At 39.4% G+C, this 144,179-nt stretch overlaps 1 protein-coding gene and 1 non-coding gene across 3 annotated transcripts; one reads left to right on the forward strand and one right to left on the reverse strand.

The window, feature by feature from the left end:
* Positions 1-17,800: 17,800 nt before the first annotated feature.
* Positions 17,801-95,687, reverse strand: USP46 (ubiquitin specific peptidase 46). 2 transcript variants are annotated; one of them, XM_043971419.1, is made up of 9 exons: positions 95,513-95,687; positions 64,943-65,023; positions 60,683-60,896; positions 53,016-53,245; positions 40,794-40,870; positions 34,298-34,381; positions 28,508-28,705; positions 26,365-26,443; positions 17,801-21,579 (listed from the first exon to the last, which is right to left on the reverse strand). In XM_043971419.1, exons 1-9 carry the CDS (start codon positions 95,546-95,548, stop codon positions 21,478-21,480), a joined length of 1,101 nt encoding a protein of 366 aa, XP_043827354.1. In that variant the 5' UTR covers positions 95,549-95,687; the 3' UTR covers positions 17,801-21,477. The 2 variants fall into 2 exon arrangements, with proteins under 2 accessions (XP_043827354.1, XP_043827356.1); XM_043971421.1 differs by lacking the exon at positions 34,298-34,381.
* A 33,689-nt stretch (positions 95,688-129,376) lies between these two features.
* LOC122733166 lies at positions 129,377-129,497 on the forward strand. Its single transcript, XR_006353758.1, has one exon. It is a non-coding gene; the product is annotated as a small nucleolar RNA SNORA26 (small nucleolar RNA).
* The last annotated feature ends 14,682 nt before the right edge of the window (positions 129,498-144,179 follow it).

The following is a 144,179-nucleotide window of genomic DNA, read 5'->3' on the forward strand; positions in this document are numbered from 1 at the left end:
CAATTCCCAGAATTATCACTTAGATTTTTGTCCTTTTCTCTCCCATCACTCCCCAAGCCTGGCTAAACAAAGGGAAAAAAATAGCTTCTGCTTAAAACCCCAAGCTTGTAGCTAAATATAATTCAGATTCATTACTATGTTATAGTTTACAATCAGTATGTCATTACGAGAAACAGCAATAGACAGCGAAATTCATTTTAATTGCATTAACAATACATCATAAATCTGTTCCAGGCAAAACTAGAATGTTATTTACTTATTTTTAAGATAAATTTTATGCATGCTTTTTGTTTGATATCTCAGTAATTTCTGGATATTTCTCCTTCCAATCTCAGCACAATTAAGTAAAAATGAACAGTATCGTAATCACTATTGACAGTGTACACAACATTCTACCCCATAGTTCCTCACATCTCTGCCAAGAGGAGTGTTATGGGCCCAGGGCACCCCAGAAGTTCTTTGGGGCACATCAAAGAACCTTCTCCTTGAGAAACTAATCCAAAGGACAGACACACCGAAAGAGATAAGTGGAACCAGATGGGACTGAGCTAGCTTTGGGACCTCTACCCTTCATTCTAGTCTCCCTCAACCCTGGGGAGATAAATTTGGGTGTGTCTGCTTCCTTTGTGTCCTGAGGAGATGGCTTGAGATCTGCAGCCATTCCTCACCCAATTCCTCTAGCCACCACCAGTGGGGAATGGTCCTCCCTCACTAAGGGAACTTTCCACCGTCAGATGGTCACCCCTATCAGTCCTCTCTGACAGTCTCCTGCTCGAGGAGATTGGTATCTCAGAGCCACCTCTCTGCCATGCCTCTCTCCCCATGAGAAGTCCAAGGATTTCTTTCATGGTTTCCCTTCCCTTCCCTTCCCTTCCCTTGCCCCTAAATAAACTACCATCTTATTCTTGTGAGGTTTGTTGCGATCACTTGCAACTTGTGATCACTTGCAACAAACCTGCTTTTGTGTGTAAGAGGGTATAATTCTTTAAAGAGAAATTCCTAAGGACCCCTATCCCAAACCCCAAACCCCATACCCCATTATCCCCATGACAGGAGTGTTAAGGGCTAAAATTCTAGCTAAACTGTCTAAAATATCTAATGAGTGGTCGCCAATAAATTATAAGCTTTAGCAAGAGTTAGACTTTTAAGCATTTATTAAGGAGAATAAGAATTTGGTAAAGAGAGAGAAAAAGGCCTAAATTCCTAGCTATTAAAGGGAGAGCACATTTCTAGCTCCGCTCTCCACCAGAGTCCAAAGGAAAGAGCCCGAGACTCAGCGCCAGTCTCTTCCTTCCTCCTCCCACTAGTCTGCGTCACTTCCTCCCCGCCAAAGAAAAGACTCCTGGTCTTGCCCTCAAAGACCTTCGCTTCATGGGCAGAACTCTTCTACAGTAAGTATCCAGCAGGTGGCGTTATTCCAATCGTTACAGTCCCCCCTGTTGTTCCTCAAGAAAATGTTTCCTTGACGGAACAGTAAAAAGAATATAATAACTATTGCTAACTAATAATATGTGAACAACAATATAGAAAAGGAAGAGAGGAAAGTTTTGTCCAGAGGGGTGATTTTTTTTTTTGTCCTCATGAACCGACGCTTTGACATTGGTCTTGCAAAGGGAGGGCCTCTGCAGAGAATACATGTTACAGATGGTGTATATTATAACAGAAAGAGAAAAAAAAACACAACAAAAACAACAAATCAAAACTGTTCATTTAAAGTCTCTGAAAGTCTTTTCTCAGATGTCCTCTAGGTGTAGTCGTGGAATGGAAGTCTTTTCAGGGGTTGATGTGTGGATGCTGGTAATCAGCCAGGAAAACTTCCTACAAAATTGAGCTTAACACAACTTTAAAATAGCTTTGTCAATAATCAAATCAAACAATGAAAGTTCTCAAAAACATGTCTAAGGGAATACAGAATCTTAGTTGTTACACATGAAACATATAATAAAACAAAAATTGAAACATTCTTTAAAATTATAATATTACTATAGTCCCCCCTTATGGAGGGTATTTGAGAAGACAATTGCTGCGATATTAATTTTTAAAAATAATTTTTATCTTTGTTTCATCACTTTTTGCATCATCTGCCTAATTATCCTCATGCCATTATGAGAAATTAAAAAATCTAATATAATTGGTAACAGGTGTCAAGGCCAAATTCAACACTGTATTTATCATGACACCTGAGATAATTATGGGGGTTACCATAAAAGAACAGAGAAATGATGGGATATGAGCATTCCCACACTTGAGCAATATGTACTGCCCATACAGTATGCCAGGCTTAAAATAGGTGGATGGAATATATGTCCATGCCACCGAACATATTGGAAGAAACTGAGTCAGACTTAATCAGATGCATGGGACTGAGATGTCCATGGCATCAGGCATATAGGAGGGAGCATGGAAGCCAGGTGTAGAAGTGAGATGGGTGGGATGAATACTTCCAGCCATCTGTACAATATTGTGGGGAAAAATAAAATAAAATATTAAACCAAGAGAATCCAACCTCAACATTTGTCAAAAGCCGTTCCCTCGGCCATACCTTGACTTCATGCATGTCTCCCCTCATGTGACAGTTCAGTGTCTGCTCTTGCATGTATTCCTCTTGTGATTGGATGGCACCTTGGCCAACTGGCATCTGATAACTCAGAATAAAGGTAATTAGTGTCTTAAATGATAAGTTCCCATAATCCAAGTCTCATATGGATTTAAAAATTGAGGATAATAAATGATTGCAAAAAATGTGAATACATCTTGACTCAGAACACAATATATAATTATGCAACAATTTCAAATAATACCCTTTTTTACTTAGTATACAATTACTTTTGTGAAAAATCTGAACATATTTAAATATAAGTTAAAGCACAACAGAATCTCAAAGAACTTTTTTTTTTGAAAATAGAAAACTTTTACAAATGTTCCCCTCTTTTTTTTTTTTTTGGGAATATGCTTATCAAAAATAATACTTCTAGAATCAATTTACACTTGCCATGGCAACCAATTTGCCACGGAAATGCTTTAAAGAGTTTGATCAAATAATCAGTTGAGAAAAAATAACAAAAACAAACAACTCAGAATATGGGAGCACAATACTCCCAGAATTAACATTGTATAATAAAATCAAAACCATCTTGCAATGTTTCAAAATTAGATAGACAAATGAATAGAAGAAAATACACATGGAACAATAAAAGACAATGAAATTCAAACTAAGGAAGTCTAAATGAATATGAACTTAATATCAATAAGAGTATTATAAAATATAAACTTGATCACATGACTATAAAAAGCTTTTACAAATATTCTCCTTGTTTTAAAAACTAAGTATAAAACACAATCTCAAAAGCATGAAAATCTCTATGAAAATAAACCCATACCATTAATTTCAAAATGTAGATGTAATAGCATAGAAATCCTATGTAACCTCTGAACTGACATTAATAATCTGAGTGAATTCAGAACACTTTTGATTCCGATATCTAAAATCCCCAATACTCATATCAATACCTTGCTGCTTACTTCTACATTTCTGTAAAATATGTACCCTTCCATGGCAAAAGAAGCGGAGTCTTGAACTATGGTGATGATTGTCATTCTTATTCAGCTTAAGTTTTTCTTCTTTAACCCCTCTATATTGTCTGTCGGGCTTTTCACCATACAAACGCTTTATAAGATTACTAATTAAAGACAAAAGCAGGTTAGCAAAATTATGAACAAAACGAGCATATCTGGAATTTAAAGAGTTTTCTAAGATTGTCTCAAAAGCACAGCCAGGCTGGGGAAGGGCTGAGCCTGAAGCTGCAAATGTAGTTAGAGAAAGTTGCGCATGAGCATTAGATCTTTGGACTTCCCGGGCTGGGGAAGCAATGGGCTTGGCCATGGGAGGAGTAGAGGGTGGGGTCTGGAGAGGAGGGGAGGGACCAGCGCAATTTGAATCAGACTTGATTTTGAACTCAGGCCTGGATTCCTCTTCCCCCACTTTGCCTCCAGGTGCTAGGGGATTAAAAGCTTCTAGAGGGTGGGTCATTGCCTCCAGGCATGCAAAATTAGAGCAACAATTAGTGTTAGAACTGGGAAAAGCTGCAGGAATCTCTTCAGGTTTCTCTGAAAAAGCATGGTTGGGAGAGGGAGAGATATTTCCTTGTGTGAGTAAGTTGCTGGCTCTTTTAACAAAAATAAAAAGAAAAATAGAAAATCCACAAAAACAAAGCATTAACATGATCTTATCTCCCATTTGTCTGGTTAAACAGACTAAAATCAAAAATAGGGTAATTAGGGAGTTTAAAAGGTCCATTCGAAAAAATTTAAAGGAAAAACACAGCCAGTACACCAGTACTTAGCAGTTAAAGGGAGAGGGAGGGGAAATTTCTTACCCAACCAGCAGATCAGAAGACTGAGGGTTAGCTTTCCTCTTCGTGGTCAGCCATCTGTTAAGGGCTAAAATTCTAGCTAAACTGTCTAAAATATCTAATGAGTGGTCGCCAATAAATTATAAGCTTTAGCAAGAGTTAGACTTTTAAGCATTTATTAAGGAGAATAAGAATTTGGTAAAGAGAGAGAAAAAGGCCTAAATTCCTAGCTATTAAAGGGAGAGCACATTTCTAGCTCCGCTCTCCACCAGAGTCCAAAGGAAAGAGCCCGAGACTCAGCGCCAGTCTCTTCCTTCCTCCTCCCACTAGTCTGCGTCACTTCCTCCCCGCCAAAGAAAAGACTCCTGGTCTTGCCCTCAAAGACCTTCGCTTCATGGGCAGAACTCTTCTACAGTAAGTATCCAGCAGGTGGCGTTATTCCAATCGTTACAGGAGGAAGATACAATTCATTATTTTTCTCTAGGAGTTGTCCTCAAAATGGTGCAGAAGAAACAGAAAAGTCCAGCTCTCTCCCAACAATTCCAGAAAGGAATTTTTTTTAAAAAAGGATCAGATCAAGAAATGTTCAAGAGACCCAACAAGAAACTATAGTAAGTGCATTTTCTTTTCCAACCCAGGTCCAGACAAAGAGAAAGCCAGAAGACTCAGGGCACTAGGGAAGGCTTGGTCCTGTCAGAAAAGTCTTGCCTAAGAACTTAGTATATGATAAACTTCCATATAAAGACCAGGAGTGGGGGCAGCTAGGTGGCCCAGTGAATAAAGCACTGGCCCTGTATTCAGGAGGACCTGAGTTCAAGTCTGGCCTCAGACACTTGACACTTACTAGCTGTGTGACCCTGGGCAAGTCACTTAACCCTCATTGCCCTGCAAAACAAAAACAAAAACAAGACCAGGAGCAATCCTGGGAGCTCTACAGCCAGGAGTAGGGAGATGGAATTCTAGACAAGGATGTCTGGAGTCAGAAGCCTATGGTGCCAAGGCTTGGAGAACAACAACCAGCGGGCGCTCTGATCAGAAGACCCCAGTGAAGACTAACTCCCTCATACCAAAGAATGTTTCACTATTCCTTCCAGAACAGTAAAAATGCCATCTCTGTCACAAAGTCCCAATTCAAGAACTAAGGCAGGAACAATGAGTAAACCCAATAAAAGACCAATAATAAAGAAATATTATGAACAAGGGATATTTAAAACACAATTTCTGAAGAAGAGAATAATTAACTCTACACTGGAATAATCCCAAAGAGCAACAACAACACCCTCTCTTTAGCCCCTTATTCTGCCCTGAGTTTTTGCTGAATAAAGGGGAAAATATAGACCAGGAAGGTGGAAGGCAACGGCCTGGTCTTCTTTCCTTCACTTTTTGCTCTTGACTAACTTCATTTGCATGTCAATCAAAGGGGATCTTAGAAGAGAAGTAGCTTAATAGCCCATAGAACTCTTGTGTTTTCTAGTGGAGTTTCTTCCCCTTTGGCAGATCACCCAAAAAAGATGATGGGGACACAAAATGCCAATTGGGAATGTAAAAAAGGAGTTAAAAGGTATCTTCTAACTCTGTCATATAACAATCTGAGACTATGGTCTTTGAATCAGTACCAAACATTTGTTATTAGGTTGTTTTGTGTCCAACTCTTCATGACCCAGTTTGGAGTTTTCTTGGCAAAGATACTGGAGTGGTTTGCCATTTCCTTCTCCAGATCATTTTACAAATGAGAGACTGAAACAAACAGGGTTAAATGACCAAACATAGTCCTCCCCATATTTCAAAGTCCATTTCAAATGCCCTCTCCTCCTTGAAATCTCTTCAATGAATCTTTCTCAGTGGGTTACCTATCTCCCTTTAAAACTTTGCCTATTTTGTACTTTTATATTTTTAATTAATAAAAATTCACCTTCTCCCCCGACACCCTTCCACCATTAAAATAGAAAGGAAAATAAAACCATTCTTATATCCATAGTCAATCAAAATAAACTCTCCCATTGGCCATGTCCAAAATATAGATGTGGATAGACGGAGATAGAGATATGCTTCCTGAGTCCTTCACCTTTCTTTTAAAATTTTTCTTTTATTCTGAACTTAATGAACACCACAAAAAAATTTCCACACGCAAAAAAATTGAGCACTTAAAGAGGATCAGGGCATGATGAGTGAGATGAGCAGAACCAGAAGAACATTGTACACAGTATCATCAACATACTGATCACCTACTGTGATGGACTATATTCTTCTCACCAATGCAATGGTACAGAAGAGTTCCAGGGAACTCATGATAGAAGAGGATCTCCAAATCCAAGAAGAAAAAAAAAACTGTGGAGTATAGATGCTGATTGAACCATACTATTTCTTTTGTTTTGGGTGCTGTTGTTTTTTTTTTTTTCCTATTTTGAGGTTTTGCATTACTGCCCTGATTTTTTCTCTTATAACAGGATTAATGCAGAAATAGGATTAATGTTATTATGGATATATATATGTGTGTGTGTATATATAGATATATGTATATGTATATAGATATAGATATATAGATATAACCTATATCAGATTACCTGCTGTCTAGGGTAGGGGGGAGGGAGGGGAGGGAGGGAGAAAAATCTGAAATTGTAAAGCTTGTATAAACAAAAGTTGAGAACTATTTTTACATGTAACGGAAAAAAATAAAATACCTTATATGTTAAAAAAAAAAAAAAAAAAAGAGGATCAGGGCAGCTAGGTGGTGCAGTAGACAGAGTGCTGGGCCTGAAGTAAGGAAGACCTGACTTCAAATGCAACCTCAGAAACTGACTAGCTGTGTGACCCTGGGCAAGTCATTTCACCCTGTTTGCCTCTGTTCCTCATCTGTAAAATGAGCTAGAGAAGGAAATGGCAAACCACTCCAGTATCTTTGCCAAGAAAACCCCAAATGGGGTCATGAAGAGTCAGACATGACTGAAAACAACTAAACAAAATTTAAAAGGTTTATATGAAATTGCAAATCCCTATTACACACAGCCTGCAATTTTGCACCTTTGTAAAGCATTCATCTCGATGTATTACTTTGTCTTCCAGTTATTTGTGTACATGTCATGTCCCTCTACTTAACTGTACCTCTACAAGGCAAGGGCCTGTTTCTTAGCTAAACTTGACATCTTTCCCTGCATCCTGGCATACATAGCACAGTGTTCTGCATGTTGTAGATTACTGCTTGTTGAAACGAACTGACCTTAAATCCTAGCTCTGTCAATTTTTCACAGTGTAATCTTGGTCAAGTCATTTTGCCTCAGTTTCTACATCTATAAAGTGAGGATGATAACAATACTTGGAAGCAGATATAATACAGTTAAAGAAGTGAAAATTTTGGAGGCAAAATATCTGAATCATGATCCCAGCTTAACTACTTCCTGGCTGTGTGACCATGGGCAAGTCACTTTCTCTCCCTTGTTTCCTCATCTTTAAAATGAAAGGGTTGGCCTAGATCAATGATATAAAATTCAAGGATCAATGGGGACCACTAAAACATGTTTAAGGGACTGCATATTGATTCAGAAAACCACATATTAATATTATCTGCTTCTATTAAGTTTTATTTTATTATTTATTATTTTATTTTGTTAAAAAATGTCCCAATTACATTTTAATCTGATTCATGTCACACTGGAGTATTGCTGGAGGCAATTTAGTGTGTCTGGAACTTCTAGAATAGGTGACTTCTGAGGTCCCTTTCAGCTCTCAGTCTATGATCCTCTGTTGTTGTTGTTGAGCCATTTAAGTCACATCTGATTCTTCATGACCCCATTTGGGGTTTTCTTGGCAAAGATACTAGAGTGGTTTACCATTTCCTTCTCATTTTACAGATGAGGAAACTGAGGCAAACAGAGTTAAGTGACTTGCCCAGAATTATATAGCTAGTGTCTGAGGCTGGGTTTAAACTCAGGAAAATGAGTCTTCCTGACTCCAGGGCCAGTACTCTATCCACTGCATCACCTGCCTAAGATCCTTTACTATACTCAGAATGTATGATCCTTTACTACTTACCTTACAGTGTTATTTTGAAAATCAAAAACTCTAAAAGACATTCTACAAATGTTATCTATTATTAGTATTCTATCACCATCATATACTTGCCAAAAAGAGGTATTCTAGTAGGAAGAAGATAAAAAGGTCACTCATATAGACTCAAACTGAGATACCATCTGACTTAAGCTTTGGCTTGAGTCTTAAAGAAATTGTCAAAAACTGGTGATAAGAATCAACACCACCACAGCCTGGCAACCCCCAAAATAACATATTAAATGGTTAGCTTCCAAATGCTCAGCTGGAGAAGGATGAAATACAAATTTTAATCTTTCAGTTCTAAGCCTATCTGAGAAACAGTTTTTTTTCTGATTTAAAAAAAAAAAACAGCTACCACAGGAAGGGCTTGGGTACACCACAAGTCTCACACTTCAGTACCAAAAAAAAATCTGCTTCCCAAGTACACAATACATAGATGCATTGTTAGACAGCAGTTCAGAAAAAAAAAAGATGTGGGAGTTTTAGGGTACTGCAATTTCTATGAGTCAGCAGTGTGACAGGGAAGCCAAAAAAAAAAAAGCTGATTGATCTTGGACTCCATTAAGAGGTCCATAGATTGCAAAACTAGGCAGGTGATAGCCTCACTTTATTCTGCCCTGGTCAGACCTCATCTAGTTATTGAATTCAATTCTGGGTAACCCATATTGAGGAGGACATAGATCACCTAGAGAGGAAGAAATAGGATATTGACTTGAGTCAATGTCAAATGAGAATCCTTTGAAGTATCTTGGCATATTTAGCCTGGGGAAGAGAAGATACAAGGGGAGCATGATAAGTGTCTTCAAGTTCTTTTGAAGGGATATTATGTGAAGAAAAGATTTGCCTTTTTTTATTTGGCCCTGGAGAGAAAAACCAAGAGTAATGCATGGAAGCCTCCAAGAGGCCAATTGAACCTTGATGCCAATAATTGGAGCTGTCCAAAAGTGGAATGGAATGCCTTGAGAGGTAGTCAGTCTTTTTTTTTTTTTTTTCTTGCCGGGCAATAAGGGTTAAGCGACTTGCCCAGGGTCACACAGCTAGTAAGTGTCAAGGGTCTGAGGCCAGATTTGGACTCAGGTCCTCCTGAATCCAGGGCCCGTGCTTTATCCATTGTGCTACCCAGTTGCCCCCAAGGTAGTCAGTCTTAAGCAGAGTCTGGACAACTTGTCGGGTATGTTTAAGTAGGGATTCCTTTTCTGTATGGATTGGATTAGATGGCCACTAAAGGCCCTTCCAACTCTCAAAATTGTGTGAATTAAACATTACAAAATGTGCTCATTTCAGTTGAAGGACGGTATAGATTTAATCTCGGAGCACTCACTGCCTTCAAGCTGTGTCCTCGAGGTCCCACTCACTGACACTTACCTTCTTCCTCCCAAGCAATACCTGGTAGTCAGTTCTTCCAATGGAATGTTGAAGCACAGTCTTGAAGCCTTCCTTCTCCCTGTTTTCCACCCTCTCCCCCCAAAGGAAATTCCGAAGGAAAGGTCATTGGCCTCATTCATCTCTATCCCAGTCCTCTTCACCCTGATTTCTATCCTAGTAAATTTTCTCAGCTCTGGGGGAATTACAGGCTGAACTTGAGACCCTCCCTGTCAGAATGAATTAGGATCTTGCAAGAAAAATTCCATCCTCTTAATAACTCCTATTTCTCTAGAGCAGAGGTTCTTGACCTGGAGTCCATGAACTCATTTTTTAAATGACTGTATCTCAACATAATTGGATTCCGTTGTAAGCCTATGTGTTTTATTTTGTTAATTTACATTGTTCCGAACAGGGGTCCAGAGGCTTTACCAATTACCAAAAGAGTCCTTTCAACACATTAAAAAGAGGTTAAGAACTTCTTGTCTAGAACGTGAAGGTCTACAGAGCACTATCTCTATCACAATAGCCCTGTGAAGTAGATCGTGCAACTCTGCAATGGTTATTTCTATTTTTAAATTTTTTCAAAGAATAAATATTTATTTTCTCTACTCCCCACCACCCCCAACTGAAAAACCCCACATGCACACCCTTGAAACAAATATTTATAGTCAAACGAAACAAATGTCCATATTGGTTGTGTCCAAAAATGTGTGTCTCATTCTGTATCTTGATTCTATCATTTCTCTGTCAGGAGATGAGTTGATATTTTATTTACCCCATCTTATATGAAGAGGTTTTATAGGGAATCCTTACCACCTTGATGAAGCTTCAGGAAGATGAGCCTTAGTTTGGAACTTTTATTACATCTCCTTGAGGAAAATGTCTACATACCTGCTGGTGCCCCTTTGAGAGGGTTAAAGATATTTTATGGGCTTAGATACATATCAACCTACTGACACTTTCACTAAGGAAGAGTGATTCAGTTTCAGCAGCCAAGGGGCAATTTGACTGACTTGGATTGTTGTTGTTCCTCCTTCATTTTTCAAAGGGGACCAGTGACATCACCAGGTGATGTCTTTACTTGCACATGATGTCATAGATTAGAACTACCCCCCTTTGCCTGGTCTATTAAAGAGAGTTTTGAGGCAATGGAAAGATTGTATTGCTCTGGTTGCTGAGATCCAGAGGGAGTGCTGATAATAAACAGGAACGAGAGGAATGGAGCAGAGAGAAAGGCTTGCCTAGGTGAGTGAGTAGGGGGAGTGGAAAGTGGGGGGACTGATGTACTGGTGGGAGATCCAAAGCCTCTATCTCACATAACCTCCTCCTTCAACTAGCAGTTAATGACAGCTTAAGACAACAATGAAGCAGACCTCACCCACGGGCTGAAGAGATGCTTTGTCATGGAGCCACACTCTAGGAAAGTCTAGGGCCATATAACCAATTTCCTAAATGATTTCCAGAACTTGATCTTATAGAGAGAGAAGAGGAAGTTCTTACACAGTTCCGGTCCCATAGAGAGAAGAGGACTGACCACGTGGCCCCAAAGCTTCACAAGCACACAAGTGAGCCACAATTAATGAAGACCAAAGACCTAGTCTTTACCCACTGGCACTACTATGTTCTTTGGACAGTGCAGGTCCAATAGTAAGGGGCCTGCCTCTCTATTACAACTTTAAGTTCATTTTCCTTCTGAGAGAATTCTCATCCTAAGGATAGTACTACAAGGCTGGAAACCTGTATAAAGGTCCCATGTATGAATGTGGGGCTCAGAGGGAAAGGAGAGAAGACTTGTATAACTAGGAGTGTAATTCTTTTTCTTTTTCTTTCTTTCTTTCTTTCTTTTTTCTTTCTTTCTTTCTTTCTTTCTTTCTTTCTTTCTTTCTTTTTTTTTTTTTGCAGGGCAATGAGGGTTAAGTGACTTGCCCAGGGTCACACAGCTAGTAAGTATCAAGTGTCTGAGGTCATATTTGAACTCAGGTCCTCCTGAATCCAGGGCCAGTGCTTTGTCCACTGTACCATCTAGTTGCCCCCAGAGTATAATTCTTTTTTTTAGTATAATTCTTTTTTAAAATGTCAACTTTAATTTAAAAAAATTATTAGTATCTTTACTTTTTACATTATCTTTATTTCCAGATATGTCCCTCCTCATTAGTGAATTTTCTCTTGTAACAATGACTAAAAAATAAATAGAAAAAAAGTCAGTTCAGCAAAACAAATAAACCCATCAGTTGAATCTGGCAGAATGTGAAATATTGTGTACCCATAGATAGTCCCCACTTTCATTAAGAAAAGTGGGAGGTGTATTTTCTCAAATTTGAGGGAGGTCAAGCTTGGTCATTATAATTACAGTAGCTGGTTTAGTTTTATTCTTTCCATTAGCATTATTATATTCATTGTGGACACTGCTTTTCTAGTTCTATATCAGTTCATATACCGTGTTTCCATGAATTCTTCATATTAGTAATTTCTTACATCCCAATAATATTCCATTTCATTATATATGTGGAATAGGATTCTAATGCTTTCAGTGAAAGTCTTACCCTCCTTCTCCTACAAATTCTTCCCTGGAATGGATAAACCCCACAGTTTAAGTATATATCCCATATTATAGGTTTTTTATATCATTTAAATTTTCTTCTATAACATTTGTTCCTTGAACTTTTATGGGGTGCCTTCAGGCAACTCAGTATTCAACAAACATTTTTTTAAGCAGTGACTAGGTACCAAGTACTATACTAGGTGATAAGGATACAAAGAAAGGCAAAAACATGGTCCTTGAATTCAAGGAACTCACATTCCAATAAGGGAAGACACGTCAATGATTATGTACATACAAGATATATGGAGAGTAAACGAGAGATTTTTTTGTTTGTTATTTGTCCCTTTTCTCCATGACATCAGGGTGATGTCATGACTTGCACTGAATTGGATTTAAGTGGGGGAGGGCTGTGCAAGGTCACCAACCTCTCTCTTCCAGAGTCATCTGGGTCCAGTGGCAAGATATATATCAGGACAACTGGAGATGGCTCCAGATGTTTAAGGCAATCAGGTTAAGTGACTTGCCTAGGGTCACACAGCTAGGAAGTGTCTGAGACTGGATTTAAAGTCAGGTCCTTCTGACTTCAGGGCCTCCTGTTTTGTTTCTTTGTTTTGCGGGGCAATGGGGGTTAAGTGACTTGCCCAGGGTCACACAACTAGTGTCAAGTGTCTGAGGCGGGATTTGAACTCAAGTCCTCCTGAATCCAAGCCCGGTGCTTTATCCACTGCACCACCTGGCTGGCCCCAACTTTTGATATGTTTGAAACTTTTAATGTCTTGTGGTATGTTGACAGATGCTAAGTCTGGTGGGTGCTTATTTTTTGTTGCCTTGGCTTCTCTCAGGGAAGTATTTGAAACCTAGACTCAGACCAACTTGTTTATCCTTGGACTTAGTGCTTCCTACCCATCCATCTACAAAGAAGCTGCAAACAAAATCATTTTAAATAATGGTAATATTGGAGCAAATGTCTAGAGTAGTGAATCAAAAGCTAGCTTCAGTATCAGGAAGACCTGGGTGTATATGTTGCCCCAAATTCGTAGTAACCACATAACCTTGGAGAATTCACTTAACTTTTCAGGGCTCCCAGGAGAGCTCTCTAAGGTTATATAGCCTAAGACTTGCAAATCTTTTTTGGTGGACAGACTTTACTAGGAAGCATCATTTCAAACCCCATTAGAGGTCATTTCTCTGACCCCTCAAATCCCAGACTGGAGACAACCCATTGGGAACAGGATCTATCTAATCCCCTGGTTCTAGGTGGATAGTGGTCCATTTTTTACCTATCTACTATGGTTATATTCACTGCTTCTATGAAGCAGGCTATTGGATTATAAAACTCAGTGGCTCCCTTCCAAAAAAACCTCATGAAATGAAAAATCAAGGAAACATCATCTTATTCTTTTCCTTCATCCTTGCTCAGCACAGATGAGCAAAAATCTCTGCTCTGCCACTAATTATCTGCATGCCTTTGGACAAATCATTCCACCTTTCTGGGCCTCAGTTTCTTTTTCTGTAAAATGAGGGGGTTGGAATAAAAATGACCCCCAAGATTCTTTAATGGATTTAGGTCCCCAGCTTTCCCCTTTAGAACCTGGCCTTTCTTTCTTTCTTTTTTTCTCTCTCTTATCATAAAAGTATTTTATTATTTTCCAGTTACATGTAAAGACAGTTCTCAACATTTGCTTTTATAAAATTTTTAGTTCCAAATTTTTTCCCCTTCCTCCCTTCCCCACCCCCTTCCAAAGACAAGAAAGCAATCTGATACAGGTTATGTGCACAATCACATTAAACATATTTTTGCATTACTCATGTTGTGAAAGAAGAATCAGAACAAAAGAGAAAAGCTTAAAAAACAAAAAAAGTAGAAAGAGTATGGTTCAATCTGCATTCAGATTCCATAGTTCTTTTTTCTGGATGTGGAGAGCATTTTCCATCATGAGTCCTTTGGAATTGTCTTGGATCATTGTATTACTGAGAAGAGCTAAATCTAAGTCTTTCACAGTTAATCATCACACAATGTTGCTGTTACTGTGTACAATGTAGAACCTGGTCTTTCTAAGATTATTTCATATACCTTTACACCACGTTCCAGCCAAAGAGAATCACTTACTGTTCTTATTTACTATTCCCAAACTCAGAATCCTTGCCTTTGCAGGCTCCCTGTGCTTGGAATGACCTTCCTCCTCAGCTCCCATTTTATTCATAAAGTGCCACCTATCAGGAACTCGTTCAAGTGTTCTCTCACTCCTCAGATCATCGGGCACATAATTACCTGTTAATGTGTTCTATGAAACTATACCCCATCCCCACCCCCAGTAGAATATAAGGTCCCCAAGGGCAGTGACTGATTGTAATTTTACCTTTGTCATCCCAGCTCCTGGCATAGTATCCTGCACATAGTATGCGCTTGATACATGTTTGCTGGATTGGCCAGAAGAACAACATTCTTAGGAAAGCACAGGGGGATGCTGGGCTTGTAGCTACCAACTACTGGGCACCATCATCCCTCTACATTCACTTTTGCTCAGATTGAGACAGTTATTTGTAATCTATAGTTTGAAAAGTGTGCCTCATGTTTGTTAGTGTTCTAATATGTACACAGAACAGTAGTGTACAAATAATTATAGATTATGCCTGGAAAAGGAGGTAGGTAAGTCACATTGTAAAAGGAAGGGATAGGGGGGCAGCTAGGGGGCACAGTGGATAGAGCACTGGCCTTGGATTCAGGAGGACCTGAGTTCAAATCCAGCCTCAGACACTTGACACTTACCAGCTGTGTGACCCTGGGCAAGTCACTTAACCCTCACTGCCCCGCCACCCCCCCCCAAAAAAAGGAAGGCATAGCAGAGAGGCAGCTCATGTCTATGTGGGTAGCCACATGATGCCAGGAAACTTAGTGGAAAGCACTAGAACATTGGGTGACCCCTTGTGGTGTATTTACCAAAGGATATGGACAAGTAAGAAGACGTGGAGAGGTTATGATCTGCACTGTTGGAGGCTGTATATTGATGAGATCACAGGTCCATTGGAGTATGAAGTATTAAATGTACAGGAAATAGGCATGAAATTTGTTTTTTGCTGTTCAGTTGTTTCAGTCATGTCTGACTCTCCATGGCAAAGCCACTGGAGCAGTTTGCCATTTCCTTCTCCAGCTTATTTTACAGATGAGGAAACTGAGACAAACAGGGTGAAGTGACTTGCCTAGGATCACACAGCTAGTGGATCAGGCCAGATTTGAACTCAGGAAGATGAGTTTTCCTGATTGCAGGTCCCAGCATTCCATCTACTACACTCTACCTAGCCATCCCAGGTATTAAGGAGACCAAAAAATAAAAAAAAATAAAAGCCAGCTTCTGGTATTTCATATCCCAAATGCAGTTGGGAATGTTTTAGGAGAGAACTGAGTTTGAATTTTTCCTCTGTGTATCCATAGGCAAGTCATTTGTCTATTCTAAGGGGAAGGTATACATTTTCAAGAATGCCCAACGTGAAAATTTGTTTTGCAGGACCGTACATATTTATAAGGAGAATTTGATTTTTTAAAAATCTTTTTTCCACGGGGGGCTGGGGAACAGACCACATATACATGTAAAAACGTGTTGTTGGGTTTTTTTAAAGGAAGTTTAGGATAAAGCACCGGCTCTGTATTCAGGACGACCGGAGTTCAAATCTGGCCTCAGACACTTGACACTTATTAGCTGTGTGACCCTGGGCAAATCATTTAACTCCCATTGCCCTGAAAAGAAAAAAAAAAAAAGAAAGAAAAAAAAGAAAAGGAAGTTTAAATAATGTGTCTATGTCTAAATTTCCCAAAAGATTAATAATAATAGCACCTACCTTCCTGGGCTGCTAGGATAATGAAGCTGGCTAATGTATGTCATGTGTTCTGCAAACTTGAAACTTTAAGGCACCATATAATTTTCAACTTGGCATAGTACATAGAGCACCAGAGTTGGAGTCTGGAGATGCAGTCCAAATCCCATCCTCAGACACTTCCTAGGTGTGTGCCCATGGACAAGTCACAACCTCTCGGTAACTTAAGTTTCCCAAGCTATAACAGGGATACTATTCTGCTCCCTACCTCATAGGTACTAAGAACAATAAAAATCTTGGACAAATCTTAAATGAGTTTAGTTTATTTCACTTTCTTGTATGAGTGTCCAACAGCATTTGCCCACATTGAAATCACAGAGAAGAAGATGCGGTGGGAGGGAGCTCTCTATATTTAAGACTCAATCTCTCCATCCACATAGAACCCTTAACCCGGACAGGAAGGGAATAAGCATTTATATAATACCTACTCTGGCAGACACTGCTAAGTGCTTTACAAATATTATCTCATCTAATCCTCACAAACCCTCAGAGGGAAGTCCTATTATTATCATCTCAATCTCATAGTTGAGGAAACTGAGATAACAATTAAGTGACTTGACCAGGGTCACTTAGCTAGAAAGACTAGATCTGAACTCAGGTCTCCTTAACTCCAGAGCCACTGCTCTATCCACTGCAATACTTAGTTGCCTGTGAAAAAGGAGGTTACAATGTGATTTTGTTCAAGACATGTATGTTCTGAGGTTGGTGACTACACTAGGTGCGCTCCTCAGCACCAAGGAGGTAGGTAACAGGTCATCAGAAACATCTGCTGCTATTTCCAGAATAGGATGAACCCGTTCTCAAGCTTCTTCAGTTACAGGGTATAAGCAACAGACCTCAGCCTGCAGGATAATTTGGGAGTGAAGCAGAGCACCAGGGGTAACTGGGATAAATACACCTTGGGTATTTCCTAGTCTAGTTCCTGATACACCCACTGGAGAATTACCAAATATACCCAAGCATTCCCTTGTCAGTAAGATCTGGTCCAGTATTATTATTATTATTATTTTAGTGAGGCAATTGGGGTTAAGTGACTTGCCCAGGGTCACACAGCTAGTAAGTGTTAAGTGTCTGAGGCCGGATTTGTACTCAGGTACTCCTGACTCCAGGGCTGGTGCTCCATCTACTGCGCCACCTAGCTCCCCTGAGTATTATTACCTAAAGCACAAGCTTAGATCTGACATAAGCCCATAGGACATCATTATTTCCAAAAGCCAATTTTCAAAAAAAAAAAGTACCATTCCATTTCAGAAAAGTACATTATAAAATCATTTTGCATTAAAAAAATCAAAGTAGATCCCAGCTGTGTAGTTATTTTCAGCTCTCAATTGCCAGCTCTCGACTACTCTTTCCTTATTTTGTTAACTCAACACATTGTTCAATAGACTTCAGTTACAGGTTCAGTGTTGGTCTTTTTTGTGTTAAAAAAAAAAAAGCAGCCATCTCCTGGAACAATGCATTAGCTTTAACAAGAACATAGCCATTATTGGGGAATAAAAATGATCCAAACTTTCTTCAAATTCTGTTTCGAGATCAAATTCTGAATAACTTGTCCATGTTACCTTGTGCTTCCTTTCACAGTAGTATGACTCTGTGTCCCTGCAGACCATTACCCAACAGAGTTCTCTACAGAGAGAATTTCCATTCATTTATTTATTTATTTTTTGCAAACTCCATTTTAGAGGCAAGGGGTTAAACTGATTGAATTTTCACAAGATTGAAATTATTGCTTAAAGTGCTTGGGTTGGTTACATTTTAAAAAAATGAAAGTACAGATTATTTAAAATTAAAACTATAGGTATTAGCAACACAAATGGAAACTACATGGATACAGCAAATACTTCGGTTATGTAGAAACAGGAGGCAGAAATAAATTAATATAACACTGGAAAACAATTTACTTATGTAAATTGAGCAAGAAAAAAAATATACCTATTTTTCCCTGACCCACACCATTTACAAGGGCAAATTAATCAGAATGGTGCCTACGGACACCTCGGCTACATAATAGCAAACAAGGGCAAAACATTTAGTGCATGATATTTAATTTCACATAAATATACAAAGTTGAACAAAAAGTCTTGTTTGAAGATAAAATCCATCAGTGACAAAATGTAAGAATCCATGTATCTAAAATAAGCCCTAAACCTCAGTTAGAACTCAGTTCACCATTATGCAGCTCCATAAAATGAAGTATATAGGGAATGTTTCTATCATTTTGTGAATCTTCTATTCAGCTGCCTCAGTCTAGCAAACTCCAAAAGGTGCCAGCCTCATTTTCAGAAACCCCTTCAGCTGGTGGTGTTCCTCACCCCTCCTTCATTTCTGTTGCATTGAATAGCATCTCAAAATGAGCAATGTCTCAAGCAGAGCAAGACCAGAAGCTATCAAAGTGCATTCTTCAATGGATCTTCCCATAGAATCTTCTTGTGAACTCTTCCACATTCTAACTTTTAACTACGAACCAATAAAATCCAAAGATTTCTTCTCCTTCATGAAGGCATGCTACAGCAGCTTGTTTTCAAATATACAACCAATAACAACAATGCTGCAAAGCAATTTCTGCAAGGGCCCAGCAAGCCAAACAGACAAATGAAAGCCACGGACTTGTGCTGAGCCCCTGAACTCAAAAATTTTTAGGTGGTTTTTAAGTTGGGCTTGCTTGTTTTGTACCATCTTCAGGCTCTCTCATAATGGGGAAAAATAAAGCAGAAAAAAATCCACTTGAGAGATGTCATCTTTAAATACAGTGAAAAGGCTTTTTAAAAAAGGTTATAGCTGATCTGTTTCTAATGGAGGAGTATTGGAGGGGTGGGTGGGAAGAGTGAGCAGACAGAAACCTAAAATAAAGTAAATGCTGATCAAATTTTGAGGGCAGGCAAGTTCATCTTTGACTAGTTCCCAATTGTCTACTTGTACTAGCAACACATGTCTCTCTAATACCTTCCAAAATACCTTCTTACAAATACCAGAAATCTGTTCATAAACTCTACATTTTCCTTTTTTATTTTGCATGAAAAAAATAAACTATCATAGTAAAAGTCATTGGGAAAAGCTGTTTGTAACCTCATAAAAGGTTAGACTGTAACCCTGGTTTATCATTGAAATATTGCTTCACTCATCGCATCTTAATTCTTTACCGGTTTATAAACCTCTTCCTAGTAAATTGGACATTTATTTCCAAAAATCTATTTCAAAACAATTTTAATATTTTCTCTCCCTAAAGTTATCATTCAGTCTCCCAGCTCTGACTATGTAAGGTAGAGGTTCACTATACATTTCTTTAGCTTTGCAATCTATAGCCAAGCATCTGGGATATATTAAGCACAGACATTCTCTCTTCATTAGTCACCCGTCAGTCTGGAAAGTGCCCTCACTCACAATCAGAGACCAAGATTCACCTGCCATGCAAGTGATTGCTGCATAACTTTAATGGGGGGGGGGGGGGGAACGAGGCATGAATATTCAAAAATAGGAATTTGCCTCTAAACAAGGTAAGGCATTTTACTCTCACCAAGGAAGTGTGGGGGGGGGGGAATCACCCTGTTTTTGTCTTCTGAAGGAAAGTTGAACATTTCACCTTTAGCATGACAAAAGCATGTGGGACTACTGAGTCATGTTCTGAGTAATAAACAGTTCAAGGTATTTCAAAGATAAGAAATCCAGTTTCTCTCTGGTTAAAGTGCTATACTCCTTATGATACAAAATGGTGGCTCACCTTCCAATCCCATTTCAAACCACATCATACCAAAGGCTTACAAATTCATGGATCATAAGGTATAAAATAATATCACATTCACAGTAGATTATAACATAGAGAAGTTAACTGACTTTCTCAATAGAAGCAGAAATCCAAAACAAGAATTTCAAACAATCTTTGCTAAGAGGATTGGGAGAAGGGAGGAAGGGAGAAGATGGAGAGAAAAGGAAAAGACAAAGCCAGCTAATGACAGAAAGGCAGTCAACCCTTTTAATGAAAAGTACTGAATTGTCGAATGTTCTAATAAATATACATAACAATGAAAATAAGTAAAAGTAAATATGTGTGAGATGAGGTTCTTTCTCAGAAATCTGTCTTGTCTAACAGTCACAGGGCTGATTGAACCCAAGAAAATGTCTACTACTTAGTTCGATTTTCCTCCTACTTGCCCTACTTACACTTCCTTGGACTTTGCCTCCTTCCTTCTTAGATATTTCCAGTATTCCCCCTAGGGAACAGTTATTTATTAGCCCTGACACTTGCCAGGGCCTCCATTAATTGAAAAATAAAAATTACTAACAGTCACATAATGTGACTGGATAACTGTAAAAATGTGATTCCCTGTTTAGTCCCATAACATAAGGGTGATGATGCAGGTACTAAATGATTTGGGGGAGTGGGGCCAGGTGGTTTTTGTTTTTTAATTCCCACTACTGTAGGAAGTATTGAAGGATCAGTTGAAAAGTTACCCTGAAAAGATTAGTAGGGCCGGATACTACCCACAGGACCAGATAAGAGAAAATGGTGGTGGTTCTGAAACTTCATTAAGTCTGTGTTTAAGATGAGGACCTTCCCATTGTCCAGAAACTTCTCTCCTGTTTCTTCCTCTTTCTTTCACCTACCCTTAATGCCATACCTCATTGGGTCCTTGAACTTTAATGGCTGGTTCTAATGCCCAAAGGGCTAACACTAATGTTACCATAATAAGCTCTATACCCCACTCCCCTACTTTGAGGCTATTTTTAGTATTGAGTTTACTCACTTCTAAAAGTTTTTCAACTTAAAGCTATAGATTCAGCCCTGGAGAGCATGAAATCTATCCAATCCTTTAAGCCTACTCTATAGAAAACTTGGCTTATGAGCTAAAAATGGAGAGCAACAGAGCCTCTGAGTTACACAATTAAGAGGAATGCATTGTAAGTTGATCCCTGAAGCCATTTACAAAGTTCAGTAAAAAGCCCCCAAAGAGAACACGGCCATTGGTAGAAAACATGACTCTAGTTCACTGGGAGGCAGCAGATGGCATAGTGTGTACTCAATCCTAAAAACCTGCAAATGTTATTCATGTAAATCTTACTACAACTGGATAACATTTAATTCTACCTCTGACGGAAATAAAACCAAAAGTGCTGCATATCAAAATGGTTGGGGGGTGGGGATGGGAAGGGGGCAACAGCCTAACACAGTTAGACCATTCAGGCTCAGGGTGTGTCACTGATGGGCCGTTAAGAAGGAAGGTGATCGATCTGCCGGAGAAGCCAGGTCAGAGTGGGCTCTATTCCCTTCTCCCACTTCAAGCAGTTCTGCAGTTCTTCAAGTCATTCTCTTGATTGATAGAATAAAATATATCCAGACTCTGAATTTTTTGATATATCCGACGTCAGGCCATAGAATTCTTCAATAGCTTGAGCATCTATTTTCTTTGGGTAGGAACGAAGGGGAGATATAAGAGAAGAGAGAAAAAAATTCACATGAACACAACTGTTCAAAATGGTAATTGGAAGAAAATAATACAAACGTATTACAAATTACACATCAAAAGGTAAAAACATGTATCATTACTTGCCAATGCATACTTATAAAATTTTTTTTTTTGCAGGACAATGAGGGTTAAGTCACAGCTAGTATGTGTCAAGTGTCTGAGACCGGATTTGAACTCAGGTCCTCCTCAATCCAGGGCTGGTGCTTTATCCACTGTGCCACCTAGCTGCCCCATGCTTAAAAAATCTTAACAGCTGAATTGATGATTTATCAGTTTAGATAAAGATTAATTGCAATTCAATTAACTGTCTTTATGTAACAGAGATAAGAAGCAACTCAAGGAGCCAGAAACAATCCAGTATTTATAAATTCTAATAGTAAAAAAAAAAAAAAAAGAAAAGGGGGGGGCGGTGAGAATAGATATCAGCATTAACTCTTTCTGGTTACCAAGGATCCATTTAGTGCCTTGAAGAAAGAATAATCTAAGGGGCAGCTAGGTGGCACAGTGGATAAAGCACCAGCCCTGGATTGAGGAGGACCTGAATTCAAATCTGACCTCAAATATTTGACACAGTATGTGTGATCCTGGGGGAGTCACTTAAACTTCATTGCCCTAGAAAGGAAGGAAGGGAGGAGAGAGGGAGGAAGGGAGGAAGGAAGGAAGGATGGATTTAATAGTCCCCTTATAATGTCACATTTAATGTGTCCTTTGTAAAAAAAAAATTATTAGCTAGCTAGTCTAAAAAAATTATAATTGACTTATATGAAAAATCATAACTATATGAAAAATTATAAGTTTAGAAAAATTATAATTGGGCCATAAGTCCTGCTGCAGGCGCCATTCAAATGTAAAAATATTTTAATTTACTGGCCTAATTTGGGGGCTAATCTAACTGGAGGACTAATCTGGGGACTTTTGACTAACTGGCTATCCGATTGCTATTAATTTCATGTGGGCTGTTTATAAAGTTCCACAACACTGCTCCACTCCCAAAATTGATAAGCTAAAGATTAAGAAGCCTCTTAACTAAATAATCAAAGCAGAGTTTATTTATGAGATACTATTTAAAATTAAGAATACAGAGAAATAAAATGTACAACCTGACTGTGTTCAGCGATGCCTGCTGTGCCTGGAACTTTTTTAATACAATAAGGGCTGTAGCTGCCTCTTGCCTTAGGGTATGTTCCATTTTCACTGCTCAACTACTTTCTAACTCCCAGCCCCTTTCACTTTGTAAATCCCCCTGCTTCTAACTTTCCTCTCCTTACTGCCACTGCTGAACCCGTGTTTCTCTCTCACTGACCTCTCCTTCCGTTCTCCTAGTGCTCCAGTGTCCTTCTGTTCTCTTAATCTTCTGGCCTCTCCCAAGCTCTGTACATCTGCCTCTTGCTCTAGTCCTCCTGCTTCCTTCTCCACTGACTTAAAATCTTGTCAGTCCTCCTCTCTGTTCCTCTAATCTTGTCAGTCCCCCTTTCTAACTCCCAGGTATATATATATATCTTTCTTCTCTCCCCTCAAATCTCGAGGCTTTTTGCACCCCTACAGACCAAGCTAATCTGCCAGCCAGGGCTGCGGCTGGGGCTGGGGGACACTCAAGCATCACGTGCCTCAGCACAGGCTATGCCAGAGCCTGGCCTGGACAAGCCCGGGATCTCTCAGATAGTTCCGCTCAGGGCAGAGGGAGTTGGGGGCCTCCCCCCCCCCCCAGCTGTCTGACCTGATGTCTTGTACAGCCCACGGGGCTTTTTGGCTCAGCTGAAGTGGAAGGGGAGGGGCACCAGCACCTCCCACACAGAAGAGACCCTGAGGGCCTAAGGATTTCTAATCTCAGCCCAAAAGTAGGGTCCCCAAATCAAAAGAAATTTCCACACCTTCAAGAATGGAATTTACTCCTATAACTCCCCTTACAACAAAATCATTATACAAAAAATGTCCCTATAACAACAACAACAAAAACCATAGATATAGGTATAGATATAGATATAGATCCTATGCTCCCAGCTAATGGTCCATTTAACTTAAGAAATAATAAGTACAATAAAATTCTAGTACTAGAAAAATAGTTTGGACAGACCTTTGAAGTTTAAGGGTATTTGAATGTAGCAGAATGTGTCTTGGCCTACTTAAGAAGACGATCTAGAATGCTCATGTCCATAGTTTATTAGTACAGTTAACTGTATAACACTAATGAGGTCAAGATCACAAGCTGGATCAATGCTCAGGTCAATTAGCTTTGTTTGACTTCTTGGATACAAACAGTAGTCTTATCCCTTGGTTAACTGTTCTGAAAATCTGTCCCCCTTGGCCTAAAGTGGATTCTAGGTGAGTGGATATTAATGTACCAGCTTCTGCTATCCATCACTACTATTGGAAAAATGAGCTGAATGTCCTACCCAATGGTGCCAAGGATCATTAGTATCCGCTCAATAAGAGATTGTTCATTCATCAGATTATTTCCAATGACATTTGCTGTTACAGCTATGGAACAATGATGCTAAAAATTGGAAAATTATCCTTCTTATATTATGGACATTCCCTAATAACCTATTATAAAGAGCACATTTAGGAGTTAAATTTGATTGTTTCCTCCTCAAGTTTTTCTTTGCTCCATTTTTTTGTTAACTACTTGAAACTTCTTAGAAGACAGCACAGGGGAAGAATGAAGTCCCGTTCCCTTTTTCTGTCCTTTATGGGGCCCAGCAGTGTGCTTGCTGGACACAGTAGTCACTCAATGAATGTTTGCTGAATTGAATTAACATTAACCATTCATAGCAATAACCAGGGACATGGATTTTTGTATTTTCAAGGGATAGTTGAATCTCAAACTTTCACTGTGAATTGCAAATATAAAATTTCAGGACACTCCATTTAAAAGCCATATGTTCTTAAACTATCAGATTCCTTGCATAGAATCATTCCACACAACTCTTCAAGGGAATTACCATAGAAATTTGTCAAACTGTGTTTCTTACTTGCTTGGTGAACAGGGATGTGCATTAGACTATTCAAAAGTTTCTTCCTCTATTCCTGAGCAGAACAGGGGTCATATATGTTATGCAGTCTTTATAGATTGTCGATGCATAATTGGTGTTAAACAATAATTACAGAAGTTCTAATAATAATCCACTGGGCTATGAAATAGCAAGTTAGACAAGAAAATGGGACCTTGCACACTTAAGTCACATATAAGCATAGATTGTTAAACATCTGCTTGACTTTAAAATCACTACCCTCTACATGTTTCTCACCACATTCTAGCTTCTGATCTCCAAAAAAAAATCAAATTGCCATTCAGTCACTCACATGACGTAACCTAAAAACTTCTCACAGGAATTCTTTAGTAATAGTTTTGTTTTCCCCAGAATCTTAAAATTCCCACCCCCATGATTTATACCAGAGGTTCTTAAGCATTTTTGTCTCTTGAAACCCTTGGGCAGTCTGGAGTCTATAAACCCTTTCTTTCTTTTTTTGGGGGGGGGAGGGGAGGCGGAGCGGGGCAATGAGTATTAAGTGACTTGTCCAGGGTCACACAGCTAGTCAGTGTCAAGTGTCTGAGGCCACATTTTGAACTCGGGTCCTCCTGAATCCAGGGCCAGTGCTTTATCCACTTTGCCACCTAGCTGCCCCTATAAACCCTTTCTTAGAATATTTTAGATGCACAATATAAAATATTTAGGATTATAAAGGAAATATACTAGAATAAGGATGTAATATTTTCTCATTTTAAGTTCATGAACCCCCTGAAATCTACCCCTAGGAGTCAACAGTCCCCAAGCTAAGAATCCCTGTCCTAGAGTATATCAATTGAAAACATTCTTTAGTAATGTCCCCAGCACAGTGGTGCAGCTCACTTTAAGATATTAGAAGGCCTTTCCTTCTTTCCTCAACTCTTTCTCTATTAAGGAAGGAACCAGATTCTCTTTTTTCATAACAAGAAATGAGTCCTTTTAAATGCATTTTGGCCTCCACGTGCTTCCTTATGCAAGGATGGGGGAAGAGGAGGAGAAGTGACCTACTAATAGCATGATGGAACAACAAGAAAAGCAACAGTGGTGATTCTCCCATCTAGGCCCTGAGATATCTTCAGGAAGGGGAAAGGCTATATGCATTTTTTTTTACTATGTCATATTCTCCCTTCCTCTGCTATGGCTTAGATCAGCGAGGACTAGCTGGCTCTACCAGTTCTTTCCTTCAACCCTCTCTTGATGGAGAGAAAAATGAGATGATGAACTTGGACTGAGAAGGATGGGATGCTAAGGTGTGATTCAGGTAGAATGGGCTAGTCTGTGACCTCTAAACCACATGAGTTTATAAAAAACAGTTTTAATTTGAAAAGGGTAAAGTTATAATGTATCTTTTTTTTTTTTTTGGTGAGGAAATTGGGGTTAAGTGACTTGCCCAGGGTCACACAGCTAGTAAGTGTCAAGTGTCTGAGGCCACATTTGAACTCAGGCCCTCCTGAATCCAGGGCCAGTGCTTTATCTACTGCACCACCTAGCTGCCTCAGGGTAAAGTTATAATAACAGGAATTTGAGAATTTTCAAATCAAGCTTTATCAAGAGGGGGAAAAAAAGCCATTTCAGAAAAGTTCAGAGAAAGAGAGGCAGAGAAGACAGAGACAGAGAAAGTTAAGACGAAGCAGAGAGAGACACATACACAGAGAGACAGAGAAAGCTATAGAGAGAGAAAACCTCTGCACTTCTACAACAATCTTAATACTGACCTCTACAATGTCATCGTCAAATAAGAGCCAGAAGCCATGACTCTTCACAATGGTAATATAATGCCCGCGATTAGGTCCACTGAAAAGAAAATGAAAAAGAATTAGCTGTGATTGGAACATTTTTCCCATCTCACACGTCTACTTCTCTATGACCATTAAATGATTTTACTGGATTTGTCCAAGTGAAAAGCCTTGATTTAATTTTAGATGCACTGTCTAAACTAGAAAGCTCCATTTCCCCTGGGTGTGTTTAAAATCACATGAGATTATGCACCTCCTAGGAAACACAATGAGGCTTAGGGGTCCCCTCTGATATCTTCAAAAGACCATTGATGTTAATAACATTCCTCAAGAGGACTAGTGATTGGCTGACCCCTGGAGCCACCTATACTGAACTCAATGGCCAAAGACAATTCCATAGGGATTTAGGAAGTTTCCAAAAACTTAGATTGAAAGAAAAATGGCGTTAACTGGCAAAGAACTTTATGGTGTGAATCTTAAGATAAAGCTGTTATTACTACTTCCTCAACTAGTATCTTGAATACTGAGGTGATGGGTCCAAATATGGTGTTTTCAAATATTACAGAATCCCAGGGTTGATAGAGACCTCAACAATCACCTAGTCAACTGCTACTGGAAAATATATCAGCCAAGATAATTCCAAAGGACTCATGACCACATCCAGAAAAAAGAACTGTGGAATCTAGGTGCAGATTGAACCATACTGTTTCTACTTTTTACGTTTTTCTTTTTTGAGGTTTTTCCCTTTTGTTCTAATTCTTCTTTCGCAACATGACTAATGCAAAAATATGCTTAATGTGATTGTACATAAACAACCTTATCAAATTGCTTGCTGTCTTGGGGAGGGGGAAAAATTTGGAACTAGAAATCTTATAAAACCAAATGCTGAAAACTATCTCTACATGTAGAAAATAATTATTCTACACGCAGAAAAAAATTATCTAGAAAATAAAATACTTTTATCATGAAAAAAGAAAATCTATCAGAAAAACACAAATGGATCTCTTCTGCTTTGTGTCTGTTTGTTGTAGTCCTTCCAGTTTCATCTACAAATGTATTATTATGTGGCTTAGCTGGATCTCTCTGAAACTCTCCACTAGGCTCACCATCATCATCAACTACTTTGTCACTGTTTTGTGAGGTTATAATGCTCATGGTCTTCCTCTGTGATGTTTTACAGATGAGCATGAACCATATACCAAAGGTTAAGTTTTTCTGTATTATGGAGCCCTCCGCCAGTGTGGAGGAAACTACACCACTGTGGTCTCCTGCCTATCTTCATACTTGGGGAAAAATGCTAATTAGAAATTAGTGAAATAAAGCTGTAATTTTTTTTTTCCTATTCAAGTTCATGGACCTCCTGAAATTGGCTTCAAGGACTCTAAGTGAAGAACTTCTGCTCGAAACCGTTAATCTCCTGGGGTGTCACATCTTTCTGCTTGGCAAGCACATAGAATATTTGCCAGCCATGGAGGTATCTGAGCCCTACTGGGCTACTTGTTGTGATGGCAATTTTCCTTTGTTTCCAGTTCTCTCTCCATCTTCCCATTTAGGCACAATTTCTTTGTGTCTTCTGTTGTCATTAAGAGTGAGAATGTAAATATAGATATGGTTTACACCTTTCAGTTGCATGTCAACAAATCATTTACCAGACAAGTCACATGTGAAATGGGGCACAATTAAATTAAATTTGCATTAATTCATTGTACTTATTGTTTGCAAATGCTCTAAAAACTGAGATTCTTGCACTGTCTAGTGAGTCCATCAGAAACTACGATGTTATAAGGCATATTTTTAAAAAAGCTTTTTGGGCATATACTTTTCTCAAAGAGAATGAGCTAAATCAAACCCGTCCAAATAAGAAAATTAATAAAGTGGATGGAAATTTTTAATTTGTCTAGGTTTTTGTTACCTTGAAGAATAAAGATATATTTGTCCATTGAGCTTTCATGGTGGAACAAGCCCTTTACAATCTGGTGGCCCTCTGAACACAGGCACCAACCTTTCCTATGCTGGTCAGTGGTTTTCAAGTTCCACTCAGAATATCCCTAGACTATGATTTTTAGCAGCCTTTTAAAACATGAATAATGAATGCTCGAGATGCAGTGATTCTGCCCTTTACCTGCCACAGTGCACTACTACAGCCACCAAGTCATACATGCGGTCCAGGTTCACCGCGTCACTGGATGTGTTGAACAGACGTAGCTCCAGTGGGAAGACCACACGGTAGGAGAGCTTGGTGTATCTATGGAGTTGTTCCATATATTTGAACCTCTTAAGATGTAATGCCAGGATCATCGGAAGCTTTTTTACTCTCATCCTAGAAAGTCATGGATAAGTTGTCAGTCAAGACTCATCCTTTATTTTTTGGGGAAAAAAGAGCACATTCTGTTTTCTGTATTGGTTCATGGAGGACAGGCATGGTCCTGGTAACCTAAAATAGCAGGTACTCCAACAAAAAATGTATAAACTCCTATCTCATTCATCTAGACATCATCTTGTGCAGTAACCTCAACTATACAGAACATGGCTGGAGAAATCTCTGAGCAGCCAAAGTGGCTGGCACAAATCTGTTCACTAAATACAATTCACATACCAGGACTCGGGTCTAACAAACTTGGTGATCTGGTTTCCCTGCCCACAACAGATTAGAATAATCACATTAAGTGAGAAGAGTCATGTACATTGCTCTCAAGAAAATATTTCTAACACAGGATCAACATTTTAGAGCTAGAAGGGATCTTAGAGGCCAGCTAGCTTAACCCCCTCTTACAGATGAGGAAATTGAGGCTCAGAAGTAAGGTGATGTGACTTGCCCCAGGTCACAATGCTAGGAAGTTGAACAAAACCCAGGTACTTTGATTCCAAATCCAAGGTTCTTTTTCATTGTACTACAATGCTTCCTTCCTTGAGGCAGAAGGAAGAGCAATATAAAGAAGGCTCGATCTCACATAAATCAGACATCTCCCTATAATAATAGCCATTGCTAGTTTCCCTTTAATGAAGTCTTAGTAGACATGAAAACTGAAGCTAGCCCAACAGGTAGAGCGAGCCTTTTTCCCCACTAGAGTTAATGGAGGGTTCACTGATATGTCTCTACCACATTCTAGTCTTGCATCATGGTGTGAAATGGAAGACAGAACTCCCTCAATGTGGGGAGGGCAGGCCTGATCACCCTGCAGCATTGGCTTTCAACTCGAGTTTTCCATTAATTCAGTTACTCTCAACCAAACTTCTTCAGTTCAATGGCAAGTGATAACCAATAGGGAAGAGACAGAAAAATGACAAAAAACAGAAATAAGAACCTAAAGGTACAGTTTGCAGCCAATGAAGGTAGGGATAAGCAGGCCTACCCATTTCCCAAAGTCTCTGAGGGTATTATATTATTATAGCAGAGTGGGCCAGGACTCCAAATAACAGAGATGGGAGAACCTTGAAGATTCCATTCCAACTCTTCCATTTTACTAAAGTGGAGATGCATATAAGTTAAGTAAATTAATCCTGATTCCCAATACAGTTCTGACATAGTACAATAATGGATACCCACAATAACATCCCTGAATTACCAAGGTAAAGTCAAAGTATGTTCTGTAAATTTTTAAAACATAGGGAACTATGTGCCACTTTTTAAATAATTAGCCTCAAAGAGTTAAAATGAAACTTTTTATGCTAGGAGTATCTTCAGATTTCTATAAAACTGATGTGTGTCATTGCCTGGAAATACTGAATGAGTGAGGTGCCACTGATTCTGGTTTGTAATCATAGAATTTTAGAACTGGAAGGAACAATGGAGATCACTTAGTTCAGTCCTCTCCCTATATAAATAAGGAAACAAGCCCAGAGAGATGACTTGTTCACAATCATACAGTTTATTAGTGATTAATCTGGGATTAGAACCTGGACCCCCTGACTACTATTCCAATGGTGCTACACCAACGTCTATGCTAGGTTTCCTCTACTATACCCCAACAGAATTAACTTCCTGAGTTATTAGTTTATCAGGATAATAATAAAATTCACTTGTGTGCTCAAGTAACATGCCAACTAAAGGTTTTGTAGATGAACCAGAAGTATGTTAGGTGGAGGAGGAAACCAAGACAGGGATCCAAAATGTGCCATGGTAAAACTAGTTTGGAGGGGGAATTAGGTGGCGCAGGGGATAAAGCACTGGCCCTGCATTCAGGAGGACCTGAGTTCAAATCCAGCCTCAGACACTTGACACTTACTAGCTGTGTGACCCTGGGCAAGTCACTTAACCCTCACTGCACCACCAACAAGAAAAAAGAAAAAAAGAAAAAAAAAAAGAAACCCTTTTGTAAAAAACCGAGTTTGGATAAGCCAGACATGGATAAGTGAAATTTAATAAATGGATAGGAGTAAAGTTCAGGAAATTCTCCAAATTATTCAGTTAAAAACCTCTTATTTCTACTTGACCTACTTGAATACTGTTTGACTGGGTTTCCTTTGCTGGATCATCATCCATCCATCCCCCATGCATTAAGTAAGAGTGTGTCCCAAGGCTTGGTTCTGGGCCCTCTTCTCTTTTTTCTTTATATCCTCTTGGTGACTTCATGACCTCCCAGGAGTGCTACTAATTGGTACACGAGATTTGTGACATAAATGATGATCCAGAAAAGGAGATTGAGTAGAATTAGTCACACAGGTAGGAGGGAACAGTGTAATGAAAACCCAAAGGGAAAAGACCATGCACTAGTGAGTAGTCAACAGTGTGAAACAGGATGAGGAGTGAGGAAAAAAAATCCACTGAATTTGGCAATTAAGAGATTATTGGGGGGGTGGGGGGGGGCAGCTAGATGGCGCAGTGGATAAAGCACCAGCCCTGGATTCAGGAGTACCTGAGTTCAAATCTGGCCTCAGACACTTGATACTTACTAGCTGTGTGACCCTGGGCAAGTCACTTAACCTCAATTGCCTCACCAAAAACATAAAAAAAAAAAAAAGAGAGAGAGATTATTAGTGGGGGCTGCTAGGTGGTGCAGTGGATAACGCACCGGCCCTGGACTCAGGAGGACCCAAGTTCAAATCTGGCCTTAGACACTTGACCCTTACTAGCTGTGTGACCCTGGGTAAGTCACTTAACCCCCATTGCCCCACCCCCCAAAAATATTAGTAACTTTAAAAGAAAAGCATTAGTTAAGTAGTTGGTAATCAAGTAGTCAAGGGATTCAGAACTAGTTTGCAAAGGCATAAAGGTAAGGAAGAAGACAGATTGATGATAAAATACAGATTGGGCCTACACATGACTGCAAAGAATCTGAAGGACATTAAAACATTTCTCTTATTTCTCACTAACCTATCATGCTGATTTAAATACATTTCTTTAAAAATAGAGTAGGATAGAGGACAGATAGGTGGCACAGTAGATAAAGGACTGGTCCTGGATTCAGGAGGACCCAAGTTCAAATCCAGCCTCAGACACTTGACACTTACTAGCTGTGTGACCCTGGGCAAGTCATTTAGCCCCAAATGCCTCACACACCAAAAAAAAAAAAAAAAAGGAATGTTGAAAACTATCTTTACATGTAATTGAAAAAATAAAATACTATTGAGTGGAAAAAAATAAAATAAAAATAGAGGAGATAGTGACTGTAATAAAATCATCCTCTTATGCCACCTCATGGTGTACAGATAAACACTGGTTCCCAAAGACTCTGAAAAAGAACCTCTAGAAGATTCTACAAACCTAGAAAGGTTTCAAGTACATGTTTGCTAAAGAACTACATGTAGTTATCCAAGGTCTTGTCTAGATAAGTTTGCAGAGGTTTATCATCAGGTTGGCAGCAGTGCCATGAATGTTCAGGTAACAACTCTCAAGGTTCATCTAAGTTATAAAGGCCTTGTAGTCAGCATTACTGGAAGAAATACCTATACTCTTAAAAATCACAGATCCCTGAATATTCAAGTTTAAGGTGGGACAGCTAGGTGGTACAGTGGATAAAGCACTGGCCCTGGACTCAGGAGGACCTGAGTTCAAATCCAGCCTCAGACACTTAACACTTAAGTGTTAAGTGTGACCCTTAGCAAGTCACTTAATCCCCACTGTCCCACAAAAAAAAAAAAAAAAGTTTAAGGAGGAGGTGTTCTTGGGTACTAATGATTCAGAGAATGGACTAGTCGCCTTAAATACAAAGAAACAGCTTGATAGAAGATCATGTTAGAAAGACCTAAGGGAAGGGGTAGCTAGGTGGCGCAGTGGATAAAGCACCAGGCCCTGGATTCAGGAAGACCTTAGTTCAAATCCCGCCTCAGACACTTGACACTTACTAGCTGTGTGACCCTGGGCAAGTCACTTAACCCTCCTTGCCCCCCCCCCCCCAAAAGACCTAAGGATCTCAGCGGACTACAAGTTCAATAAAAGTAGAGAGTACAACATGGCGGCAGCCTGACTGTAGCAAGGCTCCTCTTTTGACATCAGACAGAGTGGACTCACTGGCCTTAGAGTCAAAGCTTGTCAGCTTTGTTAGAACCTGCCAGACACCACGAACTCAGGATCACCTCCAAGCCACGATGAGGGATTCAGAGCAGGACTTTAGTGATACTACTCAGGATTTACACAAAGTATCCTGAATAAGAGAAATGAATAGTCCAATGGATCAAACCACTTCTGGACACCATGTTTTTGCAAAATATATCCAGAGTCAGGCGACTTAAAACTATTCTGTAACCATGCCATATGAGGACTAGTTGAAGAAAATGGCATGGTAAATCTGGAAAAAAATATTTGGTTAGGGGGTGTGGGATAGGAGATGACAGCTATCTTCCAATGTTTAAAGGCCCGTCATGTAGAAAAGAGATTAAACATTCCAGGATATCCAAGGGGGGTAAGTATGGGACCACTGGTTAGGTGTTCCAGAGAAGCAGATTTTGCCTCAACATAAGAAGTAATTTTCTAATAATTACAGCTTTTCAAAAATAGGACAGGATATTTTGTGAACTAGAAATGAAAGGTTCCTATTATAGGAAAGGTCAAGTAGAATGACATCTCCTTTTGTTGAGAATATTATAAAAAGGGTTTTCTGCATCAGGCAGGAGCCTGCCTATGAGAAAAATAATTATTAATAACCAATAATTTGGGGAAATTCAGATTTCCCCCTTTTCTTTTTTTTTTTTTTTGTGGGGCAATGAAGGTTAAGTGACTTGCCCAGGGTCACACAGCTAGTAAATGTCAAGTGTCTGAGGCTGGATTTGAACTCAGGCCCTCCTGAATCCAAGGCCGGTGCTTTATCTACTGCGCTAACTAGCTGCCCCCTCCCCCTTTTCTTAATCCTCATTTCAAGACCCCAGTCTCTGAAGGTTAAGTTAACCTTCTTCTCTATCCAGACCCCACCCAGGTGGGACAGCTATTGTGTTCTACTCAGGGTTAGATGAGGGATAAATTCTTTGAATAGATCACCCAAGGCTTGGGGGTAACTTAAGAACTAAATGGCATCATCAAAGTTCAGGTCCAGCCCCTCATTGTAAATATTCATTCTCCCATTAATTGTTAACCAATCAGACTAGATTGCCACCCAGAGGAACACCTACTCTTCAAAGGGCATAAAAACTATGAGCCCACAGCAATGACTGTCTTTGGTCTAAGAGAGGGACCAGCCAAATGACCATCCTTTTATTAAAATGCTTCATTAAAGTTATTAATGAAATGATTAAATTACTCAGAAATTATGTCTCTCAAACCTTTTTAAACACCACACCTAGTTGCCCTCTCAAGTCACTTCCAACTCGGAAATTCTACAGTCCCTGTTACCTACCACCTCCATTTCTAAGGCTGTGGATTCCCTGCCCCCTTCCCACTCTGCAACAACATTCCCACTCTCCACCAGGTGAGAACCCACATCCCCTGTCTCTAAAGAACAAGGGTAACTAAGAAGGTGCATCTGAAGTTTCTACCCACCTTTTCTGGGCCTCCTGTTTACTGCAGCAAGTTTCACAGTAGTATTTCTGTTCACTACACAGTGTCTCAGTGTTACTGAAGTCTCTGTAGAGAAACATAATCTCATTTTTAAAAGGGACAAGGATGTATTTTGTTTACTTGATCAAAGACATTTCCTATGTCACACTGCAAAATCCTTTGTACAAGATGATTTGTAATCTGAATGTAGAGAGAAAAGTAGAAGACTTCTGAAAAAAATATTAAGATGAAGACTCTGACTTCTTTCATTTGAAGCCTGGAGATAATGTTCATAGCATTGTTACTTCCCTTGTATAGGCTATTATTTCACCAGATGGGAAAATTTCAAACAAGGAATCACTGAATGGATCACAGACCTACAACCTTAAATCCTCTAATGGTTTAGAAATTCCACTGTTCAACAGAATGGACTTTTAATGGAAGATCAAACAGATACACAAGAATAATATTACTGTGCTACTTGAAATACCTTCTTCAGACTTCCCTTTTCAAAGCTCCTTAAAATAGCTCTTAAATCATTACTTGAGGGAACCACTGGGAATACTATTTCAGGCTATTGACAACACTATTTAGCATCTTTAAGAAGATGCAGACAAACAGGGCAGTGGTGTTACTTTCATGTTAAATTTAATATATTCTCTTTAAAAAAAAAACCATACATAACAGGAGTCTGTAGACGCCTCCTTTATTTTCTTCTTTGTAGATTGCAATGTTTGTTTGTTAAGATCATAATAAAAATGAAAAACATTTTTAGAGCTAATGCTTACCTCTGTATGAACAGATGAAGCAAAAGTGAAGCGAGACAAACCAGGAAAACATCATTAATAGTAATGATGATGATAATGGACAGGTAGATGATAGATGATAGATAGAAAGATAGATACATACATACATACATACATAGAGAACATTTATAAAGTGCTGACTGTATAAAAGGCACTGTGCTAAACACTTTGTAATCATTATCTCATTTGATTTTCAAAGCAACTATAGGAAGGAGGTGCTATTATCCCCATTTTACAGATGAGGAAACAGAGGCAAAAAGAAGTTAAGCGATTTTTCCAGGGTCATACAGCTTAGTGAATGTCTGAGGCCACATTTAACTCAGGTCTTTCTGACTCCAGACCCACCACTCTATCTACTGTACAATCTAGTTGCCATGACTACAACAAATGGAGAGAACAAAGCTGAATACTGTAAAATTGTAATGATCAAGTTTGAGCCCAAAAAGAGACAAGAAAATGCACTTCCCTTCCCAATCCTGCCCCCCCCCCCTCAATTTCTCAGAAGGGTTGGGCAACTACAGATTAAGAACACTGCACTTACTTTCAGACTTGGTGGATGTATTATGTAGATTCTGCTGTCTTTCTCCTACAGCTCCCATCCCATGCCCCCCCCCTTTGTATTCCTTGTTTCAAGGACAAAGTTTACCTTGTTGGGGGTGGGGGGAGGGAGAGGAGATATATTTAGAAATAGCACATGGATCCTTGCTCCTGATGCCCAAATCTCAGGCATAGATATTAATGCCACTGGTAACAGTTCTGCTACATTCTAGGTTAAATAGGCTTTCATGATCTAACCTAACTTTAATGTAATGTTTCTGATGCAAAAGGTACTACAAATCCAATAGAGCCAGGATTAAAACTCATCTCCTAATTCCATACTTGGACTCCTTAATTAAGATATATCTTCTGTCTACTAAACACAGCACAGAGACCATAAAATGCAAACAATGAACCTATTACAGAAGGCAATTAATTAGCTATCAGGAGGTTTGTGGGATATGTTACTTTGCAGTTTACAAAGTTGAGTGACTCAGAACCAGGAAGTCCTGGGTTCAAATACCACTTATGACACTTCCCACTTCCATGCTCATTTCACTTAATCTCTCTGAGCCTCAGTTTCTCCATCTGTAAAATAAGACTAATAATACCTCAGTAGATTGTTCTGAAGCTTAAGTGAAATAACAGATTAAAATACTTTGCAACTTTCTTTACAAATTTCTGTTATTTTTTTAAATTGTGTGTAAGTAATCATTATTTGGAGGGTACAATTTATATAATAACAGCAATCTTGTAAAACTGAACAGCTTTGAAAGACTTAAGAACTCTGATCCATGATTCCAGAGTGATAATTATGAAGAGAGGTAGGAGGGCAAGAAAATAAATGCTTGTTAATTGAAAAAAAAATAACCAAAAATGACAGAAAACACAGGCAAGTGAGACAGCTTTGAAAATGACATGTATAATTCATTATATATTTAAAAGGAAAAGCAAGTTCTAAGTAATAAAAAGATTCATAATTTCACATGCAACCCTTGTTTCTGCTCGGTGTCACTGAGAGAGCTTTGTTATCCTCTGTTCCTCTGTTCTGGGACTATGAAACATGTTTTGTTTCATCTGCACCTCCCCCCTCCTACCCCACTCCTCCCTGACAATCCAGGCTTACTTGCCTGGATAAACACCTGAGAAGAAAGACAAATAGTTTTGTTTGTTTGTTTTTGAATGAATGAAGCCTGTGTCAAGTACTGTTAGGGGTCTTGGTTCCACAGTAAGTATTAGTACTTCCAAAAGAATATTACTGAAGGTGACAGATGAGGAATAAAAAGCTCCTTACTCCTTAATGAAGAATGGTCTATGAAAGCATTGCTGAAATTAGCTATCTTAAATACTTTGGAAAGGAGAGGAGGTCCGACCCCTTGTACTTTTTAAATCAAAGAGATTCTCAGTTCAGAAAAGGTGTGCACATGATGATAAGGAAAACCCTTCAAGTTTCTAATATAAACTATGTCTCAAAACAAACACAAGTGGAAATAAAACACAGAACAGGAATAGAGAGTCTGTCTCTCTGTCTAGCTTCAACCTATTTTCTCCAAGTGGGGCCGGGACTGTCAGGGAGGTTCCAAGGAATCTGCAGGGGTCTGCACGGGTTTGGTGGTGACATTATATGGAGGATGAACTGGGAATTTCCAGTCCACATCCTTTCTCCTTCTCCTCCTGAATGATCTTAGGAACACAGATAAGAGATGTAGTGCTGGAAAGGAAACTTAGAGGTCATCTGGTCCAATTGCTTTATTTTGCAGCTAAAAAAGGAAAGACCCTAAGAGATGAACTGCTTGGGCCAAGGTCACACATCTAGTAAGAAGCAGGAAATGAACCCCTCTTCTGAATCTAGGGACATACTTTCTGGTCTGATAGCCCTTTCTACTGACCACACTGCCTTGCACACTTCCCTGGAGGCCCTATGATTGGTTCTAAAAACTGCAAAAGCTGTATAGCTCTGGAGACTTTGAGAGCATGTGTCTGCAGGAGCAGGCAGGTTTGATCGTTAATGGGTAAAGACTAGGCATGGGAAACATGATGAAATTCCTGGGGAAGGGAAGAGTTATAGGACAAGGAAAGATTTCAGAGTCAATTTGTTAGCCTAAACCACCGCAGACAGATGGGAATCTCAGCTATTTTTAAAGGCATTCAGAAAAGATTCCACAGTAACCCACTAGAACATTTAGTAAGTTATAACAATTCCAGATGTTACAACCCCTCTTCTCAAGCAGTTGACCGACAGGGGGCACAAATACGTTTTGCACGAACAAAGTGGAAGAATGTGTGCAAGTCACCATTTCTCTTAGTACAGTCTATTCTCTAGGAGTTCTGTTAATGAGAAAGTCATAACAATTTGGAGATGTGTGCCTCAAAATATTAATTTGTGACCCAGCACTACTCCTACTAGTGTGATACTCTAAGGAAATCAAGGAGAAAGGAAAGGCACTATTCCTAAATACAAGAAAGTTTATAGCAGCTTATTTCATTGTTGTTATAGCAAAGAACTGGAAACTAAGGGGGTGCTTATTAATTGAAGAATAGCTGAACAAATCGTGATATAAGAACATAAAGAATATTCTGTTACTACACTCCAAGAAATGAGGAAAGGGAGAATTCTGAGAAACTGGGAAGACTTATATGAACTGATGCCAAATTAAGTGGCCATAACCTGAAGAACAATTTATACAATAATAAAATTGTAAAGAAAAACAAGTTTGAAAGACTTAACAACTGTGCTTGATGCAATGATCAACTAAGAGGTTGAAACACACACTAAAGATTAAGTATGTTACCAACCTCCTTAGAAAGAGGTGATGGGTTCAAAGTGGAGAATGAGAGACATACATTTTGGGACAGTATAGGATTTTGTTTTGTTTAAATATTAATATTTGTTACAATTAAGAGGGGTGGGAGAAGAGGTCTAGTGATAGGATTACCCAAAAGGAAAAATAAAAAGGTCACTGAAACATTTTTTAAAACTATACAAGAGGGGCAGCTAGGTGGCACAGTGGATAAAACACTGGCCCTGGAGTCAGGAGGACCTGAGTTCAAAACCAACCTCAGACACTTAACAGTTACTAGCTGTGTGACCCTGGGCAAGTCACTTAACCCCAATTGCCTCACCAAAAAACCAAAAAAACAAACAAAAAAAAACAAACCCATAAAACCTATACAAGAGGGCAGCTAGGTGGCGCAGTGGATAGAGCACCAGCCCTGAAGTCAGGAGTACCTGAGTTCAAATCTGGCCTCAGACACTTAACACTTACTAACTGTGTGACGCTGGGCAAGTCACTTAACCCCAATTGTCTCACTTTAAAAAACAAAACAAAACTATACAAGAACCAAGAGACCAATTTATAAAATCAAAACCTTGGGGTCAGCGAGGTGGCACCGTGGCTAAAAGCACTGGCCTTGGGCAGCTAGGTGGCACAGTGGATAGAGCACCGGCCCTGGAGTCAGGAGTACCTGAGTTCAAATCTGGTCTCAGACACTTGACACTTACTAGCTGTGTGACCCTGGGCAAGTCACTTAACCCCAATTGCCTCACTTAAAAAAAAAATCATTAAAAGCACTGGCCTTGTATTCAGGAGGACCTGAGTTCAAATCCAGCCTCAGACACTTGATACTTACTAGCTGTGTGACCCTGGGCAAGTCACTTAACCCTCATTGCCCAACAAAACAAAACAAAAATAAAATAAAAACCTTGTAAAAATAAACTCTGAAAGACAAGAACTCTGATCAATGAGTGTAATGACCAACTATGATTTCAAAGGATTAGCAAAGAATTCTGCTGCCTACTCCCTTACAGAGAGGGAATGGATTCACAATGCAGAATGAAATATACATTCTAGAATGTGGCCAATCTCAGAGTGTGTTTTGTCTGACTGTGCATATCTATTATGAGTTTTTTTCTTTTTTTCCAGTAGGGGAGTTGGTGTGTGGCTTCCTTTCATCACCACAGCTGTGCTCACACAGTCCTCTATCCCTGAGATGGGCTCTCCATCTATATCCATGTGGCAATTCCCACCCTTCCTTCAAGGCCAACTCAGAAGGAAGAAAAAAGGAAAGAAAAAAAAAATAACACAGAAGAGCTTACTTAAAAAAAAAAAAATTAATGGGATTTCATTGCAAGCTATCCCTTCCTAATGACCACCATATCTGTTTATATGTCTGTCCGTCCATGTCTATCTCCCCGCCCTGTTCCTAACCTACTCTAGACTTTAAAACCATATCCTTTCTACTGTAGGCTTATCTTGGAATTTCCCTCAGCACCTAGAATAGCCAATCAGTACCCCTCCCATCCAGCTCACCTTGGGAGATCCCTTCACAATATCTACCTTGCTTTCTCTCACTGGGGAGTTCTTCTTGGAGCCTCCGTTTTGTAGAGGCCCAGGCCCAGTCTGCCTTCCTTCCACTCTCAGCCCAATTCCTGACTTTCTCTGGACTCCAAGATCATGCCTCTCTCCTCTGCTCTGGGTACCTTCATTTTCAGTTGCCTATTACGTGAAGTCTTCCCTGATTAAAATGTATAAGTTCCTTGAGTTTAGGGATGTTTTGTTTGTACTCTTACCCCCAGCACTTAGCACAGTTTCTGACACATAGAACTAAAATTCTTCCTTTTCTCCTTTCTTTCCTTCCCTTCCTCCTACAAAGCCAATATATTTATACAACTTTGATTGATAAAAGCAAAAGCCATATATCTCACATGTAAGAGATTAAACAAAACATCAAACATTTAAAAGTTTTTTAAAAAAAAAACTTCAAGGGGCAGCTAGGTGGCGCAGTGGATAAAGCGCCAGCCCTAGATTCAGGAGGACCTGAGTTCAAATCCGACCTCAGACACTTGATACTTAATAGCTGTGTGATCCTGGGTAAGTCACTTAATCCCAATTGCCTCACCAAAAAAAACAACAAAAAAAAAAAAACAAAAAACCTTCAAGTGCATTCTCTTGCTTTTGCTCTCTACGAATCTCTTTCAATACCAGCTCTTGCTTTCAATTCATCCCAGGAGGGAGGGAAGGAAATGAAATGATAAATCTGGGAAGAGTGGGGCAAAAACACTTCCTGAACAGGAAGGAAATTTTGTTTTATTTTTCATTAGTCATCACTAAATTAACCCAAAAGGCATAAACAGGGACATGGCGTGGTCCATTTACCTTAGACAGTGTGTAATTGATGTGTTCTGTTCCACGTCAACAGAAAGGTCAAGAAAATCTTCATCTTTGCTGCTGACCTGTAGTAAGAAAAAAATTATATTGGGTTCAAGGCTACATAATGGCTAAAGTTTTCAATAATCATGTTTTACTTGCAATTATCTAAACTGTAACTAAAAATAACCATTCCCGAGTCTTAAAGGAGTTAAAAGGAAAGAAGTTTAGAATGAAAAAAAAATACTTTGCAGATAAATCTCAAATTCTTCTTTCACTAAATAATAGTTTAAACCTCAGATGCAGAACTGTAACTTACAACTCCAGCTAGTCATTTCTTTCTAGGTCCCTTTGCTTCCCCTGTTCAAGGTCATACAGAGGTGACAGAAAAGCACTAATCTGACAGAGACTAGCAGTCATTTGGATGGATCAGATAGAGAACAGGGGCTTAGAGACTCCTCCCCTTCTTTTGAATTCGACATTTATTAAGTGCTAGGTACTAGGAACACAAAGATATAAATGACAGGTACTTAAGATCTCCTGGGGAAATTCGATTTGTACACAAAACACAAAGAAGTAACTGGACAATTATAGAGGCAGCTTGCTGTGGTGGATAGAGCTAGCCTTGGAGTCAGTAACATTGGAAATAGAATGTCTTCTCAAGCAGTTACAAGCTGTGGAAGCCTGGAGAAAGCCCTTTACTTCTGTACCCCTCTGTTACCTCATCTGTAAAACTATGATAATACCTCACAGTGTTGTTCTAAGGGCCAAATGAGATAATTATGCAAAGTATTTTGCAAGCTTTAAAGCGTTATATAAATTCCAGTTATTGTAGTTATCGAAGCATCTTCTGCCACTCATTGAGACCTAGCTCCCTGCTGTTAGCACAACATATCTGGCCACCCTTTCTAGTGCTGATTAAAAATAGGTGCATAATTTTTTTTTTTTAAGTGAGGCAATTGGGGTTAAGTGACTTGCCCAGGGTCACACAGCTAGTAAGTGTTAAGTGTCTGAGGCTGGATTTGAACTCAGGTACTCCTGACTCCAGGGCCAGTGCTCCAACCACTGTGCCACCTAGCTGCCCCAAAATAGGTGCATAATGAATGTCTTTTGAACCAGATTTCAAACTATATTACAAAGTGATAATCATGAAAACAATCCAGTGCTGGCTAAGAAATATAGGAATAGATAAGTGGAATAGATCCCAGCTTCTTAAACTGTGGGTCTCAACCCAATATGGGGTCACATAACTAAATGTGGGGGTCATGAAAAATTTGGCAGAAAATGTTTGATTTGTATACCTAGTTTATATACCTGTATACCTGGGGTCACATAAAAATTTTTCTAGCAAAAAAGGAGTCTTGAGTGGAAAAAGTTTAAAAAGTTGTGGAATAGATTAGGTACAGAATAGACAGTAATTTAATGACCATAGTCATCTAGTGTTTGATAAACCCCAAGATCCAAGCTTTGTGGAGCAAGAACTCACCATCTGACAAAAATTATTGGGAAAGCTGGAAAGCAGTTTGGCAGAAACTAGGCATGGACTAACATCTCATCCTGTATACCAAATAAGGTCAAAATCAAAGAATGATTTAGACATAAAGAGTGCTTTCATAAGTAAATTAGGGGGGCAGCTAGGTGGCACAGTGGATAGAGCACAGGCCCTGAATTCAGGAGTACCTGAGTTCAAATCCAGCCTCAGACACTTAACACTTACTAGCTGTGTGACCCTGGGCAAGTCACTTAACCCCAATTGCCTCACTTAAAAAAAAAAAATTATGCACCTATTTTTAATCAGCACTAGAAAGGGTGGCCAGATATGTTGTGCTAACAGCAGGGAGCTAGGTCTCAATGAGTGGCAGAAGATGCTTCGATAACTACAATAACTGGAATTTATATAACGCTTTAAAGCTTGCAAAATACTTTGCATAATTATCTCATTTGGCCCTTAGAACAACACTGTGAGGTATTATCATAGTTTTACAGATGAGGTAACAGAGGGGTACAGAAGTAAAGGGCTTTCTCCAGGCTTCCACAGCTTGTAACTGCTTGAGAAGACATTCTATTTCCAATGTTACTGACTCCAAGGCTAGCTCTATCCACCACAGCAATGCCCTCTCTATGCCCTCCAATTCCTCCGTGCCTCAATTCTTTTTTCAGGCCATTACTCCCAAATTAGCTATCCTCTCTTCCCTTCCTTATCTCAACCCCTGGATAAGTCATTTCAACTCTACATCATCCTTTATACTCAAGTCCCTTGTTCCCTTGGACCAGTGCCAATCAGGCTTTGCCAAAACCCAAACTTGGATAACCCTACAAATATACTGCCTTCCATCCTATTCACAGGCTCCTGAAAGTGACTGGGAAAAAACAAGATCCATGTTGACTGTGTCCGGTACAAATTTATGTTACAGAATCTCATCTGGGCCCTCACTGAAGCAAAATAATCCTTTGACACTTCCCTAACTGAATGGCTGTCTTGCTCACCTCAGAAGTTTCACCAAAGGTCGTCAGGCTTCACCCTTCACCAAAAAAATAAATTGAGGCCATGAACCAGGAGCTCTGTTTTCCCTCCTCCTCATCTTACACCACTCAGATATCTTCCTCCACCATCTCCTCCTTTACCACTCTCACATGAAAAAGTAGCCCTTCTCTTTGTCAAGGCAAACCACTGTATCTGTACCCTTTGTCCTACTCCATCCCCATACTCTTTATCATACTCACTCCTTCATTAATCTTTAACCTGCTTCCCTGCTACTTCACCATGCAGATATGTCCACGCCTTCATTCTTTTTTTTTTTTTTTAGTGAGGCAATTGGGGTTAAGTGACTTGCCCAGGGTCACACAGCTAGTAAGTGTTAATTGTCTGAGGCCGGATTTGAACTCAGGTACTCCTGACTCCAGGGCCGGTTCTCTATCCACTGAGCCACCTAGCTGCCCCTCACGCCTTCATTCTTAAAAAACTTTTACCATCCCCTCTAGCTATTATTTTATGTCTTTCCTCCCATTCTGGGCTAGATTTCTTGAGAAAACCATCTAAGTACAGTACCTTCACTTCCTCTCTTCTCACATCTTGACTCTAAAATTCTCTGCCATCTGCCTACCAACTTCATCATTTAAAAGAAATTATTCTCTCCAAAGTTAGCAATGATCTCTTACTTGCCAAGTCTAATGGCCTTTCGCTTAATCTTCATCCTTCTGGGCATCCCTGAAGCTTTTGACTGTCAATCACCCTCCTCCCCTGGATATTCTCAGTTCTTTATTTTTCATGGCTTTTCTCTAATCTATTTACACATGCCTTATCAATCTCCTTTGCAGTGTCCAGGTTGGACCCATTAACCATAGATATCCCCCAAGGGTCTGTCTTGGCTCTCTCCTCTCTCTATACTATCTTGACTGGTGATCTTACCAGCCCATGGGCTCAATGTTCATTGAGCCCATTTCTATTTAGATCACTTCCAGACCTATATATCCAGCCCTAACCTCTCCTGAGACCTCTGGTCTCACATCACCAACTGTCTCTTGGACATCTCAAAACTCATCAAGTCCAAAAGAGAACTCATTAACTTTCCCCTAAAACATTCCTATTATCTAAATTCTCCTATTATTGTCAACCAGGCTTACAACCTCAGTACCTCACTTTCACTCACTCCACATATTCAATCTGTTGCAAATCTTGCTGTTTCTACCATTACTCACCTCTCATATACATCCCTTTCCCTCACTCACACAACTGCCAGCCTGGCAGAGACTTTCCTCTCCTTATACTTGTACTACAATAAAACTCTGGGTTGTCTCTCTGCCTCAAGTTTCTGGCCATTCCAGTCCATCTTCCACTTGGTTGCCCAAGTACAGCTCTAAGCATGTCAACTCAATAAAGTGTAGTGGCTCCCTATTACCTCCAGGATCAATCTGTTTGGCTTTAAAGACCTTCACAAACTATGCTCATGTCCACGTGCATTCATTCTCTCTCTCTCTCTCTCTCTCTCTCTCTCTCTCTCTCTCTCTCTCTCCCCCCCTTCCCTCTCTTCCTTCTTTGTATTCTTATGTTCTCCCCCTTCCACATACTTTACAGTCTTGCCACACTTACCCACTTGCTTGTTGTTGTTGGTCCTTCATTCTCAAAAAGGACCAATGACATCATGGGGGGGGCAGGTGAGAGGGTAATGATAAATCCCTTATAATCGGTCTTCCACATATGCCACTTTATTAAAATGCCTCTCTTAAGGTGACAGTTAGGTGGCACAGTGGATAGAGCACTGGCCCTGGAGTCAGGAGTACCTGGGTTCAAATCCGGCCTCAGACACTTAACACTTACTAGCTGTGTGACCATGGGCAAGTCACTTAACCCCAATTGCCTCAATTAAAAAAAAAAAAAAAGAAAGAAATGGGCTAAAAATGTGAGCAAAGAACAAAAAAAAGATCCTGACCAGAGAAAACTGCTATGGTCACAGGGAAGATCAGAAGTCAAAACTGCTAGATGTGAAGCCTCAAAGGAGAATATGAATTGGTCTCAGGCCCAAAACAAGCTCCTGGAAGAGGTCAAAAAGAATGCAAAAGACCAGAGAGGTAGAGGAAAAAATTGAGAAAAGAAATGACAGTGATGCAAGAAAATAATGGGGAAAAAAAGAGTCAACAGCTTGGTAAAGGAAGCTGAAAAATGGCTGAAGAAAAGAACATCTTAAAAAACAAAATAGGTCAAATGGCATAAGAGGGGCACAAAAATCCAATGGGCAGAGGTGAAAGAGTCTTCCTTGCTTACTACTCATCTCCTTTTTCCACTTGAAGAAGCACAGTCCTGGGCATGTTCTACTGACCAAGAACTAAAATGAGTTTCTGACCCTAAGTTAGAAGGCAGCTGAACAGAGAGACTCAGAGGAGATAGTAGAGACCAAGGGAGTACAGGAGAGTCAAACAGAAGAATTCAAAGAATAGACTTGACTTCGAGCTAGGCTTCTTATCTTCTAGTACAGCCTGGATGAAGGGAAGAGCTCCAACTCTACTACCTGAGAAATGAAGAGAGGACTTCATTGTTACTGGCTAAGAGTACTGGCTAAGTAGCTGCATAGCCTTCCCTTCCCCGAAAGAAGTTATTAATCAAGTGGTTGGGAGGACAGCAACAAGTTACAGGTTGTTCTAAGGATATTACCTCAGTTGACAACCATAGCTAAGATATAAGAGGAAGCTGAAAAAGCAGACTAAAGTTATTGCCTTCCTTTCAGCAAGACAAAAGAGCAGTAGCCCACCCTGAAGAGAAGAGGTTTATCAAAGTACACTTCCCCATCCCCCACACTCATTGATGGTGTAGCCAAAGAGAACAGCTGGGCCAGAGATACAACACCCACCAGGGAGTGAGACTGTTCATCAGGGAGCACCTGAGACATAACACCTGGCAGGTAACCACAGAGAGCAATGCTTGGGGGGAGAGAAGGGAGAGGTTGAGCAGAGAGCGGCACAATGATATGAGTAGAAGATAATGGCAACCTTGCAGTATGTATCAGAAGCATGAGTTGCCCTCCCCACCCCAGCCCCATACGTATTGTCTTGGTCATCCATGTTTCCTGTAAATATCCCCCTTCATGAGTGTATCCTAGGCCCACTTGTTCCCCCTATGCGGATGTCTGACATAAGAAGGTCTGCTCTTGTGGGAGAGAGGGAAGTAATCTATTGTTACTGTTATTACATTCCTATTTAATTAAATCTGGTTAACTGATAAAAGTGAACTCTCAGTGGGGACTAAAGAGATGAGATCCTGGCCACACAGTACCCAGAACCTGGTACAGTGAAAGGGAGGCCTACGAGAGACCAGTCCCTGGCTATTAAAGCTTATTAAGAGCTGGAAGGGCAGCTAACTGGTGAAACAGAGCACTGAGCTTGGAATCAGAAAGACTCATCTTCCTGAATTCAAATCTGGCATCAGATTCATGCTAGCTGTGTGACCCTGGGCAAGTCATTTAACCCTATTTACTTCAGTTTCCTCATCTGTAAAATGAGCTGGAGAAGGAAATAAACCACTCCAGTATCTCTCCTAAAGAGTCAGACAGGACTGAACAGAGATGGAGCAGACTTTAGAGAATCTATCCAAGTCCTTCATTTTACGGGTGATGAAGCAAAGATCCCAAATGACTTACTCAATGTTACTTAACTAAGTATCAGAGGTGGAACTAGAACCCAGGTCTCTCGCCTCCTCTCCTCTTTCCACCACACTCAGGGTCTTGTAGGAAAGGGGGAGAGATAGATAAAGTTATCTACATAATAGGCACTAACAATTGCATACTGAGCTGCTAAGAATAAAGGCAATGACAATGAGGTGGCCCCAACCACCTACAAAAAGTTAAGTTCTCAGGGAAACTGGATGCAAGCCTGCCACACAGATCAGGAACTAAATAAAGCAATAATTTCTGAAACAACATCCTGTCCTAGCATAGGAATAAAGCTACAATAAAAGCCTTGGGAACAACAGATGTGGCAAAACTAGTCTGCAGCCTTACTCCAGATGACCTTGGAGGCAAGAGGACAAAATTTAAACATAAAGAAAGTGTGTGTATTAAGATTCAATTGACTTAGGACTTGTAAGGAATGAAGCAAAAGAGTAACCAGTGTAAAACTGAGGGAATATCACCAGGCTTTTCTATTCTGCAGTAACTTCACCAAGGTTAGCTGGAAAAGAGTCTCTGTGTGGCACTTCTGAAAGGAGAATGAAACCAGCTCTGTCTCTACAAATCCTTCTGTTGACATTTGTGCAGCAAGCACAGGCAACATTCCCAACTGACTTCCAAAGGGTAAGAACCAGAAAAACAACATTGTTTTCCAGAACACGAGGCTAAAAGCTGTTTCTTTGCAATTAGAAGAAACGTTGAGTTCTTTTTATCATGCTGACAACTCTCCAGGGGCTAATCTACTCAGCACAGTCTCCTGCAGTTTGGTCCCACTGTGAGATTTCACAAATCTAGTCATTGATAACTTTTTTTCCCTTAATTCGAAGTATCTTCTATTCCATAAGTCCATACCTGCCCTGGACAGAACACATACTCAATAAGATTTATCTTTTACAACTCTGTTAACAGCAGTTCAAGCTCTCCACAGCCAACAACATCGGACACTGGGCAAAGAATTACAACAAACTCAATATGTCTAAGGACCAAATTCATCATCTTGCTTCCCAAACCTACAATTCCTTCTGACTTCATTATTTCTGTCAATTTCATTTAGTCTTTAAAACCGTATACTAGCTTTGATTCATTCCCCTTTCTCATACCTAATCAGTTGCCAAGTCTTGTTGATTTTACCTCCACAACTGTAATCTCTTGTGACTTCATCCTCCTCTTCTCTGCTATCACTGGCATAACTCCCACAGGTCCTCAATATCACCTACCCGAACTAGTAGAATAATCTTATAAAAGCTCTTCCTTTCAGAGTCATAACTAATCATCATGGTGCTGGGGGCAAGCAGCACCAAACATGCCCTAAAATCAACTTTATTAATGTGAAAACAGTACAAGAAATAATTTTGACAACTGAATGTGGTGGGAAGGGGAATTAGAGGCTCAGAGATAAGTCTTATCAACAGTACATACCATCTTATAGCTTCCTATTTCATTTAACTATCCTTGCTACCTAGATGCTAAACTCAATTGTTTCTACAATGAGTAGGCATACTGACAATACTTCATATAACAAATTTTCAAAACTCACAATCTTTTCTAATCATTATTTTAACATTTTTGACAACCCTTCTCAAGCTGTTCTTAAGGAAAATATGCAGAGGGCTAAATGTTAGATTATTTAGATGGATTCAAAATTGTATGAATGGATAGACTGAAAGAGTAAGTTATTGATGCTTTTTTACCATCTTGGAAAGAAGTCTCTAGTGCAGTGCCCAAGAGATGTTGCTTGGCCATTTGCTTTTCAACATTTTTATTAATACCTCAGATACAAATGGTATTTTATCAAATCTGCAGATGACCAATGTGGAAAAAATAACTATTATGGTGAATAACTAAGCAGCAATACAAAAATAATGCAAAAGGATGAATTTAGGAAGATGAAATTTACTAAAAACAAATGAAAAGTGTTATAGTTGGGCTCAAAAAAAATCAACTTCACAAGTACATGATGAGAAAAATATGATTAAACGACATGAGAAAAAGTTCTGAATTAACTAGCTTAGGCAGACTTACCTAAGCATTTATACTTTGTAGGGATGTGAACTTCTCAAGGGTAGAGACCATGTTTTATCTCTGAGTTCCATATATATGCACATGTGGATACATCTAAACATACATACTACATATACATTCAGCTTGGACATTTGAACATTTTGATGCTAAATATAGTGCCTCATCTACAGTAGGTTTGGGGATATTTTTGTTGCTATTTAAGGAAGGACCATCCATATAAATGTCCACACACACACACACACACACACACACACACACTGTAATGATTGGAATAACGCCACCTGCTGGATACTTACTGTAGAGGAGTTCTGCCCATGAAGGGAAGGTCTTTGAGGGCAAGACCAGGACTCAGGAAGTGACGCGGGCTAGTGGGAGGAGGAAGGAAGAGACTGGCGCTCAGTCTCGCTGTCTCTTTCCTCTGGACGCTGGCAGAGGAGGGAGCTAGAAATGTGCTCTCCTTTTAATAGATAGAAATCTAGGCCTTTCTCTCTCTCTTTACCAAATTCTTATTCTCCTTAATAAATGCTTAAAAGTCTAACTTGCTAAAGCTTATAATTTATTGGCGACCACTCATTAGATATTTTAGACAGACTAGCTAGAATTTTAGCCCTTAACAGATGGCTGACCACGAAGAGGAAAGCTAACCCTCAGTCTTCTTCTGATCTGCTGGTTGGGTAAGAAATTTCCCCTCCCTCTCCCTTTAACTGCTAAGTACTGGTGTACTGGCTGTGTTTTTCCTTTGAATTTTTTCGAATGGACCTTTTAAACTCCCTAATTATCCTATTTTTGATTTTAGTCTGTTTAACCAGACAAATGGGAGATAAGATCATGTTAATGCTTTGTTTTTGTGGATTTTCTATTTTTCTTTTTCTTTTTGTTAAAAGAGCCAGCAACTTACTCACACAAGGAAATATCTCTCCCTCTCCCAACCATGCTTTTTCAGAGAAACCTGAAAAGATTCCCGCAGCTTTTCCCAGTTCTAACAGTAATTGTTGCTTTAATTTTGCATGCCTGGAGGCAATGACCCACCCTCTAGAAGCTTTTAATCCCCTAGCACCTGGAGGCAAAGTGGGGGAAGAGGAATCCAGGCCTGAGTTCAAAATCAAGTCTGATTCAAATTGCTCTGGTCCCTCCCCTCCTCTCCAGACCCCACCCTCTACTCCTCCTATGGCCAAGCCCATAGCTTCCCCTGCCTGGGAAGTCCAGAGATCTGGTGCGCATGCTCAACTTTTTCTACCTGCATTTGCAGCTTCAGGCTCAGCCCTTCCCCAGCCTGGCTGTGCTTCTGAGACAACCTTAGAAAGCCCTTTAAATTCCAGATATGCTTGTTTTGTTCATAATTTTGCTAACCTGCTTTTGTCTTTAATTAGTAATCTTATAAAGCATTTGTATGGTGAAAAGGCTGACAGACAATATAGAGGGGTTAAAGAAGAAAAACTTAAGCCGAATAAGAATGACAATCAACATAGTTCAAGACTCTGCCTCTTTTGCCATGGAAGGGTATATATTTTACAGAAATGTAGAAGTAAGCAGCAAGGTATTGATATGAGTATTGGGGATTTTAGATATCGGAATCAAAGGTGTTCTGAATTCACTCAGAGTATTAATATCAGTTCAGAGGTTACATAGGATTTCTATGCTATCACATATACATTTTGAAATTAATGGTATGGGTTTATTTTCATAGAGATTTTCATGCTTTTGAGATTGTGTTTTATATTTAGTTTTTAAAACAAGGAGAATATTTGTAAAAGCTTTTTATAGTCATGCGATCAAGTTTATATTTTGTAATACTCGTTAATATTAAGTTCATATTCATTTAGATTTCCTTAGTTTGAATTTCACTGTATTTTATTGTTCCATGTGTATTTTCTTCTATTCATTCATCTATCTAATTTTGAAACATGGTTTTGATTTCATAATACAATGTTAATTCTAGGAGTATTGTGCTCCCATATTCTGAGTTGTTTGTTTTTGTTATTTTTTTTTCCTCAACTGATTATTTGATCAAACTCTTTAAAGCATTTCCCTGGCAAATTGGTTGCCATGGCAAGTGTAAATTGATTCTAGAAGTATTATTTTTGATAAGCATATTCCCAAAAAAAAAAAAAAAAGAGGGGAACATTTGTAAAAGTTTTCTTTTTTCAAAAAAAAAAGTTCTTTGAGATTCTGTTGTGCTTTAACTTGTATTTAAGTATGTTCTGATTTTTCACAAAAGTAATTGTATACTAAGTAAAAAAAAAAGGGGTATTATTTGAAATTGTTGCATAATTATATATTGTGTTCTGAGTCAAGATGTATTCACATTTTTTGCAATCATTTATTATCCTCAATTTTTAAATCCATATGAGACTTGGATTATGGGAACTTATCATTTAAGACATTAATTGCCTTTATTCTGAGTTATCAGATGCCAGTTGGCCAAGATGCCATCCAATCACAAGAGGAATACATGCAAGAGCAGACACTGAACTGTCACATGAGGGGAGACATGCATGAAGTCAAGGTATGGCCGAGGGAACGGCTTTTGACAAATGTTGAGGTTGGATTCTCTTGGTTTAATATTTTATTTTATTTTTCCCCACAATATTGTACAGATGGCTGGAAGTATTCATCCCACCCATCTCGCTCCTACACCTGGCTTCTATGCTCCCTCCTATATGCCTGATGCCATGGACATCTCAATCCCATGCATCTGATTAAGTCTGACTCAGTTTCTTCCAATATGTTCGGTGGCTTGGACATATATTCCATCCACCTATTTTAAGCCTGGCATACTGTATGGGCAGTACATATTGCTCAAGTGTGGGAATGCTCATATCCCATCATTTCTCTGTTCTTTTATGGTAACCCCCATAATTATCTCAGGTGTCATGATAAATACAGTGTTGAATTTGGCCTTGACACCTGTTACCAATTATATTAGATTTTTAAATTTCTCATAATGGCATGAGGATAATTAGGCAGATGATGCAAAAAGTGATGAAACAAAGATAAAAAATTATTTTTAATAATTAATATTGCAGCAATTGTCTTCTCAATTACCCTCCATAAGGGGGGGACTATAGTAATATTATAATTTTAAAGAATGTTTCAATTTTTGTTTTATTATATGTTTCATGTGTAACAACTAAGATTCTGTATTCCCTTAGACATGTTTTTGAGAACTTTCATTGTTTGATTTGATTATTGACAAAGCTATTTTAAAGTTGTATTAAGCTCAATTTTGTAGGAAATTTCCTGGCTGATTACCAGTATCCACACATCAACCCCTGAAAAGACTTCCATTCCACGACTACACCTAGAGGACATCTGAGAAAAGACTTTCAGAGACTTTAAATGAACAGTTTTGATTTGTTGTTTTTGTTGTTTTTTTTTTCTCTTTCTGTTATAATATACACCATCTGTAACATGTATTCTCTGCAGAGGCCCTCCCTTTGCAAGACTAATGTCAAAGCGTCGGTTCATGAGGACAAAAAAAACGCCCCTCTGGACAAAACTTTCCTCTCTTTCTTTTCTATATTGTTGTTCACATATTATTAGTTAGCAATAGTTATCATATTGTTTTTACTGTTCCGTCAAGGAAACATTTTGTTTCTTGAGGAACAACAGGGGGGACTGTAATGATTGGAATAACGCCACCTGCTGGATACTTACTGTAGAGGAGTTCTGCCCATGAAGGGAAGGTCTTTGAGGGCAAGACCAGGACTCAGGAAGTGACGCGGGCTAGTGGGAGGAGGAAGGAAGAGACTGGCGCTCAGTCTCGCTGTCTCTTTCCTCTGGACGCTGGCAGAGGAGGGAGCTAGAAATGTGCTCTCCTTTTAATAGATAGAAATCTAGGCCTTTCTCTCTCTCTTTACCAAATTCTTATTCTCCTTAATAAATGCTTAAAAGTCTAACTTGCTAAAGCTTATAATTTATTGGCGACCACTCATTAGATATTTTAGACAGACTAGCTAGAATTTTAGCCCTTAACACACACACGCACACACACACGCACACACACGCACACACACAATTTACAACATGAAAAAAAAATCCTAAAACTTACAGTTTCACAGTTCAAGCATCGCGTTTCATTGGTCAGCGTTCCCTGAAAGATTTCATGTACCCAGGTAAGTTCTGGCTTATTGTTCTCCACAGGTTCATTCATGTTGCCATTTTTTAACTTCCCATTTTGTTTTTCCTGCTTTTTCTCCTCCTGCAGGATGTCTGCAATAGTGTTTAGCAAATAATTTAAAAACTCATGGGCATCCTGCTGCATGTAGTTGTCAAAGAGATCTGGAAAAAAAAGAAAAGAAAAGAAAAGAAATTCACTTATTTGCTCACCATTTTCCAGAAAAAAAAATTGTATATTTAAAATCAAGTACCATGCCTAAATGTTTATTTTAAAAGATGGAAAAGGGGGCAGCTAAGTGGTACAGTGGATAGAGCACAAGCCCTGGATTCAGGAGAACCTGAGTTCAAATCTGGCCTCAGATGCTTGACACTTACTAACTGGGCAAGTCACTTAACTCTCATTGCCCTGGGGGAAAAAAGATAGACAAGTATAAAATATGAGGACATTTATCTGTGTTAAGCAGCTAAGCTTGAAGAAAAATTCTTGGCTGTTTCAGTTTTATTTTTAAGACCTAAGCTCTTCACAGAGCTGCATTTGAGTAAATTTTTAAAACCCTCCAAGGTACAATGTATGATTTTTGCTTTAAGTATGGATATTTCTTTAAAGTTCTGTTTCCTCAGAAAATAAAGTTTGAATATTATAGAACATAGGCTCATAGATTGAGTGTTGAAAACGACCACTCACCCCTTCATTTTACAGGTGGGGAAACTAAGGCAGAGAGATGAGGTGACTTGCTTAGGGTCACAAAGCTAGGTAGTGTCTATGGTAGGATTTGAATCTGGGCCTTCCTGATTCCAAATCCAATAACCTATTCATTTTTTTGTTTTGTTTTGGGTTTTTTGTGGGGCAATGGGGGTTAAGTGACTTGCCCAGGGTCACACAGCTAGTAAGTGTCAAGTGTCTGAGGCTGGATTTGAACTCAGGTGCTCCTGAATCCAGGGCCAGTGCTTTACCCACTGTGCCACCTAGCTGCCTCTCCCAATAACCTATTCATAATCTCACTGCCTCAGGAAAAAAACCAATACTATCAATTTTTTACTATGAGTTATTCAACCTACTATGAGTTAGCTACAGTGAATCAAGGTGTCTCCTAAAGATTCCAGTGATCTGGAGATAAAGGGTATTGAAACAGGACACAGAAAGAAATGAGAATCTAGGAGGGGGGAGAATTCTCTGGGTCCCTTCAACATTCAACTTAAATCTCCCTTTCTTCATGGTCTCCACTCCTCAAGTCTCTCCTCTCTCCAACCCATCTTTTTTTTTTTATATTTATTTTTACTGATTTTTTTCTCTTCCTACTCTCTTTTTTTTTAAGTGAGGCAATTGGGGTTAAGTGACTTGCCCAGGGTCACACAGCTAGTTAAGTGTTAAGTGTCTGAGGCCAGATTTGAACTCAAGTACTTCTGACTCCAGGGCCGGTGCTCTATCCACTGCACCACCTAGCTGCCCCTCTCCAACCCATCTTTCACTCCACGATCCAAGTCATCCCCCTGAAATGCAGGTCTGATCATGTCATGTCATCCAGCAGCTCCCATTCACCTCTAGGATCAAATAGAAAATCCTCTGTTTGCCTTTAAAAGCCCTTCATGACATGCTCCCCTTTCCAGTCTTCTTACAACCTCCTTCCCTCTACACATTCTTCAATCCAGTGACACTGACCTCCTTCTTGTTCCCCGAAAGGAATACTCCAGGCACTTTGACTCTAGGCACTTTGCCTGCCATGCCTGGAATTCTCTCTCTCTCCTTATCCCTAACTCCTGGCCTCCCTGGTTTCCTTCAAATCTCAGCTAAAAACAGAGCTCTAAAGCCTTTTGGTCTTGGTTTACTTTACATTATTATATCCATTACGTACATTCTGCTGTCACTTCTGCTTACTTCATTTGGCAGTTATCAGTTTATCCCAGTCTAAGTGTCTTGGAATTCTTCATATTTGCCATTTTATGATACAGTAAGTTAACAAACTTTGTAATCTGATGTTAACTACATGCCAGGCACCATGATAATGTGGGTCAGGCAAGGGTGAGAAAAGAAATGGAGATGAATATTTGGACAAGGTAAAAGGATTTGAGAGGTCATAGGGCTTATAGGACAGGGGAGATGATAAGCAGAGAAGGTGGGAAAAGATCTTATCCTATGGTACTAATGTTCGATTACTGGATACCATAAAAATGAAAAGTAAAACAAGGAAGCAAGATTGTTTGTACAAATCAACTGCACAATTTGTGACGTTTAAAATCTATTGTGTGGTTGCCTTATTCCTATCCCAAGTATAGGGAAAATTAGCTAGGGTTACTTATGTTTTCTTTTTTTTTTTTTTTAGTAAGGCAATTGGGGTTAAGTGACATGCCCAGGGTCACACAGTAGGGTTACTTATAAATTAGAAGATTTAGCACCAATTTGGGGCATTAAGCATTTATTAAAGCATACCAGGTATTAGTAAAAGAGAACGCCTGGGTCAGAAAGTTAAGAAAAGGCCTATCTAGCCTAGAGTTCCAGCCTCTCTCAGTTCTTCCTCAAGTCCTCCACCACCAGCCTGTTTGAGAGACGAACTGCCAGAGGAAGCTCCTCCTGTGTCCCCAAGGAGAGGCATCCTTCCACACTGCTTCAAGCTAATTAGCTGGCATCACCCAAAGCCATTGGTTCACTGGACTTGAGGGTAGTCCCGTGTTGAGGTCAGATTCCACAGCCTCTGAGAACATACCCTCCTTGAGAGCCAGGCAGGTGTGATTTCAATCAAGTCAACTTCAAGTGAGTCTATAAGCAGAGTCAGTCAATCCAATAAATCCAAATCAATCCCCTTACGCTAGGGGGGCCTTCGGGCGTTGGCAAAGCACATTATTTTCTCACGAATTGGACTAACTAGGACATCTTTTTGTTTGTTTGTTTTAAATATTTTAAATTTTAAAAAAGTTTTTTGTGTTGGGGTTAAAAGTGACTTGCCCAGGGTCACACAGCTAGTAAGTGTCAAGTTATCTGAGGCTGGATTTGAACTCGGGTCCTCCCAACTCCAGGGCCAGTGCTCTATCCAGGACTAATCTATTTTTGACAGGAACGTGTAACTAGCTCCGAAATTTGAGGACAGATTCCTAGAACCAAAGCAAAGTTGTTATACTCTGATTTAAATTTTATACACCATGAAGCATACAAGGCTGACCCTGTCATATATACACAACCAGAATTACAGTACAGGCTTGCCCCTTTGTGTAGTTAATTGTGTTCAACATTGTTTCAATCAACTAGCATTTATTAAACAACTGCTACATGTGCTAGGCACTCTGGTAAGCTCTGGGGAAACAAATATAAAATGAAATGATCTAAGAAGCTTAACATTGTATAAGACAATGTGTACAGATAAAAACATATACAGAAAATATATAAGCTACAAGGTAGTTAAGGAAGCAGGGCATAGGAGTTGGGGGGACACAGCGTGTGGAGGGGATTCAGGATAGGCTTCATGTGGAAGGTAGTGCTCAAGCTGTGTCTTGAAGGAAGAGAGGGAGTCTGAGCTAGAGTTGATGGGGACTGCCCTTCAAACATGGGAGAAAGATAACCAGTACAAAAGACATGTAGAAGGGAGGGGGAGTGTCATGCAAGGGGAACAGAGATAAGGCTAGACCACTGAGGAAGGAATAACCAGATTGGAAAGACAAACTAAGTCTGGAAAAGGCTTTAAAAGTCAAACATGGAAGCTTATATTTGATCCTAGAGGCAACACACCACCACTAGAGTTTACTGAGTTTGGAAGTAACATGGTTAGATTCATTCTTTTTTTTTTTTTTTTTGGTGAAGCAATTGGGGTTAAGTGACTTGCCCAGGGTCACACAGCTAGTAAGTGTTAAGTGTCTGAGGCCAGATTTGAACTCAGGTCCTCCTGAATTCAGGGATGGTACTTTAACCACTGTGCCACCTAGCTGCCCCCTAGATTCATTCTTAAGGAAAATCACTTTGGCAACTACATGAAGTGTGGAATAGTGTGGAGAGTCTTGAGGGAGAGAGACCGATTTAGTTACAATGGTCAAGGATATGCTGGTAAATGTTTGAAAACAACTGGCTCTCCAAAAATGTCCAAAGAGTTTTAAGCTTCATTTGCATTATTAATATTTTCTCCATCATGTTCTTAAGTTAATCAACAAAACAAGAAATCAAGCCTTGACTCGTAGCATTTGTCAATTTCCGAAGTGTGAACCCTCACAGTGAAAATTTAATAATCAGCTCTCAGCACTCAAACATCCCTGATTCTCAGTGTTCCAGGTAAGCTTCATATAAGATCCAGATAAGATATCATATATAATCTTCTTTTTGTATGTATACACACACATATAAATATGCATGTATATATGGAGATTTTAAGTTCTTTATAAAATATGATTTTTTAAAAGTCTAGTTGAGAGGTGATGAGGAACTGAATTAAAGTGTGTGAGTGGAGAGGAGATAGATATAAGAGATGTTGTGGAAATTAAATAGCAAGGGTACTACTAGATGTACAGGATGAGGGAGAATGATAAATCAAGAAGAATATCAAGATTATAGAAGTATGATGATATCTTAAAAAAAAATAAGAAAGCTTGAAAGAGTGAAGATTGTGGTGGAAAGATAAATTCTATTTTGGTCATGTTGAGTTTGAAATGTCTATAGACCATCCAGTTTCATATGTCCAATAGGAAGCTGGTGATAAAAGGCTAAGCTATACTTAATATTTATAACCAATCTTTGCCGTAAAGGCATGAGACTCTACCATGTTGTCATCTGAGTTACTGCCCATTTCTGACATTCATCCCAATGTTTCACAGGGTCTTCCTCCCTCCAGTAAGGTCAGTTCACCTAACAATGAGTTTTTGCTAAACTGAATAGTGCTGGAAGACAAGGTATATCTGAACACAGATCAAACAACCACCTTACTCAAAAATTTTAGCTTATTCTCCGAATAATTTTGGAGGGGGCGGGGCAATGAGGGTTAAGTGACTTGCCCAGGGCCACATGGCTAGTAAGCGTCAAGTGTCTGAGGCTGGACTTGAACTCAGGTCCTCCTGAATCCAGGGCTAGTGCTCTATCCACTGCTCCACCTAGCTGCCCCCTCCGAATAATTTTTTATCCCATGTAGCTCTTCTCTTTCAAGGAAGAAAATTAAACCAGAGTAAAAAACCAGGGCAGCAGCAAGTTAACTGAACACACAACACAGTGTATCACACTGACATCCTTCAATTGGATCAGACAATCTAATTAAAGAGAACTGTTTTTTTTAAAAAGCACTACTTAGTATGAGATAATATTCATTTGCCGTAATTACTTATGACAAGTGTACAAAGATAGTACACTTTTGTTTAATTAATGGATCAAAATGTTTCTTTCAATTGGTGTTCTATTTAGAGGATGCCTGGGGCAGGTATCTCTCTTACCCAACCCTGAGTATGATTCTAGAAGAGAGGTCTCTTTTTTTCTGGGGGGTTTGTGCCCAAACAAATATCACAGTTTTTGTTTTTGTTTTTTAGTGAGGCAATTGGGGTTAAGTGACTTGCCCAGGGTCACACAGCTAGTAAGTGTTAAGTGTCTGAGGCCGGATTTGAACTCAGGTACTCCTGACTCCAGGGCGGGTGCTCTATCCACTGTGCCACCTAGCTGCCCCCACAGAATTTTTAGGGTTCTCTGCAACCATCCAGTCTAACCTACACCTGAAAAAAGAATCTCCATGACAGTATTATCTACCCTCCACTTCAAGGCCTCCAGTGAAGGAGCCTCCTGAAGCGGCCCACCACACTCAGAAATCGCTCTAAGTGTTAGAAGTTTCTTCTTTCCTCTCATTTCTTCCATGCCTAAGGAAATTCATCATCCTAAAGCTCCCTCAAACCCTTGAATCCATACACTGAAAGTAGCAAGCTCCACCCCTATGTCTGGTCTTTCTATCTAATCACATGACTTCTCCATTGAGGGCACTCAAGCCAACTAACATCTCATTACGCCCCCGGTGGCACTCCTTACATCCTCTACAATGCACCTGTGCCATATAACTTTGTGTACACATATACACACACACCCCTTTCCAGCTTCCCTTTATAGGTGTCTTCTCCCATTAGAATGTAAGTTCCCTGAAGGCAGGAACTAACTTTATTTATCCTTGTATTTGTATTTCCAGTATTTAGCACAGTACTTGGCACATAGTAAGTACCTAATAAATGCTTGTTTACTGATTGACTTTCATCAAAGCCTAAAATTGTCTCTGTGATGCTCACAATAATTACTATATACACAAGTTTTGGATATGCTTATATTGTGTGTGTGTGTGTGTGTGTGTGTGTGTGTGTGTGTGTGTGTAAATAATAGTAGGGGATTGACCACATGTCTCCCTATCTTCTCATGATCCCAGGGCTCATGGTATAGGAAGCAGAGAGAGAGCTTCAGCATGCCTGATAGTATAAGCAGGAGAAAAGTTCCCAAAAGACACCACATGGCATTTTCCAAGGGTTTTTATCCTTTTTTGATAGAAACAGATCATTATACATTAAACAAATCTAATTGGTTAGCATTATTTAAATCTAATTGGTTGACATGACTTGAAGGTAAACTATATTACAATGAAGTCCAAGGAAGACATCAGAGAAAGGAATGCAAGACCCTCACTCAAAACTGGTCAGGGCAATTTAATTTCATCCCTAAATCCTTGGGCTATTGAGGCAAAGGAATCTATCTCCACCCAAAGTTCTCTTTGTGATCTTAGGATCAGGTGGGTCTGACCTAGATGAGATTCGATAGAATCTCTCAAGGAGAGCTGGCCTTTTTTAGTGGAGAGGGAGGGAAAACTAAAAAATCGATCTCTGGGTCCCCAAATATATCGACTATTAATAATTATTTTCTCACTCCTCTTTGCATCTCCCTCCCTCCCTCCCACTGCTTCTGCTGCTTCTCACTCAGACCAAACAGAATACCTCCAATTCCTCTGAGAGATCATTCTAAAACTGAGATGCTTGACCTATTTTTGTGCCACAGTCAACCCCCTTTCACTGTTTGGTGAAGCAAATGCACCCCTTCTCAGAAAAACCTTTTTAAATGTGTCAAAGAAACTGAAAAGGCAACCAATTTTATTGAAATATACTTATAGACATATCACAAAAAAAGTTCATAGACCTTCCTATTAAAAAATGAGATTATAAAATTTTCCCCAATATAGGTACCACTAAAAGCATATTTTGAAGCCTCTTTGACATAAAAAGACGCACCTCAGTCCTCAAAGGCTATATCAGCAGAAAAAAGGGTTTAAAAGGGTCCACCAAGCTAAGAGGGGCTTTAAATATAGATTCAATGATGGACTTTGTCTATAGCTAAAGATATCCAACATTAGGTGGGCCAGAGGCTAGTGATTATGGGGTGAGGGAACCCAATTCTTGGGGGGAAAACTAATAAGTTGTTTTGGGTTGGTTTTTTTTAAATCTAATAAGAAATGAATTCTCCACTGGTAGAAGGAATGTCACCACCAACAAGATGGCAGACCCTTGAAATAAAACTTAAGACTGAAGTAATTTGATCCACTCATTAACTTTTTCTCACTTTATGGGAAAGCAGACAAGACCAGTCATACTTTAAACAGGGTGTTGCTTTATACTCACCATTCTCCTTTCTTAACCTTGAAATGAACTTCTTTGGTGGAATCACGCCAACTTTCTTCTTCTGAGTAGCAATGCTGTGAAAAAGGTCTGCCAAGCAAGTCAACAGATTTTCCTTCTTTTTTTGCTGAGCCTTGTACGCCAATACATTTTCTCGAAATGGCCGACAGAAATACAGCGCTTGCAGCACGGAGTTACAGTAGCATGTGTTCCCAAACTGCCAAAGGAAAAGGAAAATGGCATGAATCATTTCCCAAAGAGATCTGATTTCTAGAAGACCTTTGCCTCTGGAGACTTTAACATTCAATCACCATCCAGATATGACAATCTGCATCAGCCTACTTACTAGAAACACAGTACAATCTTTTTATGTGTCTATTCGATCAGTATGGATCAGTGTAAGTAGATGAAAAATACAAACATCCCCAACGATGGTCTTTGGACTTTTCCTCTGAGTACAACAGACCATAGGCTGGGATTCTCCCACAGATATAATATTCTAATGTGACAAGCAGCATTATTCCCTGCCAGAAAAACTGGTTGAGTCTTGTTGGTTAGGATGATGGGCCAAATCTCAGATGAAATCTGATAAGGACAAGTTGAAATCTGATAAGGACAAATGTTTAAATCTTATACTTATGTTTAAGACATTACAGGAAGGAAAGACCTTTTTCATTTGAAAAAGACATAAGGATTTTGGCCAAATGCCAACTCAATATACGTACAAAACGATGGACAAAAAATGGCAGTGCTATCTTTGGCTGCACAAATAATAGGATGGGTTCTAGGAAAAAGCATCTCTGTAGCAATCTCTGCTATGGCTAGACCACAGCTAAAGAAAAATTACCAACAGGTGCATGGTAAAGAGAAGAGTAATCAGGAGAATTAATTTGAAACCATATCAGATTAGGAATCATTGAAGAAACCAGAGAGGTTTAACCTGGAGAAGATAAAACTTGGAGCAGGGTAGAGGGTACATGATAGCTGTCTTCAAATATTTCAAAGGCTGCCATATGGAAGGACTATTAGACTGTCTCTCTGCTCCCAGAGGTGAGACTAAGATCTGTGAGTGGGTGGTATAGAGGAGGTAGAGTTCAGCTGCTGATATGGAAGAAATTTCTAAGTGTTGCAGCTGTTCAAAAATCAAAAGGGATGCTCTAAGTTCTCCCTCAGAGGAGCCATTTCAGCAGAAGCTGAATGCCCCTCACTTGTGAGGGGCAGAGGCTCTTGGAGATATGGAGAGATCCAGGCAACTTTTGAGTTTTGTAGGTCCCTAGCCACCATCATAATAACAGAGTACATGAAAAAAAGAGAACACAAAAAATAGAAAAATCGTTTCAACAACTTACCAATGAACTAATTATTGGAGGAGGGGGTAGAATCTAGCTTTGGTACAATGTCACAGTAGATATCATCAAGCCCAGAAAGACCATTCAAATGCTCTTGTCTCAAAGTTGAAAACTGATAGTTCTCTACCTGCTAAATTTGAGTTCACTCTAGGCCAAATAGGCTTTTATGGTTTACAAAGCACTTTATATGTATTTTCTCATTTGATCTTCACAACAAACTTGTGAAGTAAGTAGTGTAAGGATTGGGTTTGGGGGTTGTTTGTTGTTGTTGTTTTGGACCAGACCTGTGATTTCAATCATATGAGAAACTTCCAATCAAGAAAATCCCTCTACCATTAAAAAGCAGCACGGGCTCTGTACTTCATAATATCAGAGGGTTGAGTAGAACACTGAGAAATTAAGTGACTTGCCCAGGGTCACACAGCCAATGTATGGCAGAGGTTGGACTCAAACCAACATCTTCCTAAAAGCAAGCTCTATCTACTATGCCACACAACCTCTCAAAAAAACTATTATATCCCCTATTTCTTACAGGAAATGGAGGCTGAGAAGTAAAGGAACCTTCTCAAGGTTAGAGAGTTACTAAGTATCAGAATGGGGACTTAAATCCAAGTTTTCTGACTCCAGCCCCAGTGCCCTATCCTCTTTGAAATAGTAAAGGATGCACCCTAATTCCCTCTTTAGTTTGTGGTTTGTGTTTGCCCCAAAGGGAAACAGATATTCTCTCTGATGTTATTAATATCATCCCATGAATACCTGAAGTCCTATAACCTCCCCATGCTTCTTACCAGCCCCTTATTATTAGACCTGTGATGAGAGTCTGAGGTGAGAGTCCCACATTATTTCACTGAAATTTGGCCCTTATTCAACAGACAGTGCCTGAGAGATGGGGTTTGGTGGAGAAAGTTTCTGGAATACATTTCCCTTCTCTGTATTTGAATGGTTTTGCCAGGTTTAATAGTGTGTCTATACAAAAAGAGGCAGATAGAAGAAAAGGAGGAAGGAGAAAGAGAGGGAAGGAAAAGGGACAGAAAGAGAAGGGAGAGGGAGAGAGAGAAAGAGGGAACAGAGTTAGAGTGGGGGAGGGAGAGAGGGAAGAGAGGAAAAGGGAAAAGCAGAGTGGGGAGTCAATGATTTCCTTTAAAAAACTAGATGGAGGGGGCAGCTGGGTGGCGCAGTAGACGAAGCAATGGCCCTGGATTCAGGAGTACCTGAGTTCAAATCCGGCCTCAGACACTTGACACTTACTAGCTGTGTGACCCTGGGCAAGTCACTTAAGCCCCATTGCCCTGCAAAAACAAAAACAAAAACAAAAACAAAAAAAAACCAAAAACAAAAACAAAACTAGATGGAGCTGTGATATATCACATTAGCTGTGAATATGGAAAAAATTAACAAGTCTATGGGGGGGGAGGGGGATAAACATCAGTTTCCATAATTCTGCTTCTTCCATTCAATGACCTAAATTTTGATTCTTCCCTACATACCATTAATACATTTCTCTTTGTAAAGGCAAACTCTCACTCACATCAGTAATGGGCTTCATGGACAAATCAAATCCAAGGACTAGTGCACAGGGGTCTAAGACAGGATATTTAAATAAAATATGTCTGTATTTCACTCACAGACTTCCCTTTTATATTCCTGTTCCAACACACAAATATCACACCCAGTTCTAAAACCTCCCTTCTCTCCTCACCAGCCTCTCATTATTTCTCCTATAAGGAGGGCCCAAGGTTGGAAGCCACGTTTTGTCACACACGGGGAAAGGGGTTGCATTGAGAGGGCTTCTGGGTTTCAACTTCCACACTGGAAATTATACATTAGCCTAGAGCCACCTTATCAGAGAGTGCTACCGGAGCAGCTGCAAAGGAGAGCCAGGTGTTTCTGAGAGAGTGTTCATATGCTCCTTTAAGTCCTCTACTCAGAGAGGTAGATGAGGAAGGGAAACTGTAGGGGAGCCGGGTTGTATTACTTGATCACTTGGCTGTAGCCAGCTGGTGAGGAAACCAGACCCTGCTAGATCTTGTTATGCACAAGGTTTTGCTCCTGGCCAGTTCAAAGAAGATATTACTAGAGCAGAAGTGAACCGGCACCAGGAGTTTGCAAAAACTATCTAGTCTTACTTACCCCACCAGGAGCTGGGATGCTTTCTAGGTTCACTCTATTTGCATTAGGAAACCCCATCTACTTCTCAAGACCCAGTACAAATGTCGCTTTCTCCATAAAGTCTGACCTAATTATCTCCATATCTCCCCAAAGCCGGAAATGATTTTTGTTTTCCTTGTATTTTGCAAAATAACTTGGTTGTATTTGCTGTATAGAATTATCTTTTTTCCATTTGGTATACCTGTATGTGTCCTTACCTTCAGTAATCACACAATCTAGAAGGAGAAATGTTTTATTTAACTTTTGCTTTGAGAAATGTTTTAGTTCATCTTTTTTTATCCTTTAGAATCTAGCCTAGTGCTTTATATAAAATACAGTATTTAATAAATATTTGTGGAATTTGAATTTAATTATGCAAAGAATTCAGTAGTAACCTAAGATTTTTTATCCATATGCTTTAGAAAAAAGGGTAAGTTGGCCTGCATATATTTTCTTGGAGTGGCCATCAAAATAAATATTAATTCATCATTGAATTGTTTAATTTACCCTTAACCATTGGAAACTATGTAGATAGGAGTGATCCCATAAGTACAGCTCCAGGAACTAGCCCAGATACAGTGGCTAAGGTCTTTTTTAAAGCAGCTAAAATTGTCTTAAAATAATAGACTGAACTTGTCCTTCTGAAACTTCCAACTTGCCATTTTCTGATCACTACAATGAAATTACTGAAAATGGAGCAATGAAAACAGAAACCATGGGTTCCACATGGGAGAATAGACGGGCATTTAATGAAAATAATACTTACATTGACCAATCCAAAGTAGTGTTCATTGATTGGAAACTGCTCTGGACCAATGTCTTTTTCCAGAGCAGAGGCATTGGTGCCCTGGAGAAAGAAAAGTGATACGTTCAATTAAATATAAAATAGACAAGATGAAAAAACAAAACTTGAAAAAGTCAGCTCCCAAAAGAAACATTTCCTTTGGTCAGAGACGCACCGTCTAGTGTAAAGAAAAAGAGGACACACCAAAATGAATTACAAACAGCAGCACTTGGTCAGCCCACAAGGTACAGAAATGATGGGCAGGCACGGTTTTGTCTCCACATCAGTGTCCCTCTCATGCTAGACAATAAGGGGTCAACAATGGAAAGGAACACAAGTTAGGAGTCTCTCTCTCGCATCCAGCCTCCCTTCTTCAGTCTTGGTAATATGCAGCTCTTTTCCTCAAACCTTTTGTCCTCATCTTCCATTATGTCCTAAGAGGAGGTACGAAACAATAAAATTGAAAAATCATGACCGAAAAATTCCTTTGGAATAAAATGTTGGATTTATATGGAAGTGAATGTCTATCCTCCACCACCAATTTCAAACTTTCAGAACTTCCTTTCATTTTTGATGAAAGGCCATTTACCTCATTTGATCCTCACAACTACCCTGGGTTGTATGGCTGTTATTATTATCACCCCCCCCCCATTTTTCGGTTGAGGAAAACAAAGCAGAGATTAAGTGAGTTGCCCGGAGTCACACAGCTAAGAAATTTCTGAGGCTGGATTTGAGTTCAGGTATTCCCTGAGTGTTCTACCCACTGGATCAAATAGGTTAATGTTTGTAAAAGCACTTAGCACAGTTTCCAGCACATGGAAGGCACTTAATAAATGTTTATTGCCTTCCCTTCCCCCAGGTAGAATCTAGACATTCCCAATGGCAACCACTTGATGAGCCAACCAAAACAGTCCTACACTTTTGCACAAGAAACAATTATTCTCCTCCCTGACCTTGGTAAAGCTTCCTTCAACAATGAATCTATTGGCATCAAGGAGAAGTGAGCCAAAGTTTATGCAACAATGTGAACTTAACGAGGTCAGAAAGAATGGAGACCAAATCAAGTACATGAACATGTTTTCTTTGCATGCAACTGGCCAATAACCCATCTGACAATGTCCAACCCTTAAGACCCTACTGTCAGGCAACCTGCCTGCCTACCTTCTTCACTCTGTCAAGCCTCCACAGATTTTTTATATTGATATTTTTTTAAGGCAAGAATTCTGTCTTTTTAAGAACTGAAAGAAAACAAACATGATGTGATGGAACTTCACAAAGACCTGTACAGGGATATAGAACAGAAGTCTTTCTTTAGGTTTGTTGTTCTTTCTTTCTTTCTTTCAGGTCAATGAGGGTTAAGTGACTTGCCCAGGGTCACACAGCTAGTTAAGTGTCAAGTGTCTGAGGCTGGATTTGAACTCAGGTCCTCCTGAATCCAAGGCCAGTGCTTTATCCACTGTGCCATCTAGCTGCCCCTGTTGTTCATTAATATATTTGTTTCTACCTTGTTGAATGTTCAAGTCCCTTGAGACACTGTACTCATTCTGTAAGTGTCTTTGTTTTGGCTGTTGGTTAAGTTTACAATAAAAAAATTGTTTAATCTCATTTTAGCTTGTATCTTGCTTCACATGATCAGTATTTCCTGCTAATAGACTAAAATAGCTTCTAAAGAGCTGAATGAATGGGGTGAAAATAGGCACAACTGCTATTGGAGACCTTGAAAAGCGGAAATGCAAAAACAACCTACTATAAAGCAAATAATAACTTGAAGGGATAGAATTTTCCACCCTCATCTAAACTGCCTTTTCTTCCCCATTCAACTTGTATATTATATTTGCTGTTTCAATAATCCAATTTCTTTAACTGTCATTTAGGCATGAAGTACAGTACAATACTGCTTAAATCTATTTTTCTCTAGTGATGAAAGAGCCTATATACTATCAGTTCTTCTGCCTAAGATAGGTGTCTGCAAAGAGAAATTCATGTCCCTAGATCAGAGATTCTTAATCTTTTTTGTGCCTTGGACATCTCTGGCAGTCTGGTTGTATCTATAGACCCCTTCTCAGGATGTTTTTAAATACGTGAAATAAAGGATTATCAAAGAAAATCAATTACACTGAAGTAGTTATCAAGATATTTTTAAAGACAAATGAACACATGTATAACCTATATCAAATTACTTATAATCTCAGGGAGGGGAGAAGGGGAGTAGAGAGAGAATATAAAACACCAAACTTTTAAAAAACTAATATTAAAGGGGCAGCTAGTTGGTGAAGTACATAGAGCACCAGCCCTGGAGTCAGGAAGAACTGAGTTCAAATCCGACACAAGACACTCACTAGCTGTGTGACCCCAGGCAAGTAACTTAACCCCAACTGCCTCCAAAAAAAAAAGTGAAAAATTGTTTTTGCATGTAATTGGAAAAAAATAAAATATTATTCATAAAGTATAAAAAAAGTATATGGACTTCAGATTAAGAATCCCTACCCTAAGAAATTAAAATGAGTATATACTCACCATGATTTCAATCTTATAATTCCATTTCGGCTTGATGAAATGAATAGAAGGCCTTGGAGTCAGGAAGTTCTAGCTTCACGCCCTGCTTCTGGCTATGTCACCTCCACAAACTACTTAACATCCCAAGCAACATGCTAAGCCTCTAAATTGCTGGTGATCTGTTCTCATCAGCATCAGTATTGGCATGAAATCACAGGTCAAAAAATTAAAATTTCAAATAAAAAAAAAGGCATTTATCAAACACCTACCATGTTCCAGGCCCTCTAGGGTTTTTTTACAAATGCAAAGCCAAATAGGTCTATCCCCAGACCAAAAAAAAGTCTCTCCCCCTGACCTCCACACCCTCCCCCTGTTCTGCCTTTCTGGCTCAAATATTAAACTCCCCCTAAATTGAGGACTTTCCTAATGACCCTTCCGGAAATTCTTTTGAATTTACTTTTTATATACTTTGTAATTACTTCTCTGAGTACATGCTGTATTCCCCTGGTAGAATGGAAGCTTCCTGAGGTCAGGGACAGTTTAATTCTTTTTCCCCTTTGATGTCCCCAGGGCCCTGCATGGACTAGATATTTAATAGGTATTGGTTAAATAGAATTGTTACCCAAGTATGGGTTCCATTTTGAGATTCTGTGATTCTGACACTGCTTTTACAGGACACACATGTCTAACATAAGATCATAATACTCAGGGGGCAAGCTAGGTGTCACAGTGGATAAAGCATGGGTCCTGAATTCAGGGACACCTGAGTTCAAATCTGGCCTCAGACACTTGACACTTACTAGCTGTGTCACCCTGGGCAAGTCACTTAACCCTCATTGCCGTGCAAAAAAAAAAAGATCATAATACTCAGAGCTCACAAAATGTTTCTCCCTGAGACAAAAACGTACTCAATCCCAGAAATGTTGAACACACACACACACACACAATTATCTTCCTAAGATCAGTTATTCTCTTGTTTAATCGCCTAAGAAACATGTTATTTAAAAATTCCTGATCCTAATTTTTAAAATGGACTGTGTCTGGTTCTTACTGAAAAGAATGATCCTGAACCCAACCCCTATGAGTGGCAGCATTTGTATTTGTGGTAACACTCATACTCAAGAACCAGGGTGATACGATGGGTTGACAGTGAAACGGGCCACACTTCTCATCCTTTAGTTTCTGTGTTCATCATTCCAATGACATGAAGGTTCTCAGGACCTGGGTACAAATGCTGCCTCTACCCGGGCAATGTTGGACAAACCCCTTTTCCTCCTGAGCCTTAGGTTCTTCATCCACAAAATAAAGGGACTAGATAACTTCTAGAACCCCACAGGAGCCTTCTTGTCTCTCCTCTTCCTTCTATCCCATGCTCACCCAAAAAGGGAGGGGGGGGGCGCGGAGAAATGATACTAAGAATTACTATGTTAGAAATGGCCTCAGAGGACCAAACTCCATTCATCTTTGAAATAAACCTCCTTCTGAGTTCTACCAAACTCCTTTTATGACACAAATATGGTGTTGATACCAAAACCAGGCAGAGCCAAAACAGAGAAAGAAAATTACAGACCAATTTCCCTAATGAATATTGATGCAAAAATATTAAATAAATTATTAGCAAGGAGATTGCAGCAAGTGATCACCAGGATAATACACTATGACCAGGTGGGATTTATACCAGGAATGCAGGGCTGGTTCAACATTAGAAAAACTATTAACATAATCAACCACATCAATAAGAAAACCAACCAAAATCATATGATTATCTCAATAGATGCAGAGAAAGCATTTGACAAAATACAACACTCATTCCTATTAAAAACACTAGAAAGCATAGGAATAGGTGGAGCTTTCCTTAAAATAATAAGCAGTATCTACCTAAAACCATCAGCAAACATTATATATAATGGGGATAAGTTGGAAGAATTCCCAATAAGACCAGGGGTGAAACAGGGATGTCCATAATCACCTCTATTTTTTTTGTTGTTTTTGGTGAGGCAATTGGGGTTAAGTGACTGTCCAGGATCACACAGCCAGTAAGTAAGTGTTAAGTGTCTGAGGTCAAATTTGAACTCAGGTCCTCCTGACTCCAGGGCCAGTGCTCTATCCACTGCACCACCTAGCTGCCCCACACCTCTATTATTTAATATTGTATTAGAAATGTTAGTTATAGCAATAAGAGAAGGAAAAGGAATTAGAATAGGCAAGGAGGAAACAAAACTTTCACTCTTTGCAGATGATATGATGGTATACTTAGAGAATCCTAAAGAATCAACTAAAAACTGCTTGAAACAATTAACAACTTTAGCAAAATTGCAGGATATAAAATAAACCCACATAAATCATCAGCATTTCTATACATGGCCAACAAAGCTCAGCAGCAAGAGACAGAAAGAGAAATTTCATTTAAAGTAACGGTAGGGGGCAGCTAGGTGGCACAGTGGATAGAACACCGGCCCTGGAGTCAGGAAGACCTGAATTCAAATCCAGCCTCGGACACTTAACACTTACTAGCTGTGTGACCCCAATTGTCTCACCAAAAAAAAAAAAAGAAGAAAGAAACAGTAGACAATATAAAATACTTAGGAGTCTACCTGCCAAGACAAACCCAGGAACTCTATGAACACAATTACAAAACACTTTTCACACAAATAAAATCAGATCTACATAACTGGAAAAATATAAATTGCTCATGGATAGACTCAGCTAATATAATAAAAATGACAATTCTATCTAAATTAATTTACCTATTCATTGCCATACCAATCAGACTACCAAAAGATTATTTTATAGAGCTAGAAAAAAATAATAACAAAATTCATCTGAAAAAACAAAAAGTCAAGAATATCAAGGAAATTCATGAAAAAAACGCACAGGAAGGTGGGCTAGCTGTCCAAATTTGAAGCAGCAGTCATCAAAACTATGTGGTACTGGCTAAGAAATAGAGTGGTGGATCAATGGAATATGTTAGGCACAGGAGACACAATTGTAAATGACTATAGTAATCAACTGTTAGATAAACCCAAAGACTCCTGCTTCTGGGATAGGAACTCAGTATTTGACAAAAACAGCTGGGAAAACTAGAAAATACTAGGATACTGGCAGAAACTAGGAATAGACCAACATCTTACACCTTATACAAAAATAAGGTCAAAATGGGTTCAAGATTTAAACATAAAGGGTGATACCATAGATAAATTAGGAGAGGAAGGAATAGTTTACCTCTCAGATCTATGGAGAGGAAAACAATTTATGTCCAAACAAGAGATAGAGAATATTATGAAAAGCAAGATGGAAGACTTTGATTACATTAAAAACAGAAACAATGCAGCCAAAATTAGAAGGGAGGTAGAAAACTGGGAAACAATTTTTACAGCCAGCATTTCTGATAAAGGCCTCATTTCTAAAATATATAGGGAACTAAATCAAATTTATAAGAATCCAAGTCATTCCCCAATTGAGAAATGGTCAAAGGATATGAACAGGCAGTTTTCTGATGAAGAAACCAAAGCTATCTATTCCCATATGAAAAAGTGCTCTAAATCACTATTTTAAAAAAAAATTTTTTTATTTTTTAGTGAGGCAATTGGGGTTAAGTGACTTGCCCAGAGTCACACAGATAGTAAGTGTTAAGTGTCTGAGGCCAGATTTGAACTCAGGTACTCCTGACTTCAGGGCCGGTGCTCTATCCACTGCACCACCTAGCTGCCCCCTCTAAATCACTATTGATCAGAGAAATGTAAATTAAAACAACTTTGAGTTACCACCTCACACCTATCAGATTGGCTAATATGACAAAAAAAGAAAATAATAAATGTTGGAGAAGCTGTGGGAAAATTGGAACACTAATGCATTGTTGGTGGAGCTGTTAAGTGATCCAACCATTCTATTTTGGGGTTTTTTTGTGGGGCAAAAGGGTTAAGTGACTTGCCCAGGGTCACATAGCTAGTAAGTGTCAAGTGTCTGAGGCCGGATTTGAACTCAGGTCCTTCTGAATCCAGGGCTAGTGCTTTATCCACTGCGCCACCTAGCTGCCCCTGATCCAACCATTCTGGAGAGCAATTTGGAACTATGCCCAAAGGCCTATGGGACTGTTCGTACCCTTTGACCCAGTGGTACCACTGCTAGGTCTGTATCCCAAAAAGACCATAGAAAAGGGAAAAGGACCCACGTGTACAAAAATATTTATAGCAGCTCGCTTTGTGGTGGCAAAGAATTGGAAATGGAGGGAATGCCCATCAATAGGGGATGGCTAAACAAATCGTGGTCTATGAATGTAATGGAATACTATTGTGCTGTAAGAAACGATGAGCAAGGAGTTCAGAGAAACCTGGAAGGACTTACATGAACTTATGCTAACTGAGAGGAGCAGAACTAGGAGAACATTGTACACAATAACAGCAACATTGTGTGATGAACAATGGGAATAGACTTGGCTCTTCTCAGCAGTGCAACAATCCAAAATGGTTTCAAAGAACTCGTGATAGAAAGTATTCTCAACATCCAGAAAAAAACCTGTGAATTATGAATGCAGATTGAATCATACTGTTTCTACCTTTGGACTGTGGGGTTTTTTTCCTTCTTGTTTAGGTTTTTCCTTTGTGCTCTGATTCTTCTTTCACAAGATGACTAATGTAGAAATGTTTGATGTGACTGTACATATACAACCTATATCAGACTGCTTTCCGACTTGGGGAGGAGGGAGGGAAGGGAGGGGGGAGAAAAGAAAAATTTGGAACTAAAAATCCTGTGTAAAAATCCTTATATGGAATATGTAACTGGAAAAAAATAAAATTAAATTAAAAAAAAATTTTAATTAAAAAAATTAATAAATAAGCCTCCTTCTTAAGAAGCTTTTCTTTATACTAAGCTGAAATCCAGTTTCCTGTAATTAACCAATTAGCCCTGTCATCTGGGACCACGCAGAACATTGTCTAACCCTTCTTCCATTGGACAATTCCACAAATATTTACTGAACATATCGTAATATCCCTAAGTCTTCCCTCAGTGCCCTCCCACTGACATATGTACAACATAGTTTCCAAGAACAACATTTATATAGCTCTTATTTACTATGTGCTAAGCACTGTGCTAATCACTTTAGAAATATTATCTCATTTGATCCTCAAATTCATTAGGTTAGACACAAAGATGACTGTTCTAAAGGTCTTGACAGGCAACAACAGTATTCTGAAGCCAAAAAGAATAAGATTCATCAGATACGTGTGAAGTTCTACACTTGGGTTCAAAAAACCAATTACACAATGTACAAACTAGGGGAAGTACAGACAGAAAACCGTTCCTGTGTGGGTCAATGACGGTTTGAAAATGTGTTGCCTAGAATCAGGGCAGATATTTTTTAGATGTGATTTTTTTACCAGGGCAGAAATTGATAGGACTCTTATCTCCCTGGTTCTGCACATCACACTTCTGTTATTGCATTGTAAGATGACAGTAGCTTTTATGGCATCTAGGTGGCGCTGTGGAGGGAGTGCTGGGTCTGGAGTCGGGAAGATTTCCCTTCTAGGGTTGTTTTGAGAATTAAACAAGATAATGTTTGTAAAATACTGGCACCCAGCAGGCACTTAATAAGTGCTTCTTTCCTTCCTTCCTTTTTTTTTAAGTGAGGCAATTGGGGTTAAGTGACTTGCCCAGGGTCACACAGCTAGTAAGTGTTAAGTGTCTGAGGCCGGATTTGAACTCAGGTACTCCTGACTCCAGGGCCGGTGCTCTATTCACTGTGCCACCTAGTCACCCCCTTTCCTTCCTTCTTAATGGTTGCTCTATCTTACTGCTGATTTATAGTATGCCACTTATTGCTGTTGCTCGGTAGTGTCCAATCCTTCATGACCTCCCTTGGGGTTTTCTTGGCAAAGATACTGGAGTGGTTTGCCATTTCTTTCCTAGACTCATTTTACAGATGAGGAAACTGAGGCAAACAGGGTTAAGTAACCTGCCCAGGGTCACACAGCAAGTAAGTGTCTGAGGCCACATTTAAACTCTGGTCTTTCTTACTACGGGCCTGGCACTCCATCTACCCTACCACCTAGCTGCTAAACACCACCCCATCAGGTTTCCCTCACACACAGACTTATCATCCAGCCTGTTTCCTCCATCCTCAAAATATACCAGAATTATCACTTTTCTTTCTGCCTCTGATCCTGAAGAGATAACCTTCTATTCATTAAGGATAATCCAACTACCTGGCCCCTTGACCTTCCTCTTTCCTCCTGCCTCCTTCAAGACCTTATTCTGAGTCACATCAACTTTTTCATACATTTTTAATACCCTACTCTATGCTGGCTCTTTCCCCTCTGCCTACAAAAGCATTCAAGTTTCAACAATCCTCAAACAATCTTTCCTTGTCCATCTAGCCCACTCAACTACCCTACCATCTCATCTCTCTCCTTCCTCTTCTCTGTCAAATGAGGTGAGGGAAAAGACCTGCCTGTGCCCAATAATCCAATTTGCTTCCTACTTACTCTCCTCTCCACTTTCCACCCGGCTTCTACTCCTACAATTCTATAGAAATTTCTCTCAAAGATGACCAATGACCCTGCTACTTAAGGGTCAGGCCCTTTGTCACTATTCATTTTTCTTGATTTTCCTGTAGCTTGTCACTCCTGATCACCCCCCTCCTATTGGACGCCCTCTCCGTCCTCAGATTTAGAAACACGTCAACTCTACTGGTTCTTCTTCTCCCTCTCAACCATTCCTTCTCTATCTCCTTAGCTCAGTCTCTCCATAACCTCTTAATGTGTCTGTCCCCCATTTTCAACTTCATTTTTGCCTTAGGCAAAGAGAGTACAAAGAACTAGTTTCATCAATGATGAACATATTTGAAAGCAAATTTTTTTCTTACCAGTATGGGTTAGAGCTTTTCCCTGATTACAAATTAATCTCTCACATATTTTTATCCTCAGACTCAGGATTGAAATATGTTGAGAACCAATTGTTTCATGTATGTATACAGGGAAAGTTTCATTAGAAAACAAATATGGGGGCAGCTAGGTGGCACAGTGGATAAAGCATGGCCGGGGATTCAGGAGTACCTGAGTTCAAATCCAGCCTCAGACACTTGATACTTACTAGCGGTGTGACCCTGGGCAAGTCACTTAATCCTCATTGCCCCGCAAAAATAACAAAAAACAAAGAAAACAAATATGAAATGCTAAAATAATGACTTTTATATTCTGGTAGAGGAACTCGACATAAAACTAGAATAATCCATGATTGTTTTATATTTCAACAGAGAAAATCAAGCATCTAAAGACAGAAAAAAGTCTAGAGTTCATATTTCTGCCAGTAAACGTATGGTAACCATTCAGAAAATATGGACTCTGAACTGTAATAAGCCCCAGAGATGAGTTGGTAAGATTAGCTTTTAAAGAGCACATCTAAAAACATTGTGGCTGTTGCTAAGTAACATAAGCTATAATGCAACTAGGATGTCTAAGTGGATGAGATGGGCCTCGAAGGGAAATAAAGAATATTGTGATTCAATTTGTACTACAAAAGCAAACTAAGAATACTAATAAGTCTTCTTCTTTGCAACAAACTAAAACTCAACTGAGATCAAAGAATGCCACTGTACAGGGTGGAAAGGACAAGAAGAGCAATGAGTTATAAGCATGTAACTCAAGCAAATCATACAAAAACATCAGACAAACTATTGAAAAGAGCGAGAATAGGGGCAGCTAGGTGACGCAGTGGATAAAGCACCGGCCCTGGATTCAGGAGGACCTGAGTTCAAATCTGACCTCAGACACTTGACACTTATTAGCTGTGTGACCCTGGGCAAGTCACTTAACCCTCATTGCCTGCAAAAAAACTAAAGGAAAAAAAGGGGGGAAAAAAGAAAAGAGGAAGAATAGTCTTGGAACTCCTCATTTTGCTGAAGGGAAAAACTGAAGTCTGAAAAGGGGAAAGAGACTTGTCCACAGTTCTCCAGATAAGTTAGCAGCAGGGAGTAGGATTAGATGCCTCATATCCTGACTCCCAGGGCCATTATCCTTTCCATCTCACCATGCTGCTTCTCCCTGATATGAGCAGAAAAATAACAACAAAGGACAAGGACAACAAACAACAAGGACAGTAGACTTAAACGGTAGGCTTAAAAAAAAACAAAACAGGCATGCTGGGATGTAGTTTGTCATTGGGACAAACCATGAATCTGGGGGGAGCCATGTGAGAAGGGGATGAATATTGCTGGGAAATTGCATGAATTTCTATCTATGTTCCCCCAAGTAGAAAAGAAAAAAATATGTTAGGAGATGACCCATTAAACACTCATATTTTCAAAGCACTTTATAATAACTGCTAACTAATTAGTCTTCATAGCAATTTGATGGATGTCAGTCTTTTCAACATATGAACAAATTGAGGCAGAGGGAAGACAATTATCCAAGGTTCCACTGACAGTCCACAGTCAATGAATCAGAATACAGGACAGTCAGGTAAAGGCTGATTCCAACAGCCCTGCCCTCAAAGGTTTTCCTGAGAATCAAAGGATTAAGGAGATTGAAGGAACCATAAGAAGTCTTAACAGTCAGACCCCTGACCCAGGGATACACCCTTCAAATCCTTTTAGAAAGGGAACACATACGTCCTTTTCTCAAAGATTTCCACAAAACACTACAACTTTACTCAAGGAAGTTGTTGTTGTTCATCCTTCATTCTCAAAGAGGACCAACGACATCAGGAGCTGCTGTCTTCACTTGCATGTAAGTGAACTGGATTTAAGTGAGGCAGAGCTGTACAAAGTCATCAGCCTCACTCTCTCCTCCAAAATCACTGGAGTCCAGTGGGCAAGATATAGGTCACCCAAGGAAACATAAAATAAAACTAAAGATAACACCAAGGGGCAGCTAGGTGACTCAGTGGATAGAGCATAGGCCCTGGATTCAGGAGGACCTGAGTTCAAATTAGGCCTCAGACACTTGACACTTACTAGCTGTGTGACCCTGGGCAAGTCACTTAACCCTCATTGCCCTGCAAAAAAAAAAAGGAAATCTGGTCTAGATCAACCCCTTTACAATGGAGAAACTGAGGCCCAGAGAAGAGAATCAACTTTCCTAACAGCATTCAGAAGTGGGATATGAACCCAGGTCCTCTGGCTGCCCTACGTGGGAAATCACCTAAATAAATATCTAAGCACTGGTTTCAAGGAACAATGAGAATGGGCAGTATGGCCCAGAGGAAGCACCTGAGGATCACTGGATAAGGATTTTACTATTGGGGGGGGGGGTCCTTGAATGTCAGGCTAAGAATGGCCATGACTTCTTGTCTTGCTCTGACACAACTTCCCTCAGGTATGTCCTCTCTCTCCACTCATGTAATTTCTTCTTCAGGCGCTCATCACCTTCTTGGTTCCCTTCAAGACTCTACTCAACTAGCTGTGTGACCCTGGGCAAGTCACTTAACCCCAACTGCCTCACCAAAAAAAAAAAGATAAGACTCTACTCAAATGCCATCTTCTAGAGAAGGTCCTTTTCCCAGTATCCCCAGAGGTTGATGCCTTCCCCTTTCTAAAGCAATCTTCCCCAAATTCTGCGTGTATCTTGTATATACTTTTTGTTTTTGTTTTTTGTGGAGCAATGGGGGTTAAGTGACTTGCCCAGGGTCACACAGCTAGTAAGTGTTAAGTGTCTGAGGCCGGATTTGAACTCAGGTACTCCTGAATCCAGGGCCGGTGCTTTATCCACTGCGCCACCTAGCCGCCCCCGTGTACTTTTTAATGTATATACTTTTTACTGCTTTTTAATGTAGCTGTTGTCTCCCCTATTAAAATGTAAGTTCCTGATGGCAGGGACGATTTTTGTTTTTGCTTTGTCCCCACCCTTCAGTGCATGTTAGAGAAAGAAGGCTCAAAGAAACTTGAAAACTGAATTTCAAGTATTAAAAGAGTTAGTACTTTAAAAAATAAAAAGGAATTTGACTTATTCTGCTTAGACTTAAAGGACAGAACAAATCGTAATGGAAGCAAGTGCAGAGAGGCAGGTTTAGGCTTGTTTCTGAGAAAAAACACCCTAATAGTTATTCCTAAGTGAAATGGGCTGCCACAGGAGATTCTGGGTTCTCCCCCTTCCTGGAGGTGGTCATCAAACAATGGTTGGATGATCCATTTGTTGAAGTAATGCAGGCTTCAAAACCCCATGGAGAGACTGATTACCCAACACAGTACGCCTTTGTGAGGGGAGAAGTAGGAGCCAGAGCTTGGAAAGAGTCCTTTTTCTTTCCTGCTTCAAAAAAAAGACACAAGTGATTGCAAACCCTCTAGGTAGAGAAACCAGAGAAAAAGAGAACAGATTTTGGGAAAACGACATGTTGGGGCACCAGCTGCCTTCCCAAAGCTTGTTCTACTCCACAGGGTCCTCCCTCAGTAGGATCTGGAACCACTTGTGTCTTCTCTCAAAGCAGGAAGAAGAAAAATTCTTCTCCCTAATTCTCCTGGCAACTCCACTTCTTATGCAAGCATTCAATGTTGAGCAGTCCTGGTCCTTCCGGCCACCAAAACAGAGTCTTACCTCAACAGTTCATAAAACCCAGGTTATACCTCCTGCTCTTCGTTAGACAGGAAACAAAGTCTCCTCTTCCAACTGAATTTAGACAATCCATGTGGACACAACCTACATGGACAACACATACCTCATATGGAAAATGCTTCTCAGGAGATTCTGGTTTCTTATAGCTAGGACTACGTGGCCTCAAGTCCCCTCCGACTCTGATATTGCATGAAACAGAGTAGATGAGGTTGGTAGCCTAACAGCTAACTAAGGCACTACCCTAGGGGAATAGCAAATGCAGCTCCCTAAGAAGAGGTTTAAGAACACAGTTTGCTTCATGGTAATTCTGGCAGAGACAATTAGGCAAAAAGGACAGACAAATGCGTGCGTGCATGCATGAATGAATGAATGAATGAATGAATGAATGAATGAATGAATGAAAAGCATTTATCAAGTGCTTATTGTGTCCCAGGCACTATGCTGTTCAGCTGTTGTTCAGTCATGTCTGACTCTTTGTAACCCCATGTTGGGGTTTTCTTGGCAAAGATACTGGAGTGCTTTGACATTTCCTTCTCCAGCTCATTTTACAAATGAGGAAACTGAGGCAAACAGGGTTAAGTATCTTGCCCAGGATCACACAGCTAGTAAGTGTGTCTGAGGCCAGATAAGAACTCATGAAGATGAGTCTTCCTGACTCCAGGGCCAGCACTCTATCCACTCTACCATCCAGATGCCCCACTATGCTGGGTACTGGATATACAAATACAGAGAGTTCCTACACAATAGAGGAAAGTACGACACATATAAGTGCAAAGGTTATGAAATGAGTGGAGGAGGAAAGAGATCAAGAAAGGCTTAATGTAGAATGTGGCGCCTGAGCTGAGACCAGGAATTGTAAGAGGCAGAAGGAAGGAGAAAATAAATTCTACCCACTGAAGACACAAGTACAAAGACATAGAAGATGGAGCCTTTATTTGGAATGACAAGTAAGCCAATATGACTGTACTGTACAATATGTATATGGGAATAATGGGTGTAAGAAGACTGAACATATAAGAAGGGACCAGGATGTGAAGAGCTTTAAATGCCAGAGGAGTTTATATTTGATTCCAGATATAATAAAAAATCATTGGATTTTATTGTTAGGGAAGTGTGAGGTGGACATGGTCAGGCCTACCTGTGATTTAGGAAAATCACTTTGGCAATCATGTAGAGAATGGATTGGAGTGAGGAGAAGCCTTAACTAGGGTCATGGTTATATAAATGGAGAGGAAAGGATGGAACTGAGGAATGTTGTACAGAAAGAGGTGACAAGATTTGATGAATGACTACTAGATATGTGGGGTGAGTAAGAATAAGGAAGGAGACAAGGATGGCAAAAAGGTTTTGAAAATAGGTGACTGGGGGGCAGCTAGGTGGCACAGTGGATAGATCACTGGCCCTGAATTCAGGAGGACCTGAGTTCAAATCTGACCTCAGACACTTAACAACTACTAGCTGTGTGACCCTAGGCAAGTCACTTAACCCCAATTGCCTCAGCAAAAGAAAAGAAAAGAAAAGAAAAGAAAGGAAAAGAAAAGAAAAGAAAAGAAAAGAAAAGAAAAGAAAAGAAAAGAAAAGAAAAGAAAAGAAAAGAAAAGAAAAGAAAAGAAAAGAAAATAGGTGACTGGGAGGAGGGTGGTAGCCTCAAAGGAAAAACAATGAGTTCTGCTCTGAACATGCTGAGTTTAAGATGATTATGGAATATCTGATTTGGAATGTCCAATACCAGTGGGACTGGAGTTCAGGAGAGAGAGGAGATCTGCATATCTATCTATATCTATCTATCTACATATATATATGTATACACACACATACATACACATACACACACGCGCACACACACACACACACACACACACACACACATATATGGAGAGAGAGAGACAGAGAGAGTCAGTCTGACATCCCTTCTAAGAAGGGTAATGGTAGTATGATTATTGTTCAAAGAACAAGAGGTGTGAAGGAACAGGGTAGTGATATGTGAGTAGTAGTATGGCAGGAAGATGATCAAAGTACAATGTGGTGGGGCTGGAGCCACCTAGATAGGGTGAAGCCTAGCCAAGAGAGATGGATAGAATTCCCTTGGGTAAAAACTGGAAAACCTGGTCATTAGATGGACCTATGACATCATGGGCACTTTCACCTTAGGGAGTTGAGAAGAGGAAACATTAATGAAGGAGATGGAAGAGTGGTTAAAGAAATAGAACAAGAAAGTGTGATGTTTGTGAAGCTACAGGAAGAATAAGTATCCAGAAGGATGGTGATCACTAGCCTGGTCAAAAGAACAAGTACTGGGGATTAGGAGTTCACTGGTGACTTTCAAGAGACCATTTTCAGTACAATGGTGAGGTTGGAAACTACATTTTGAGGAGTTAAAGAGAGGATTTGGGTAAGGAAATGGAATGTAAGGGAAAATTATAATAAAATAATAACAGAATTGCCTCCTTTTATAGCTTCAGCTTTTAGCACAGTGCCTGGATTTATTGTAAGTACTTAATAAAAGTTTACTGATAGACTGAATTTAAAAATAAAAATATGGACATATTTTAAATATGAAAGAAAATTATTCAGAATAATGCAAAGTGAAAAAAAAAGACCCAGAATATCAGTACACACACACACACACACACACACAAACTATAATTATATTTCTGTTTTGGGCTGGACCTGTAACTCCAAGTGAGAAAATTCCCTCAACTGATGCAAACTATATTTGCTCTGAAACTTTTTATTTTGAGAGTGACTTGCCCAATGATATGGGGTTGGGGCATATCAAGGAATTTGGGATTCTTAAAGTTTAAACTGGCCTACTAACTAAAAAATGGACAAAGAGGAATGCCTAAGGACCCCACCACCTACTTCCCCCGTGACACCCAAGATTACCCAGCTACAATTACATCATTTTCTTTACATTTTTGTTCACGTTAAATTTGTGGATTTTATGTCTACAAATGTGGACAGTGTGGACAGAGATAATAAAATGTGGCCAAGTGGGAAAAAAATAACTATTATTACAGATATATACAGATTTTTCAAAGTTTAATTAGTTACATATTAGGTTTAATTGACTTTTTGTTGTATAAAAGTTAATCTCACACACCAAAAAAAAACCCGTGTTATTGTATAAAAGTTAGTTTCACACGCAAAAAAATGGTACTTTAAAAAATTAAGGCATTTACCTCCTCTTATCCTACTTGTTTGAAACTCTGGATTCAGGCATTTTCTGAGGAAAGAGAACCCAAAATCGCTTACATGTTTGAATACAAAAGAATTTAAAGAAAAAACCACACTGCAAATAGATCTATCTAAAACCCCTGAACAATCTATGTGTTGTGTCCCCTTTGAGAAAATTAGAGACAGGGGCAGCTAGGTGGCGCAGTGGATAGAGCACCAGCCCTGGATTCAGGAGGACCTGAGTTCAAATTCGGCCTCAGACCCTTGACACCAGCTGTGTGACCCTGGGCAAGTCACTTAACCCCAACTGCCTCATCAAAAAAAAAAAAAAAGAGAAAAAGACAAAGGTTCAACTAGTTCAGGACCATTTGATCCCAAGAGTTATTAAGGGAAATAATGAATTCTATAATTTTTTTAATTTAAAAAATGTTTTCTCTTCTTTCTACATCTCCCCTCAATTTGGGGGGAAGGGGCACAACCTTGTAACAAATGTGCATAATAATCAAACAAAACAAATTTCCTCATTAGTCTCTATTACTTTTCCAAAAAAAATAAATAAAGGAATGAAAAGAATGGAGGTGAGGGAAGAAAAAACTCAACCATGTAACCACAGGTATAACTAAGACAAAGCAACTAGGCTCAGCTCCAACACTGAAAGTACTCTTCCAGGAAGTATTTCCCTTTCACCACATAATTCCCACGTACATATATGCCAAGTGAGCTTCTCCAGCCCCACTCATCCCCTTGCCCTAGGTGCACAAAAGCTCTGCATATAAGTTTTTTTTAAAAACTGAAGAAATAGAGAATTACTGAAATAAGTACATCTAGGGGATGCCCAACTCTAACCCAATCTGAGATATTATCTTTTTAATATGAGATTTTGAGGTAATTCCAAAATGATAAATTTTGGGATAACGTGCAAAAAGTCACGTAAATGGTAAAAAATGGTATTCCTGAACAAATCCAGTTTGGCTGCTGGCTCTATCAGTTGAAATATGTAAGCTCAATACCCAGAACAATGCTCACTTTCCACTAACCATCCACCACACTGAGTAACACATCCAGACTACTTTTATTGTAAACAACCAAGGAGATAAAGTAATGTGTGGTGTACACATTTTCACAGGATATTAGTCACTTTGAAAGAAGTAGAACCAAAAAGGTTATAGGTGATGTTTGATGAGTCATTTTTCATTCACGTATGACTCTTCATGATCCCATTTGGGGTTTTCTTGACAAAGATAACTGGAGTGATTTGCCATTTCCTTCTCCAGCTCATTTTTCAGATAAGGAAACTGAGGCAAACAGAGTTAAGTACTTGCCCAGGGTCACACAGCTAGTAAAGCCCGAGAGTGGATTTCAATTCAGGTAACTCAGGTTTTCCTGACTAGTAGACAATACAAGGGGGGAAATGTCAACATCATTCACTTTAATCTGGTTTAGAGGATACGATCCAGGAAAATCTTGAAATGAAATGCTGTACTAATGTGATTTGATTATAGAATTATCCTCAGAAAAAAGATCTAACTGGGAAAATTTTTAATTTCTATTTTTAACTTTACTCTTCAGTACTTATGAAGAAAGCAAATCAGGAATATGCCTATATGCAATATCATTTACAATGATATAAACCAAACGGTATACTTGAAATGTTATTAACTTCTGTAAATAGAACCGTGTTGAACTGAGGAAAATTTTAAAAAATATGTTAAGTATTTAACACTATATTCTGTGGTATTCTTGTTTCTGACTATACTTATCTGATAACAGTCATCACTGAAGGCTAGCAATAAATAAGGTAAAAGTTAAGGTAGAGGGCAACTAGGTGATGCAGTGGATAAAGCACCGGCCTTGGATTCAGGAGGACCTGAGTTCAAATCCGACCTCAGACACTTGACACTTTTCTATGTGACCCTGGGCAAGTCACTTAACCCTCATTACCAGCCAAAAACAAACAAAAAGTTAAGGAAATTGGGCTCTGTTACCACTTTGCCTTTGCTTTCAAAACAAAACAAAACAAAACTTTTTAAAGTGGCCTGTCCTCACAGATAGAGTATTAGGTTTGCATTTGGAAAGACCCAGGTTTAAATCGCCTACTGACACTTATTTGTGTGTGACCGTTGCCACTGGTTCTCCAAGGGCCTCAAAAAGCACCCTATGATCTGTCTTTTAAGTCACAGATAGGTTGGTATCCCCCACATCGACACAATCACAGATCCTTTATGTATTCAGCATAAATCATCTTCATATCTCACTATTTCATTTTATCTTCACAACACACTTGTAACACAAGTAGAGACAGGGAATATTTATTCCTGTTCTATAAATGAAGAACCTGAAACCCAGAGATGGTAAGACATTTGCTTAAAGTAATACTGCCAATTAGTGGTAAAACCCAAACCAGAGAGCCCCAGGCCATTGCATCATAGTCTTTCCAGGCTGTAACAAGGAGCCAATCCATGTAAATGCAAGACTTTCCACCATAACATTTCCAAATCTTAATTATTTGTGGATATGAAAAACAGCAGGTGTTGAGGAAATTCACTGACCAGACTTCCGTTAATGGTCTCTGCCTCATGCACCTGAGCTAAAAAAAAAAACTCCTGCCAAAAAAGACGGCCCCAGGACATGAGATACAGTAGAATAAGTCGAGATCAGAAAGGAACAAGGAGAAAACAGAATTGAAGAATGCCTAGAGGCTTTGGTCAGCAGACCTAACTAGGGTGGGGGACCAAGCTCAGAAAATGCATTCCTTGCAGGCACAGGTCAAAACAATCGTTAGAAACAGCCATTAACTTAAAAGTGAAATAGCCAAATGTGCTTCCACTTTACTTGTTACAAAGTACATTCTATCTGTTACTAAGCAATTACTCTATAATCCTTAGTCAGATTTTGCTGATTTCCTTCAAAGCAGAATTAATTATGTTTATTTCACTCGAGGAAATCAAAAAACATAAAGTTGTTTGGGCAGTGATCACAGGAAACAGGATAGCACGGGAACTCTCAGACCTTCCCCATGTCCCCTAAATGACGAAACTTATTTATTGGCCATCCTTGCCTGATTCCCTCATACTCCAACCTAACTCATTGCTACGGTGAATGTATCTGAATTCTTTTGGGGAATGAATTAAAGATCATAGATGTAGAGCTAGAACAGACGCTAGCAGTCACCTACTAAAGGCAACTCCATTCATTTGCAGACAAGTACTTCAGAATTCCAGAGATTAATCAAGTCACCCAAGGTCACACAGGTTGTAGAGTTAAAATGGAAGGATTTGAACCAGGTCCTAGAGTTGCAGATCCAGCCTTCTTTCTACTGCACCATGCTGCCTCTCTCTCTGGGTCAGAGATTCCATAACTAGCATATCTTTGGAGAGGTTTTTCATCTGAAATAACCCAAAAAATTATTCTTGCCCCAAGCCCCTCAAAGTAGAAGAGCAGAGATGTGAAAGTCCTCCCCCCTCCCAATTATTTCTCTATTTTCCTTCAGAAAAACAGCTAAACATTTTAAAGCAACTGAGTTTATCTGATCCACGTAGTTCTCCAGCCAGTAACACTTAACAGTCTGTACCAAAACACAGATTTCTAAACTAAGCACATGACTAAATGTTTTAGGCTACGTGAAATAGCCTCATTACTAGGGAAAGGAGAAATGTATCATATCTTGAAGGGTTATTAGAAGTTTTTTGCCAAATACATACCGACAATTACATTTTTCATCTCATTAAAAGTCCTCTCTTTGGAGCAGCTAGGTGGCGCAGTGGATAGAGCACCGACCCTGGAGTCAGGAGTACCTGAGTTCAAATCCAGCCTCAGACACTTAACACTTACTAGCTGCGTGACTCTGGGCAAGTCACTTAACCCCAATTGCCTCACTAAAAAAAAAATTTAAAAAAAGTCCTCTCTGGGGACAGCTAGGTGGCGCAGTGGGTAAAGCACCAGCCCTGGATTTAGGAGGACCTGAATTCAAATCCAGCCTCAGACACTTGACACTAGCTGTTGTGACCCCTGGCGAGTCACTTAACCCTCATTGCCCCGCCCAAAAAAAAAAAAGTACTCTCTTTACTTAGAATACATTTCTACACTAGCAGGCACAGTCATTCAAATTCTTTACAAACCCAATATCTTCTTATCAAGTTACTATTTTCAAACCACTATCCTTCAAAATTCAACACTGCCTCCAAAAACTGAACACAGAAAAATTCAGTCATTCATATTTAGGAAACAAGACCCTAACTGTCCATTCACGATCTTGGGAAGAATAGTGAATGGTGTCTATCACTCAGCTGGAACACCTTGCTTAAATGGCTTTTGATGCTTAAAATAGTTATTTAGGGTCCTCAGAAGTAACTGGAGTAATCAGATGTATACACAGTCATCTTACTATTCCCCATGGCCACAAAGGACTGAGCTCCTGACTGGTGTCTTAAGACCTTCCATCACCATAGGACCATAGATGAATAGATGGAAGGGCCTTTAGAAGCCATCAAGTACAACCCCATCATTTTACAGATGAAAAATCTTCATGTGTAAAATGTGAATCAAACATATCTGCATCTTAGATAGATATCAAAGGGTCTGAGAGCTTCGATGAGAATAAAATTCTTTTTGTTGTTGTTCACTTGTTTCAGCTGATTTCTTTGTGACCCCATTTGGAGTTTTCTTGGCAACGATAACTGGAGTGGTTTGCCATTTCCTTCTCTAGCTCATCTGACAGATGAGGGAACTGAGGCAAACAGGGTTAAGTGACTTGCCATGGGTCACATATCTAGTAAGTGTCTGAGGCCACATTTTAACTCAAGTCTTCCTGACTCTAGGCCCAGGGCTCTATCCACTACCCCACCTGTGATTATTCTCAGAAGGGGTCCACAGGCTTCACCAGATTGCCTAAGGGTTCCAGGACACACACAAAAATGTAAAAACAAAACAAAAAACACCCTGATCTAGTTTAACCCACTCACTCTAGAAAAGAGGAAACAGACCTGAAAAAGTGAAAGTGACTTGTCCAAAGAAAAAACACCAGTGGGGCAGCTGGATATGGATAAAGCACTGGCCCTGGATTCAGGAGGACCTGAGTTCAAATCCAGCCTCACACACATGACACTTACTAGCTGCGTGACCCTGGGCAAGTCACTTAACCCTCATTGCCCTGCAAAAAAGAAATAATAATAAAAAGCGCCACCAATATCTTTTTACTCCTTTCTTTCCTATTTGTTTAAAACAGCACAATTGTGTTCTAGAAAAGCTGAAGATAATACAAAACTCATCATGACATATTATGCTTTATTATTCCATTCTCATTATGAAACCTTAGGTTCATTTTGGAAAAAGTAGGGCTAGAAAAGTGCTTTGGGGCAAAAGTAAGACTCATTGCCATTTTTTTTTTTTTTCCACAATGGGGCCGGTGAGAAGTTGGTCCGACCAGGCTGCGGCTGCAGTTTCTAAGGAACAGGTTAGAACAGGGTTTGCTAGCACCTAATCCCCTAATCTCTCCTGACCCAGCTCTAAGGGGACTATTTAAACCACAGCTTAAAATAATATTTACAAATTTGTTTCATACTTCGCCAGCCTAGCTAAAGCAAAATGTATGTATGTGTCTTTGTGGGAATGCCATTGTTTTGGAGTTACTTCTTAGACTCAAGTTTTTCTTCCTGAAAAGAACAATGGAATGATCCAACACAAATTACATAAGTGATAAGCTGTCCTTTCAGCCAATATGAGGTCATTTGAAGAGCCAATTATTCAATTTATGGATTGTTCTCCAGAAGGTCCCTTGTTGCCTCCTAGTATACATCTTTTATCCATTAGAAGGAAAGCAAGAAATGAAGTTAAGATCTATAGAATACTCATAGGTATGGCAAAGGTTTATTGAATGAAAAAAAGACAAAATTGATAGCCAGTGTTGTTTTAATTTAGAATTACCCTTGAATTTAACTTATACTTTAAGAAAATCATTCTGAATTTAACAAATACTTTAAAAAGAAAATATTTCCAATATACAACACAGCCTTTTCTGAACCCCCTACTGCTGTGCTCAGCTCCCCCTCATCTTATATTTGTTTGGCATCAACTTCTTCATATATCTATATATGCATGCATGCATGCATGTATGTATTCACACACACACACACACACACACACACACACAGAGTTTCCCCTGATAGAAAGTAAGTTCTTTTAAGGCAAGGGCTGTTGCATTTTCACTCTGTATCCCTCTTAATGTCTAGCATATATCTATAGTCGAATGAAAAAATGCTCTAAATCACTGTTGATTAGAGAAATACAAACTAACTCTGAGGTACCACCTCACATATATCAGATTGGCTAATATGACAGAAAAGGAAAATGATAAACGTTAGAGGGAATGTGGGAAAACTGGGACATACACTGTTGGTGGAGTTGTGAAAAGATCTAACTTTTCTGAAGAACAATTTGGAACTATGCCCAAAGAACTACAGAACTGACCCAGCAATATCACTAATAGGTCTGTATCACAAAGATATTTTTTTAAGGGAAAAGAACCTATTTCTACAAAAATATTTATAGCAACTCTGTTTGTAGTAACTAAGAATTGAAAGTTGAGGAGATGTACATCACTTGGGGAACAGCCAAACAAGTTGTGGTATATGATTGTAATGGAATATTATTGTGCCGTAAGAAATGATGAGCAGGATGATTTCAGAAAAATCTGAAAAGACTTACAAGACTTACATGAACTGATACAAAGTGAAGTGAATAGAACCAAGAGGATATTGTACACAGCAACAGCAACATTGTACAATGAACAACCATAAATGACTTTGCTATTCTCAGCAACACAATGATCCAAGGCAATCCTGAAAGGACTCATGATGAAAAATTCGATCTGCCTCCAGATAAAGAACTGATGACATCTGAATACATACTGAAGCATACTATTTTTCACTTTCTCTTTTTTTTGTTTTGTTCAAGTTCACACACACACACAAAATGACTAATATGGAAACGTTTTACATGATTACATATATATAACCTATATCAGATTGCCTAATGTCTTTTGGGGGGGAGGATAAGGAGAGAGGGACAGAATTTGAAGATCAAAACTTACCAACAAATGTTACAAATTGTTTTTACATTTAATTAGGGGGGAAAATAATTTAAAAAAAAATAAAGGAGGCAGCTAGGTGGTGCAGTGGATAAAGCACCAACCCTAGATTCAGGAGGACCTGAGTTCAAATCCAGCCTCAGACACTTGACACTTACTAGCTGTGTGACCCTGGGCAAGTCACTTAACCCCAATTGCCTCACCCAGAAAAAAAAAATTTCCTATGTATCCTGGAAATAGTTTGCTTTGTATATCTGCTTGCATGTTGTCTCTCCCATGAAACTAAGTTCCTTGACAGTCTCTTTTGCCTTTTTCTTAGCACAGTGCCTGACACAGAGTAGGTGCCTAATAAATGTTTGATGATTCACACTATGCCTCTATGCAGGTACCTTCTCCCCTGCCTTCCAACTTTTCAGTTTCCTTTTGAAGGATGTCCTTCCCCATTAGAATATAAGTTCCTTGAGAAAAGTGACTATCTTTTTGCTTCTATTTCTATCGCTAGTGTTTTGCACAGTGCTTGGAACCTAGGAAGTATTTAAATAAATGTCTGTAGCTTTGCTGTATTCAAAAAGTATATAGACATCTAGAATTGTCAGAGATTTGCCTAATTTAAAAGAACAGAATCACATTTTCTCAGAACTGGAAGAGCCCTATCTAGTCCCACACATCCTTGACCAAGAATCCACACTAAAATAATATCACTGACAAGAGATGTCTCCAAAATCTTCAGTGAGGGGGCAGGGGTATCCACTATTTCCCTAGGGATGCTCATTCTACTTGGGGACAACTCTAATTGTTAGGAAAGTTTTCTGGAAGTGGAGTCTAAACCTGCCTCTTTGCAACATCAACCCAGTGTTCTTCAACCTGCTCCCTGGAGCTAAACACAAGCTGGATATGCTGGTAACTTGCAACCCAATATACCCAGAATACAAATTTCCAAGAGATGATACAACATTCTGAAAAATAAAGTGTGGATTTAAAAAATTACCTCTCACAAATCTGTGCTCAGGCAGGCAGGAACTGGGAAGTCACATCACAACAAACTCAACTGAAATTTACTCATGTGGAAGTAAGGCTATAACTGAACTTTACTTCCTAAAAGGATACCAAAAAACTTGTGAGTGAACAGGAAAAATCTACAAGCCATGCACTTCTGTCTCATAAGCTGCTAAAAAGATACTTTTCTCTAATGCTCATTTTAATTGGACCAAAGTTACTTTCCAAAATTAACAACACTGAATGAGATCTGGTTTTGAATAATAATGACTTCCTTCATTTAAAGACTGGGAAGGAATACTCTGACTTCTGTCCAAAGATCTATGATCTTTTTGTTACACCAGTTTGTACTTTTCCCCATTCAGGCACCACTCCTTCATCCCATCCCGTTAACTATCACAAGACAGTCATGCCTCTTCCTTGGGACTCTTCTCTCTTTTACACTTAGAGTCTCCCTCTCCCTCTCCCTCTCCCTCCCTCTTTCTCTGGTTCTAAAGTTAGATTTTTTTTTCCACCAGAAAAAAATCAGAGTATTTCATTAAGATCCAATCCAACAGTATTTATTAAATGCCTACTGTGTGCAAAGCACTGGAAAGAACTAAATTGTCCTTGGAGATAGTAGAAAGAAGTCTAGCAGCCAGATTATGCCTTCAAGGATTTAGAACTGAACAGAACATTATAGGTCATCTTAAATTTTTATGGTCATCCAAAGTCACTGCCTTCAATTGGGCTAAAAGCTGATTCCATCTTGGAATCAGCATGAAACTAAAAATGAATAATTCTAAATTTGAGCTAAATTTGAACCCAAAAGGCAATGCTACGGCTACTTGTTAGCTTAGACTATTTCTTAGATAGATAGGCTCAAATATGCCTTTCCTAGTTCATCTGAATACTTCAGTTCTTGCAGTTAAGAACCACTGCAAATTTTTTCCATACCCAACCAATGTTTCACTTTACCATAACTACAGGCCTGCAAAACTATAGCGGTAAAATGTGAACTGCTGACCATAGTGGGAAATGAAGAAGAAAACATAAAGTGATTTGGTCACTGAGTGACCTTGGGAAAGTCATTTTTACAGTAGCTACCTCATAGGTTTTGGTGAGGAAAATATTTAACCTTTCATGTAGTATAGAAATGTGCAGAATGACCACTAACTGGGTAACTTTGGGCCAGCCATTTGATTTAGCTATTTCTACAAAATGGATACGATGATAATTATAAAGTACTTAAAAAGCCCTTTAAAGATAATATTACACAACATAAATAAGACTGAAAAACTAAAAAGCTACTGATTAGGAGGAAGACAAGAATGAAAAAACTCAATGTTAATTTGGGAAAGTAACTTTGGTTCAATTAAAATAAGCATTAGAATCTAAATTCTAGAATATTAAAAATAAATATAAATTATTTTCAAGCATATGTAAATATTAAATGTCATAAAAGGGAAGTCCACATGAATGAGGCTGTATTGCCTCTTTTAAATTAAGTACAGTACACATTGATGTGATGACATTGGTATGGTTAGTCAAATCCCAAATATAAAAAGGTTGAATATCTTAATATTTATATCATGAGTTCATGAACCTAGGAATCTATGGGGGGGAACGGGGAAGACAACTTATGGAAGAGATGTAATTCCCTCTTATTACATTATTTAATTTGATTTGCATTTATTTTACCAGAGGCTCCCCTAAACACAATTTCCATTCTCATATTTTAGACTGTCATTTCCCGTTCACTTTCAGGTTTCAGTTTCTCAAATCAGTAAACTAGGCCGGTGAAACCCCATATGTTGATTTTAAAGACTTATAGCTGATTCTCCCAAATTAACACAGTTATCCAGTGGGCTCAGTTTCTAATTATTTTAAGAATATCATGGATAACTAGAAACTAACTATACTAAATTAACTACTACTTAAATTTAAATTTTTTTCCAACTATGATCTCAGAGAAGTCCTTTATTTGTCCTAATGAGTCAAAAATCTCCAAAGAAGCCATCTAGATTTAGGAATTTTTCAAAAATTCCGTAAGTTTTAGGTGTTCAATATCTGGGTATCCAAAATGGCATTTCAGGGCAATAATGTCCACTTTTTTTAAAAGGGCCGATTGGAAACAATATAAATGATAAGGATTAGTAATATTTTTAATATTTAGGAAAAAAGCAATAAAAAATCCTAGCAAAGGAAGGGACGTTAAAGGTCACCTAATCCAATACTCTCATTTTACATATGAGAAAAATAAGATCCAGAGACATGAAGGAATTTGCCAAGTTCATACAACTGGCAGAGCCAAGCTGAATCAGGGATTCTTGCCTCTCAATCCAATGCCATCCCCTTAAGCATGCAACATATTATAATGATCTATCTACATTAGGAAAGCACTCAACAAATGTTGATTAACCAGGTAAATATTTCTTTTTATAAAGCCTTTTACTAATTATATCTGATTATTTAGCAAGTAGAGGTCTATATTAAATGCCTCCTCACTTTACATGGTAAGAAACTGAGACTAAAAGAAGTATAGTGGTTTGTCCTAGACCATAACCTAAGACAACTACATAGGATAAAGGCCCTTGTTCTACTAGATTTTTTTGACTCTGACCAAAGCCCATTTAAAAACAAAAGCCTTCAATTCAGAGCACATCATATGGTTTTCAAAGAAATAAAGAAAATATGGCATCCTGATATCTATTGGCTTTAGAAAGCATGCTTTAACCACTAATCCAACAGTAATGGAGATTAGATACATTTAAATCAATTTGTGTCTATTAAAGTCACATTTTGAATGGCCTTTAACTTCTCCAAACAAAAGCTACTTCTGAAAAGCTCTCGGGTTCTCATTTTTCATTTGTCAATATTTTAAAACTCAATTCCTCTATTTGTGGGATACTGACTATGCTGAAGATTCCGTGAAGCCTTCATTAACCAGCCATAGACATTTATTTCAACATTCTTTGGTAACCAATCCATTCTGAAAGTTACAACACACCAGCCAAGCAAGCTTTATTACCTTTGAACTAGACACTGTGGCCAGGATGACATTCCTTAAGCAAGTTTATCAAGAAGTGCTATGGCAAGAGTTCAAATGGGGAAAAAAAATATTAATACAAATAAGATCTAGCCTTAACCTCCCAATAGACAGGGAAAACTTTTGGGATTTTCTCTTTATTGTATATTTAAATTGTGTAGGGTAGAGAAGAAAAGATATTTATTTCTCAATCATGTGAATAATATTGGGTGCAATCTTCTTGTGTTTCCTCTGCTTATTCTCATTTTGGTCAGGAAAAGCAATCTTCTCCTCAATACAGGTCTTAGCTCAGTTGAATCTCAAATAAAAAGATGAAATCCTCTTAGGTCCTTCCTTAAGACATACCAGCCTTTTCAGAGTGTGCCAAACCCAGCCTGTCTCAAAATGTAACCTCAAAGTCAATCAATTATGCCTGCTATTTGTTACAGGGACTGAAACTAGACCTGAACAAGCACCTTGGCAAGGAATAAGCTAGGGATGAATAAAAACAGATTCCAGAGTAAAAATGAAAGGAGGAGGAGACCCATAAAAGACCTACCTGAAAACAATTCATCATCAAATGCAAACCCTAAAGTGAAGTCCAATGAGTATCTATGTCTGATCAGATGAAAAAAAGCAGCATCCCAGCCAGAAGTACACTCAGCTCACCAAACATTCTCCTCTGGCTCAGTCAGATAGGGAGGGGCTGAAATTACTTCTGTGTTTTAAAAGGGGGAGTGGTCATGATTTTCCACTCCACCTCCCTGTTTACATTATTATTTTGTTTGATTAGCATTTATTTTGCAAAGTACTCGACACTTAAGATTGTTTACATTTGTAACAGTTGCCACTGTGCCAGAGGTTGGCATTATAATTTCCATTTTAACACCAGAGAAAAGTGAAGCCATGAAGCTAAAATGGCTAGGCCAGTCAAGGAGGAATTAGAAGAGAGGGTTTTAGCATTCACCATTTTTTATTTACCCGTCACTATTTATTTAATTGAAAGAGGACCATTACATCTGATTCCTCATTAGCTCCCTTTGTAAGAAGATATGGAGACAGGTGAGCTTTGGTCACTCCACCTCTTCAACCAAATGCACACTCCACAGGCCACTGTGTGTAACCTCCAACATTTTGTTCATCAGTCAATACAAACAGACTCAAATTTTATAGGGAACAGCATGAAACATGTTGTTCTCAAGTGCCAAAGATACCCCATGGACTCCCCTTACCTATATCAAGAATAAAGGTGGAAGGGAGTGTGGAGGGGGAGATGCTAAACCATCCCACCAAAACCTTCAGTCAACTTCCTCTTCTGCTTTCTTGCTTTGCCATCCTGCCTTGGATGCCCAGTGGAGAATAGCTCTGCAGCAAAGAAGACACTAGGGAAAGACCACAGGAACATTTTACAGTGTCCCGTGAAAGGGCCAATTTCTCTTTCATTCCCATGACCACTGTTCACTCGGAAGCTGTTACCTGTCCCAGTTGAAACAGTATCCACCAGGACCCATTAAAAATGAAAAGTCCAAATAAGAAATAAGAGTTTTACATTATCTAGACAGGTAATGTCTTTCTCCCTCATGCATGAATGACACACACAGAAGAGCAGGAGACCTGCTCTCCTTAAGACTGGGAAGGAAGATGAAAATTAAGAAGATGTCTATAGTCTCGCCAATTATAATTCTCTCTGTGTCAGTAACCATTGCTGGTCTCTCTTTGGGGAAGTCCTGTTGTATACTTTGCAAGCATTGTCAGTGACCACTGAAGCTAGCCTACCAGTTAGTGTGCCATGTTCCATCCTAGAGATAAAGCGGGGTTCACTAATACTCTCCCCTTTGCCATGTGTTAGTCTGGCATCTCAGGTGTGAAATAGAAGATAAAGTCGGACAGCGGTGGGAGGGCAGGCCTGATCACCTTACCCCAGGGGCTTCCAACTCAAGTCTCACTTTTAATTTGCCTACTCTCATGCAAGCCTCCTCGGATTCCAACTAGAAGCCTGTTCTACCAGTTCGCAGAGAGCTTCAAAATAAGGCGATTCATAAATAAAAGATAATAAAAGACTCAGGGCAATGGTTCCCAGAAGTATCCTAGACACCCTAGGAAGGCTGGATGAATCCTGATAGGAACAGGAGAGTAAACAAATAGAGTGGCACACCCAGAAGAGGTTCCTAATGCCAGAGGGGAACAGCATCTAGTAGGCTGAGAATACCAGTCTCTTTCCATGTGCAAGCCGGCATCCTCCAGGGCAGAGACACAGAGCGGGAGTGTCAGTGCCAACAACGTGCACACAGGGACTCACATAGGGTAGTGGGTTAGAGACTTGGGGAAATTGCCCTTGAAGAACCTGCAAAGGCCAGGGAAGCACCGGAGAGGTGAGGCACAAGTTAAAGTAACTGTTGGGAAGCACCAGAGCCCCACCTTAGGGCAAGCGATAACTCCACTTGCTGCTTTTCAATCCCTCCCACCCCCATATTTGCTGAAGAGCTGGAGAAAGAGGAGAACCACAATTGAACGGTATTACGCAGTCCACTTTAACAGCTAGGACCAGAGGGCCTTCAAATGCCTCGGATTTCCAGATAACAGTATCTCCCCCTCCCACCCCACCCCACCCCCCTTCACAGATGGGAAAGACTGAGGCACCTCGGTGGAGACGAAGTGGGTTTGAACAAACCCGGGCGCAGAGGCAGGAGTCCAAAGGAGGGCTCTGCAGCATACTTTTATTTTAAATTGTTGCATATGTTTCCAAATTGCCAATGCCCGATGCATTTGAAATGCAGTTCAGCGACGCAGTCCCCGAGTATGGGGGGGGTGGGGCGGGGGGAGGGTCGGGATTCCAGACGCGCATTCTCCCACGGCGGGGGTCACAGAGCTGGGGTTTCCCCCAGACGCCAGCCCGAGGTTCGGCCCCACCCCCAGCCCACCTCCACTCGGAGCCCGCCGGGTTCAGCCTCGGCGCGGGAGGGGGCAGCAGCGTGGCGGGACCCTGCGGGACCGCCCGGGTGGGAGGGCAGGAGGGCTGGGGCCGGGAGGGTTCTCCCACCGTGGTTACTCGTGCTCCTCCAGCGCTCCGGCCACTTTAGCCCTTCGTCCTTCTCGCCGCCGGACCTCGCCCGGAGACGGCCACCTCCCCACCCCCACCCTCCACCTAGCCCTTGGCCCCGGGGAGCTTTGCTCTTACTGGGCTGCTTCCTTTGATTCCTCTTGCTTCTCATTCCTTCAAACCAACCTCCAGGCCGGCTGGTACTCACCATATTACAGATGGAGGCGATGTTTCGGACAGTCATTAGTCTAAAGGTTGCAGTGATCCCGCACCGCCATCTTTATAAGGTGAAAACAGAAATGCCCATGGTCGAGAGCTCGCGGGGAGGGACGGGCGGGGGGAGGCGGATCGGGGTCCGGGTTTCGGTTTGGTTTGGTTCTGGGCTGAAGGGGTGGGGGAGGAGGAAGGGAAGGCGGGCGGGGGAGGGGGGAGTGGGGAGTGGCGGGAGTGAGCAGCGGCAGCTGCGGGAGGAGCTGGAGGAGGAGGAGGAAGAGGAGGAGGAGGTGGGGAGAAGCTAGATCAGCCTCCCAGGCCAGCCCACTTCCCAGCGCTGCCTGCTGCAGCGGAGCCCCCGAAGAGTCGGCGCTGCCTCCTCCGCCGGCTTCCCCACCCACAGCATCCACTCCTCCCGCTGCGGACCTCTGGTCGCTGCGGTGCTCTCGGGCACTGGCTAGGGGCGCGCCACTGCTCTCCCCCTTTTCCTCCTCCTGCTGCCGCTGCCCCTCCACGCCCCTCTAACCCTACCCCCTGCCTTTCCGCTTGGCTTTTTGCTTGACTGTTTCGGGTCTAACGCCTCGAAGGAGATGGAAGGCGATGGACTCCCCTCCCGGACTCTGAAAACTCCCGGCTTTCAGGGGCTGCTGCTGCTGCAGCTCCAGAATCCTTCCACCTTCCTCCTCCTTCTGCGCCGCCTCCTTTGCCTGGTCCTAGCTGCTATTCTCTCCATTTCAGCCCATCGCCAGGCGATCAACTTTGACAAGCGCCGCCGGGGAGGAAGGGTCAACGCCAGTAATTGGCATAGGCTGGCACCAACCCGGCCTATCGAGCTGAGGGGAAAGCTGCCCACCCCTCAGCCAATCGGGTGCCTGGCAAGGGAGGGGAATCCTCTGTTGTTTGCTTCAGCCTGGCTCCTGGGGGGATAAAGGGGAGATGACAAGAGAATTTTGCCCCCACACACTCTGGGACAGTGTGAGATGATGGTTCTTGGGGCTGGTTGTGAGTCCAATGCACTTCTCTTTTGCACCATCCTTTTGAGGAGGTGGGAGGGTGGAAAACAGGGCCAGAGGCATATGTTTAGGTTTCCCCTCAGTGTTTCTGCCAGATGGCATCACTGGGTACTGGAAAAGGCAAAATAGGGTCAGGACTTGGGAGTGGCCAGGAAGCTTCGCAAGGCCTGGGGCTGACTAGTTGGCTGGGAAAAAAAGGACCTGGCAGGAAAGAGAAATCTGGATTTGGGCAGAGTCCAGAAATAATGTGCCCAACCATTGTGTCCATGACATTAACAATGGGAAGTTCTGGGCAAATATTTAAGAGAGTTCCATCACCACCACCCCTACCCAAAACATAACAGCAACATCACAATAAGGTCCAAAAAGCTAGACTTCTCTCCCTGTCCTTAAAAATAAAAATACTTGCCTCCAGGGATGACACAACATGAACCAAAGAATTTTTATATAATGGATTTATTAAGTACCTGCTATGTGAAGTCAACTATTCCCAAATCCAGTTGTTGGATGCATTTGTATGAGGATGGTGTGGTCTTCTTGCAGTGTTGCAGGCCTACCCCAAATCTCAAATTGAAGCCATATGAAATCTGAATTGGAGAAGGAGAAACAATCAATTTAATGGTGGCTTGGTTCTGTTGGCCTTTGAGTCAAAGTTCAGATCTTGCCTCTGTCACTTACTGTAAGCCCAGGAAAATCATGTGACTGCCCTGAGCCTGAGCCTCAATTTCCTCCTCTGTACAATGAGGATAATTGGACTAAATTATCTCAAAGGTTCCTTCCAACTCTATGTGCTCTTAATTCAAGATCTTATGATCTTATGATACTGGTTTTGAATTAGAAGAAGGGAACAAAGTTAAAGATGTCTGCTGTGAATACTTGGAGCAAAAAAACACCTCAGATGACTAAAATTTCCTCTTCCCCTAGCTTCTGTTGGATCAGTAATGTCCCTATGATTAGGCATAGAAGTAAAAGAAACTCAACTCAACTTCTCACTATGTAGCATCTGTACTCTAATAGCTATTTGGGATCTTGGGATTATTCTATGTTTCAGAAATATTTCAGGAAGAGAATAGACTGGGAGATTACTTGAAATATTAGCTATCCTTAACATCTCTGAAGGTGTTTCTGAATATTTCATCCAAATCCTCACAGTACAAACAAAATTCACATTAAGTTAACCTTTAAAATTCTCTCACCATCAGAGTTTTAATTTTTCTGCCAATGTTGGTACAATAGGCTGCAAAATTCATGGACCTAAACACTCTATAGATGTAACAAAATTAGAAAAGCATCATAACTACCAAATAATTTTTATTAAACTTCCATTCCACATGGCATGACATCATATCGCTGAGTGCTATATAAGCAAGTAAATGGCTATGCTCAGTGGCCTCCTAAAAGCTTAATGGCTAAAACAAACACCATCAGTATAGACAAACAGAAAATTCAAGCCCAGAGATGTACAACAAATCAATAGAACACAAAAGCTCTCTCCAAGGTCATGAATAATTAAATAAATTTTACACTGTAACAGAGGTTAGTTAGCCATGGTGGCTTTGAAACTAAAGAGTCTTGGGTAGGAGAAGAATCCACTCACTTTGCTCCAAGGGAAGACTCTATGGAGGAGATAGGAATATAAAGTTTGAAGTAATGGGGAGGTCCTGGCAAAGCTTGGAGCAAAGGGAGTCCCATGCATTGTCATCATTGCTATCCTGACTTCCCTTTGTGATGTTTTGTGTATGTGATCTCATGTAATCTTCATGACCCCTGTGAGGTAGATACAACTATTATGGAAGTTCAATGAAGTCAGACTTGGCCATCCTCCCACAGAAAAAGTGCCTTGTTCAAGGTCAGTGGCAGAACTGACCTTTTATCCAAGTTTTCTGGCTCTATGTCCAACACTCTTTGTATTATACTCTACCTCCTCTCAGGAAGCCTAGGAAACAGCAACTTGTATGAAGGCTCAAAATTGGGTCTAGGCAAAATGGATGACAAGCCATCTATGCTTTCTCATCCTGTGTGATTCCTGGCCATGGTTTTCTTCAAATTCATCATTGAGCATCCACCTAGCTTATGTATTAGAGCCATCCCTTTGATTCTGTTATCTCTCATCTCTTACCACACAAGCAGCCTTTTCCAATCCTTGCTGATGCCTTTTATACAACTCATCACCGATGAGTTATTGGTAATATGCTGAGTGATTCATAATTTTCATTCTTCCAAGATTATGATGGTGTTCTATGACTCACAGCCATATCCATAGGGGGGGAAATTGGTATTTTTAAAAGAAAGACTTTTGTACTAGCAGATAGTTTAGAATTGTGGACAATACTGTGCAGTACAATTTCCCAAATTCAGACATGGGTTCAAGTCCCTCTGGCACATACTAGCTATGTGAACTGTGGGCCAATAATTTAATCTCTCAGTGTAAATCTTTAGATTGCAAAGTATGTGCTGGTCTGCATTAGAATAAGGTGTTTCCACATCAGGAATTCTTTATACAGTACTAAAGAAATCACAGATCTGGCAAAACCAAAACAAAACAACACCAAAAGCATTTATTTATACACATGGGCATACATGCCATACATGTATACATACATGTACATTATTCACTTTATGTTTGTGGACTAACTCAATGGGTTACTCCTCATAATCTAAGTGGAGTACTCATTCTCATACTTTGGATCTCCCAGGGAACAACTACCCAAGGCTCAAGGTACTCTGTGAGTCCACATTTCTTAAATTATAGCTCATGAGGACTTACAATATGTCACCAAGTTCAAAGAATTAATTCAAACTAAAAGCATTTATTGAAACGGGAAAGCATAACAAAACATTTCCTCCCTAGACTAGAGGCATCCTTTCCCACAAATGAATATAGCACCAGTGGGAAGAGTCAGCACATACATAAAAGTATACTAATAGAAAACCACACACGTAGGGAATGCATGTGTCTGAAGCCGCTTACACCTTTGGTACTACAGGACTCTGATGTCTTCTCTTGTCATGTCTTCTTCACATTGCTTCCCATGGATGCAACACCTGCTAAGCATATCACTCTCTTATCTGTGGACTTACTCCTCTCCACAACTGCACTTTGAGATACAGCAGGATCAGCCCCTTGTGGGCTCTGTGTCTTATGACTAAATGCTTCTGCTGCAAGATTCCATTGCCAAAGAAAGAGAAAAAGAAGATCCTTCTTCCCTCAGAGGTACTCTCAAAGAGATGCAAGGGATGATTTGCTCTCCAGAACTGTGTTCTAACTTCATAGCTGATCATCTCAACAGCCAGAGATGACTTGTTTCGAAACTTTTTTAAAAGTTCTCCGTTCTTGTCTCAGTTACTTTTTAAAAACCACTAGGGGGTAAAAACTGCTAGGTGGCACAGTGGATAGAGCACCGGCCCTGGAGTCAGGAGTACCTGAGTTCAAATCCAGCCTCAGACACTTGACACTTACTAGCTGTGTGACCCTGAGCAAGTCACTTAACCCCAACTGCCTCACTAAAAAAAACCCACTATTAATTAATTAATTAAAAAACCACTAGGGATATGAGTAATCCCTTCATTATGGCTAGCTACCCTATAATTCCATCAGGTTGATTGAAGAGCTTTTTTACTCATCCTAAAGGCATAGGGAAGTGTAAAGACTTTTTAAAAATCTAACTTATTTCATAATAGTCACTGGCTGATCCAGGTCTGAAAGGAGCAAACCCTTATATTCCATTGTCTTTGTTACCTGACCCATACATCCTATAAATGTAATCGCTCAGATTCACATACCCCTTTAAATTCCTTGATTTCATCAAGTGTGTTGGGGCAGGGGCAGTCAGCTGATTGGGGTCTTCAGTTAACAAGCACACACATGTTGGCAATATGCCTTTTTTAAACTACTTTCTGTGTTCATCAAGCAATTCCTTTTGAATTCCTAGGGGTTTTACTGAGTATGTCACATTACTACACCTGATACACTTAGTACAATGTCAGTCCTTTGCACTTACTAATAGACAGTTCCCAATATGGTAATATGATAAGTGTGACTGCTAATAAGGGATTCTTGTGCCACAAAAGCATAAGATAATGGCTGTGAAGTGAATAATTAGCATTAATGTAAAAGGGAAACATCAAAAACCATAAATTCATTTACTTAAGAATTATTGAAATATGCTTTCATTCTCATTAGGAATTTTAAACAACCTCTCTGAATTATTTTGAAATAGAGGCCTATCAATAAGTTCCTTCCATCCCTATGAGTCCTGCTTATATTTAAACCATCAGGAAATATATAGACAATGAAAATGTTCATTGGACTTGTTCATACTGTTATCAGATATTCCTTTTAGAATCATAGCATGTGAGAACTCTAGTTCTTAGAGTGAGGGGTCTTAGAGATTATCTAGTTCAGGCCTCCTATTTTACAGATGAGAAAATAGAGGCAAAAAGTTTAAGTGACTTCTCCAGTCACAGAGGTAGTGGCAGCACTGTGATGAAGACATAGTTGTCTTGAATCCTTACCCAGTAAGTCCTTGAATAATTATGCTAGAAAATGAATGAAGTTTCTTTTCATTAATGGTGGTGGTCCAATTATGGAAGAATTGTTTTGTTAAAGGGCCTTGAATAGTCAACAGCAATACTGAAGCTGTAAGTCTGGGTTGTAGCTTCTCAGTCTCATGTCGTAAACACTGTTAAATACTGTTTGGGGCTAAAAATGTTTCAGATATAGAAGCTTGTGAACATGTGTAAGCATATATGTATACATATAAAACATGCATATATGTGCATATATACACACAACTAAAGAGAGGAGGGATATATATATACTACTTGACATTTCTGGTTGTAATTTCATAAGTTCTTTCTTATACCTCTTTCATTATAGGATTCTGGAAGACCAAGATTAATTGCATTTCATTACAAAAATAGTAGCATGAATAATATTTCAACTGTAGTTGTGTCTACAATTTCAAACACTTGACTTTGCCATCAATTTTAAATGAAACTTTAAGAGAAAGTACAAGAGAAAGCAAGAGGATAAACTTCCCAATGAGTACAATGGAACCAATGAAAGATGGAATGATGGAAAAACATATATTGTCCATTTATAATCCTCTTGGCACTTGGACAATAAATTGACAAAGTCAATTGGCAAAGGCTAAAAACTAGTATAAGCATCATACCTACTACTCTTGTCTTTCAACAGTCCTAAAATTGTGGTTCAAACAAATGCTAAAATACCAGTTACTTCAGTTTAATGGTTATCAATTTACTGACATGACAAATTCTATTATAGTTGCCGAAGTTAATATATCATGGCCATAGGATTTATGATGGGAATGATGTTCTATATTATTTCTTTAAGAGGGAGGGTTGAATAAGTAAAGTTCACTTAACTAGGATGCCTAAAGAATGAGGTATTCTACTAAAATTTCCAGCTGAATTTTAGTTTTTATTCATTATTGTAAAAACCTTCCTTAAAATGCATTAGTCCATTTCTCTGCCAAAGTAGAGTATTCTCACCACATAATTCAATCTTTCTTCCAAAAAGGAGTATCATACCTCATTGAAATTATTTTGAAGCTCATTTTTCACTATACTATATTTTTTAAAGTAATAAACATTTTTATTTATAATTTTGGGTTCTAATTTTTATCCCTTCTTCCCTCCCTCTCCTCCCTCCTCCCTGAGGCAGTAAGCAATCAGGTTATACATGTAAGATTATGTAAAACATTACCATATTAGTCATTTTGTACAAGAAAACTTGTATAAAAGAAAAAAATGAAAGTGAAAAATAGCATACTTCAGTCTGTATTCCATCAATATCAGTTCTTTCTTTTGAGGTGGATAGAATGTTTCATCCATAGTCCTTTGTGATTGACTTGGATCATTGTATTGTTGAGAATAGTCAAGTCATTCACGGTTCTTCATCAAACAATATTGCTGTCTCTGTGCATAATGTTCTCTTCATTCTGCTCACTTCACTATACATCAGTTCATACAAGTCTTTCCAGGCCTCTCTGAAATCATCCTGCTTGTCATTTATTATAGCACAGTAATATTCCATCACCATCATATACCACAATTTATTTAGCCATTCCCCAATTGATGGGCATGCCTTTGATTTCCAATTCTTAGCCACTACAAAAAGCTGCTATAAATATTTTTGTACAAATAGGTCTTTTTCTCTTTTTGGAGATGTCTTTGGCATATAAACCTAGCAGTGGTATTGCTGGATCAAAGGGTATGCACAGTTCTATAGCCCTTTGGGCATAGTTCCAAATTGCTCTCCAAAATGGTTGGATCCATTCACAACTCCACCAACAGTGGATTAGCATCCTAGCTTTCCCACATCCCCTCAAATATCCAATATTTTCTATTTGTGTTACATTTGCCACTCTGATTCACTACACTATATTGAAACTCTTGAAGGTATAGAGCAATGGTCTTAAGGTGTAAAGGCCCTAGAGATGTTTTTAAAAGCCAGGGATGAGCTTGTTGTGATCTGTCTCTGATTTGTACTAGGGAAATACTAGGAAAAACAAAAGAAAACAGTGGAAGTTAAGTTCTAATTAATCAAAGCTTTCCTGTAGAAGAATCGTTTTTAAAAAAAACAAAACATCACAGGGGCAGCAAGGTGGCACAGTGGATAAAGCACCGACCTTGAAGTCAGGAGGACCTGAGTTCAAATGTGGCCTCAGACACTTGACACTAGCTGTGTGACCCTGGGCAAGTCATTTAACCCCCATTGCCCCGAAAAACAAACAAGACAAACAAAAGAAAACCATCACAGCTGTAAAGTTGTTTTGATTGGCCTTGCCATCCCTAAAGCCAAATGAGAGTATTTATTCACATTTGTGAGAATGACTGAACCCATATAAAGAGCTTTGCTTTATTTCTGAAACTTTGGTAACTCATGGTCCAAATTCAAAGGGAAAGAAGGAGGATATAAGCATTTAGGAACTGCCTGCTTTGTGCCAGGCACTTTTTGAATATTATCTCATTTGATCCTTACAACAATCCCGGGAGATAGAGGTGGATGCTACTACTTAGCCGCATTTTATAGTTGAGGAAACTGAATCAAACAGAGGTTAAGTCACTTGCCCAGGGCCAGGCAGCTAGTACGTGTCTGAGGCTGTATTTGAACTCAGGTCTTCCTGACTCCAAGCCCAGCACTCTATCCACTGTGCCTCCTAATTTGACAACTCTGGATTTACATGAGCCAGGTTCAATTTTTGAGGGCTTCACTCTCCAATAAGCCTTTTTTAACCTATTCTGTCACGTGGGATGTCACCTGGGAAAATCCAACTTTGGTTCATTTTGCCTATCATGCCGGGCCTCCCTAGGAACATCAGAGTTTAGTTTGTGCCAAAGTCTCTACCAAAAAAGATTCCTAGTCTCTCATGTAAACACTGAGGCTAACAAAACATTAAAAATAAGACTGGCAGGCAGCTAACTGACACAGTGGATAACGCACTGGCCCTGGATTCAGGAGGACCTGAGTTCAAATCCAGCCTCAGACACTTGACACCTACTAGCTGTGTGACCCTGGGTAAGTCACTCAACCCTCATTGCCCTCCCCCCCCCCAATAAGACTGGCTTTATTTAACCCACCCTACCTAAAAAGCAAACAAACAAACCTCCTATCTGAACCCATTAGTAGTCCAGGCAATTCTCCCTCTTCAATAAGCCTCAGCTTCCCAGATATTTTTACGCCAGGTATTATATACTAGACTTATAATACCATCCTATAAAACTCTCCTCCTCAAAGAGGAAGCATTATATGTTGCTAAAGAATCAAACAGTTCACTCCTCTGTGAAGCTTCACCTCACCCGGAGATCCATATGGTCCTTCAGACTCATAATAGTCTGCCAGGTTTTAAAGCCTTCTAACCAAAGGAGAAAGTTCTTAGAGTCACCAAAGAGTTAACTCCTCTTCCTAGACCTGCACAGTCCACATTACTCACAGTCCCAGTGAAAAGCTACCAAATTATGGCTCTTTCCCTAGGTCTGCCATTGCTCTAGAACTCTTCTCGGGGGTGCACTAGGCTTCTCCCAGGAATTCCTCCATAGTGCTTCCACTTCTACTGTGCTCCTGTTAACTTGTGTCCCTGCATTTCCTGGCTTGACCTAGGAATCTTTCACCATTCTCCTAATGCGATCCCATCCATTCTCATCTCTGGGATCATTTAGTTTACTGGAAGCATCCACTGAATACACAGACTTCCCATCCAGGGAACTGAGTTTGAGTCTCCATGTAGCCCTTTCCAAGGTTTCACAAAAAGAAGCAGGGCACAGAGTCCCTCTCTTCTTCCCTCTATCCAGGTTTACTAAATATGGTGACATGATTCGCTTTAGCATTGAAAAGGGTATATAACTAGCACCCTTCTTGTAAGCAGATCAGGGAATTATGTGCTATTATAAATGGGTTTGTGAAATATGAGTAATATCACTAGGTAGTCATAGTGAAAATGTTCAACAGTGTAATACAGACATTCATGAAAAATTTCATTTTATTTATATGTGTTGTAGGCACAGCTCTAAAGCTCACACCTTCTTAGTTCACGTGGCACTTCTGAGTCATTGAACAAAGGAGGTTTACTTTGTTCAAACAAGCAAGTATATAGAGTGAGGATACAATGTCTCTGTTTCTCTGGACTCAGCCCTTTTGTCTCCATAAGAAACGTGTCTGGTCAGTACATCATCAAGGTATGGAGGTTCACACTGGTTGTAGGCAACCACCAAGTCTGAAGGGTACCAACTACACCTAACTGGCATCTTTTATCTCCCCAGACCAGAATCTGGGGCTACCAAGGTTGTATGAGAAGACAAAGTCAGGAAACGGGGATTCTGAGTCAAGAAAACACTCGTCCTAAAAAAAGAAAAAGGAAAGAAAAAAGAAAGAAAACATTCGTCCTATCACATTAGGAAATAAATAATTGTATCTAATAAATTGGTCCTAATTATATTAGAAGTTATACTGAATGTTGGAAAATCCTGGTCCCAACTTACCTGGAACCTTAAAAAATGAGAATGTAACTTCTTCTGAAGCCAAAATGAATGTCATAACATGCCACAATCAATCATCACTATTATTCAGATTTTTAAAATGTATATATAGGGTGCAGCTAGGTGGTGCACTGGATAGAGCATGTGCCCTGGATTCAAGAGGACCTGAGTTCAAATCCGACCTCAGACACTTAATAGTTGCTAGCTGTGTGACCCTGGGCAAGTCACTTAACCCCAATTGCCTCACCAAAAATAAATAAATAAATATATTTTTATATATATATATATATAAAATAATTATATATTTTTAAAATCCAGACATAAAATTTCATCCCTGTAAGGAACTCCCACAAATACAGATCAATAGTCCCTGTAATGTAGAACTTTATAGTAACTTACAGTGTCACTAAAAGTGAATGGCCCACATACTAGTATGTAAGAATCAGGATTTGAATCCAGGTCACCCTGACTCCAAGACAAGCTCTCTATAAACTACACCATGCCATCTCAGATGTCCTACACTCCCATCTTTTTTCCTTCCGTTTCTCTCCCCCAGTCACACGGAGAATTTGTCTGTTCTTATGGACAATCATTATACATTTGGTCCAATAAAGTTTTTCCAGATTGGTAGAGTAGAGCTATAAATACATTGATTCCAAATTTAAAAAAAACACAAAACATTCTATCCTATACGTTGGTAAAATGCTCCAAATAATAAAAGGGTCATTATGCCTATAAAGTGTTGTGTTTGTCTTAGCAAACAAACAACTCCCTGTTTTCATTCTATAGCAAAACAAGAACTGTTTCTCACTCCACATGATTAATGAAATTACTTTTGTCACCAGGTCCACACCAATCTCTTGATTTCCTTTTAGTTTCATCTTGATCATTGGTCTATGTCACAACTAATACAAAGATAACAATTAGAAACGTGATAGGCTCATCTGTACCATCTTGCTACCTGAAGACTTCATTTGATATAACCTTGAAACAAAACTTCCTGGAGAAATGAGTATCAACTTACCAAGACTACAAGATTAAAGTAAGACAACAAGGCTACCTCTCTTTTTTTCCTCTATGCAAAGGTAAACAAATAAGTAAATACTACCCAGAGTTGTATTCTGAGGCTTGGAGGTTTGTTTTTCATTTCCAAAAGTTATGCTTAATTGTGGATCTGCTATCTGGACAAAGATTTGTGTGCACATATCTTATAGGTAAATATCCAAACACACACACACACACACACACACACACACACACATAGGATCTTAGGAAATGTGAGATAATTCAAAATTGATCTATGATCCCACCTCAGTTAGAACCAAACAGTAGTTCTCTTGCATTTTTGCTCTGTCTTGCTGGTAGAGCAAGATTTTAAAGGTGTATAGTCTTTTTCTTTTTTTTTTAAATTAGTGTAGCTTGTCAAGGAAAGATATTCCATTCTTTATCTTTGCAAGCACACATGGGGTGTTAGCCATGCAATGTGACATCTTTTACATAGGAAGATGTCACCAGTAGCTCACACAATTATCTTTGAGTTGTTTTTCTGGTATAGGTAATGGATTTTTAATAGCTATGCGGCACCACCAGGTTTTAGAAAGATTCACAATGTGTGTCATTGTGGTCGGGGAGTCAGGAGACGTGGGTTTTACGCCAAACCCTTCTACTAATTCATTGGCTTGCTTTAGGCAGGTCCCTTCACCTCTGGACCTCAGTTGTCCCTTGTAGAAAATGAAGACGTCAGACTGTAGAATCTCTAAGGTTCCTTCCAGTGTCCTTCTATTGCTCTATTTTTTATGGTTCTATTTTGTTGATCCAATTCTCATTAAGATAAATGTCATAGAGACACATATGTGCATACACACACACACACACACACATACACACAAGAAGGCTTTCTACAATCTGATTCCCACCTGCCTTTCCAGACTTATTTCCCATCAATCCCCTTCAGGCACACTGTGTTCCAGAAAAAACTGGTCTACTTGTTCTTCTGAGAACTTAGTACTCCATCTTCTATCTCCGTGCTTTTGTGCAGACTGTCCCTGATGTGTGACAGGCACTCCTGCCTCGCTTTGGCTTTTGAGATTTCCAAGTTCCCTCCTTCATGTGTAAGTTCTGTTGCCAATTCCCACAGAAAACCTTTCTTGATTTCTCCTTCGACAATCCATTCATTCATTCAACACCTACTACATGCAAGATACTGTGCTAGACATTGGAGATAAAAGGACAAAAATGAAATTGTGCTTGCCTAAAGGAGCTTCCATTTTGAAATTCTTGGTTCTCCCTCCTTCCATCCCTCTCTCCCACCTTCTCTCCCTCCCTCTCTTCCTCTTCTCCCTCCTTCCTTCCTTCCCTCTCTTCCTCTCTCTCCTAAAATTACCTTCTCTTTACCTGTTCTCAACTATAAATTGGGTTTAGGTATTGTATCCCCTAGTAGAATGAGGTCCTGGAAGACAGAGACTGTTTTTCATTTTTGTCTTTGTAGCTCCAGTGCTTTGCTCACAATAGGTGCCTAATAAAGGTTTATTGAATTGAATTCACTATTGATTGAGGTGTAACTTTAGTCTATGGCCATGGACAGAGAAAAACTAATTGTCTCATACAAAAATTCTGTTTGTGACCTTCACTAAAGTGGTACCATATTCAAACCAAATAGACCAAAAGACTTTTTTTTTTAAATCACAAATGTTGGTTTTGTGTACTTTCTGAAAAGAACAGACAACTCTATCTATCCCATCCTATAGCTCTGAAAAGAAGACTAATAATATTCTTCCACAGGGTCACAAAAATTTCTAAGTCACAGTGTTAAATAAAAAAAAAAGTTTCCAAGCCAAAAGAAAATAGGTTTATTGAGAGAGGGATCCTGTCTTACACTAAGGCTGGGTCTCAGGTCTGGAACCCAAAGACCCCGACTCTCAGGGACAGGCCAGTTTTGTTAGGTAGGTCCCCAAAAGATTACAGCAAGATCATTTGTCTCCCCATATACTGTTCCTAAAGTACCATCGTTGCTAAGTAACAAAGGCAAACACACACAAATCTTTAAAATCTTTAAAAAGAACATAGCATGCAGGGGTATGCTTCTTGAGTCGCCATCATCTGTGACATCCTATTTTTTAGGTACTTCTCTCTCACTTTTTTTGGGGGGGCCTTTTTTGTTGTTTTTATTGTCGTATATTTATTTGTTTGTTTGTGTATTTTAATAATAAACATTTTTATTTATTGTTTTGGGTTCCAATTCTTATCCCTCCTTCCCTGCCTCCCCTACCCCTTCCCTGAAGCAGCAAACAATCATATATGGGTTATACATGTATGAGTATGTAAAACATTGCCATATTTGTCATTTTGTACAAGAAAACTTGATTAAAAGAACAAAAATGAAAGAAAGTGAAAAATAGCATGCTTCAGTCTGTTCCATCAATGTCAGTTCTTTCTTTAGAGGTGGGTAGCATATTTTATCAGTAGTCCTTTGGGATTGTCTTGGATCATTGTATTGTTGAGAATAGTCAAGTCATTCACAGTTCTTCTGTATCACTTTTAACAACTCTGATGGTTCATTCCATCTGTTTGTTTGTTTTTTTGTTGTTTTGGTTTTGGTTTTTTTGGTGAGGCAATTGGGATTAAGTGACTTGCCTAGTAAGTGTTAAGTGTCTGAGGCCGGATTTGAACTCAGGTCCTCCTGACTTCAGGGCCGGTGCTCTATCCACTGTGCCACCTAGCTGCCCCCATTCCATCTGTTTTTAGTAATTGACCTTTATTCTGATTGGTGTATTCTAACCACAAGATGTTACTCAAAGCATTACCGGCTACTAAAGTGAAGTCTAAAATCACTTGGAAAGGAAAGAACTGGGGAAAATTTCACTCACAATAGTCAGCTTTATACCAGGAGGATATGATGAAAGGACAGTGGCAGCAGTTTGTACAGTCTCAAGACAGAAGAGAATGAAAGAAAACTAGTTACAATCCCCCTAGCAGGGAACACCAGGTTACTTGTGACAGCTATCTGCTAGCAAAACATAGTGATGCTCTATTCATCCAATGGAGGAATAAGGGGATGCATCATCAGAGCTGCCTGATCCTCATCCAGAATATAAGTGTGTCAGTGCTAAAGATGTTAGTTTTCCAGAATGGGGGATGACTCTTGTTGACAAGGATATCTACAAGTTTGCCTTTTTAAGAAGTATGTATTTTTATGGAGGTCTTGTTATTCAACAGTCTTAGTTTATAGCCAATAAATAAATAGCAATAACATTTCCAGAATCTGACCTGCACTTTTATGGCATACTAAGTATATAAATGTTATGCTTGAAATGTCAAACATTGCAGTCTCCTAACAAAATATTGAAAATCCATTCAGTAGAGTAGATGGGCATTTCAAACTATAGAAGTCCAGTATAATGATAAAAGTAGCACTTTTTTCTGAAGATGTTTGTCAATGCTCTAATAAAGAAAAAAAATGCAGATCTGAATTTTTTGAGTAATTTAAATTACCTTACAGGCTAACAGGGATAAGAAAAATGAGCTATTTTATGACTAATAATTCACCTGTTTGATACTGGGTAAAACATAAAACTTAACTAACCTTCAAATGGAACACACAAAACACAGTGCTGAACTCACACTGACTAATTTGTGCCAACTCATGGCCTCGTGGTAACAGAGGATGTGAGAGAGCTTCTATAACAAAGTCAAAGAAAGGAGAATATATGTTTTGAATGTGAGACATATATTTCTCCTTGCTTCACACTGTATTTCAGTTTCATCCAATGCACCAGCAGGTGTCCAACATTTGATAAGCACCAGATTGGGGAGGGGGGTGGCTGTTGAGGGGGGCAAGAAAGCACCAGATATAACTAGTTGTAAGGGTAGGAATTGAATGAAGATATCAAGCAAATTATTTCACCCCACCTAAAGTAAGTGACAAAATCCTAAATTAATAACTTAAACGGATAATTTCTCAATCAATCATGCCTTTCAGACTAATTTTGGGAAAGTTCTTGATCAATTGGAGTGACTAAAACAGGAAGTGAATTTAATTGGGTAAAAAAATTTGGTAACATCCTGTGGGGCGGGCATAAAACCAAGGAACTAGTTCAGAACCTGGAAGATTTGAGAAAGCTGAGAGGAGGAAGTATTTCAACTAAGCCTCTAAGAAGGAATCATTTGGGAAGGGGGCTGGGGAGACAGGCAGGGATCAGAGTTCAGGCCTCAGTTTATCTCAACACTTCTTTCTTCATCTTGACACGTGTGCTTTGAGGACATCCAAAGTGGACTTTGCATCTGTGTCCTAATCTCAAAGTTTATCATGATCCTTTTCCTAATGGTTAAGAAAAAAAGTTACACAATGAAAACTGTTACAGGGAAATAGGTGGGGGTTTGGGACAGGGGTCCTTAGGAATTCCCCTTTAAAGAGTTACACCCTCTTACACACAAATCCAATTAGAATAAAATAATAGTTTATTTAGGCCTAGGGAAAGGAAACCAAGAAAGAAATCCTTGGACTTCTTCTCATGGGGAGAAGGCATGGCACAGAGAAATGGCTCTGAGATACCTATCTCCTCGAGCAGGAGACAGACAGATAATTTTATAGAGGTCCGATAGTGGTCCGATGAGGTGATTGTTTGACTGTAGAAAGTTCTCCTATTGGGGGAGGACCATCCCCCACTAGTGGTGACTGGGGGAAGTTGGGTGAGGGGTGGCTCTGGATCTCTCAAGCCATCTCTCTGTTCCTCACACCACAAAGGCAGCAGCCACACCCAATCTTATCTCCCCAAAGGGTGGGGGAGAGTGGTTAGATGTGTTTGTCCTTGGGTTTAGTTTCTCAAGGAGAAGATTCTTTTGATTTACCCCACAAAACTTCTGGGGTACCCAGGGCCATTCAAATGAGGTACCCAGGCCCATAACGAAAACCAATATACAGTTTGGGAACCTTTGGCGTAGTTTATTATAGCTGTGCAAGAGCTAATGCCATGGAAGATAGGAATGTTGTATTTAATGGAAACTACAGGTAGAAACTGAATGAACAAAGTGCCCTATAACCAAGCTGCTGGAAATGTTTTCAAAGCACAAAAGTCTCCTAAATTTTTAATAATATAGAGCTTTCACATCTCTCATCCAAAATATAGGATCTCCTTAGTAGTATAGTAGTATTCTTCTCCATCGGACCCTTTACTGAAAGGGTCTCTGGATCCTTTTGAATAAACAATAACAAAAATAAAAACTAACAATTGTATAATGCTATATGGTCTGCAAAATGCTTCACATTTATCTCATGTGGTTGAAAAGTGTGTCTTTTTTATAGAATTTGTAAGAAAAGGATATTATCCCCATTTTACAGATGAAGAAACTAAAGCAGACAAAGATTAAGTGACTTACCCAGAGTCGCATAGTAGTGTCTAAAACTAGATTTGAACTCTAGACTTCCTGACTTGCAGCTCAGTACAGGATCCACTCGCATTTATTAAGTCTCTGGTATATGCCAGGCACTGTGTTGAATTGTGGGGATACAAAGAAAGGCAAAAACAAACAAACAAACAAAACTAGTCCCTGCTTTCAAAGAGTTTATTGTCTAATGGAAGACAACATGCAAACAACTGTGTACAAACAAAGTTCATACAGGATACAATGAAGATTAACAACAAAAGGAAGGCATTAGCATTAAGAGGAATCAGAACAAGACTTGAAGGAAGCCAGAGAAATTAGGAGGTCTAGAGATGAGGAAGGAAAAAGGTTCAGCCATGGGGAACAGCAAGTGAAAATGCCCAGAGTTGGAAAATGGATTGTCTAGTTCAAGGAACAGAAAGGGATCCACCACAGTGTAGATGAGGGAAGGGAGTGGGGGGGGCAAAGCCAGGTTATAGAGAACTTTAAACTCCAAACCAGATTCTTCAAATTTGATCCTAGAGGTAATAAGGAGCCACTCAAGTTGATAGGGCTATGGCATAGACAGACTTTAGCTTTAGGGAGGTGAATATCTAGCTGAATGGACTGGGAGACCAACCAGCAAACTATTGTAATAGTTCAGCTATAAGTTAATAAGGGACTAGACCGTGGTAGTGTCAGAGGGGAAAAAAAGGACCTATTGGAAAGATGTCACAAAGGTAGAAATGACAGGACTTGACAACAGACTGGATATAGGGGTGAGATAAGAAAGAGTGAGAAGTCAGTGATGACACTTGGGTTTCAAACCTAGGTGGCTGAGAGAATGGTGACATCCTCCACAGTAACAGGGAAGTTTGGAAGAGGGGAGGATTTGGGGGAAAAGATAATGAGTTCAGTTTGGGGCATTATGAGTTTCAGATACTGATGAGACATCTTGTTATTATGCACCGGAGGTATGTATCTTCACTCTAACAGAGGAAGAAAGGGAGGGAACAAGTGTTCATTGAGCACCTACTCTGTGCCAGGTCCTCTGCTAAGCACTTTACAAATATTATCTCATTTGATCCTCACAAAAACCCTGAAACATAGGTGTTGTTATTATCCCCACTTTAGAAATGAGATAACTGAGGCAAAGTTTAAATGACACAATAATTGTCTGAGGCTGGATTTGAACTCGAGTCTTCTTGACTCATGCCCAGTCCTCTATACGATGTTCCACCAAGTGCCTCCAAATCAATGAATGATTTAAAATATATTCCTATGATAATCTTTGTTACACAGGCCTCCCCCAAAGTCAGGCAGTGTTACATAATAAATAAAGCATTGGATTTGAAATCAGGAAGACATGGATAGAAGTATTTAAAAATACACATTTCATGAATTATCCTCTCTCCTGTCCATAAGCATTCCATTTCTGTCACCAAGTCTTTTGTGTCCCAAGCTCTTCAAACATCTGGGCACCTTCCATTCCCACCACCAAACCACTGCAAAAGGACAAATCTATTTCTTTTCTTAACCAGCCAAAATATATTTCTCTCCCTCATCTCTGCCAGGTTCTAGAGGCAGCATGGAGTTAGGGACAGAATGCTAGACTTGGAGACAGGAAGACCCAAGTTCAAATCTTGCTTCAGACACTCTCTAGCTGTGTGACCCTGACCACTTAACTTCTCTCAGCCTCAGTTTCCTCATCTGGAAAGTGAAGATATCACCTACTTCATAGGATTGAAATAATGTCTATAAAGTGCTTTGCAAACATTAAAGTGCTATATAAATGAGCATTGTTGTATTTGTTTTTATTAGACAGGAAAAAAGAAATACTCCTTTAATAACTATGAATTCACTAACACGGCTGGAATGCATTTCCTCTTCAATCACTGCCTTTTAGAATCCTCTTCATTCTAGGCTTCGATCAAGTGCCTCTTTCTCTATGAAGCTTTCTGTGATTCTCCCTCTCCCACGCACTTGAAAGAAAGCATTCTCACTCTCCTTACATTTTCCTAGCAGAGATGGGTTGTTTCCATCTCCCTCTAGCTTGTATAATGTATAACTTATGGTCATACATTTTCACCAAATACAATGTAAGTACAAGGGTGTTATCCTTCAACTGTAGCCATAGCCTGGAGCATGAAGCTTTATACAAAGCAGAAAGCTAATAAATGTTTGTTGAATTCAGGTCCTCTGGCAAAGTCTCTCTACAAACTGATTCTGGAAACACGAAGCCTGATTTCCTATTCTGAAATCCAGTTACGACTTTCAGAGCACAGAAATCTGAGGAGGGTATCCCCAGCCACATTCTCAAACCTTAACCCCTTCTAAAACAGTTTATGAGAATTTGCAAAATAAATGGAGTCCTACATTTTTTTGGTAATTGTCATGGCTGTCAGCCTTTAGGTACCAAAGCATCACTTGTGACAGGGTTTATCAAATACTTCCTGTTAATGTGTAATGTCACCATAGTACCTAGTATTTTCCATTTAATCCTATCAAAGATCTTGTGCTTTGTTGATTTATTAAGCCGAAAAAAGACCTCCAGGGTCTTTGAGGTTACAGATTTTTTCATTTTGTGGGTAATATTTCTATCTTTAGGAACTAACACTGCATTGAACAGGTATTTAATAAATATTGAATTTGAAATCAGTTTCTATGATCTTTATTTAGAGAGATACTGAGTAGCTTTGAATAAATGCAGCAGATAAGGAAAGAGCAAAGGAGAAAAATGTTACTTTTTAAAAATGCTTTTCTTCAGGAGGACCTGAGTTCAAATCCGGCCTCAGACACCTGACACATACTAGCTGTGTGACCCTGGGCAAGTCACTTAACCCTAATTTCCCTACCCAAATAAAAAAAAAGGAAAAAATGCTTTTCAGTGGAAAAAATTGGATCATAACCATCAGCAACAACACTGCTTTAAAACAAAAAGCTTTATTGATGCCTTTTGTTTTTACTTCCCAATCATTTCCAGATATACCCCTGGCATCACCCTAGCCTAAGCCTTCCCTTATATCAAAGAAAAAGAGTCAAGAAACTGACCCAGAGACTTAGCCATCTGACATTTATCACATTATTGTCAAGATTGGTCATTTTAATTATATCATATTCATTTCCTTTATTGTACAACAACAACTCTTTAAAGTTATCAACTAAATCACAGAGGGGTTAGGATCTGTATTTGTGGAAGAAGAGCCCATACTGACAAACTTACAAATCTTTGCAGTATTCAAGGATCTGTATAGTCATTCAATAAGCATTTAATAAGTGCCTAGTATGTGTGAAGCAGTGTGCCAAGTGCTGGGGCTACAAAGAAAGACAAAAGATAGTCCTTGACCTCAATATGCTCAGTCTAATGAAGGAGAGAACATGCAAACAATTAGGTAAAAACCAACTATAAACAGAACAAAATGGAGATAATCTCAGAGGCAAGGCATCAAGGGGGAAAAGAAAAGACTTCAGAGAAGGTGGGATTTTAGCTAGGACTTGAATGAAGCCAGAAAAGCCAGGAGACAGAGATGAAGAAGAACATTCTAGATATGGGAGCAGCCAGTGAAAATGCCCAGTCAGGAGATGGAATATCTAGTCAGAAGAACAGCAAGGAAGCCAATGTTACTGGATCATAGACTATTGGGGCAATAGGTGTAAGGCATAGAAGGCTGGAATGATGGAGCAGGGGGAGAAGTCAGGTTATGAAGGGTGAATGAAAGAGGGTTTTCTATTTAATCCTGGAGGTGATAGGAAATCACTGGACTTGATAGAGGAGTAACATGGTCAAACTGTAGACTTAGAATAATTTTGACAAGTGATTGGAGGTTGGACTGCTATGAGGAGATTTGAAGCAATAAACCAATCTGCAGGCTCTTGAAATAGTGCAGACATGAGGTGATGAAGACCTGAACTAGGGTGGAGGCAGTGTCAGAGAGAAGGGGATGTTAGAAGGGTGAAATCAACTGACCATGGCAACAGATCAGATGTGGGGGATGGAAAAAAGTGAGGACTCAAGGATGACCCCTAGGTGGCAAGCCCTGGTGCCTGGGAGGATGGTAGTACCCTCAACAGTAATAGGGGAGGTAGCAAGAGGGGGGGGATGGTATAGATAGGAGGAAATATAAGTGAAAGAGTGAGAATGAAAGAAACAGACTGGAGAAGATTGTTGTTTTTTGTTTGTCCTTCATTCTCAAAGAGGACCATGACATCAGAAGGTGATGTTATGACTTGCAGTGAATTGGATTTAAGTGAAGGAGGGCTGTGCAAGGTCACCAACCTCACTCTCTCCTCCAGAGCCATCTGGGTCCAGTGTTGAGATATATATCCGGAGGACTGGAGATAGCCCCAGATGTTGAAGGCAATTGGGTTAAGTGACTTGAACAGGGTCACACAACTAGTAAGTGTCTGAGGTCAAATTTGAACTCAGGTCCTCCCAACTTCAGGGCCAGTGCTCTGTACCACCTAGCTGCTCACAGGCTGAAGAAGAAGATAGGACAGAATGAGATCACTTGTACATGTAGAAGGTTTACCTTGGCAAGGAAACACAGGGGTAATGGAGGAGATAGTGGCAAAAGGCATCTGCATGATACAGGAGGAAAAGAAAGGGAAAAGAGGGAGTTCTAGGTAAATGGCCTCAATATCTTTAGTAAAATATGCAGGAAGACTCTCAGCTGAGAGAGTTGGAGGAAGAAAAGTCATGGAAGGTTTGAAGAAGGATGTGAAAAGGTTTGGAAGAGCTACCATAGTGAATGAGATAGTGGATTAATTAAGGAGGTAGAAAAGAATTGCTTTTAAGCAGTGAAGACCCAATTAAAGATATATAACATAAATTTGTAGTTTGCCCAGTCAGCATGATTTCATGATTTTGTCCAGCTTTGTTCCAAAGCATGTATGCAAGAATGGAGGCAGTAGATGATGGGAACAGTCCAAGGCTAGGGCTCAAAATGCTGATTTTGCCCTGCCAAGCCCTCAAGGGTCTCAAGAGGAGAAGACAGTATAGGGTTCAACTGGTGAGGGGACACAATGGGGAAGAAAGGAGAATGTAGCTAGTGGGATTGAGCTCATGGTATAGAAGAACAGGGATTAGAGTTGTAAGCCAAAGAAAAAGACAGAATCATGATAGATTATGATCAGCTATGGGAATTTCAGAGTTCATGAACATGAGAGTGGTACATTTGGGAGTGGTGGCAAGATAAAGGGTATGTATGACCCATCTTTGTGTGTGGTTGAGAAGGGTGATGGAGGAACAGGTCACGTGAAATGAGTAAACTGAGAAACCCAGAGGTCAGACGATTGGAGGGAGCACCTGTATGTATCTTGAAGTCCCCTAGTATGAGGGTAGGGGTTGGGAAGGAAAGAAAGACGTTGAACCAGGAACTGAATGTAACTGAGGAAGGAAAGTGTCCAGGAGGGCAGCAGACAAGAGCTACAAGAATTTTGACTGATATGAATCGAATGAATCTGAAGAGTGAAGAGATTACTGAGTAATGGTAGTAGAGAAAAACCTGAAAGGGGCAAGAGGAAGCAAAGGAGTATTCCACCTGTCCCCACCTCAAACAGTGAGTCAGGGGGAATGAAAGTGCAGCCATTTATGGAAAACCAGGGAAGTTGTGTCACTGGGGCTCAGTGAGAGTCTGAAAAGCAAAGAATGAGAAAGGAAAAGATTTTAGATGAAAGCAAGTTTGTTATCTATGGTTATTTGATTATAGTACATGGGGACTTCTCATATAATCAATGTATATATTAATTTATGCACATTTTATAGTACTTTTAATAGCATGGTTTTACTATTTTAAATTAATGTAATTATACTTATAATTTCTATACTTTTATAGTGCATCATTAATCCTATTTATGGTTCATTTGATTCCAAGTCTTGCTCAGGAATGTGATATTTCCCATTAACACTGTTTCTGTAGGAAAATATTGCTCACTTTATGGTACACTTTGCATAAAAGTATTACAATGAAAAGTAGGGACTGCAGCATCCAGAATTTAGTATTCTGCCAAAACATTCTCTGGCATGCCTGTGAGCAATCTGACCAATTCAACTGTCCAGGAATAGGAAAACAATCCCAATTATGGTTTAGGTAGGCGTATTAATCCTGAACTTCCTCTGACTGAAACTCAAACTATTCCTAGTAAGCTGTCATTTTAAACTAGGAACCAGACAGTAAAATGACAGGAAATAATAAGATACTCTAGAACATTTAGATAAAACAATAAAAGGGGGAGATAATTAAATTCAAGAACATTTATATAAGGCAAAAAATCCAAGTATGACTGAAAGAAAATAATTAAAACACTAATCATACAATAGTGTAATGGGGGGGGGGGAGGCAGAGTGAAAATGGTACTGTAAAGAGGCCTGCATTCTAATATTAAATCGTCTATTAATTACACCTGTGTGACTTTGAACCAGTTACTACACTCATTTGTTCTTTAGTTCCTCACATAAATGGCAAGGTTGGATTAGATGATTGCCAAGGGATCTTTCATTTCTAAAATTCTGTGATTCCTCAGGCTTATAAGTTGTACCCTGGGCAAAAGATCATCATTTAAAAATGTTCTTGTTTATCTAATCCAAAATTCATATTTTCTCCATTCCTTAACGACTGATGTTGGTCAAACTGAAATGAGGCAAGCTAGTACATGTTTCATCAAAAAATTGGATTCTGGCTAGAACAAAGAAATTCCCCAAGTTTTGCATGTTTAACTTGCAATTGCCTGCTACTTTCCCCTTCCATATACTACTGCAAAACCATTCTGGATAGCAATCAGCCTGTCTTGGGATTCTGGTGCCACTTGTAGGTTGACACTAGGAACTATCTTATCCAACACTCCTCCACTACATCCTTCCTTCCTCTCTCTTTATTACCTATATTGTAAAGTCCCAGGCAGACATGTGTACTCCAAAGTGCAGACCTAGGCCTCTCCTATCTCAGGAATTCTTTTTTTTTCCTTTTCAAGCTGTACTTCCCTATTTTTTTTTCTTCTCATTTTTTTTGTTTGTTTTTTTAGTGAGGCAATTGGGGTTAAGTGACTTGCCCAGGGTCACACAGCTAGTAAGTGTTAAGTGTCGGATTTGAACTCAGGTCCTCCTGAATCCAGGGCCAGTGCTTTATCCTAGCCACCTAGCCGCCCCTATCTCAGGAATTCTTTTTTTTTTTTTTTGCTGGGCAATGGGGGTTAAGTGACTTGCCCAGGGTATCTCAGGAATTCTTAAAGTGGGGCTTACTCAGGCTAGCACCTGGGTTAATTCAGGAAGGAAGGACAGTAAGGAAGTTCACCTTTGATAAAGTTTGGATGAAAGGCAAAGAAGACAAGCAGGAGGAACCTTCAGAGATGGGTACACAGTCAAAACTGAGATTCAAGAGTGAACAGTTTAGTTTCTAGGAGGAAATCTAGAAAAAGAATATAAATGTAATCTGGCACATTTAAACAACATGTTTGAGTTTCAGACCCCATCAGATGCTGATTGATACTGTTTTCCTAATTCATCAAAACCAAACCCACATCGACTCTAGTGACATTCCTCATGCCTATCACAGCCCTCATTAGCTTCCATGGAAACTCCATGGTGGAAGGATCAGCTCCCACCCTGGTGGGGTTGAAGTGCTCTCCAAACTGAGGCTGTCCTCAGTAAGAGAAGGGGGAGGGGATAGACACTTACAGATATGCACACACGGTCCTTCCAACTTTTCCATTTTCATTGCCTTTAGTTCTTTTTATTCTGCCTCAGGTATTTTTTTTAAACAGGTATACACACATTTTTTTTTTAACCTCGGCAGTTCTTGGTTTCACTTTTCCAGGCCCTATTATCCGGCTGATAAGCATATGAATTGTACAGTGATAAATCTTCATCAGATAAAAGGAAAATCACAAGTTTTTTTTTAAATTAAATTAGACCTTATAAAGAACTATCTCTAAAGCATTTGACAGTATGTAGAAGATTTATTTAAAATTACCAAAAAGGGGGCAGCTAGGTGGCCCAATGAATAGAGCACCAGCCCTGGAGTCAGGAGTACCTGAGTTCAAATCCAGCCTCAGACACTTAACACTTACTAGCTGTGTGACCCCTGGGCAAGTCACTTAACCCCAATTGCCTCACTTTAAAAAAAAATTACCAAAAAGTCTGCATGTATCCCCTCATCTTACTCTAAGAAAAGCTTTTTCATTAAGAAGAATTCTTCATTCATTGAGCATTCAAATACACATACACACAAATTTCTAATTCAGTTTTATTGTTCTTTTCCATTTTGGTGAATTGCAGCAGTTTTCTACCATGTTATATTTCAAAAGCATAAAATTTCATCAGCATTATAAACTAAATAGGCCTTTGTGTGGTAAACAACATTGATTTTTTTTCCTGAGGTAAATACATGCTAAGTCTCCCCAAAATTGACTTGAAAGTAAAATTTTCTATCTTGAACTACAAATGAAGACTGTCCATGAAAATATAATTTTACTTTTGAAAGCTTAGATATGGTTGGAGAAAGGAGTAATTAAAGATGAAATCCTTATTGGGAAGATACCAGAGAAATATTCTTGTCAATTTCTCTAGCAATTACGGTTCTCCATATTTGTGCTTTAATTCAATCAAATCACCCTAGAAAGTCATAGTTTATTATAAAATATTTTATCTTATTATTATATTTTAAGAGGCTGACTAAATAAATTGGGTTTAATTTTTATAGGCATACCAACCATACTTTTGAAAACCTAATTTCATCAGATTAACATTTGAAATCTGCTTGATGCTTTTGCAATATCCTGAGTAGGCACTTAGCTGACAATAAAGCCCCCTCTATTTTCTAGCTTATTGCTTAATTACATTTGACAAAACTGTATTCTCTATGTAAATTAATAGCTCTGTGCAACAGAAACACTGAATCAGCTTTTGCCTCTGGTTGTATAGCCTCACTCATTCATGTTATCTAGCTTTTCTGGGGCATTACCCTATAAAAAATATTCATTGGCTTCCATAATTAAGGAGCCTGCTCAGCACCATGGGAATTACATCACACAGATGTCTAACTCAGCAAAAAAAAAAGCAAGCAAGCCAGGGATTTAAAATAATCCTTTTTGCTTCAGGTAATTGTCACATTAATGAAAAATGAATAGCACTATTTCTACAGGCAAAAAACCAAAACAAAACCAATAACAACAACCTATCCCACTTGCAAGTAGAAAAGACTAAATGTAAGTCTAAACTCTCTCTTCATAATATAATATACAGAAGATTATCACTATTGACATCTCTCATTCATTAGAGGTGACCTCTCTACTCCTTTCATCCTCCTTTTCCCATATCATTCCTCACTTTAACCCTTTGGCAGGAACTGAAATGTGGATTTGTTCATTTGTCTTCATAGATACCTTAGTTACCTTGCTTCCCTCATTGAATTAGACTCAAATGCCTTACAGTGACATGGAAGTGACACGGGACTCTCAAAGGGTGTTACAAATGGATAAAAGCTCAGGCAGGTTGTACCAAGATAGGAAGTCCTCAAGTATGGATCCATGCTTCAGATTTCATCATTTTGGAGAGACTCAGAAGAAGAAGGTTCACAAGGGACAAAGTTTTTCTGGATCCAGCAACTCATGGCCACCTAATAGGATGTGGATACGATTTCTGTCAATGGCAGACGTGCCAGCACTGAAGAAATCACAAATGGTATTTCTTTTTCTTTTTTTCTTTTTTTTTTTATGCCTGACAGATACCAACAAAATAGGCATTTCTACATACAAAGGAGAAAATGGGAATTATACATGAAAGCACGAATCTCCATCACATAGTTTGTTTGGCCCTTCTTTCTTTAAAGTTTAGTCTATGGGCCGCTAGGTGGCGCAGTGGATAGAGCACTGGCCCTGGAGTCAGGAGTACCTGAATTCAAATCCAGCCTCAGACACTTAACACTTACTAGCTGTGTGACCCTGGGCAAGTCACTTAACCCCAATTGCCTCACTAAAAAAAAAAAAAAAATTTTTAAATAATAAAAAAAAAAGTTTAGTCTAAGTTCAGCTTTACGGACCAAATTCATTATTATACACTAAAGCTTGTCTATACTTGGCCATGAACTGCCTTCTGTTCTCTTCAATGACAGTTTTTTTTAATGCAACAAATTCTTGAGAATTGATCCAACCATTCTGGAGAGCAATTTGGAACTATGCCCAAAGGGCTCTGGGACTGTGCATACCCTTTGACCCAATAATAGCACTTCTAGGTTTGAATCCCAAAGAGATTAGAAGAGGGAAAAGGACCCACATGTACAAAAATATTTATGGCAGCTCTTTTTGTGGTGGCAAAGAACTGGAAATCAAAGGGATGCCCATCAATTGAGGAATGGCTAAACAAGTTGTGGTATATGAATGTCACGGAATACTATTGTGCTATAAGAAATGATGAGCAGGCAAATTTCAGAAAAACCTGGAAAGACTTAAGTGGACTGATGCTGAGTGAAATGAGCAGAACCAGAAGAACATTGTACACAGTAACATCAACATTGTGTGATGATCAACTGTGATAGACTTAGCTCTTCTCAGCAATACAATGATCCAAGACAATTCCAAAGGATTCATGATGGAAAATGTTCTTCTCCCCATCCAGAAAAAAGAACTGTGGATTCTGAATGCAGATTGAACCATACTGTTTCTACTGTTGTTTTTGTTTTTTCTTTTTTGAGGTTTTTTCCTTTTGTTCTGATTCTTCTTTTACAACATGACTAATGCAGAAATATGTTTAATGTGATTGTACATATATAACCTATATCAGATTGCTTTCTGTATTGGGGAGGAGGGAAGGGAGGGAGGGAGGGAAAAAAATTCAGAATTAAAAATCTTATGAAAACAAATGTTGAAAATCATATTTACATGTAACTGGAAAATAGGAAAATACTTTTATGATTTAAAAATGCAACAAATTCTGAAGTACTAAAATTAGTCACTATTAAGGGGTAATAGGTTTGGGGAAGGATATAATTTCTTTTCCATTCCCAGGTGCCTCTGATCTAAATGTATTAACTATATGTATTAATTCTTTTTTTTAACCTTATATTTATTGTGTTTTTATTATATTTATTCATCTTTTACTTATGATATTAGATATATGTGTATGTATGTATATCTTCCCCATTAGAATACAATCTCCTTGTGAGTAGGGATTACTTCATTATTTATACTTTTTTGTTTTGTTTTATCATGAGCATTTAATTATTTTCCAGTTACATGTAAAGATAGTTTTCAACATTTGTTTTCATAGGATTTTTAGTTCCAAATTTTTCTCCCACCCTCCTTTGCCTCCCCCCTCCCCAAGACAGAAAGCAATCTGATATAGGTTATATATGTACAATCACATTAAACATATTTCTGCATTAGTCATGTTGTAAAAGGAGAATCAGAACATAAGGGAAAAACCTCAAAAAAGAAAAAAAAACAGCCAAAAAGTAGAAGCAATATCATTCTATCTGCATTCAGAGTCCACGGTTCTTTTTTCTGGTTGTGGAGAACATTTTCTATCGTGAGTTCTTTGGAATTGTTTTGGATCATTGCACTGCTGAGAAGAGCCAAGTCTATCACAGTTGATCATCACACAATGTTGATGTTACTGTGTACAATGTTCTCCTGGTTCTGCTCCTCTCAGTCAGCATCGGGTTGATGTAAGTCCTTCCAGGTTTCTCTGAAATCCTCCTGCTCATCATTTCTTATAGCACAATAGTATTCCATAGCATTCATATACCACAACTTGTTTAGCCATTCCACAATTGATGGGCATTCTCTTGATTTCCAATTATTTGCCACAACAAAAAATGCTGCTATAAATATTTTTGTACATATGGGTCCTTTTCCATCTTCTATGATCTCTTTGGGATACAGACCTAGTAGTGCTATTATTGGGTCAAAGAGTATGCACAGTCCCATAGCCCTTTGGGCTCTCCAGAATGGTTGGGTCTGTTCATAGCTCCACCAACAATGCATTAGTGTTCCAATTTTTCGACAGCTTCTCCAACATTTATTATTTTCCATTTTTGTCATATTAACCAATCTGATAGGTGTGAGGTGGTACTTCAGAGATATTTTAATTTGCATTTCTCTAATCAATAGTGATTTAGAGCATTTTTTCATATGGCAATAGATAAGTTTGATTTCTTCATCTGAAAACTGCCCTTTTGTATCATGAGTTCATTCTTTTTTTTTTTTTAACTTTTTTTTTTGGTGGGGCAATGAGGGTTAAGTGACTTGCCCAGGGTCACACAGCTAGAAAGTGTCAAGGGTCTGAGGCCGGATTTGAACTCAGGTCCTCCTGAATCCAGGGCCGGTGCTTTATCCACTGTGCCATCTAGCTGCCCCATAAGAGTTCATTCTTAAGAAACCCTTTTTACTTTTTGAAATTTATTTGACCCTTACATTAATTCAGTTTCATGTTTACTTCTTCCTCACAAAATCCTATTCCAATCCCCCATCATGGAAAAGAAGTGAACCTGAGTTCTTGAAGGCTATCCCAGTAAAGCAAAAACCCTGGCAGGTTTTACCATGTTGAGAAGCAATGTGGTGCAAAGGTAAGTGATATTTGGAGCCAAAGGATCTGTTTTGAATTCAGGTTCTGCAACTTATTACCTGTGTGACTTTGGAAAGGCAATCTAGGCCTCACTTTCCTTGTCTGTACAATAAAGCACATCAGATTAGATAACCTCTATGGTCTCTTTCAGCTCTAAGTCTATTATCTTTTTTTTTGGGGGGGGGGGTGAGGCAATGGGGGTTAAATGACTTGCCCAGGGTCACACAGCTAGTAAATGTCAAGTGTCTGAGGCCAGATTTGAACTCAGGTCCTCCTGAATCCAGGGCTGGTGCTCTATCCACCACATCACCTAGCTGCTCCTATTATCTTATTTTAAAGGCTTGATTCCATTGAAAAAAAAAGTAAACGCTTATCACAGGCACTGCAACAGGAGTCCAAGACATAAATGATATAGCTTGTAACCTTTGTACACAAATAAAATCAACTCTGCCAGTTCTATTATTTGCATCTACCAGGATAGCCTGTGTGCCATCTTCCATTTAGCTACAACTACCTTATTTTTTCTTTTTGTCTTCATTTTTAGTGAGAATTTAGTGAAGATTTATGGGATTCAGTTCTTCTAAGAGCATGCCCACTAGGTCACTGGACATGGATGTCACATTTTAGAGCACTAGTAGCTAAGTTCTATTGGTAGATGGTGTGCTCCTCATTTAACACAGGGTTGTTGAACAAAGTATGTCTGTTGTAACATCTTTCAGGAACTCTTGAATGATTTTTATAGCTATGTCGGAGTCACATTGTTGATGAACAGCCTGTGGGGTACAAATCTGATCTATGGAATCAAATAAGTTTTTAATAACAAATAATAAGCACAGGACCTTGTATTCCTTATGCTTCAGCCACTGTGTGGCTCAAAAACTGTAACCGGGGCCTGAGTTCAAATCTGGCCTCGGACAATTTACACACTCACTAGTTGTGTGACGCTGGGCAAGTCACTTAACCTCGATTGCCTCGCCAAAAAACAAAAACAAAAACAAACCCTGTAGCCAATGAAAGAACATTGTTGTGGAAACCTGCCTGTTCCTTTCTCATTGCTTCTTGATTAATAGCATAAGAATTTTGGGAAAGGGCAAGTAGGCACATAGACTTCAAGGATCCAGGCAACTTCTGTGCCACAAAAAGGCATCAGAGTAAGACTACATAAAGACAACAGTAGTACAAAAAACAAACACACAGAGGGAGCTAGTGATGATACTACCATGGTAGTGAGAAATTTGGAGTCAGAGAACTTCAATGCAAATATGCATTTTAAATGCTCTACCCAGCCCCTGCAGCCATCAATGATTCCACTGGGAAGTGGGGGAGCAGAGTCAAAGATACTGTAGTGGTCTGCTATTTCCTTTTCCAGCTCATTTTTTACAGATGAGTGAATTGAGGCAAACAGGGTTAAGTGACTTACCCAGGATCATTTGAATTCAGGTCTTCCTAACTCCTGACTCCAATCTGTCTGTGGACAGCCATCCCCTCTGAAAGGAGCTAAAATTCTAGCTAGTCTGTCTAAATATCTAATGAGTGTTAGCCAATAAATTATAAGCTTTAGCAAGAGTTAGACTTTTAAGCATTTATTAAGAAGAATAAGAATTTGGTGAAGAGAAAGGGAAAGGCCTATATTCATCTATCTATTAGAGGGAGAGCACATTTCTAGCTCCCTTTTCCACCCAAGTACTGAGAAAAAAAAGTGAGAGCACCAGCCTTGCCCCCTCTTCCTCCCACAAGCAAACATCACTTCCTGACACCAAAGAGCCGGATGTCTTGCCCTCAGACGCCTTCTCCTCATAGCAGAGCTTTGCTACAGTAAGTCTTCAGCAGGTGGCATCATTCCAATCGTTACACCACTAACTGCTGACCAAATGTCTCTGCCAGTGGGATGAGGCAGCCTAGCAGAAGCAGCAAGGCACTATGAGGGAAAGAGAGGAGGCAGGATGTTTCAGGTGAGTCAGGACACTGCTAGCACCTCCTCTCAGACCCCAAGACAGCCCAAGAACTTGGGCCCCAAAGATCCCAGAACAGAAATACAACCAGTCAGTCAGCAACCATTTATTAAATGCTTGCTATGTGATAGACTCAGTACTAAGAGCCGAGGATACAAAGAGAGGCAAAAGCATGGTGACTGTCTTTACTGTGTTTACCCCATACCACTGACTCTACTTTCAGCACTGTCCCACAGCCATCATCCAAGTGGAGATCAGCCCTCAGAGAGGCTTATGTAGCTGCTAAAGGCACTACCTACTTGGCAGGCACAGCTACGGAAAACTAGGAAATCAAAGTTCTTGCTGCCAAAGTCCTTAACATATGAAATGGTTCAACAACAGAAATAGATAAAGTTTGATCAGTGTGAATGACATTTAAAAAGGTGCATTATGGAGCAGCTAGGTGGTGCAGTGGATAAAGCACTGGCCCTGGATTCAGGAGGATCTGAGTTCAAATCTGACCTCAGACAAGTCACTTAACCCTTGACACTTAACCCTGGACAAGTCATTTAACCCTTATTGGGCCACCCCCCAAAAAAATACATTACCATGTGCTTAGAGTTCAAATCCAGCCTTAGATGACTTATTGTGTGACCCTGGGCAAATCATTTAACCTCTCTCTGCTTCAGTTTCCTTGACTGTAAAATGGAGATAATAATAGCACCTACCTCCCAGGATTGTTGTAAGGATTAAATGAAGCACTTAACACAATGCCTGGCACATAATGAATGGTAGGTGCTTAATAAATGAATGCTTGCTTGCTTCTTTCTTTCTTTCTTTCCTTTCTTCCTTCCTTCCTTCCTTGCAGCTTTTCTCCAAAGCCCTTTCCGTCTGAAACTTCCTATATGTATTGTCTTTCCTTGAGATTAGAAACTGTCTCCACTATTCTATATGTATATTCAGTACTCATCACACCACTTTTTATATTGTTCAGTCATTTTTCAGTCATGTGACCCCATATGGGGTTTGCTTGGCAAAGATACTAGAGTGGTTTTGCCATTTACTTCTCCAGCTCATTTTTACAGATGAGGAAACTGAGGCAAACAGGATAAAGTGACTTGCCCAGGGTCACACAACCAGAAAGCTGAGGTCAGACTTGAACTCAGGAAGAGATGCTGTCCTGACTCCAGGCATTAATATGCCATCTGTTACCGCTAGATTGGTTCTGAAAATATTCCTCTTTCAAAGAATTACTTTCCACATAATCCAGTCAAAATGTAAGTAAAAGTTTTTCTTATTTGGCACACAGAGGCATGGCCGGGAGAAGAAGCCTGTGCTTCAACTCCCATGGAGGTACAGGTTTATGGCATGTTCCTTAATCAGGCAGCCATAGAGGTATAGCTGGGAGAAGTCTGACTTCAACTCCCTGAACAAAAGAGAAGATGACAATTTTATAGGGGTGAGAAGGGGTTGAGGGGAGAGATCTAAGACTGAAAAATTACAACAGCCCAGAAAACGATGATGTTAGCTATTTGGATAGATGAATAATAAGAATTCCACATTTCTAACCTGAGATTATTGTCACCACCTGGTCCTAATCACATAGCAAACATGATCGGCTCCCAACTAAGCTCATGCTGTCAATTCAAGGCACCCAGCTTTCTGGGTGTCCCTAACATGCCTGCTTTATTATTTGACTAACCACTACTTGGTTAATTAGCTACTTTGCTTCTCCAAGGAAAGAGTCATCTCTAACTGACCCCAGCAAGCTGATCAACTGTATTTCTCCATGATCATAGTGTCTCCCTCAGGGCCAGAGCATCCCTAACTGGACCCAGGCCTACCAGGCTGCTACTATACATCTGCTTATAATAAGTGCTTTTAATAAGCGTTTTTTCTTTCATCCATTCATTTAATATAATGATGGTTGAATTGATTTTAATTGAATAGGTAGTATACTATTCTACTAATAATTAAACTGTGAGTTCCACTCAAGTATGCTAAATGTACCACCTGATTCATTCATGAGCCCTCCTTATCCACCTCCTGGCATCACTGGCTTCCTTCTAGCCTCAGCTAAATACCCACCATCAGCAAGAAGCTTGTCCTGATCCCTCTTAATGCTAATTCCTTCTCTCTATTATTGTCTCAGTTTATCCTGTAGAAATCTTATTTGCACATGGTTGTTAGCTTATTGTCTCCCCTTTCAAAGTATGAGCTCCTTTAGAGTAGGAACTGTATTTGTTTATCTTTTTATCCTCTGTGTGTCAGACACAGTGCTAGGCACAGTGCCTGGCACATAGTAGGCCAGCCACTGCTTTATAAAGTACTTTTATAAAGGCACTACTTTCATTTGTAAAGCCTGGCTTTATACATGTTTGTTGATGTGATATGACCTGGTAATATTGCTAAATCCCAGAATAAATATCTATAATCACTTAAGGTCAATACAATGGGGCAGAAGATATCAGATGTAAGTAACTGCAAAGACAGGCAACATCAAATCAGACTTGAGTTCTGGTTCACAATTTGCTACCAACATCTTTAGACTTCTCCTCGACCAGCAAGCAAGGGGGATGTTTTAAGTCACTTCCCCCTCGAAAAGCCTGTGCTTTTAGCAGTTGTTCACATGGAGTTAGTTTCAGAAATGGAATAAACTTTAGGTGAAAAAGTGGCTCAAGCCATGTGGAATTACTTGGGCCTTTTCTCTTATTCGGGCACTATTGCCCTAAGCTCCCCCCCCCTTTTTTAACTGTCCCCTCACCCTTTGATCTACCTCTCACTTAAAGGATGCCATCAAACACACCCCACCATCATGCACAGCAAGCTCCCTTGTAGGTTTGAGTCTAGACAGAGAAAAGCAGTGAAATTTTTGAGTTGGGAAGGGACACAGGGAGGATATGAAGGGTTAGCTCCAGATAGTGGAATGCGCACGAACTGGAGACAGGTACAAAACTCTACCTCTGCAGCTGTGGTGCACTGCATCCCCTCAAGCTTTGCCCACCTGGAGCTAATGGTGCTTCACGTGGCCAGAACAGAGGGGTAAAGCACTCTTCTCTCTTAAACCCGGGACGGGCAAACCACCCTCTGTTCCGGATCCTGTCGCGAGAGACAATTCCAGCTACTTAGTTACCACCCGCAGACCCTCCAGGGCTCAGCCTCTCCGGGCCTACCTTGTTCTGCTTTACCTTGTAACACTTGAATTTGTCTTTCTAGGTGCTTTGTGGAGGGGCCACCCTGGCTACAGTGTTGCCACTTGGAAGATGTGAACTGTTAAAACCTGTGTTGAGAGCTTCTGAGATTCATGACTTCGAAGGCCTTGGAAAATTGAATGAAGGGGGTGAGGTTTGGCCATGCTCCTTAATGGAGTATGGTGTCAGATGTTTAGAGGGTTACAAGTGCCAAAGTGTTTTTCCTTTTTATCTTTATAGAAGGGGTAATGACCTTTTCATGGCAGGAGTTTATTCTAGTAGGTGGGGAAGGATAAAATAAGTCATCCTCTGGGGCAGCTAGGTGGTGCAGTGGATAAAGTGCCAGCCTTGTATTCAGGAGGACCTGAGTTCAAATCTGGCCTCAGTCACTTGATACTTACTAGCTGTGTGACCCTGGGCAAGTCACTTAACACCCATTGCCCCACCAGAAAAAGAAAGTCATCCTCAAAATAAACTGCTGTGAAAGGCTTTTACAATTCATTTACAAGTTTTGAGATCTATGATATACAGTTATGTGCTACTTTTGAAATAAAGAATTGTGGTAAGGAAAAAAAAAGGAGTTTTTTGAGGTTTTTTTTTTAATCGCCAGAGGAGGGGCACTGAACCCTAACCCTGTTTGGATAATATTTTAAGACTAGTGCTATAAGGAACTAACAGAAGAGTGTACTAATTTACTTAATCCTCAGATTTAAAATGTAGATTCTTTCTAGTTACCATCAAACTGGATTTTTTGCAGTCTGTAATAAAGTATCTTGTGTGGAATCTTAATTCAACAGGTAAAAGCACATTTATCGACAAATATGTAAGCATCCTTCTGATGTAGGTTTTTTCCAAAAAAATACTTGTATTATTTTAGAATCCATAGACCCAACAACATCTTGGGCCATTTAGAAGCCAGAATTCATTCCCTGAGGTTGGAAAGTCACTCTCAGGACCACATGAATTGTTACAATATTACATTTTAGACAGTTATCCAAGTATTTCTGGTGATAATCATGATAATTTATAATCAAAATCGGGACACATTTGTGACTTTTGTCCTAGCATCCTTTCTAGCACATTTCATTTCAAGTGCGATTGAGTTTCTGGATCCAAGTTCAACTTAAAACTTTGTGGGTAAGGAAAGAAAAGCTTTGGAAGCTGGAATTATCAGATGCTAATTATCTTCTCCAAAGATTAAGAAGCAATCTCCTGGGGGCAGCTAGGTGGTACAGTGGATAAAGCACCAGCCCTGGATTCAGGAGGATCTGAGTTCAAATCCGGCCTCAGACACTTGATACTTACTAGCTGGGTGACCCTGGGCAAGTCACTTCACCCCCACTGCCCTGCAAAAAAAAAAAAAGAAAAGAAAAGAAAAGAAAGAAAAAAAAAGAAGCAATTTCCTGATTTCTCCATGAATTATAAAAATATGGGGGGGGCAGAGGGGGTTCACTGGAAGTATCGATGATCTCCCTACCTTCCTTCAAGTAAGTCCCAGCTAAAATCCCACCTTACAAGAAGCCTGATCCCCTTTATCAATGAGTTTGTATCTTTGTGTGCTTCATGTAGGGGAATTTTTACCATTGTGGTTACTTGCCATATTTCCATCATAAATTTTATAAACACCCATTCATTTGTCATAACAATATTTTTTTAAAAAGTGAAGTCATGTAGGGACCAATTTTTAATTGGGGAGTGTTACCTAGGCAGCTCACCGCAATACTGGAGCAAGGAAGGAGACTGGCAGCCTCCCTCAAAACAGAGCAGGATTTATTTAACAAGAATGAACTTTAAAAAAAACCACAAACAGGATCAGTAGGATTAAGGGACAGGAAATAAAATGGGGAAAGGGAAATAATACAACCTGAATCACACCACTGCCCAGGAATCAGCTGAGAACACAGAGCAGTCCGGTCACCTTACAGCTTCAAGTTAGAATGGAGAAAAACCTCCCTTCTTCCCAGCAGACCCCAGGCTGATCACACAAAGCCCCAAGCCAATTGGCTGGCAGCTCTGACTGACAGTCACATGACTGCCCTCACTGGACTTCCAGTTGTTATAATTTTGTCAGGCCCATGTAGTGGTGATGACATGAGGTGCTAGCATCACGGTAAGTGGAGCAAGCCCCAGGCCAGTGCTCACACTGGGGTTTTTTAAATTTTAGCCAAAAGATAGGGTCATAAAAACCTTAAATAACAATTCTATACATTAATAAGGGGGCAGCTAGGTGGCACAGTGGATAGAGCACCAGCCCTGGATTCAGGAGGACCTGAGTTCAAATGCAGCCTCAGACACTTGACACTTACTAGCTCTGTGTGACCCTGGGCAAGTTACTTAACCCCAATTGCCTCACCAAAAAAAAAAAAAAAAGTGAAGTCATAATTGTTTGTGTATGCTTATTTGGAATTTTGAGGAATGATTTCCTATATTCTTTAATGAGAGGAATAATGTGTCTTCCTCAGTAGGCAGGATACATTATTCAAGTACCAGGGGCTTCTCCCCCATCTCCCCCATTCTTTCCTTTCCCTGCTGAGTTAGCAGAGGTTTTTTGAAGTTAGATAACAAAGAATAGTCAAATCTCAGTGTCTGCTTGTCCCACAGGGTGGGGGAGTCAGTGGCGTCACATCTTGGGGGGAGGGGTCTACATGTTTAGAAGTGTCACAAAGAATGTGAACCTGGATGGGGGAGGGACTTTGTGTTAGATCTAGGATAAAAAGGGAAGTTTGTTGTGGTAAAGCACAACACTATTTTAGAGTGCACGCCCTTTCTTGCAAGATCTTAATAAAATGGCCTTCCTTCTTTGCACCAGACTAGGAGTTGTGCCTCAGTTTATCTGTTTCTAACATTTAAGAATTTAAGGCATTCTTCATTTCCCATTCTGTAAGTGTGCCCTTTCTCTTTCTTTCAATTGGCCCTCCCTTTCCCAAGCAATACACATACTATGCTGTACTTTGTTAAAGTGGTTCCCAATATCTTTGGTCAGGGGGTTAACAACATAAAAGGGAATTGGAAAAAACACACCTTTTCAGTTGTTAAAATTTTTTATTAAGCCATGGAAAAGACAATATAGATGTTTATATATATACATATGTACACATACCATGCGTAACATAAATATGTATGTTATTTGTATAATAATATCAAAAAAGACATATGAATCCATGGAAAATGCAATAGCTATAATGGAAACTCTTCACTGGAGTAATTAGACTTGTACTGGAATCCATTATAACAACCAGAAACTTTGGTTCTGAATGCCACTACAATACTTGAATGTCAATCATTGTATTTTCCCTAAGATTTTTGTAATATGAAAAATTTCAGTGCTCAAAATTATATTCCCCTTCAAAGTATTATTTCAATCACAATGACAAGAGGAATTCATTGTACAGATTATAAAGAACATAGATTAGATTTCAACCCTAGATCTACATGTTACTAGCTCTGTAACCTCATTTAAACACTTCAGTTTCCTCATCTCTTAACTGAGCACCACATTTTCAATGCCTATTTTTGTGAGGATCAAACTGGGTACTATACTAATGTGATGTAGGAGGCAAAAAAGGGTTAATAGAAAAACCCAAGACCCAAGCTCTAATTCAGACCCCAGTTAATGGATAACTTATACTAGGTTCTTGTACCCACAGAAATCAGTGTCCATAACAGGAACAGAGGGAGAGAGGCCATGATGACCTTAGACTAAAATGACAACAGTATAGAAATTCTTTTTTTTTTTTGCCAGGCAATTGGGGTTAAGTGACTTGCCTAGGGTCACACAGCTAGTAAGTGTTAAGTGTCTGAGGTCAAATTTGAACTCAGGTCCTCCTGACTCCAGGGCCGGTGCTCTATCCACTGTGCCACCTAGCTGCCCCTAGTATAGAAATTCTAATGAAAAAAGGATTATATTTTAAAACTAGCCATGAGAATCAGAAAGAGACATGCGCAGAAAAGACCAAATTTGTCCCCAGATTCACGTTATGATGCGTAAACCCCCAAAACACACCTCCACTGAAAAAGGTACCTGCCTCGGGAGTTGGTTTAGGACCCCAGGAACTCCAAATTAGGATAAACCCTCCCTTGTAACACCCCAGGTGGAGAATATTATAATGAGTAGGACAGGCCCTCCCCTGTACCTCCCCAAGGTGGAGATTATTATAATGAGATTGATCATCAATTGATCCATACTATAAATATAACTGCCTTTCCTTTCCTTATTGGAGAGCTACCTTTCCAATATTCTGGTTCTCTCCCTGTGGTCATCACAGTATTGCAATAAAACTTGGGAAACTGAGTCACTGAGTATTGTAATTCTTTTGAGACAACTCACAATCAATTTGACCCCAAATTTCCATTCCACATCAAATGTATGCTCTAATAAAAAGGACCAGGGGCAGCTAGGTGGCGCAGTGGATAGAGCACCGACTCTGGAGTCAGGAGGACCTGAGTTCAAATCCAGCCTCAGACACTTGACACATACTAGTTGTGTGACCCTGGGCAAGTCACTTAACCCCAATTGCCTCACCAAAAAATATATATATATTTTTAAAAAAGGACCAGAGTTCAAAATTCCCTTAAATGGGATTAGTTTGCTTATTGTCTCAGCCAATCACTATATGGTCTTTATGTCCCATAAACTTCCTTCATCCAGTGGCTGACACCCTATAATCTCATTAGATTGGAAAAACAATCTGTGAGAAAATAATTATTAATAATTAATTTCTTGGGGGACCCAGGGATCAGTCTTCTCCCCCACCCTCACTCCATCAAATCTCATCTGGGAGAAACCCAAGGGAACAAAAGGAATGTAGATAGATTCTCTTGTCTAGATTGTCTAGACTGCTGCTATTAAACCACATCTTTGGATGGACTTTGCCCCTGAGTCCTTACTCAGAGAGGAAGGGTTTTTTGCATTTCTTTCTCTGTTCATTTTAATGCAGACCACCTTCAAGTCATATCAACCAAGAGATCTGAATAATTTGTTTGATGTATAATGACCCAATTAGCTTTGATCAATGTATAATGACCAGCCTCTAGCAAAAGAAGATAAAAAGACCCCAGGAAGATGCCACAAGAGGGCTTCTGGGGCATCATCTGGGGCTCCCTTGGCTCTCTGAGACCACATGGTCTTTGTCTCTGTCTCTGTGTGTGTCTCTCTCTCTGTCTCTGTGTATCTCTCTCTGTTTCTGTCTGTCTCTGTTTCTCTCTCTGTATCTGTCTCTGTTTCTGTCTCCTCTCTCTGTCTCTTTCTTTGTCTCTCTCTGTCTCTCTGTCTCCTTGAAACCATATGGGTCTCTTGGGGGCTTTTCTTCTGACCATGTTAACTGGCATGCTGAAGCTCTCTCCCTGCCTCCACTATCAGGAGGCCTGGGACCATGACAAATAAGGGAGACATATGGCCAATCATTTATTGGTATAATATTGATAAATTAATAATATACTTACCCCAAACTGGTGTCTATAGTAATTATTTTCCCATGCAACTGTTATGAGCCCAGCACCCCATAAGTTTTCTGGGGCACATCAAAGACCCTTTTCCTTGAGAAACTAAACCTAGAGATAACTGGAACCTGACCAGGACTGAACTAGCTCCAAGACCACCACCCTTCATTCCAGTCTCTCCCACCCCTGGGGAGATAAGATTAGGTGTGACTGCTGCCTTCGTGGTGGGAGGAGAGAGAGATATCTTGAGAGATCTGCAGCCATCCCTCACCCAAGTCCCCCAGCCACCACCAGTGGGGAATGGTCCTCCCTCAATAAGGAAACTTTCCACAGTCAGATGATCATCCCCATCAGTCCTCTATAAAAGTATCTGCCTGTCTGCTGCTCTCAGAGCCACGCCTCTGCGCCACGCCTTCTCCCCATGAGAAGGATTTCTTTCTTGGTTTCCCTTCCCCAGCCCCTAAATAAACTATTATCTTATTCTATTGGATTTGTGTGCAAGAGGGTGTAATTTTTTAAAGAGAAATTCCTAAGGACCCCTACTTCTATCCCAAACCCCCACCTATTTCCCCTATAACACAACAAATCTAATAATCAACTCACAAATGACTCATACCATACAGGAGAGGTGTTAACCATGCCCAGACCCCCTGTCACACACACACCCCAGCCCCCACTGTAGCCTGAATCAGATTAAACTGTAATTGGGAAATATTCAACAAAATAAAGTAAGACATAGATAATGTCTTTTTCTCTCTTTTTTTTTTCTTTGCAGGGCAATTGGGGTTAAGTGACTTGCCCAGGGTCACACAGCTAGTAAGTGTTAAGTGTCTGAGGCTGGATTTGAACTCGGGTACTCCTGAATCCAGGGCCAGTGTTCTATCCACTTCGCCACCTAGCTGCCCCTCTTTTTCTCAATTAACATGTGGCCCACAGGGATCCTTATGTATAGCTTAGTGGCCTGTTTCTGTTTGACACCACTGCTCTACATTATTATGGCGTGGTTTCAGAAAATATCCCTATTTGATCAAAGACTGTTATGATCCACCTCCTTTACACTAAAGTTAAAAATGCTCTTAAATCACAGATATATGAAATTTTAGGTGACCTACCGAGCTAAATTGATGCCTCTTTCACATCTTTGCAGCCTTCCCAATCTCAAGTGAAATCAAACTCTCCCTTGAAATTTTTGTAGCACTTTGGCTTTCTCTTTTATCATGTCTTTATCCACATTTCTACTTCGTATCACCTTTATTCATAAACATATTTTCTTTATCATCTCTCATTAGATTCTATGTATCTTGATGTCAGAGACCAGATTGGTTTTTGTTCTTTGAATCCACAGCACCAGAAATAATACCTTAAACACAGCAAATACTTCTCAATTGCTCACTGAATTGTTGGAATTGAAATGGTTGGATTCTTGAGAAACCCTATTATTTACCTAAGTTGATTAGATGAAGTAAATAATCATAACAAAAAAAAACAATATTTGCTAGTCATTTAAAAAGAATCAGCATAGGTTAGCTAACTGTAGCTTCAAAATGACAAACTTTTATCAGAGGGATTCAAGTAGATCAGCTTCTCTTTTAACACAAATGTAATGAGGCCACCTTCACTTGGCTCTGTTCTAACTCAGAAAGAGAACACAAACTGCTTGAAATTCTCTTTCTGGTTCAACTACTGACTTGCTACTTTACCTCGAGCCAGAGAGATTCTTTTTTTTTTTTTGGTCTTCCATCTGTAACATGCAGACCATGCTTTTGGCCCTGTGGTGATAAGATTAATGAGCCACCAACCTGGCATACAAAGGCATTTCTATCAATAGATGTTTAATGACAAAAGCTCAGGTTAAAAGTAAAGAATTTTTAGTCCTTAGCCAGTAGGTCCCTTGCTCTGCTTTAAACTTCCAGTTTCTAAATTTAAGCACATGGGAAACAGATAGATCTTTTTTTTTTTAAACAGATAAATCTTTCAAGTGATAATACAAAGTGAAAAGGGAAGTGACAATGTTCACCCTTACAATTATGAGTTTTTCAACTTTAAATAATTTGGTCACCAAATAGATTTTTCATTATCAGAAAATTTTTCATGTGCTGTGATTAGAATCAATAAAATGCTTTATTGTATGAATGAGATCATAAATTGCAAATGCTAAATCTCTGCTAATGCCCCAAATACATTTTTATATACTTGCAATACTGCATCAATAAAGCTGACTTACCATTCCATGTGCTTATTAAAGTTGACATTACACTAATGAGACATACTCATCAACACAGACAATGAAATGTCATTGATTATTTTATAATAGAAACATCAAATCCTCTAGGAACAAAACCACCAACCTGATCTCAAAAGGCTCTGGTAAATGGGTCTTTTGACAGTATTCATGACAAGGTTCCCACAGGCAAAGACTTTGGCCATCTGTCTCCCTTCAAGGTGACATCCTGTCAAATACCCCATCAAATAGCATTGCCTTCTAGTGAAAAAGGGATGTTCACATTTACAAGTGCAAGGAATGCAGGATTCTGTCCTAGTCATAATCTAGGAGCAGGCTGATAGTTGGTGTCTATGGTAAATTTTTTGGTTATGGCTAAGGATGTTTAGAAATTATACCTAAGATTGGGGACACAAAAACATATCATTAGCAGTTGTCTACCAAATATGGGAGACACAAGGGGACAGCTAGGTGGCGCAGTGGATGAAGCACCAGCCCTGGATTCAGAAGGACCTGAGTTCAAATTTGGCCTCAGACACTTGACACTTACTAGCTGTAGGACCCTGGGCAAGTCACTTAACCCTCATTGCCCTGCAAAAAAACAAAAACAAAAACAAAAAAACAAGACAAGAAGAAAACAAATATGGGAGACAAACATGTTATTAGTAGTTGTTTACCAAATTTGGGGGACACACATCATTGCCAAACTATACCACTCAACTACTTAACCTTATTACAGAAAACTACTTAGTCACAAAATGGAGGCTTAACACAAAATGGGGTTATTCATCCTAAATTAACAGACTTGTTCCCACAACAATATACCTAATACTGATATTAACAAAAAATAGGGTTTACCTAGAAGCTAATTTTTTAAAATTGCTATATTCCTAAATCTTCACTAGATGGCTATACATGTGCTAAATATATACAAAAGTATTTTCTTGGATTTAGATTTTTTTTAAATTTTGTGACATTTGCCTTCTAATATATTGCTTCCATATTCAATACTTGAATAGATTTCTGATTTCACTAATGTGCATGCTTCTTCCTCTAGGACAGATCACAAGACTTCTCATACTGTGTGATTTCTGTATTTTTCTTTTTGCAAATTATCCACACAGAAACTACCTAATATGTCAAGGCCTATCTCTGGCTCTTTTAATATTTTGTAGGTAATACAGAGCTCCAAGGCTGTCCATTTCCAAACCCTTACTCTTACTGCAGGATGGGCTTGCCCCCTTTTCTTTCTTTTCTTTTCCTTTCTTTTTTTTGGTTACAAATATACATTGTTGAGCAAAACAAATTCCAAAAACTATGTCTTAATCTACAATCTGAGTCCATCATCTTTCTCTGTCAGGAAGTGGGAAGCACGTGTCATCAGATCAGAGTTCTTAAGTTTTTCAAAGTTATTTGAAAAAGTCTGTATCAATTCACATAAGTCATCCTAGGTTTCTCTGAAACTGTCCCCTTACCACATCAATAACAAAAATAACTAAAAGAAGAAAAAGTTCTTAACAAAATACAATACTAATTTCTATTAAAAAAACACTAGAAAGCAATACTGCATCAATAAAGAAGAAATGGGAATTTTTCTTAAAATAATGAGTACTATGTATCTGAAACCAAGAGCAAGTATCATCTGTAAGAGGGATGAACCAGAAGTCTTTTCAGTGAGATCAGGAGTGAAGCAAGAGTGTCCATTATTACCATTATTATTCAGCATTGTACTAGAAATGTACTAAATATTTTGAAATGTATAGTTGTGTTGTTATTGTTTAATCATTTTTCAGTTGTGGCTGACACTTTGCTACCTCATTTAGGGTTTTCTTGGTAAAGATATTGGAGTGGTTTGTCATTTCCTTCTTCAGCTCACTTTACAGATGAGGAAACTGAGGCAAACAGGTTTATGTGTCTTGCCCAGGGTCACATAGCTAGGATGTGTCTGAGGCCAAATTTAAACCATGTCTTTCTGACTCCTGACTCCAGGGCTCTGTCCACGGCACCACCTAGCTGACCCAGCATTTCTTTTTTCTTTCTCTTTTTTTTCTTTTTTGTGAGGCAATTGGGGTTAAGTGACTTGCCCAGGGTCACACAGCTAGTAAGTGTCAAGTCTCTGAGGCTGGATTTGAACTCAGGTTCTCCTGAATCCAGGGCCAGTGTTTTACTCACTGTGCTACCTAGCTGCCCCCAACTCAGCATTTCTATATATTACCAACAAAATCCAGCAGGAAGAGATAGAGAAATTGTATTAAAAGTAATTACAGATAGTACAAAATACTTGAGAATTTATTTGCCAAAACACATAATGGAACTATATGAATCCAATTACAAAACAATCTTCGCACATATAAAAGACAGATCTAAATAACTGGAGAAATATGAATTGCTCATGGCTAGCCTAAGCCAATATAATAAAAATGACAATACTACCTAAATCAATTTACTATTTCAATGCTATACCTCAAAGAAAAATGCAATTTAGTCACAAACTCAACTAGGATCCTGGAATAGATGAAGCAGGAGTTTTAAAAAGGAATTTAAAATGCTTTTATAAATGAAATGAAGTGCTAAGGGAAAAAATTGGGAAAGAAATAAGTTATGTGATAAAGAATTGGAAAGTGAATTAACATCTTGGCACAAGAGGTATAAAACTTTGCTCAAAAAACAAACTCCCTGAAAATTATAATGGACCAAAAAGAAGACAATGACTCCATGCGACAACAAAAAATAATATTAAAAACAAATTTAAAAGACTGAAAAATTGAAGAAAATATAAGGTGTCTTATAGAAAACAAATAAAAATGGAAAACAGAATGAGGAGAAAAATTTTAAGAATCATTGGATTTCCTGAAAGCCATGATCAAAAAAGGAGCCTAGATATTATATTTCAATAAATCTTAAAAGATAATTGCCCAGATCTCTTAAAACCAGAGGGTAGAGTATAACAAGAAAGAAACTCCCAAATAAAATGTCCTAGGAATTTGATAGTCAAAATCCATAGTTTCCAGGTCAAAGAAAAAATACTGCAAGTAGTCAAAAAGAATGCAAATACCAAGCAACCACAGTCAAGATCTTACATTATTTAGCAGCAACTACTATAAAGGAACAGAGAACTTGGAATATAATATTCTAGAAGGCAAGGGACATAGCCTTAGAGCCATAAATAACTTACCCAGCAAAATTGAATGTAATGCTATGGGGAGAAAATAGATTTTTTTTTTTTTGGTGAGGCAATTGAGGTTAAGTGACTTACCCAGGGTCACACAGCTAGTAAGTGTTAAGTGTCTGGGGTCAGATTTGAACTCAGGTACTCCTGAATCCAGGGCCACTGCTCTATCCACTCTGCCATCTAGCTGTCCCCATGTGTTCTCTCTTAATACTATCATTATCAGTGATCACAGGAGTCTAATTAGACAAGGCCTGGGAGTGGTCCTGTTTTATCTTGATAATTTTAAGAATAGAGAGAGGAAGAGGAATTCAATGGGGGTTGGGAGTTCAGGGAAAAGAAAGGAAGATTAGGGAGGTGATCTCACATAATCAGAGTATACAGACAAGGTAGGTTTAGGGGGAATGGCTGTCACTTGAATTTTACTCTCATCTGAACTGGTCAAAGGAGGGAAGAATATACACCCAGAGTTGAATGTAGAAATACATTTCACTCAGGAAATAGAAGGGAAAGGGGAAAAGGTAGAAGGGGGAATTAGAAGGATAGTAAGTTAAGGGATGTATTGGTCCAAAGCAATACAAAGTCTAACTAAGAAAGCACCAAAATAGCTCTTTCTGGGGGCAGCTAGGTGGCACAGTGGATAAAGCACCAGCCCTGGATTCAGGAGGACCTGAGTTCAAATCCGACCTCAGACATTTGACATTTACTAGCTGTGTGACCCTGGGCAAGTCACTTAACCCTCATGGCCCCCCCCCAATAGCTCTTTCTGAGGAGGTAAATAATGGGAATTTTGGGGGGGGAGGGGTGAGAATGGGAATTTGAGAGGGTGCCCAGAAACTGGAGAATGGCTGAAAAAGTTCTGGTATATAAATGTGATGGAATACGATTGTGCTGTGAGAAATGATGTAAGTATGGTTTCAGAAAAGCCTGAGAAGACTTGTATGAAGTGATCAATAGTTGAGTGAACACAACCAGAAGAACAATGACAACAGTAAGGACTAACAACTTTGAAAAACTTAGGAATGCTTATCAGCACAATGATCAACCATGATTCCTGAAGACTAATGATGAAATACACTACCCACCTCCTGATAGAGAGGTGAGGGACTCCACAGAATGAGACTTTTTTGGGGACATGGCCAGTGAAGAAATTTGTTTTGCTTAACTATACATGTTTGTAACAGGGGTTTTCTTTTTCTTTCATTCTCAGTTTGGGGGAGGGGTTTGGAATGGGATGGAGAGGAGAGATTTTTGCTGACTTAAAAATGTAATTTAATAAAAAAGGAAAACATCCAGTTGCATGAAAATCTTCCAAAGGACCTATCTCAGCCAAGAAAGGATAGCATTGTAAGAAATGATGAGCAGGAGGAGTTCAGAGAAACCTGGAGGGTCTTGCGTGGGCTGATGATGAGTGAGATGAGCAGAACCAGAAGAACACTGTACACAGTATCATCAACATTGTGTGTTGATCTACTGTGATGGACTATATTCTTCTCACCAATGCAATGGTACAGAAGAGTTCCAGGGAACTCATGATAGAAGAGGATCTCCAAATCCAAGAAAAAAAAAAAAAAGAACTGCGGAGTATAGTTGCTAAATGAACCATACTATTTCTTTTATTTTTGGTGCTGTTGTTTTTTTCTATTTTGAGGTTTTTCATCATTGCTCTGATTTTTTCTCTTATAACATGACTAATGCAGAAATAGGATTAATGTTATTATGTGTGTGTGTATATATATATATATATATATATATATATATATGTGTGTGTGTGTGTGTGTGTGTGTGTGTATAACCTATATCAGATTACCTGTTGTCTAGGGGAGGGGGGAGGGAGGGGAGGGAGGGAGAAAAATCTGAAATTGTAAAGCTTGTATAAACAAAAATTGAGAACTATCTTTACATGTAACGGAAAAAAATAAAATACTTTATTAATTTAAAAAAAAAGGATAACATTTCTAAAATAACCAGTTTTCCACAAAGGATTCAAGCTAATACTTAGACAAAAGCAATGTGTCTGGATAAAAAGGGTATTTTACTGGGAGTCAACCTAGTCACATTTGATGTTTTTATAACTGTAGGGGTTTCATTAATAGAAGAGCTAAGACTTGCCTTCTTTATATAGATAGAGACTATGAGTATATAACATTGCCTATTTTGTCAGATATGGTCAATATATTGGTTGTTTTTGCTGAACTGCTTTTTGTCCTATTTCTTTTTTATTCTCCATGAGACAATTCTCTGGCCAGAAACAGCATGATATTAAAACAAAGCATATCAATAAAATATTTTTAAATAGCAGGGAGGTATTCTAACCCATCCAAGTTGACTCATTTGCTGCTTGTCAACAAAGCTGAAATTAGAAACAGTATAGATTCCCACTCTCGTATTCTTTCCAATAGATTTAACCATCACCAAAAACTCACCATATTTAGTGCAGAAAGAATGGTTTGGTCTATTTTAAACTACTTCATCATCTGCTTTACTGTATATGTTACATTTTTTAAATTATTTTTATTTTATTTATTTTTTTATTTTTTTCAGGGCAATGGGGTTAAGTGACTTGCCCAGGGTCACACAGCTAGTAAGTGTCAAGTGTCTGAGGCCGGATTTGAACTCAGGTACTCCTGAATCCAGGGCCGGTGTTTTATCCACTGCGCCACCTAGCTGCCCCCTTTCCCATAACTTTAACTCCCCCCAACATAACCCTCTCCTGGGAACCAATATGTTCTTCTAGCCACATCGTTGATAAGAAGGGTCCATAGTTTTCAAGCAAACTGTTGTGAGGTAGCTAGAAAGAATTACAGATGGCTTTTTAAGCAAAGAGTAAGGAATTAGAATAAGTAGGTGGAGAATGTATGATCAGGAAGAAGGGAAGCTAGGACAGAATTAGATTGGCAGGGCCTATATGCAGAGAAATTTGTCAATGACAACAGTTTGTTTCCTGTTACTCAATTATGCTTTTCTACTGTTCCTGGATATAATAGAGAAAAAAAGACTTATTTGACACGTAGCCAATATTTAGCTGAAATATCATACATCAGCATCAATTTCAATGAAAATCCTAAGAGGCTAGTATGTTATGGTAAAAAAGGAGCACTACACTTGGGAATCAGACTAAAATATCCTTAAGGTTTCTTTCAGATCTGAGTCTATAAAAATGGATTTAATCAGCTAAGAACATCTTTAAGGACTCTATGGGCTAAAAGAAGCTTGAGTCCAGGAGATGGAACTGAGAACAGGGGACAATCTTGGATGTGGTATGCATTAGTGGTAGATGGGAAAGAGAAAGCATGAAATTTTTGCCAGTCAATTCTTGGTAGGAGGGGGGCAGGGTTAAGCCTTGAGACATTTTCTTTTCCCTAGGTGGTAAGGTCTTCTAGGTTGTCTGTCATGGTTGGCTTAAGGGCTTGAACAGACCCCAGGTGAAAATATGTTTGACTTGGCTGCCATCAACCTTTCCTAATTTGTTCTCTGGTTTAGGAAGATGATAAAATGGTGCGTGTGTGTGTGTGTGTGTGTGTGTGTGTGTGTGTGTGTGTGTGTGTGTGTTGGGTTTTGGGGGTATTTTTGGTGTCAATTTGTCAAAGGACTGTCTTGTTTTTGTTTCCTTTTGTATTAACTTTTCATCATAGCATTTAAAGGAAAATATATGGATGGTCTCCTAACAAGTCTTAATTTTCTTTATAAAACATGCTCACACTACTTGCATAGACAAGTGGAAGAGAAAAGCCTGAAAGGCATTCATCTGAAATGTACTGATATGTACACCTTTTTTT

This window comes from Dromiciops gliroides, chromosome 6 (genome assembly GCF_019393635.1).
Source record: "Dromiciops gliroides isolate mDroGli1 chromosome 6, mDroGli1.pri, whole genome shotgun sequence".
In the NCBI taxonomy this organism is placed as follows: domain Eukaryota; kingdom Metazoa; phylum Chordata; class Mammalia; order Microbiotheria; family Microbiotheriidae; genus Dromiciops; species Dromiciops gliroides.

Bases quoted from the DNA above. Each gene is read 5' to 3' on its own strand.
- USP46 (XM_043971419.1), bottom strand. From the start codon at position 95,548: ATGACTGTCCGAAACATCGCCTCCATCTGTAATATG. The intron at 60,897-64,942 runs GTAAGTATTATT...TTCCTTTGGCAG, and splicing joins ACTACTTTGGATTGGTCAAT to TTTGGGAACACATGCTACTG. The intron at 40,871-53,015 runs GTAAGTTTTAGG...TTCTTACTACAG, and splicing joins GATGCTTGAACTGTGAAACT to GTCAGCAGCAAAGATGAAGA.